A 142,311-nucleotide genomic window follows, 5' to 3' on the forward strand; every position below is an offset into this window, starting at 1 on the left:
CAAAGCAATGGTGTAGTGAGAATTACGATTCAGGCTTCCCAAGTCTGTCCAGGCAGTTTTCTGCTATCAACAGTTCCCAACCCTTTACCATTTAGTTTGTGAGTGGCTCTCCTAAAACCCCTGGGCTCCTCCACGGTGGACATGGAAACAGGCTTCCCGAGAGCATGGCCCTAAGTCCTGGGCATCCTAGGCTCCATGGTGTTCCGGGCTCCCAACACCTCGCTGCATGCCATCCTCCCACCCCGGGCTGACCCTGGGCCTGGAGCTCCTGGGGGTCAGGACATACCTCAGGCCACCCATCCATAGGTGGGCTCACTCCACAGCCTGTCCACACCACACACACACACACACACACCTGCCTTTTACCATTCCCCTGTCCACCTCTGATCCACTCCTTCCTTCCGTGTCCCTTCCTTCTTCCTTCCATCTTCCTCCTCCTTCCTTTTGTCCCTTCCATCGTTCCACCCTCCACCACCACCTCTCAGACCTCACTGCCTGCCTTCCCTCAGACCCTTCCTTCCTTCCTTCCTGTCCATTCGTCCACATGCCAGTCCCTTCCCTTTCCTTCTTCCCTTCCATCGGGCCACGTCCATTCCTTCCATTTTTCCATTCCAGTTCTTCCATTCAATTCAGGCAGCGTTCCCAGGCCCCCTCATTTCCGCCTATTGTTCCCGGGGACTGTGTCTGGTGCACGTGGGTTTGTAAGGCGGAAGCTGCGGCAGGATGGCCTGTGTTTGTCTGGTTTATCAGTGATGGGGAAGGTGGCTTCAAATTCTAACTTCTGGAGTGGAAACACAGAGGGGAGGCAATCCCAGGTCCCTTCTTTCTGGGCACTTTTTAACACATTTAACACAAATTTGCAAAATACTCACCATCCGCGAGTGCCAGGCCAGGCACTAAGAAATGCTGGTGGGAACTAGGAAATGCAAAGAAACTGGGAAAGGCCTGGCTTCAGGGGCAGGAGGGGCTGCCCATGGTCATGAGGAGCTCAGGGAAAACAACAGTGTTCACTGGGCACTCGTGGTGTACCTGGGACTGTGCTGACCACGCCCTTCCCCCCCTGAAGCCCCAGGACGGTAGGCTCCACTTGATCCCCATTTTAGAGATGACGTTGAGGCTCTGATAGGAGGTGACACAGCTACTAAGTAGAAAAGCTGAGACCTGAACCCGGGTCTGCCAGGGTTGGGTCACTAGCAGCCCATGAGACAGGAGCTGGGGTACAAACAATTCAGGCAGCAGCTGGAGTGAAGAGCAGGCTCCTTGGCAGAGGAGGTCCTGAGGGAGGTGGAGCAGCGGCCAGTTCTGTGTTCAGAGGGGAACCTAGGAGCCTGAGGTGGTGGGAGTGCCCATGCCAACCACGAGGCTCCTAGGGCCAGGCCCTGCCCAGGGTCAGGGGCTGAGTGTCCCCTGCTGCATCGGGGACCTTCCTTCCTGGCCTGAAGGGGCTTGGACCCAGCAGAGTTTCCTCCCCTGGCCTGCCTCCCCTTACCTCCTCCTCCCCACCTCCCATCCCTAGCCCGCCTCCCCGTCCCTTCAGGCACAGCTGGTGGGTGCGGCGTGATGAGCTGGGGCTCTCCGTGTCTGGAATGAGCTTAAATGTGAATGTTTCCCTAGAAAATAGCTTATTTCACGAAGTGACAAAGGAAGAGCTACCTTTCTCAAATGCATGGAGCCCTGGTCTTAATAATACCCTCCAGTGAGAAAGGGAGATGGCTCTGAGCCATCCTTCAGAGTGCTGGCATGCGCGGGTGACTTACCTGCAGTTGGGAAATTAAAATGGCACAGGTGAGCAGAAGCTCTGCTTGGGCCACAGCTCTGTTACCAGGGAAATCAGGAAGTCGCCTCCCCGTTGGATGCTGCGTGCTGTTCCCAGAGCATGGCCCAGGCAGTGCAGGGAGTTGGGGTCCTGCTCAGGCTCTGAGATGAACTCATGGTGTGACCTGGACAAACTTCTCTCCTCTCTTGGCCTCTGTTCTCCCACCAGTTCAGTGAAGCAGTTGGACAAGACAATGGCCGCATGTTAGAATCTATGGGGAGCTTTAAGAACACGACTAAGCCCAGCTCCAGCCCCAGAGATCCTGACTCCATTTGACTGGGGAGGGACCTGGTGATTCATGGTTTTTTGTTGTTGTTTTTTTTTCTTTCCTGGGACAGAGTCTCACTCTGTCACCAGGCTAGAGTGCAGTGGTGCGATCTCAGCTCACTGAAACTTCCGGCTCCCTGGTTCAAGGGATTCTCCTGCCTCAGCCTCCCGAGTAGCTGGGATCACAGGCACGCACCACCATGCCCAGCTAATTTTTGTATTTTTAGTAGATTCGGGGTTTCACCATGTTGGCCAGGATGGTCTCGATCTCCTGACCTCATGATCTGCCCACCGCAGCCTCCCATAGTGCTGGGATTACAGGCATGAGTCACTGTGCCCGGCCAACTAGTGCTTTTAAAAATGTCCCCCAGCAGATTCTATCATGCAGCCATGGTGGTGGGCCATGGGGCCAGATGGCCACTCCCGGGCTCCCCCAGGTCTCCTGTGGTGGAGGTGGGGGTCTTTTTCTTGGAAGGAGGCATGAGTCCATTTGAATATCAGAACTGCTTCACCTTCCTCTGCATCTTTATTTTGTTGATCAACTCAGAGAGTTTACAGGTAATGTCGTTGCATGGTTGGCTAATGCTATTGCATCCTTCTGGAGTGTTGGATGGATGGCCAGCGTGGTTAGAGTGTCGGATGGACGGCCAGTGTGGTTAGAGTTGTGTTGGGTGGACAGCCAGCGTGGTTACAGTTGTGCTGTCTGACACAGTAGCTACCAGCCACATGTGCCTACTCAAATTTAAATGGATAGAAATTAAATAAAAAAGCCAGTTCCTCAAGTGTCCAATACCCACACGTGGCTAGTGACAGCTGACCTGGGCACACAGATGTACAAGTTCCCATCATCGCAGAAAGTTCTATAGCACCGTGGTGATCTAGAGGTTATAGTCCAGCCTTTTCACTTTATAGGTGGGGAAACTGAGGCCTGAAGTGGCCAAGTGGCTTCCTCTCTGTCTCAAAGCCGAGAGAGGCTGGGAATCCTGGGATCCTGACATTCCGCGCCAGAATCCTTCACTTTGGGGAAATTGGGGAGAGTTTGGACATGCGAGACTCAAGCCTTCCTGATCGACACCTTATTTTTCTTCCTATCTGCCTCGCCCGCTAAAATGTACACACAGTGTCTGTTCCCCCTGCCAGGGCCTGGCACAAAACGGGTGCTCAGATATCTACTGATGGAATAAAGGAAGAGGAGGAAGATGGATGGAACCCTGCAGGGGTGTGCATGGTGCGAACAGGATGGAAAGAGAACAAGGTAGAGAGGGAGGGTGGCCCCTAGTGACAAGCGCTGCCCAGAGGCTAACATCAGGACCAAAAGTGTACAGGGGTCTTGAGGGCATTTCATGGCATCAGGGCTGAGGGCAAGGACCGAGTTTGGGTGAGGCCAGGTTTGCACAGCCCCTGGCTCCATGTTTGGCTGTGTTCCTATCCTTCTGGAGCCTTCTATGCCAGGGTGTGTCCCAGAGGACTTCCACTTCCTTGCCCTGGGTCCCCATTCAGCTGAGGCCGGCAAAGCACTGGCCTATGAGTGGAGCAGACCATGCTGGTTACCCGAAGAGCTGCCTTCCCTGGCAGCTCCCGTTCCTGCCACACCGGGTGCAGAAGAAAGTGGATCTTCCTCCAAGGTCTCTCGGCTCTCAACCCCAGAACCTGGAGCTCCAAAGCCTCTTGACAGAAGGGTGCTGATTTGATCCAGCGTGGCTCAGAGCCAAGTCTGTTATCTGAAGAGAGGCCTCAGCTGGGCTGCTCTTAGCCCACGGCACCTGGAAACAGCCTCCCACTGCGGCCTTCTCCTCCTGCAGGCCTGGCCCAGGCTGTCCCCTGGAGCCCCCACAGCCATGTCTTCAGACTGAAATGAAATCTCAAAAGGAAGGTGTTTTTAGAATAACATTGAGTGGTTTTTTAAAAGTACAATTTCATTTCCTTTTCTTTTTTCAAATTCTCAGTGGAAGATATAACTATTAGTATTTTGGGTTGTTTTTTTTTTTTAGTATTCAGGGGGCTGAGCCACGGCAATTAGAACAGTCACTTTAAAAATTCCACCGCAGTGCCCTACAGTGGTGTGCTGACGGTGGTCACATTGTAAGTGTTTGCAGGCTTCCTACTGGAAGGAGGAAAAGAAGGGAGCAGCTTTGTGAGTTTGTGTTCTGGTCTGCAAGTTGGGAGCAAAGAAATAACGCTGGCAGGAAGGTGCCCTCGCCCCTGCAACACGGTTGAGATGTTATAAGCCAACAACGCAAAGATGTGCGCCAGCATCCTTCACATCCCCAGTGTGAGGTGGGAAGGGGGTTCTCACCGCCCCTTGAGAAGCAAGGCTGCTCCGTCCTTAGGAAAACCAGCCACTGTGCGCAGTGGATGGGCTGAGGTCAGATGGCCGGCTTTCCTGGTTAAGTTGCCGAGGTCAACTGAAAGCTGGAGTCACTAGGTGTCACGCCACATCCATATAGACTCCAGTGGGGATGGCATTAGGTTTAAGAGGCCAAAGAAGAGACCCAGAGCCAGCGAATGAGACATGGGGTTTTACTGGGGGCTACATTCAGAGGAGAGAATCCAGGGCCAGTGGGCTGGACAGGAGAGCCACAACCCCTGGCACAAAGCATGCATTTTATGTAGCATATTCACTTAGCACCCACCGCTTAATGACCTCCACCTGGGAACCTTCATGTAATCCAAAACGAAGGGCATCAATCCCCTGTATGGCCCACACTCCATGGGACAGTCCGGAGACTCAGATGTTCCTCATAGATGAGGAATGAGTCTCTAGGTTGGACATTCCCGATTCCTTAGTTCAAACTGTGAACTGCATTCAGGTGCATCTTCCCTACAGGGTCATTTTCAGGGTATGTGCAAGTTATTGCTGTCAGGTGCATTTACCATACACTGTAAGGAGGTCTCTCAGCCAATAAAGGTGAAGCTAGGATTTGAACCCCAATTTGGGACTCTAAGTCACGCAAGGTTTTGCCTCAATGCAATGCAAAAAATCATCTTCCCAAAGGAAGGCTTCCTCCTCTTTGTGCCTCAGTTTTTCTACCAGTAAGTGGGTTTATTGGATAGACTCGATGAATAGTTTGTAAACGAGGTAGGATCACTACCTCGAAGCAGGGTGGGGGTTCCGTGTATGGAAGGGGTACTGGGGAGTGGTTAAGAACCTGGCACTGGAGTCAGACTGCCTGGGCACATGTCCAGCTCTGAGGCCCCCTCTGTGGCTGGGAGCAAATTACGTAACCTCTCCAACCACGTCCATGTGACTGGAGAATGGTACTAATTCTCCCTTATTATCGTGTTAGAATTAAGAAGGACCATCTATGCACAGGGCTTAGAACAGGGCCTGCCGTGTGTAAACATGTGAGTAGTCCCTGCACACTATTTGTCAGAAGCTCCAGGAAGGTGAGTGATTTGAAAAGTACCCCAAAGTGTCTTCTTCTAAAGCGACCGTAGGAGCCTGGAGGGGGTTGTCACCCATCTACCCACCCACCCATCCATGATCTCCTCACCTGATTGGACTTAGGGGAATGTTGGCCTCATAGAAAAGCCCAGCAAATACTTGAGTGAAGATTTGCCCAAACCAGAGCCACAGCTGATATTTGAACAACCACCCCCTGCCTTGATTTCTTCCAATCCAACGATCCATTGACACATCAGGAGATTCTGGCCCTTGGTCCTACCATCTTCTCACTGTCCCCCACCCCTTCCTCACCCAGCTTGAATTCCCTGGGCTGTCATCATGACAACTGCCTCACATCCTCCTCCATACCCCAGCCCCTTTTGCTTTTTTGTGCTTTCTGGGTAAACCACACCCCTCTTAAATCTACCTTTCTGCTACTTACCCTGGCCTGCACTCTGGAAGCCAAATGTGGCTGGAGGAAGACACAGCCACAGCGCCTAGTGTGCCTTGGGATGCTGGACCAGGACCACACACAGCTGGCCATATGTCCACTCTCCTGTCCCTGCAAACCCCAGCACCTCTGCCCCATCTCCGCTCAACACTGAAGGCCTTGTACCTACTTTAACGAGAAAATTAAAGCAACCCAAGAATGTCCATAAGCGCCCCACCCACCTGCCTGTTGGCCCTCACAATCGTCTCTCCTCTTCCTGTGGACAAGCCATCTCTGTGTCCAGCTGAGGTCAGTCCCTGGTGCCAGATCCCATCTTCTCTTTCCTGCTCTAAAGGACACTGTTCTAGAAATTTCCCCCTCCTCCTCCTGCAAGGAGGTTTCTTTCTTCATGGGTTCATTCCCATCAAAACCCAAACCTGCCATACTTTCTCCTTGTAAACGTAAACTCCTCCCATGACCTCACCTGCCTTCCAATTCCAACCCACTCAATTCCTTCCCTTCACAGCTAAACTCTTGGAGAACACGGTCTCTACTCACCGTCTCCAATTTCTGTCCTCTTTTCCTTTTATTTCTCCTTCCCTGATGTACGTTTTCTCTTTACATTTTTTTGCCACTGAAGTGCTACACATTTTACTTATTCGTCTCATCATCTGCCTCCCTACTAGAAGCCAATCTCTCTGAGGGCAGGGATTCAGTCTGGTTTACTCATGACTGTGACGTTAGTACCCAGAACAGTGCTGATGTACTAGGGATATATATATATATATTTTTTTTTGAGACAGAGTTTCACTCTTGTCACCCAGGCTAGAGTGCAATCGTGCAATCTCAACTCACTGCAGCCTCCGCCTTGTGGGTTCACGCGATTCTCCTGCCTCAGCCTCCCGAGTAGCTGGAATTACAGGCATGCGCCACCACACTTGGCTAATTTTTGTATTATTAGTAGAGAAGGGGTTTCACCATGTTGGCCAGGCTGGTCTTGAACTCCTAACCTCAGGTGATCCACCTTCCTCGGCCTCCCAAAGCACTGGGATTACAGGCGTGAGTCACTGCACTGGACAATAAACATTTGTAAATGAATGAGTAGATGCATTCATAGATTACAGGATGCTTTCATGTACAGCAATGAGTTATTTCATTGGATTTTCACAAATGAGGTGGTTCTCAGTGGGTCTCACTTTGCAGCCAAGGGGACAGAGACAGAGGGGGTCAGTGGGATAGGATGAGGGTGGAGGCAGCCTCGGACGCACATCTCTGACTCTATCCTTTGCCCACAGCTCGCTCCAGGAAAGTGCTCCCATCTCTGTTTTCTAGGCCCCTGATGGGAGGGGCTTCCTGCCCACCAACTTTGTTGATGGCCAAGAATGAGCAGGAGGTGATGCACTGAGCCCACTGCCTGGTGCCTTAGTGCTCCCCTGCCCCCGCCCGGGGCTGCGCTGCCATTGCCTTTGGAAACTGCCTAGTTTGGCAAAGCATCGATTGCGTGGTGCGTTGGTTAAGATATTACATGTGGGGGTGTCATTAATTCAAAGACAATTAGGTGTTCGATATTTCTTATTCTGCCTGCCAGTAGGAATTAATAGAAAACCTTTCAATCAGCAACAACTGCAAAACAACTTCTGGCCCCAAAGATAATCAATATTAGCCAGCAGAGCCTTCTTCCGTCTTCAGGAGGCTATTCATTTCTGGTGCTTTCAAAACCAGAGAGGGCCATTTCCAATTCCACCTTCTTCAGAAGCCCCTGCCCGCACAGCATTTTAGACACAGTCTTTGAAAAGACACAGCCATCTACGCGGCTCTCTCGGGCCCTCCCTCCCCATGTCGTGTTCCCAGTGCTAGAAGTAGTCATAGAATAGCCTGCCCAGTGGGAAGCAGGCAAACGATGTTGGAGTTCTTAGGAATATTGGGCGCCACCTTCCCCTGAGCGTCCTGACCAGAGTTGCTGGGGCCTACGATGGGAACCTAAGGATATAAGACGCTAATCTTACCACTAGGTGGTATGTCCTGGAAGTCCTCCAGAACCAATGAACCTGACATCCTCCAAGGAGCCCCTCTGAAGCACTTGAAGGCATCTTCCCTTCCCTCTGCTATGCAGGCCCAGTCTCAGGGCTGGCCTCTGCCTCAGTTTCCCTCCTTGGCAAGTTGCCTGAGATCCTATCCAGCTCTTGCCAGGCCTCTCCCATGGATGGGGCTGAGAGGAGGGCATGTGGAAGGTTTATTGTTGGATTCTACTCCCTCTATCTCGTATCCCCCAACTTTTCCTGTGCTCACACCAATGTTCTGCTCTTAAGCCTGCAGGAATTATGAGACAGACTCTTGGATAATGTCCATCAATGGCCTGGGAAGATTTTTCCTCTGCTATTAGAGATAGTCGATCTCAGACCCCCATATATACAACAGGGTAAGGGGGACTCTAGGTCAATCAGGTCACAGAGGAGACGCAGAGAATGATCTAGAAGAGAGGCATCTTTTGCACCAGCTTCTCAGATATGTGGATCCATTGGAACCGACATCATTTGTGTACTTTCTGGCTTTTCCACCCTCTTGTGGTGAAGAATGCCCAATACTTTGGGTTAATCCTAGTGCTGACCACATAGGCTGCTGTCTTGGAGACACCACGGGAGTTTTGAAAGTTGATGGAAAAATGACCACATAAACACCTCTGCTGAACCTCCTCACCTCCCCAGTACTTCCCTGACCCTTACATAAGGGCAGGGGGACATACGGGGCTCAAAGTGTGTGAAGTCAGAGATGAACCGTGAGGGTGTCCCTGGCCAGCTGAACCTGAGGGTGCTGGTGAAATTGGAGGAAGCCTGTGAATCCATCAGGGCACTGACAATTTTGGTTTGTGATAAGGTGGATTAGGGAGGGGTGTGGCTCAGCTCCGGCCAACACAGAAAGTGCTTCATTGGACTTTCACAACTGAGGTAGGCCTCGGTGGGTCTCATTTTGCAGAGGACTGAAAAATAACCTGTTTAAGCGGAACCCAACAATGTAATATTGAATCTATGGCAGAGAATAACATTTTAGGAGGCTAAAAATCATGGTGAGAAAACATGAAAAAGCCAGCCCTTCTGTCACCTACACATTACACCCTTCCTCCCTCCCAACTTAACTCCCTGCTTTCAATTCCTCCAAGGAGCCCAGCTCCTCTACTCTCCCTGACATGGACCTAACCCTTACAGAAAAAAGCCCCCCTCAAACCGCCACGTTACAGGTGCAGAGGAGAGACCACCTCAAGATCATCCAGGTGGGAAATGAGAGAGCCGTGATATAAGCCCAACCAAGTGTGATTCCCCGTGCCTTCCCCAATAGGGTCTCCCAAGATATTTCAGATGAACTCCACACCAATGTTCCGTAAGCACGCTGAGCATCTGTTGGCCATGACCCAGCAGTTAATGAGCATTTAGGATACACAGGGTGGCTGCCTCGGGCAGGGTGGCTTATTGGAGTAGCAAGCATACAGGAGAGTAAATGCCCTAATGTTGTGATCTGTTTTCTTCTCCCAAGTCCCCACACTGACATTTCTTGGGCTTTAGGTCTGATATTTACTTCTTCGTTTATTAAAGGGAATAGGAGGTAATGGCTGTGATTATGTGGTTGTGTTTTCAATGAAACATGTTTTTTAATGACTGTGTGTTGACACAGTCAGACACACAGACACTCTGCTTGTCTCTGTGGGTAGAGAGACAATGCATGTTGTGCCTTTGCAGAGTTTTACACATGTTGGCATGAAAGCAACAGTGGGAGCCGTGTTGCACTGGATGCCTGATGTCCTTCTAGATCATGGCACCATCCCAGCAGCCGGATGGGCTGACTGCTCCATGGGGGGCTTCCCATCTCTGGTGAAGGTTCTTTGCAAAGGTGGGGCTGGCATGGACTGGTGGGCCCTCAACTCCTACCAGATTCCAATCCTTCCTGCTTCTGGCTCCCAAAACCTCCTCCTGACAATCCATTTCCTTTATAGCAGCCTCATGGTTTTTGACCAGGCGGTGACCATCATCCATCATCCATCCATCCACCCATCCACCCATCCACCCATCCACCCATCCACCCATCCGTCCATCCGTCCATCCGTCCATCCGTCCATCCGTCCATCCGTCCATCCGTCCATCCATCCATCCATCCATCCATCCATCCATCCACCCACCCACCCACTCATCCATTGATCCATCCATCCATTGATCCATTTATCCATCCATAGATCCATCCACCGATCCATTCTTCTATCTATCCATCCATCCATCCACCCACCCACTAGTAGTCATTATCTATTCTCTATTGCCCCAGAATAAGACCCAGACTCCCAAAAACATCCTTACAATGATGTTGTTATAAGCAATAGAAGGTCTCAACTCAAATTAGTCTAAGACTTAAGGACATTTGTCATCTCACAGCCCAGAAATCCTGGCAGGGCATGCTCCAGACAGGATGTCAAAGCTCTGACTTCACTTCTCCTGGATCCCATGGGCTCTGCCCATTGGCTGCATCTTCAAGGTGGAGGCGAGGTGCAGCCGCTCTGGGCATCACAGCCAGACACAAACATGACAGTATCCCCAGGGAAAAGAGGGGCTCTCTCTTCCACTGTCTCCTTCCTGCAGATGGTGGAGGTGGGTGGGGCAGGAGACGGCTTTTGGCTGTGGATTTTCTAATCCCCAGGAGAAGCCGATCATGAAGAGTGAATTCAAACCCCACACGCTGTCTCAGTGGGTCTTCAGGCAGGCCAGGCAGAGCAGAAAAAGACAAACAAACAACTACCTTCAGCGGGTTCCAGAGGCCCAGTGACTGGTCAATTGGGTACAGACATGCCAACAAATCCCTGCCCGCAGAAGGCAGAGTCCCTCTCTTCTGCCCAGAGCTTGGCACCATGCCACCAGTCATGGAAAGACAAACTCCAAAGACAAACTGTCCGCTCACCTTGCAGCCCTCCTCCCTCCACCCAAACCCCCTCCCGGAGCTGACCACCCACCCCCACCCCACTCATCGGGGTCTCTCAAACAGCCTTCTCACTTGTCACCTTGGCTGTGCTTTTCTTTTGCCCAGGAAGGAAGACAATTGGCATAATGGCTCTTTGTGCTGAACATGTTACCAGAGCAGAGGCTGCCAGAGCCCCCGCAAGCTCCCTTCTTCACGCTGGCTCCCAGCGCCCCACCCAGTGGCTCAGGCCCAGCTCAGTGCACCTCGTCCTCCCTCCCCCAAACAGAGGTGGTGAGGGACAGGGGCAGTCACCTGGGCGCTGCTGCCAGAGGTCCTGAGGCCAAACCACAGCCTTCAGATGAGTGTCAGGGTGGATGCAAGCGATGAGGACTGTGGCCAGTCCATCCTTCTTCGGTTTTCTTTTAAACGAAGAAAGGAAAAAAAGGCCCCATCACAAAAGTACTCTGCAACTTGAGTTGAGGGGAAATGTCTGGAGTCACCTGCCCTGGATGTACCTTCCTGGGCACAACTTGCCATTTGTCCCCAGTGCCCAGTGGGAAACCCCCCCCACTCGCCCAGCCCCAGGCTCCACTGCATAAAAGGGAAGTCAGAAGGTGGAGCATCTTTTAGGTATTCATTCAACAAACTTCACCAGGCACCCACTGTGGGCTAGCCCCTGTGCTAAATGCTGGCTGTGGATACTGATGTGGGAAGCATGTGGGCTTGGACAGGCTGTCCCTCAGTAGCGGGGTGGCTAAACAAGCCACTTAACCTGTGAGAACTCAGTGTCTGGGTTGGCAAAATGGGAATAGTATAGACCTCAGAGGGCAACTACTAGGATTAGATAAGATGTGTAAAGCATTTAGACAGAGCTCAGAACACGATAGGTAGTGATGGCGGCAATGACTGTATTTGTCCGTTTTGCATTGCTATAAAGGAATACCTGAGGCTGGGTAATTTATGGAGAAAAGTGGTGTGATTGGCTCACGGTTCTGTAGGCTGTACGAGAAGTGTGGGTCCAGGATCTGCTTCTGGTGAGGACCTCAGAGAGCTTCTACTCATGGAGGAAGGCAAAGGGGAGCTGGCATGTCACAGAGTGAGAGGGGAAGAAAAAGATAGGGGAGGAGGTGCCAGGTTCTTTTTTTTTTTTTTTTAACAACCAGTTCTCATGAAAACTTGCTCGTTACTCTGGTGGACAGCACCAAGCCATTCATGAGGGATCTGCCTCCAAGACCCAAACACTTCCCACCAGCCCCCACTTCCAATATCGGGGATTGCACTTCAACATGAGATTTGGAGGAGACAAACACCCAAATTCTATCAGACACAAAGCTCCTGCCCTCGGGGAGATCACAGGACGCTATGGAAGCACCACTTGGACTTGAGTTTAGCTGGGGGCTCCTAGAGGAGTGACTGAGCTGGGCTTCGCCAGGCATAGCAGTCCACGTAGGCATAGCAGTTCACGTATGCGTACTCGGCATCCAGGTGTCTTTGCAGTGACTTAGGAACTGTGGTTGCTTTGCCCTTGGGGGTCCTTGGTCTCATCCCAAGGGAGACAGCACTTGGAGAGCCCCGCCTGCTCCTTGGCCTCAGCTGGAAATGACACTGACCGTCCAGCTCTCCATCCCTGGATCAGGACTCGCTACGTGGCCCCACATCACTGCAGAGGGGCTGGGAAACGCAGGGAAGCAAACGGATACTCGACCAGCAGTAAATGTACACCATTCAGAGGGTAGGGCCAGGGGGATTCCAGGCTGCGGGAGCCGGGACAAGAGGCAGAAGAGTGTCTGGGAGCCGTCAGTGCTCCGGGTGCCTGCAGGGGGGCGGCAAGGAAGGCGGATGGGGGCTGCATGGTGGAAAGGATGAGGTGGTGGGTCAGGCTGGGCCGGGCTGGAGAGCTCTGGCTACAATGAAAAGAAGGCGGTGGAGTGTACAGGGCACAGAGACCTTTCGGGAGGCCGTTGCAGAGATCTCCACACGGGGGATGGACTCCTGAATGGGGCCATGGTAACGCAGCGGGGGAGGAGGAAGCAGGGCCTTGAGCTATCAACAGTGGAATCCAGCTGGGGACGGGGCAATTCCCAGACTCCTCACTTGGGCGACTGTCATTCACTGAGCTTACGACCAGGGAGGCTAGGGCAGCTTTGGGGAAAGATGACAGGCTTGTTGATGGATTGCCCCAACAGGCAGTAGGTTACAGCATTAGAGGGCTCAGAGAGACCCGGGCCAGAGTCACCAACCTGCTCAACACCAGGTGCCCTGGCCACCTCCCCTCACACCCTGCAAAGCATCCACTGCCCTTCTGCCTCTGACCCCTGCTGGGCACTGCTCAGCAGCCAGTCCCCAAAGAACAAAGGGGAGCCTGACAGATTAAAAAGCCCCGTGTGTTATCCTGGCAACTGAAGCTCGGAAGCCGGTGATCAATTCCCAGTCTGAACATAAGTAATCCCAGGACAGGCGGGGGTGGGACGGGGGAACAGACATGAAGGTGCTCATTATGGCAAGTGGAAGGATGCTTTTAACACAGAGACGGCCAGGGCACATCACATAAATATCATGCTTTGCAATTGTGGAGGTAATTGAAACATGATTAACCCCCCTGGTCTTTGGTCGTTGGGATTTGGAATCCCATATATTATGAACACTCTGTTCTGAAACCGGCTCTGTTGGCCCCTCCTCTGCAGACAGGAGCTTTTCTCATAAGCATCATAAAAAGCTTCGTGCATTATTGAACAGTGGAGTTAGTTTTCCTGTGCCCTGAAGTCCTTTGCCATTTTCTTTGTTGCATTCTGGCATTTATTTCAAAGGCTCCTTTCAAGTCAACACAGACCCACCTGTTCAGCCTCCAGGAAGGACTCCCCTCAGCCCCGAACACAAGCTCTTACCTCTCACTTCTGGGAAGAATCATGTTATCTGGAGGTGAATCAGAGGCGAGCTCTTTACAGATCAATCAGTGTCTACATTACATTCTAGCCATTTCACAGATGGGCAAACGGAAGTGCAGAGGAGTTAAGTCATTTGCCTAGTTCACCAAGCAAAACCAAAATAGGGTGAAAATGGAAACTGAAAAACCTGTTCTGACTGAGGTAAATCATGGTCGCACCCTGTGCTCTGCAGAGGGAAAACACAAGCTCTACCGGACAACTGAGGATGAAGCTGCCCCTGAACAATCCCACCGGAAAGTGGCAGGCTTGGGAAATAGAGTCGTGCTCGCTGGAGCCTCTCTGCCCCGCCAAGAGGCCTGGGTGCCTTTTATTAAACAGAGGACTATTCAACAATAAATATTTCTCACGCAAGGCCGGAGGAGTTACCATACTTGGCTCCCTCCCAGCCTGGCTGAGTCAGCAGGGAATTTGCCAAGGTGCGGAAACCTTGTGTTCTGTGGTTTGGGGTGTTGATATTTTTTAAATACTGAGCCGGAGAGCCTGAAGACTGCACAACACATGTGGATGCACCACCCCCATGGGTTCTGATCCTGGGAAACATGGATTAGGCTCCTAGGGTGCTGGGAAGCTACAGGGGGGAATGGGTGGGTGGACGGATGCTACAGGGGATTTGGGAAAGTGTCAAAGGCAATGCTTTCTCAAATACAGTTTCCTTTTCTACAGAATGGGCTGAATAAAGTATAGACCCAGGGATGCTGTGAGATTAAGATTTTCAAAGGGCAGGGGCTTTAGCAGGGAGAGCGCGGGACTTGGATTTCAATCCTTCCTGATACAGTTATGACTTATCGGCTGTGAGTCCCTGGGTGAGACGTTTCCTCTTTCTGAGCTTATTGTTTCATTTATAAAATGGGGCATTAATATTTCCTACATGAACCTTTAAGAGATAGGTACCAGGGCCCAAATAACTGGATGAATATAAATGCGTTTGCACAGAGATACTTATGGCATGATTATTTTTTGGTGTGTTGCTGCTGCAGCGCTTTGCCTGGGGCAGGTCCTGTTCAGCCTCAGGAACTTGTTTATTTGTATTAGGCTTTTTGATGAGACTGGGGAGAGCTCCTTCACTAGGACTTCACAGAAGAGGATTCGTCTGTCGGTCCCTGGTCCCTTCACATAAATTAATATTCCAAATAAGAATTACACAGCCATTTCTATTAATATTTGATTCCTTGCCTCTTCAACTATCGGCTCAGTATTCTAACTGAGTTGAAAGAAGAAATAATTGTTTTTTCAGCCACTCCCACCGGGGAGGCAGCTGTAGACCCTGATTGCAGCCAGTGAAGTAACAAGTTTGATTGGTTGGCCTGAGGACAAGAGATGGGATGCACGTGTTAGAGTTGGTGGTTCCTTGGGGGAGAGAGAAGCTCCCCTCGGCTGCTTTGGAGGCAGATCCTGAAGGAATAGCCTTCTGAGTTCCGAATGCCTTGGAGGCACGGGGAAGGCCTGCTGGAAGGCTGGTTCAGATGTGCTCCCTGCTGGGAAGAGATTGGTGCTCCACTCCCAGGACTTACAGAGGCCCAGCCTGGAGGAGGCAGATAATTAGCAGATGGGGCCTGAGGGTGACTCTCAGCTTTGTCTCCAACACAGCCCCTGTTGGGCACCTGCAGGAGGCACACAAGGACCTGGCTCAGAGGATGACTGGGCACGGCCTCCTCATCTTGGTAAAGATGATGGGGCTTCTCACTCTGGAAGGAGAGAAGCCCTAAACATGGTGCAGGGCCTGGGGGCCTCTGTGGTCCAGGAGATGTCCTTCTCCACTCCTTCACTTCTCAAATGCTGGGCTCCTCCCTCCTTGAATCGCCCCCACCCAGGGTCCAACCAGAGGCCAGATATCCCCAGAGGCATGAGGATAGTGAGGGGGTGGCCCCTGATCCAAGTCTCCACCTGGACTGAATTCTTAGAATTTTACGTTGCCCCAGCATCCATTTTGAATATAAATTTAACTTTCTCAGACCAGAGGTAGAGCTTAGACCCCCCTGACAGTTTCCACTTCTTTGGTTCCTCCCGGTTCCTCCCAGTTTCTCAATGTGTTTGATCCAGACATCTGCCTTATGCCAGGCCTCCTGGTGACCATGCCCCCACCTCCTATGGGACAGCTGGGTACAGCCTACTCGATTCACTCCACTGATGTCCACACAGCATGGACTGAGTAGATATGCCCCAGTGACACCCTCTCGGCCACAGCAACCCCATACCTGTGCCTGCTTGCTCTAAACCCACCAGCTAGAACTCCCATGGAAAACCTGCTTAGGTAAGCCCTGGACCCCAGTAAAGGCTCTGGCCCCTGGGTCCCCCCAGCCCTGCTCCACACATGCTGGTGGAGCCTGCGCGTCCCAGACAGCTCCCTGCTGCCCGCTGGCCCTGAGGCATGCTGCCCTCTTCTCTCTGGGACCTGTAAGTAATAACATCTGCTTCTGTTATTTCGTGTGTTTTGCTGAGTTGCCTTCTCTGTGTCTCACTTGACTGACACACCCAAATCTACCTTCCCTCTTGCTCAGGGCTGTCCTAGAGAGTGGGTATCCTGGTAGGAATAAACTGGACACAAGTCAGGCAAGAGCCACAAGGGCATCTGCCAGCACAAGGGACAAGGACACCTGGTCATGGGTCAGACACTTGGGCCTTAATCAGGCCGTCCGCCAGGGCAAAGAAGCATCCCATGAAAGGTACACCATCAACATCCACAACCACCTCCCCTGCAGCCCTGTCAGGGCAGGCTAGAGCTTATAGCTGCTCTCCTAGGAGAGACCTGAAGGCCACGTTAGGGGACAATATAACATCAACCTTGGAGCCTTTGCAAATTCTGTTCCAAAGCGAGAAGTCATTGTGATGCCATGTTTAGAGGCAGGTGGCCTCAGGCAGCAGGGACACCATCAAAGGTGGTGTCCATCGTTGAGTTGTCCCCACCTGTAGGCCCTGCTCCACCTCTGTTTTGTCCTAGTCTCAGCTCCATCACCCCTGTACCCCTTCCTGTGATAGAGCCTGGCCTGGCTTGGGAATAAAAGAAGAAAACAGGAAATAGCAAACTGCCCCAAGGACTGTAATTGTGACATTGTCATCTGAAAATGTTTGCAGTCCCTGTTGGCATATGCTACTGGAGCAAAAACATGCAAATCTGGAGCAAGGTGACAGGTGGCCCTCAGGCTTCTGGAGGAGACACCTGGGTTCCAGTTTGGTTCTGGTCTGCTGGGGTGGGATTCTCAGACAGCATCTGGCCCATTTCTGGGTTGGATGGTACTCTGAACAGGGCACTGATTCAAGGGCCAATGAGTCCCATCCCAACTCCTACAAAGCTGTGTGCATTTTGCCCACTGCCTGAGCTTGTAGTTGGAGCAGCGTCCTCTTAGCCCTACTCAAGCCCTTGCAGGCTCAGCTTAGCTGAAGCATCTGGAAGCCATTGGTGTAGAGCTACAGACTCAGCTGCTGGTGTTTATCACCCCAGAGGTTGCAAAGTGACGGCCTGTGGGACTCTCCTGCAATCTGATGGCATTGGATCTCACTATATTGTACAATTATTTTTTCTGATTTAGTTGCCAATCCAAGATTTTTTTTTTAAATTGGGCTATTTCACAATAATATCCAAATTTCAGACTCCCATGCTCCATCCAGTGGGAACTGAGACATAGTGGCTTCCTTGGATGGGCATGTGTGCTCCATGGTGCTGAAGACCCATTCCCTGTTGGCCACCTTGGGTCCTCTCATTCATTTCCCAGCCCCCCTGGCCTGGGTGGGTCAGGACTGTGCAACCATGCTGTACACCATCTGAGGGTGGCCAGAACAGGGCAGGTGGCAGGCTGCAGTGTCTTTGCTTGAGCTAACAGGCATGCCCTAGTGTAGTGCCGGGCACAAGTTCGGTGTGGGGTAAGCCTCCCCTTGCCCTGTCCCTCACAGTAAGGTCAGGAGAGCACTCACTGCCCCTAGACCCTGTGCTCTTTGAGGGGGATCGGCTTCTACTCCCATCCCTCCCCTGTGGCTTCAGCACAGGTAGTTTGCTGTATCCTTGCTCAGCCCCTGTCCTTGGAGACTGGGGTGGACTGGAGACCTGGACTCAGAAAGGCCAAGAGGCCGGGAGGCCTGGCCTCACATGGGACCAGAAGGCCCAAAGCCCAATTCTGGATGGAGGGACCAGCTGTGAAGCTGACGTCCCTCAGGGTTTCAGGGATGTAGCCCTCAGGTGTAGGCCCCTGAGCTGTGCCTGGGCTGAGAACACGACACCTCAACCTCCTCAAATGCTCAGGACATCAGAGGCTTAGCAGACAACAAAGTAGTCCCCTCTTAGACCTGGGGATGGCGGGAGAGGTGGGGTTTTCACTGGACGCTGAAACTAGGGTGTGGAGGGCCCTTGGGCCCTTTCCCAGGACAAGCTTGGGGCAGAGGGTGGGGAGCATGAACAGTGCTTCCAGGTCTTGAGTCTTAAGGGCAGGGGGATCGCAAGTGGGATCCAGAGAAGAAGGTCGAGTCCTGAGGTGGGAGGAGGGGCCTCGGAGGCCATCTCTGAGCCGGAGCTTCCCCTTCTTGAGTGGATTCTCCCTGGCTGCTTCCAGTGCTCTCTCCATCCTCTGGCCCCTCTCCCACCTGCATCCCTCTTCCCCCTGCACACATGCAGTGTGCCCAGACAGGGCTCACCCAGACCACAGGGGCTCCTAGGTAATGCAGACATCCAGTGCTAAAGACAGCAGGGCCACAGACTGAGAAGGGTATTTTGTTATCAGCTTTCTTAAAATCAGAAAGATCAAAAGAAAACTGATGCATCTTGCTAAAAACTGATCCCTGTGAGAAAGCCTGCTGGACCCTGGGCCCTAAACTCTTGACACTCACTCACATTCCTGTTAACAAGGAGGAAGGACTCATTAGTACCTGGTTGGAGTTGAGTAACTTTGTTTTCTTTTCATTGTATTTACTTTGTGATTTTTTTTTTTTAATGGTAAATGATGATGGTTTTTCCTTTCTGAGGAAGACAAAAACTGTCATTTAAAATGCATTTTTAAAACACTTTTTAAATGAATGTTTCCAAATATAGACCAGAAATAGGGATGAATACCACCATGCCACCCTCCAGCCTCAATGACCCTGGCTGGTCTCATTTTTTGACACCCCCAGCTCATCCCACAGCCCATTATTGAAGCAACTCCCAGCCACCATACAACTCACCTGTGTATACTTCAGTGTCAACTGCCTCTATGTGACTATATCAAAAGAACATGGTGAGTCAGTGATTGTGCAGGGAGTCCCTGTGTAAAGCAAATCCCTGAGCATGGCCTGGAGTGATGTGGCTGGGAAGCCTTGCCTGGGCTGGCTTCTCATTGAGTGCACAAGAACCTGCACCTGATGGGGGGTGCCACCTGCCCCAGCCCTGACATGGGCATGGCACCCGGTTTTTTCCTGTCTGAAGCCTTTCAGACTGTGGGCCTCCCAACGGTAGGGTGGGAGTCCTGGAAGCTCATGTGTGATATCCCTGGAGCCTGCTCAGAAAATATTTGCTGAAGAAGTGGGACAAACTAGCTGGTTGGAACTCCTAACACAGAGAGTGAGATAGGCTGAATTTTAAATGACCCCTGGGATGGTTAATTTTATGTATCAACTTGACTGGGCCATGGGGTACCCAGATATCTGGTCAAACATTTTTTTCTGGGTCTGTCTGTGGGGGTATGTGTTAGTCCATTCTCATGCTGCTAATAAAGACATACCAGAGACTGGGTAATCTAAAAACAAAAAAGGTTTAATTGACTCACAGTTCAGCATGGCTGGGGAGGCCTCAGGAAACTTACAATCATGGTGGAAGGGGAAGCAAACATGCCCTTCTTCACATGGCGACAAAAGGGAGAAATGCTGAGTGAAGTCTGGGGGAAAGCCCCTTATAAAACCATCAGATTTCATGAGAACTCACTCACTATCATGAGAACAGCATGGGGGTAATGGCCCCTGTGATTCAATCACCTCCCACCAGGTTCCTCCCACAACACATGGGGATTATGGGAACTACAGTTCAAGATGAGATTTGTGTAGGGACACAGTCAAACCATATCAGAGTGTTTTGGGATGAAATTAGTATTTGCCTTGGTAGATGGAGCAAAGCAGACTGCCCTCCCCAGGCCAGGGTTCCCAGGGAGGGCAGGTCTCCTCTAATTCAATAAGGGCCTGAATAGAACATAGGGCTGAGTAAGAAAGAGTCCTCTCTCTCTTTGCTTTCACCTGGGATGCCGGCCCCCTCCTGCCTTCTGTCACACTCAGGCTGAGACCTGAGGGCTGGGACTCCTTAGCTTCCATGATCATGTGAGCCAATTTCTTCTAGTGCACACATACATACAGGCATGCACACATACATACATCCTACTGGTTCTGTTTCTCTGGAGAATTGTGACCTTTACCCCCATTACCCCATCACCCCATCACCTTTACCTGTGCCCTGGTGTCATGCTCGTGAATATGTTGGGTTACATAAGAAATGAGACTCTACAAATGTAATTAAGGTTACTAATCAGTTGACTTCAGCAGAGGGGGTTATTCTGAATTATCCTCGGTGGGCTTAATGGAATCACATGAGCCCTTAAAAGCTGGTAGAAAAGGAGGGCAGAGGGGCTTCAAGAGTGAGAAAGACTCAAAATGCCGTTGCTGTTTGAAGGTGGAGAGGGTCACACAGAAGGAATGTGGGTGGCCTCTAAGCATAGAGAGTGCACCCACGTTGGTACCCAGCAAGGAAATGGGGGCCTCAGTTTACCAACAGCCAAGACTTGGATTTCTCCCCAGGACCTGTAGGTTCGAGCCCAGCCTGACCGACACCTGCATTTCATTCTTGTGAGACCCAGAGCAGAGACCCCATCAGAATTCTGGTCTACAGGCTGTGAGATTAAAAAAAAAAAAAATGGATTCTGCTTTAAGTCATGAATTGCTGGAAATTTCTTACTCAGCAACAGAAGATCAATTCAGAGAGTGAGGAAATCCCTTTCTGTTCACTTCTCACAATGAGAGATACCGATTCTGGATGACACGGGACAGGGGACCGTCCCAGGAGAGAATCCTGTTCCACATTTCATGTCACAGGGAGGGATGTGAGGCTCAGAGGGGGTCACAGCAAAGGAGGAGTGGAGTTGAGGTCAGAGCCGGAGTCTGGGTGCTTGTGGCCCATGTACCTAGTGCTCAGGTGAGCCTACCACGGGTCTGATGGGGGTGGGGCACACTTCTGAACAGGTGCTCACACTGCTCCCCGCCCCCAGCTCTCACCCACACCCACAGCCATACCCACAGCAGGTGGTTGCTTTTGTCTAAGCAACTCCTAAAGAGCCAACCCCCATCTAAGAGCAGAGAGTCCCTGGAAGTGGACACCCGTGTTCTGTGCTGCCATTGTCACAGGACTCATCTTTTCAGAACCACCCTGTCTGTTGCCCCTGAGCCACTCTGGGAAGCCATGTGGATGGAGCCGATGGGTGTCCAGGAGCCAAGGAGGGAGATGGGCCCAGGGAAGAGGCAGGGCCACAGCTGCACAGCCTGGCAATGTGGACTTGGACCTGGCTAACCTTGTTGGCGCAGTGGAGGTGCTAAGGGTAGGCATCAAAGGTGTTTAGCCATGGGGCCGACAGAATCAGATCTGTGTGTTGGAAAGACCCTGGCTGTGTAAGTAGAAAGAACCAGTTAGCAGCTAGCAGGGAGAGGAGGCAGGGAAAGTGGCAGGAGGAGGCTATTGTGACAGCCTCGTGGGAGACATGAGACTGGTCCAAACCAGCAGCTCTCAAAGGTCAATGGGCGCTGAGGGAGCTTGTTAAATACACAAGTGCCCAGGTGCCACCCCAGACACTCTGATTCAGATGACTGGCCCCACCCCACTGTCATAGAATCTCTGGTATTGGGGCCTAGGAATCTGCATTTTGAAAACTGTCCAGGCACTTCCAAGATGAGCCAGGCTTGGGAAGAGGACTATGGCTCACTGCACTGGGGTAAAGGAGCAGCAGTAAAGATGTCATGGAGATTCTCTCACAGGCACCGCCTGAGAAGGTGCACGGTGGACACCCACAGAGCCCGGGGTGGTGGGGGTGAAGCAGGTCTGGGTTGGAGCTGGAAGCAAAGCTGGGCTGGGAAGGAGTGCCCATCATGATGCACTGCTTGCTGTGTCTGCCTGTGGGTGTTCATTTCTATTATCCTCCTAAACACCGCTTTGTAACATTTCACTGCATTAAATGCTCAACCAGGAAAATGAAATTTATTTAGAAGGCTGAGGTATTTCACATCTAGGGCAGGCGATGCTGCTCTAAATTTACCAAGTCAACAGCTCATTTTTGCTGTTGAATGGGTTGTAGATCTTATGACAGAAGCAAGTAAGTGAGAACGCTACCAGCTGTAAACTTTATCTTATTGGCGAAATGTCTATTACGCAGCTAAAAACATCTACTTAATAGGTGCTGCCCTTCAACAATTGGTAGCAACAGAGTCTTAGGTGGTGATAACAATGACATTATATCTCTTTTATCACCTGTAGGTTCTTTGTATTGTCAATTACTGGCTGCACATTCCTTCCGGCCTCAGAGGCTGTATGATAAACAGGTTGCACCATTCTGATGACGTGGTCATCACTGGAGGCACGGGGGGTTTGCATCTGATTTTCCTTCGGAGGCATCTGCCTGTGTTTTAGGATCCCCAGTCTTCATCAGGACATAGTGAAATCATATGAAGCTAACTAAGTCTGATGAATGAGTAAGTGCTAATCAAGCCAGGTGATTCTAACTGGGTCATTCATAAACATTTACAGGCTCTGAGCTAGGGGTGGTGAATGCAGAGACATACAGGACTCCATTTCTCTGGAATAGAGCTCTGAAATCTTAAAGCTGCAGCAGCACTTTTGGAACATGCGAACCGCCCCTCAGGAGGACCCTGTAAGAGCAGACAGCTCTCGTGAATATACAAGCCTGGACACTGGTTTAAAACTAACCCCATTCCTTTTTTCACTGAAGGTTTGATGCAGAGCCGAAGTCTGCTGTTCTAAGGAACCACTAGTTGTTATTGTCCTAAATCCGGTAGAGGTTTTGGATGGGGTGTAGGAAATTTTCACAAGAACCCAAATTTCACGTCGATTTGTGATGGATTAGCATACCAAAATGGGCTTAAAGTGCACTTAATGGATGCATTACTGCAGAAGGGAGCCACCTAACCAGAGCATTGCTAAATTTATGAAATTGAAATGCACTTCAGGTTACTGAGCAGTCTAAATTTGTCAAAGTCACAGAGTGGGAGGCAGGTCGTTGCTGGTGGCAGAGGTGGAAGAAATCTGAAGCCAGGGCTGCCAAAATGAATTTGAAGGCCTCTGCAATGACCCGAAGGGCTCCCTTACACCCAGGTGCAGCCCTTTTCAGTGGCAGGAGCAGGACCTGGGGCTCCTGAGCTTCAGTGTTTACTGAGCCCCTCTTAGCACGCAGGAGGCAGAGAGTGAAAAGGTGTGTCCATTCTTTGCCCTGCCCCACGGTGCTTCCCTAATGGGTCTGCCCACTATGAACTTGAACTCATCGGCACTGGTGCGCACTCATGGAACAGACATGGCTTTTTGTCCTTGCCTAAGTGTTTGGTTTGCAAGCCTCAGTCTCCTGGCCTGAAAAATGGGGATAAGTAATACTGGCCTCACAGGCATGGGAAAGTGCTCAGCACAATGCTTGTCACAACGTGGGACTTTGAAGGTCCCTTTCTTCAGGAGGTGGCTGAGTCTTAGTGACCTCAGTGGTGCCAACATTCAGCTCTGTGAGTGGCACACAGCAGGCATTAAGAGAGTGTCTGCTGAATGAGTGAATAATGAATGAGTAAGTGAATGTGATTTCAAGGATTGTGGCAGGTCCCTGACATTCCAGTTTGCTGGTGTCCTTGTAGCATCTCTTACAGAATATTTATTCGAGTTATACTTATTCATGGATTCAATTTATTACACAATTGCATGTTAACAAACATTCAATTATGTGACTATCATGGATAAAACTACTTGCAATAATAATGATTACTAATAAGAACTACGATTTTTAACTCTTACTGTGTCCCAGGAATTGTGCTGAGTATTTTTAAAATAGTTTGTCTTCAGTCTTGACACCAGGCCACTGAGGCCATGTATCAGCCAGCTACAGCCACAACAATGCTGTGTAACAAAACATTTGCAACATTCAGTGGCTTGCAACAATAAGCATTTTCCCTGCCTTGCTCTTATGTCTGTAGGTTGCCTGTAGCAGCTGTGAGTCCTGCTGTATGTGGAGTGACATGGCTCCAGACAGCAAGTCAAGTTCAGGTTTCCTCCATGTGTGTTCATTCTGAAGCCTCTCTGAAAGAGGCAGCAACGTGTTCTTCTCATGATGGACCACCAGAACAGAGGAAAGCAGGTCTGGCCCTGCAAGCACACTTCAAGCCTCTGATCCAGGTATACTCCCCATTATCTCATTGTCTAAAGCAAGTCCAAAGTCAAGGAATGGGGAGGTGCAATCCCCACACTGGAAGGCCGTGACAAGGATGCATATGTGTAATAACCACCACAGGAGAGTGAAGAGTTGGGATCAACATCTCAGTCAACGACTCGTAGGTGCTATCAGAAGCCTCAAACCCAGGCATGGGAAAAAGTGACTTGCCCAGGTTGCTCAGCTAGTGGGTGACAGAAGTAGGATTTGAACCCAGGCAATTTAAATCCACAGTTGTGGGGGCCTAGAGTGCACACAGGGGAAGCAGGGATTTATTTTCTGAAAGTATCTGCATTTTATTTTTCTTTCTTTTTTCTTTTTCTTTTTTTTTTCTTTTTGAGAGGGAGTCTCACTCTGTCGCCCAGGCTGGAGTGCAGTGGTGTGATCTCGGCTCATTGCAACCTCTGCCTCCCAGGTTCCAGCGATTCTCTTTCAATCTTCAGGCATGTGCCACCACACTAATTTTTGTATTTTTAGTGGAGACGGGGTTTCACCATGTTGGCCAGGCTTGTCTCAAACTCCTGACCTCAAGTGATCCGCCTGCCTCGGTCTCCCAAAGCGCTAGGATTACAGGCTATGAGCTACTGTGCTTGGCCAGTATCTGCATTTTTTTCAGCCATGACTTGCTATTACCATGTTAGTACCAACCTCTCTTGCAGTTACACATTTATTTGTCTATCCTTCCACCCACCCACAGGGACCTGGCATTTGGGTGTTCTTTCAATTCTCTGCAATAACAGGCCCAAGTGCAATTCTTGGGTAATTTTTTGAAATTAAGGTTGAAAGGGAAAAAATCACCCTCTAGTTAATCTCAGGCACGTGTATAAACACCTTTGGAAAGTCCCTGGTGGAATTCGTATCAAAGCGGTACCGTGATTTTTACTTAAAAACAATTTGCTTCATGTCAACTGTGGTTTCTGACACCTGAATTTGAAGGTGATCTGGGTGGGCCCAGTGCCATCTCCGTAACGGAGTTATGTGTTTACCTGGAGGGAGGAAAGGAAAGGCATTATTCCCCGGCAGTATGTGTGGCCCTAGAATAATGTTCCACATACCCTTACAGAAGGGGATTTCCTCCTCGCCGTTTCCACAGACCCTTCCCTGTGTTTGTTTAAACCCGTTGCACACTGGTCTGACAGCTGCCTGGCCCAGGGCCTTCCTTGCAGACGCATGTACAACCAACCCTCTTTAACAGCAACCTGCTCTGTGTCCCCTGATGCAATTACTCGAGTATATAAACCTCACTGAAAGGCAGGCTTTTCTTGGGAGCTAATAAATAAGCCCCAAAGCCACAACGTGTGTGAGACCTTGAAAAATGGCATCATCATCTATTGGGAATTGTGAACCCTGCAAAAAGCAGCTCATTGTATTTTCAGAAATAGGTTTTTGTTTAAAAAAATAATAAAGAATAAAAATCACCAAGTGGAGTCTACATGGAAAAAGCAATCTAGTCTGATATTCTAAGGCAAGTCTCTTTGCTGCATTCATGGTTCTTTGCAAATTTTATGTAAGAGACATTATTTGTAGGAAAACAAGATAGGATTTTAAAGAACTCCCCTCTCATCCCGGTTTCCCATCTGCAGTTATAATCCTCTGATGGTGACCTCTGAATTAGTTGCCATGGATGCTGAGCAGAAGTTTATGACCTCAGGGTGGACTGTAGCTTCAAGGGGGTGAGATGAAGCCTCCAGCAATAAAGAGATAATGGGGAGAAGGCACTGTCAGGAATGACCCTTCGGTGGCATGCAGTCTATAGTTAACGGAGCACTTTCATTTCAACTGCTGGTTGCTTGGAGGAAGAGGGTGCTGGACTCTGGCCACGGGAACACAGGCTGGCAAAAAAACTGCAGATTCTTTTTGCCCCTTGGACCTCAGTTTCCTGAGAGGCTGGGCTTGGTGCTGCAAGGCCCTCTGAGCGAATCTGCCAGAATTTCATGTGTCTTTTTCTTTAACTGCTGACATCTTCAGCCCAGAGTCAGTGGAGTTGGCCACTGGTGCCGCTTTCTTGCCCCTCGCGCTGTCCAGGTAGTTCCCTGGAGCAGACTCCAGGTCACTGCGGCAGGCAGTGGCGCTCGGGGTCCTGCAGAGCTTTACCTCCCGGCGGAAGCAAACACGCCGGGCCAAAGAGCCAGGCCAGCCTTCCCGGGATGCAAATACAACAGAGGGCGCCGAACTCACCAGCGCCGTGGCCTTGAATATTAATGTATGGGCTGGCTCCAGACCGCCAGGTTCCTTAAAGATGTCTCTGGCGGCCGGGCGCGGTGGCTTACGCCTGTAATCCCAGCACTTCGGGTGGCGTAGGCGGGCGGATCATCTGAGGTTGGGAGTTCGAGACCAGCCTGACCAACATGGAGAAACCCGTCTGTACTAAAAATACAAGATTAGCCGGGCGTGGTGGTGCACGCCTGTAATCCCGGCTACTCGGGAGGCTGAGGCAGGAGAATCGCTTGAACCCGGGAGGCGGAAGTTGCAGTGAGCCGAGATCGCGCCATTGCATTCCAGCCTGGGCAACAAGAGCGAAACTCCGTCTAAAAAAAAAAAAAAAAAAAAAAAAAAGTCTCTGGCAAGGTGTCACTGTCAGACTTCAGGGGTTTCGATGTGCTTTTATTTGGAATCACTGCAACACACAAGCAGTGTTGACTCGGAGGGGGAGGGGGCGGGGGCCAAACCCACCGCTCGGCGCACACGCCTTGATCTCGCATTCCAGACTCGAGCTGATGTGTGTCAGCGCGACATGGGGCGGGGGGAGGGTTCTCTTTGGATGTTTCATTCGCCGTCTGCACGTCACTCCCAAACTTTTCCTCCCTGCGCTCGCGGAGTCAGGTTGACGCGCCCTGGATGCGGGGCTAGAGGCTCGGGAGCTGAGCGCGCTCCCGCGGAGCCGGAGCCGCAGAGGCTCCCGGGCTGGACTCGGGCTTCTCAGGTACAAGTTAGGCGCCAGATGCCGAGGTGGGGGCGGCGAGGAGCGGCGGTAGGAGGTCTGGCTCTGGGCTCGGGGCTCCGGCGCCCCTCCGCGGGTTCTGGCCAGGCAGCGCCGGCAGCGGCCGGGGCTGGGCGTAGGGAGTCCGGACCTGCGGAGGCTGCGCGCAGCCTCACTCCCCGCGGCGCTCACGGCGCGGTGGTGGCGGTGGCCGCGGCGGCCCAGGCAGACAATGAACTTGCGAGCGAGCGAGACGAGCCGAGGTAGGTTTGGGCCCCGCGCCCCTCGGCTCGGCCTCTCCGAGCCTTCAGAGATCCCCAGCGGGAGGTGTCCCTTCGCCATTGGTCCTGGCGGCGCTCCGGAGCCCTGCGCGCTTGAGGACCCCGCGGGAAGGGTTGCCCAGCGGCGACGCACGCCCCTTCCCTCGCAGGGAGGACGCGGTCGGAGCGAGGGGACAGGGGACCAAGCAGTGGCGTGGTGGCGCCGTGGATTGCCGGAGGCCGGCGGGTGGCGCACGCCGCGGGGAACGCACGGGCGGGCTATCCGGGAGAAGGAGCCCAGTAGTCGGAATCGGGGCGCCCCTGCACCGCCCAGCTCTGGGAGCCGCAGGCGGGGGACCGACCGACGGACAGACCAGTGCTTTCGCGGTGTGAGCGCGCGTCGTTTGGTGGTAGGGGTCGGGGATTCCCCTCTGCCTTGCGCTCCGCCCCCACACCCCTATCGCACTTTGGGGAAGTTTCCAGGCGCGGCCCGGGGGAGGTAAGCGGGCATCAGCCACTCTCTCCCCGGTCTCCAGCTCGGATACGCTTCCAGAACCCCGGCTCTAGCGTTGCGGCCGTTCCGGGCTGCGAGGCCAGAGCTCTCCGGCGCCTACGCCCGTGGGACCGGGTTCTGGGAGGGAGATGGCGGGGGCGGGCCTGGGAAGAGATTGGGGCGCGGCTGAGCCCCGAGCGGTGTGAACTTTTGCTCCCCGCCCCCTCCTTCTTCCTCCTCCCCGCCCCGCCCCCACTGCTGTCCCCTCCCTGCGCCCCGCCGCGTCTCGGGAGGCGGCGTGACTCGGGAGTTGCCGGCGCTTCCCAGCAGTGGCGGCGGCGTCCCTGGCCGGCCTGGGTGCGGCGACCCGAGCGAGGCAGGTCTGAGCCGCGCGGTGGGGCCGGAGGCGGGGATCCAGGGCTGCGGGGCGGCGAAGCTGGGGAGCCAGGTGGTAGCGGCCCGGGCGCGGAGGCGACTCTGGCAGTGGAGATGAAATGCGAGTCTCTTGGGTTGTGTGTGCCGGGGGATAGGACGCGGTGGCTGTGGGTGGCTGGGTGGCGGGCTGTGGCGCAATTGGCCCCTTGGGATGGCAGGATGGAGGCGCCGGGGCGAAGGGAACCTTGCCTTTGGGAGAATGAATGAATGAAGAGCCCTGGAAGCGCCTTCCCGACTCCTCCAGGCAACCGATTGGCCGGCGTGCGCTCGAGTGTGTACGTGTTGAGGCTTCGGAGCCGCCCGGGTCCTGGGCACAGCTGCTTGACTGCCCCGTCGCGGTCCCGGTGCCCATGTTGCCTGCCCGCCCTGCGCCCGGGGCCGGCTAGCGCGGCTGGGACAGCGGGTATAGGCGAGGAAGGATGGGGCTGGGTTGCTGGCTGCTGGCGGCTGGAGGTCCGCGCCGGGTGTAGGGAAGTCCGCGAAGCAGGCTGCCAGGCTGCGGGCTGGGACCAGCTCCTGGGGACCGGGGCCCTTCTTCGTCTGCCGGCGTGCGCGGAGCCGCTGTGACAGCTGGGCACCTTCGCCTTGTTCACGTTGGATAAGTTAATGGTACGAGTTCTCGGGAATGAAGCGTGGCTCCGGGATGCAGAGGGATGTGACAAGTTGGTCAGTGAGACTGAGCAGAGGGACTCACCTTGCCTCTGGGCGCCCTGGCATGCCCCCAGCCCCACTTTATCAGCTGCAATTCCTGAGTGTTGTGGGATGCCTCGGTGGGTTAGGGTAGCCGCCCAGTGTTGGGGCAGAAAGGCCTCAGAGGGCATCTGCACCCCCCGAGGGGTCCTGAAGTAAACTGAGGCCTAGAGTTTTGCCTAGCGTTTCTCCTGGACCCTCCTTGGACCTTCCTGGAGCATTATCCATCCGGCGCTTTCCTGCTCCTCCTCCCACCACCCGCAACCTTGCAAAATCAGGAACCTTCCCTTCCAGAACGTGGCACTTACTAATTTTACAAACTGAATGTTGAACTAGCATCTCTTGATTGATGCATAAATACATACATAGATCATATATGATTTTCTTCAAAGTAGCACAGGAATAAAAATGCCTTCTAAGTAGGTAGTTTTTACCAAACAAATTTTTCTCCCCAAATTCCTGAGAAACTGTCAGAAGATTTTCTTTCTTGCCACCTCCTGGATGGGCACACTGAGCTGGCGAGGTAAAGTGGATTGTCATGGCCTTCCTGTGGGCACATAGGTGAGCTGGAGGTGGAGCTGCAGGTCTGGGCTTACCTCCAAAGTCCAGCTCCCCAGGAGAGCCAGCTTAGGGACCCTCTGCGGAAGTCCAGCCCTGTCTCTGCGGCTCTCTCCTCTGGACACTGGATGATTGCAGTGAGCTGGCTTGTAGGTGAAGCATGCAGGGGTAATTCTCCAGGATATTGGCCGGGGGGGTGGCAGGCAGGTCGGGCCACAATGGTCACATGTGTGTCTTGCTTTTCTTGGATGATCAAAGCTTGCCATGTCTGAGCCACTGTCCTGGCCAGGGACCCAGCCGGGGGTCACTGTGGCTGCCGTGAGGGCTGCAGTTTCCTTCCACGCCTTTGTCATCCCTGGTTGCTGCTCCCCCTGGCCAGGAAAGCTGAGATGTCAGAAGCATTTGATTTTTCACATGCCTAGAAGAGAGAAGATTAATTCCTGCGTCAAGAAGAAGTGTTTGGGGAAAGGTTGGTAAAGTGGGAAGCAGATTCTACTTATTTGGCGTCTTGAGAAACAGCAGAAAAGAAACTCCAAGTTAACTTGCTGGGCGCCAGGAGTCTGCAGTAGGGGAAGCTGTAGATTAGTGCTGGGTTGTGGTGGTCGAAGCCCTTTTGAGTTCGGCTGGAAGGTGCCCTGCTAGTGGAGGGGGCTGGGGAGAAGAGGGAGACCCCAGGGGTGTCCTGAACAGGTAAGCACATGCCCAACTACAGGGGACAGCCTCGACTCAGTTTCAGCCAGTTGGGGGGAACACAGAGTTGATAGGTCTTGTGAGTTTTTGAGAGGATTCTCCGGCCTGGGTATTTAAATGTGGGCTCAAATTCCAGAAGTATGGTAGAGGGTTCGGGGTGAGTGCCCTTCCAGGAGGGCTGAAGCTTGCCATCTGGCCCAGTGCTTATCTACTGGGAAGGGTGTCACTGCATCAGAGAGCAGGACACAGGAGCCACACCCATCGTGGGCCCAGAGACTAAGAACTGATGGCTGCCCATCATGTCTGTGGCCAGGTCTAGGCTGGAGGTGAGGCGGGCAGAGCTCCTTCACGTACTCATGTGCCATACGTTCATTCAGCAGCTGTTGAATGAATTCCCATGATGTGGAAAGTCATCTGCATGAACCTTTTCATATAATTCCTTTCACCAAATAGATCCTGCAGTTGAGCCTCTGGGATGATTTGGTGGGGATAGGACAGACAGGGTCCCAGCCCTCATGGGAGGGGGACAAGCAGAATTGGCTGTGTAGACAGACAAATGGTCTAGAAGCTGCCGAAAGAGCCCAGAAGGGCAGTGATGCCAAGCAAGGCTTGGGAGCAGGAGTGGGGGAGTGGAGGGTGGACTCGGGGGAGTGTGAGGAGCCTCCTTTTCCAGGTGTGGACATTGAGTTTCAGAGCAGTGGGCGGGAGTCACCCACCCCGTGAGCAGGGCATGCTCAGGTATGATGTTAAGTTGGGAGTGACTTGCCCAAGGTCACATAGCCAGTAAGTGGGAAGTCAGGGGGTCTCTGATCTCCAGCTCTTGGCCAGCTCCTTCATCTCTGCTGTGCTGGGCTGAGGCCTCTTAGAAACTCCCAGAGGAGTGGACATTCCCTGTAATTGGCAGCTCTCATTTTTCCCATTTACACATTCAGGCACTGTCCCCCTTCCTGGGGCCTCAGCAGGCCCAGGATTGCAGAGATGCTGTTTGGAGCGCATTTGTATGAAAGAGAAGTCGTCTAAATTCTAAAAGCAGAGACTGTTTTTAAAAGTGGTAGCTGACTTGGGAGTGTCATTGATCTGAGCAATCAGCCAGCGGACGTCTCTTTAGCAGCTTGTGATTTGGAAGTGACTCAGTCACTGGTGAGAATCATGCAGCTTCCCTCCCCTTCTGGTCTGTAAAGGGGACGCTCAGGTATGAGATTAAGTTACTTCAAATGGTCACTGTGTTCCTGTGCTGTGAATGAGGAGATCATGTTTGCACTTAGCTGGCTAAGTGTTGGGAGACTGAGTGTTTCCACTGCACAAGGCATTTCTTTATTGGCTTCCAGTATGAGGGTCTGATTTCTTTACTGAGATGGTTTCTCCTTTCAAATAAAGCACTGGGACAAAATGATTTATGTGTAGACCTGTGTCTCCACAGCAGAAGATGGAGCATAAAGGGAACAGTTATCTAATTAGTGTGTCCAGTCTAGGTGTCTAGTTAGGAGTGTCCAGGAAGGAGAAAGGTTTTGTGTCCATTTGGGCCAATATAGATTTTTAAAATTGTAAGTATGGGAAGACAGTTCATTGCAAGAGCTATCACGTGCTGTGTCCCTACAGGTTTGATGCTGGCCCTCTGCTAGGCAGGTCACACAGGTGTATCCCTTTGTGTCCTTTAGAGGGCTGGGAGGCTGTTGGAGATGACACACACCAAGCTCTCAGCCATCCGGATGTGCAGGAGGAGGGATTGGGAATGACGGTGGAGGCAGGAGGGAAATAAGGGGGTGAGGGGAGAAGAGCAACTGTGGCTCCAGAAGGAGGAGGCGGCGTGAATCAGCAAGTGGTTAAGTTGTGGGGAGGTGGCAAGTGGGAAGCAGTTTCTCATCTTTGCTGATTTCCAAAGGGATGGGGAGGAAAGGAGACCGTCTGCAGCAGGACTTGTGGCGTTTCTGCCCTGCAGCCCTGGGCCAGGTGCATGGGAGCAGAGAGTCAGTGCTTAGCACAGAGCACAGCACTCAGATCAGTGAGCGAGGTGGAGCTTGTGCAAGTCAGAGTTACGTAACGCCGTTGACAGGCACCTTACAGGGCTTGGCAAAGTGCAGCGGGAGCCCGGGGTAACGACTTTGAGATTGGAGTGTTCAGGGAAGACTTTGGCCCTGGCCTGAGGACGGGTGTCTTTTCAAAGAGTTAATACCTGCCAGTGCTTGACACAGTGCCTGGCATCCAGTAAGTGCTCAGTAAGCACTGGCTCGGGTGGTATTCTTTAGCCCTGGAGCTCCTCACCATGCATGTCTCCATATTTGATTCCAGTATATTCTACCTCAAAGGGTATAGGTAGGAGCCCCTGCAAGCCTTGGCTCCAGCTAGGTTTCCTTAGGGTGGTGGCTTCATTCTCTGGACTCTGTCTCCTCATCTGTGCGAGGAGAACACTGGTAAACAGCTACCCTTCAAGACCCTTCAGCTGACCTTGCAGCCAGGCTGTGGAGCAGCTCGGCTGTGCCCATAGTTGACGCAATTAACCAGAGAGAGGAGACCGCGCAGCTCTAGGTGGAACTGTGCTGGTGTAGCTCACTTGAATGTTACATCTCGCCCCACTCCCAGCTTAAAAGAGCCCAGAGGGGGTCTGAGGGGGGCCTCCTGGCTTCAGCAGGCTCTCCCTGATGCCTATTTTACATTTCTAGAACTCATCATGGCCCAGGCCTTTTAGATCTCTGAAGTAAGTAAGGCTGGCAGATCCTCAAAAGCAGAGGGTATCATTATAATGGAAACTTGGACACTTTCCAGAATTGCATTTGTGGTAAAAATATTGAAACAGACAGCCCAGGCACCCAGGTGCCTGGAAAATACCCCAACATGGGCAAATAATTAGATACAGGCCAGGCACAATTATGTTTTTCTGACAATAGGCTGGAACTTGGTGGCTTAGCATTTTCTCTTGAAATGGAATACGCCCCTGCCAGACCCTTTTGCTCCCTGTGGTCAAAAAGATAGTGGTGTGGCCACCAAGGGGGAGGGCATACAAGGAGAAGTGGCAATGCCATCCCTCCTAGGGTGGCCCTGGATCTATCTTCGGGAGGTTCTGTCCTGCTTTTGCTCTTCTGTGTCCCTGTAGGTAGCTGTCCCGAGGGACTGGGCCCATGGCACCTTTGCTAGGAGGCCAGAGCCTGCATTTCAGAGTCTAAGAGGTCGAGAGAGGTGTAAGATGCATTATTTTACCCTTCCATGAAAGTGGTCTGGGCAGCTGTGTTCCCTTTTGTAAGCCCTGGCAGCTCACTCATGCTGATGGCGGTAAGTTCACCTGTACCTTCACGTTTCTTGTCAGCCAAATGTTTGGTCCCCGTGACAAGGATGCTCTTTTAGCTCAAGTGTTAGATGCCATAGGCACTGGGTGGGGCAGGGCAGGTAGTGGGTTGAGCCTGGGATCCACGCGGACTCAGGTTCAAGTTCATGCAGTACTGCTTCGTCCCATTCCTGTGACTCTAGTCAAGTGGCTCACCTTGCATCTCGGTTTCCTCATCTGTAAAATGGGGTTAATGATTTCTACCTGGTTGGATGGCTTGAGTATTTGAAAGAGTACAATTTAGGGTTCAGGGGAGCTCCCCACATGGAACCACTCTTTTCTGGGCGAGGTCTAAACCTATGGAGAGATACAGGAGGAGGAAGGCAGGTGGAAATCCGCATGCAATGGCCATCCCGACTGCAGCTGTTGTTGGAGAATGTGGCTGAACCAGTGGGCAAAGAAGTGAGGAACTGGGGCAGTCAGGCAGACCTGCCCACCCCATCGCCTGTGGAGCTGGAGAAGCCTCTCCCAGCAGGGTGAAGGGCCTCCTTGCCATGGGGAAAGGCAGGGCTGGGCTGTCACGTCCAGGCCCTCCTTCCATATTCCTGGGATGGTGTAGACACCACCAGGTATAGACAACAGGAAAGTTACACAGGGGGAGCATCCTCCTCAGGGAAGGAAACATCTGGAGTGGTGGAGAAGAGTCGCCCCGTGGCAAGGAATATGACATGCTGGGCTCCGTGCCTGGCCCACGGTGGGAGGGTGGTCAATGGCATCTGTTAGGTACGTACTTGGTAGAGGTGGCCGCAGTGTGTCAAGTAGGTGTTGTTGTCTGCTCCAGGAAATAATCTGGCTTTAAATTCAAGAACATCTCTTTCCTACTTGAGATAATGGTGAGCCATGGATCTCAAGGTCGCATTCTAACTTGAACGCAATTCACAGGGAGCTGAGGTAGTGATTGACTCCTAGCCTGGGCTTGGAGAAGCTTCTCTGCCTCCTCTCTCTTGGTCCCAGGCCCCCAAAGGGCCTCTGCTTCTACCAGACCTGGCTCTGTCTGTCTGGCCAGCCGGGCCTGGACTTGGCTACACTTGGGTCCTCCAGCCACTGGAGAGGGGGAGCTTCCACATCTGCCTACTTCATCATTGAGCCCTCCCACCCCCACTGCCTTCAGGAAGCATTTGCCTGTCATTCTTGCCATCTCTTCCCCGTACCTCCCTCCCGCATCCAGGTGGAGCCTTCCTCCTCTGAGCTTCTGCAGTTTTCCTCTATTGTATTTCTCAACCTTGACCCTGTTCCACACTGTGCTGGGCTACAGTTTCCCGGGTGGGGTCTGCTCTCCCAGCCTGACGAGACTCTTCAGGAGGAGGGTGTCTGGGACTCACGGCACATCTGTGTAGCTAGACTCTCACTTAGTGGCCAGTGACTGCCACGTGTTGCATTAATGCATCAATTAAAAATGATTCTTCCAAAGGCGAGTTTATCCTGGAGATTGTATGTGAACCCTAAGTTTGATAGTGTGGCACAGGAGAGCTCACACTTGTCACTCAATTTCCCAAGGAGTCGAGAGCCTAATGGAATAACCTTGGATTTCCTGGCATTAGGTTTTGGGGCTATTAAAACGTAGTAACCACAGTTTTTTGTGTCTTGAGAGCCTTAGGGGAAAATGTTATGGAAATTTGGTTGTTGTTTCAGGAATATAAGCGGAGCCATCTACTCAGGCGAGAAATGTGGAGGCTGCTCGTGTTTCTTATAGCTGGTATAAATAGCTCGGCTTCAAGTTCCATGCTCCTTTGTTTGGAATGTAAATATTTGCATTAAAAATATAAAGTATGTCCTGGTGTGTATTTTTAGGGACTATAATTTCCAAACCCCACATCAGACTATGGGTCTACTGAGGATTAATTTTCTCTGCTTTGTGAACCTGTATATGTAAAGAGTCTTCCAAATGTACACACCAAATCCTGTTTGCTTCATGCACGACGGACCGCCAGGATTACAAGAAAGCAGGGTTGTCCCGGGGAGTGTGGGCCGAAGGCTTGCGTTTCTCTCCACGCACTTCTGATGGTTCTGCCTGGTAGCTGCAGCAGCCCAGGGCGGTGGGGTGGAGGAGTTTTGGCTGAGATCTTGTGGGTCATCAGGGGCCTGGCTTCTCTGTCCTCGGTTTCCTGGACATCCAGGTGGGGATTTGGCTGCAGCTGGCTGACCTCTGTGTCACGTAACCAGACGCTTGACTTCAGAGTTGCTATTGCTCTAGACAGATGTTCGGGAGTTTTAGTGCCCTTTCTGTGGTCTGGTGGAGGGAGCAGGAAGTTCTCATGTCCAGTTCAGAGGGGAACTGTGAGGGCCTCTGTGTGGTATCTTCCTCCACTGGATTCCTAGGGGCTGTTTAGATTTAATTTTTCTATGAAGGACAACCCAGATGATTTTGTTAATCCCTTACTGTGGGTGGGATGCCATCTCTGGTCTGGCCTTGGCCTGTTCTTGGTAGTGGGGGGCTTGGTGGGGCAGCAGGAGCTGGGCAGGCCATTTGTCCCTGGTATGGGGGAACTTATTTCTAAGGCTCTCTGGGCAGCCTTTGATGAACACCTTCTGGCCCAGAGGCTCTAACGGAGAAGGCTGGGCCATGGAGGTCAGCTCGCCTGGAGAGGAGGGCTGAATGCAGGTGGGCATCCAACTGGCAGCCTCCCTCTTGTCTCATCACAGGATGAAGGGCAGATGAGAAGACAGCCAGGAGGGTCCTGGGCCCTCAGCTGTGACTCCCCGAGAGGCAGGTACCAAGGGCCCCCTTTGTCCTTGCTTCCTAGCCAGTGCGTGGCCCCGCCCTTGGGAGGGTCAGCTCCTCCTCCATCCCACTGAACACTGATGCCTCAGGACTGGACTCCTTGGGGCAGCAGGGACCCTTCCATCTTTCCTTCCCTAGCTCTGCCTTGCAAAGGTGCAGCCTCCTGAGCCTCAGAGTGTCTGACATCTCTCTGCCTGGTGACCCCAACTGAAACATTGTGTGGGCTTAGAAACCGTGAGCCTTGGGGAGGACCATCTTCCTCCGAGCCCTGGGTGTGCTGAACTGCGAAGGCTTACCACTTCCTTGCCTGTGGTTATCTCCAGCCTGACCCATGGTGGCGCGATCCTCTCTCATCATCCGTCACAGTTTTTAATGAAGAAAATATGTTCCAGAAAGGCTGAGTGTCATGCCGCATCAGGTCAGTGATCCAAGTCATTATAGTGAAAGTCAGAGGAAATAGCTGCTTTTAGGACACGCTGAACTTGCCTAAGAAAGTTATCAGTGGGAATAAATGAGTGGGAAGAAAGCACGCTCCGACTAATGAGAACAGTATAAGCCTGACATTTTGTGTCGTCCTAACTTTGAAAAGCTATTTATACCCACTTGATAGCAGTTTCTATGAGAAATTAGATATGAGGAGATGTACAGAAGAGAAGAGTGGGAGCTGGGTGACTGTGAGCTCCTCCTCAGAAACATCTTCCAGGCAAAAAAAGAAAAAAAAAAAAAGAAAGAAAAAATCATTTGCTCACCTATTGACAATTGAAAATCCAGGGATCTTTTGCATTGTATAAAATTTGGCTCAGAGAAGAAAAACGATGTATTGAAAAGAAGATGAAGCTTCAGTTGCCATTTGAGTGGTAGAAAATAAATTTGCTTTTGGCCATAAAAATGGAAACAAGTCAATAGAAAAAATGCAGGCCTGCCCACTTTTGAGTCAGCAGTTTTTTTGGTTTATGGAAGGGTGAGAAGACTTGCTCACTGGAAACCACCCGTTGGATTACTTAGGAAGCTGCAGAAGCGTTGAAGGGTAGGCATGTGTGTCTTTCAAAGTTCTCAACTGATTTATTTTAAAAAAGTCATAAAACAGACTTTTGAAAATCCTATTCAATCTATTCTTCTTTAACAGCTTTATTGAAATATAATTCACACACCATACAATTTACCCAAAGTATACAATTCCATGTTTTTTAGTATATTGACAGATATGTGCAACCACTACCACAGCTAATTTGAGAACTTTTTTTATCTCAAAAAGAAATCTTGTACCCTTTAGCTATCACTCCTTTATCTCCCCACTCCCCCACATGTACCTTTCAGCCCTGAGCAACCACAAATCTACTTCCTGTCTCTGTCCATTCCAATTCCTCTATTGTGGACTTTTGTATGAGCAGAATCACATAGAATGAGGTCTTTCGTGACTGGCTTCTTGTACGCTGTAACTTTCATGGTCCATCCATGCTGTGGCATGCGTCAGCACTTCATTCCTTTTCATGGCTGAATAATATTCCATTGTATGGATAGCCCACAGTTACATGGATCCATTTGTCCATTGACAGACACTTGGATTGTCTCCACCTTTGGCTGTTATGAATGAGGCGGCCACAAACATTTGTGTACAAGCTTCTTTGGGTGTGGACATGTGTTTCCATTTCTAGGGTTATGTTTTATGAGATGTTTTCACTTTCTTCTAATAATAAGATTCATTTTTTAAAAAATGCTCTTTCCTTGACCCTAGAAAAGGATTTGTTCTTAGATGGGATCCTGATCCCCCTGTCAGTGATCCTGGCTGAGATACTGAATTGTCTGAATTCTGGAGCTGGAAAGGCCTTCGGGCAAACATGGTTCAGCCCCTTTTTATCTATGGGGAAACTGAGGGCCAGAGAAGCCACACATAAAGAGACAGAATTGAATCCAGGTTTTTGGAGCGACAATCCAATTACTCCAAATGTTCTCCCTAAACTCTTACTAAAACCCCAAGTTGCCTTCTTGACTGGCCTGGGGCAGCAGATTAAGGTGGGCTGGGTGAACAGATGGTGGTTAGCTTGCCCTCTTTTATGTGACTATCGGTCAAGGTTTTCAGTTATCCAGTGGACTCTTGCCTGTTTTCCTTTCACCCATCTCTCTGTCCATCCGATATGCATCTGATGTCCAAGGCCCAGAACATCTCCCCATCCACCAGTGGCCACATAAGAACTACAATGTGTGGCGCCAGCGCCTTTCTAGTTCTTTCTCCCCTGCAGTGATGGGAGGCCCGGCTGCTTATCCGGGGAATAATTAAATTAGGAACCAATTCAGAGAATGAAATTTTATCTGATCTGGCCAAGCCCATAAGCAAGGGGCTGTGATTGTGACTCCAGGATACATTTGGAAGTTGTTTTTTTCAGTAGTACACTGGGTGAAAGCATTGAAAGAAATATGTGGAGGCCAGGTTGGGAGATCTCCCTAGGCTGGGTTTCTTGCATGGCCTGGGGGTGTGGTCCCAGGGGCAGCCGTGTCCTCAGGCTGGTCCTTCCAGCGTTGATGTTTCCAGGCACCATGTAGCTCTGATGAGGTGGATAAAAGTGTTTTGTGGCTGGAGTGTTCTCTGTGCTTAGGAAAGTTCTTCCATTAACATCCTCATGGATATAATTCTCGTTGTTATCATTGACATTCTAACACACCTTTACAGCTGTAATAAGAAGTAAACTTGGCAGAAACTCAGTGGCTGTAAATCAGGGGCGCTGCTTTGCAACCCCCCACGGAGCTTATTGAAAGAAATGCATATACTTTGGTCCTACATCAGCTCTGTTGCATCAGATCTCCGGGGATGGATGCTGGGCATGCGTGTGTGTGTGTGCATGCGTGTGTGTGTATGCATGCATGGACCTGCATCTGTTAAGCTCTTTAGCTAAGAAACACGGATGGAACTTAGCCGTGATTGTAATCATTCTTCTAATGAGAATTTCCAGTTCTCCTGTGGCAAAGATAAGGGACAGATAATTAGCACAGTGGTCTCAGGAATTAGCCTCATTTGTCCTCAATCTGTGATGAGACTTTGTGGCTGTCTTTGAGTTTCATGTTCAGATTCCCTGGTTATAAGTAACACACACTGTTCATCACTCAGTAGTAGTGGTGGAATTTTAGATCTGTTTTTCTCTTGGCGAAAGACCCCATTCTCATCCCCACAGTAGCCTGGGCTGGAGGCCCAGGAGTCTCCTTTGACAGATAGCTGGTCAGTGCAGAATTGCCTTCTTTCTGTTTCTGCCACTGGAAGGTTATCTGTCCCTTCAGAACAGGAAATGTCTTATTCACGGTGGCATCCCCCGGGCCTAGTCCATGGGAAAGAATGATTGGACAGATGGACAGACAGATGGGTGAAAGGAAAACAGGCAGGAGTACAGTGAATAATTGGAAACTTTGACCCGTAGTGCGGGGATGGTGAGCGTCTTTCAGATCGTCTGTTTATAGCTGGGGAAATGGAGGCCTGCAGAAGTCAGTGACTTGCCCCAGTCCTTCAGCTTTGATCAAGAAGAATATGTGGGAGCCTGGCCCTTTGATGTCTTCAACTCTTCTGACTCAAGCTCTGCACATCCTCTTGAGAGTCACCCTCCAGTGAAAAGAAATCTTTATTGAGGCCCTGCTGTGTACCCCATGCTGTCCTAGGAGCTGGGGATCTAGCCGTGAGTTAGACACACAGGGTCCCAGTGCTTACAGAGGGCATATTCTCATGGACAGAGACAGGCAGCAGACAAGGTCGCAAATATAAGAGAACAGACAGGCATAAAGGCCATGTGCTGGAGTGACTGGCTGGTGGGCGAGGAAGGCCTTTTCACGGAGGTGACATCTCAGTTGATTCTTGAATGGTCTGAGGGTGCTGCTGTCTGATGCTTGGCCAGTCAGTGCCAGAACCCCAAGGGGAGAACCTGTTGATGGGATGGGATTCAGTTATGCTCGGGAGAAAGAGACTTCGTTTGTTGGGCGCCTGACTTGATTTTCTTCTCTTCTGCATCCTCTGCACTGACATTTGCCGCTCTGCCTTCATCCCGTCCCATCTCTGGGTAAAGAACACCTGTCTGATGCTCGCTGGCCTGCAGCTGCTGCAGTTTCAGAAAACAGGGCTAGCAAAAAACAAAGCAAAACCCCAACGTCCCTGTCCTCTCACTTAGGGCTTGGCTGGGGAGGCAGAGCTATTTTTATGTAAGCACATGCTTGAGGGGGGACATCCTGGGGTGGGCAGCTGAAACCACACTCATAAAAACAAGACTGAAATAGGACTGCGAATTCCCAAAGGTGAACACAGGCCGTTAACTTGAATTTGGGGACAGTTCCATGCAGCCTAGGTCCTGGAGCAGGAATCCTTTGGAGGGGGATGAGGCATGGAAAACTGTTTGCTGGTTTGGCCTCTTCTTTAAGCATTGCTTTCCGGCCCTGGCTGTAACAGAGACCCGACCCTTGCTCAGGTCTTGGGCCCTCTCAGGCAGCTCTTCCTCCCTCCTGGTGCTGCCTCCAGCTGTTTATGTACCCTTGTCAGTAAGAACCTCAGTTTCTCGAGGGCCCCGCTGTTGGTTGTCCTCTTGTTGCAGCCACCTCCCTACCTGCGAAGGAGTGGACCCCAGGCTGCCTCTTCGTCCCAGGTCCTGCCGTTAACCTGAGTAACCGTGGTCTCCATGGGGCAGCACTCTGGCCTCCCAGGTCCTCCATCAGGACACTCTGAACCTTGTCCACTCCTGAACTGCTCCATACCACATGGAGTCCGTTCTTGTTAATGACGTGTTAATGCCAGGCTTTCTTGTGGAAACCACACCCGAGGCACCAGCTGGTCGACCTGACACACAGTAGGGCGTCAACAGATTGTGTCTATCAGTTATTTTCATAAACTTGAAATCTCTTTCTGGTCTTCCCAGACATCCTTAAGAGTGATCCTTTGTCACATTGCAAAGTTTTCCCGATAAATATTTATCAGTAGTTGTGGCAGTAATATACATCTCTGTTTTATGTTGTTGACTAATTTTTTAAAGGGTGGACAAAACATAAATTTCTTTGCATTTTAATAAATGGAAAGATAAAAGAAATATTTTTTCTGAGTAGTTTGGTTTAGAATCATTCCAGTTGTTCATTCAGCATCACTTCCCAAGTCACGTGAGGCCACACCAGGAAGCTGTGGCTGTATTGACATGCTGAATGCTTGCTCAGAGTCCCCATAATCTCTTGTCACTCCTGTATGCTGCCTCATACTTTTAACTTCTTATTTTGAAATAATTTCAGACTCATAAGAAGTTGCAAAAATAGTACAGAGTCCCTGTGTACCCTTCACCCAGCTTCCCACAGGGAGAACATCTTTTGCAACCCTCAGACATGATCAAAGCCAGGAAATTGACACTGGTAAAATACCGTTAACTGAGCTGCAGACCTTATTCTTCTTATTAAATCTAGGGATCTATAGCATTTTAGAAGCGTTTTAGAATTTCATAAGCTTTAGCATTGCTGTTTGTCTTTTAGAGGATGTTTCAATCCCCTCCAATTGACAATCAATTAAAATTCATTTCCATAAGTTCAACAAATACTGGAGGATGAATTTCACAGGTTCCACGGGTCCACATGGTGCTCTGTGGGTGCGTTGTCTCTGATGCATGCACACAGGTAACCTTCTTCCGCAGATCTGAGAGATTCTCAGAGAGAAAGAACCTTAGGCAGCAGTTTGGTTCATAGGACAGACCAGGGGAGCTGCAGTTTTGATAATGGAAACCAAGCTGCATTGAGTACTTAGTATGCTTTAGGCTTTATCTACTTTATTTCATTTTACACACTCAGCAACCTTTGAGGTAGATACAGTTAACATCCCCATTTTACAGATGTAAGAACTGAGTTCGGAGGAGTTCACCCTGCCCACATTCCTGCAGCTGGATGGTAGAGTTGGGCCTGGAAGATAGGCAGTGTGAAGTCAGAGACTGCTTATTCTTACCTTGCGGGGCTCCCTCCTTGGCTCAGACCTGCATAGTGACTGCTCTGTGCCCTAGGGTTGTCCTGACTTCTCTGAGTCTCTGTTTCTTTACCTGCAGTGCAAGAAGCTTATGTGAGATCTGCCGTGTCCCTTCCATTTCTGAGTGCAGTTGGTTTTAGTGGTGAAAACAATTCTACCTGTAGAGCTAGAAACACCCAAGCAACATCCAAACGAAATTTGTACCTTGCCCCTTGTAGGTGCTTTTAAGGTTGGTAAAATTTCTGCAGCCTAGTTTGGTTTGATGGGAGCCTCAATTCCAATTGAATTATGCTCCGGTGTATTTTAGTTAAACCATCTACAAGCTGATTTTACAAAGAGGCAGAGTCCCCATGTAGCGAGCTGTGCCTGCCTCCCTCTGCGCTCAACTCCGGAGCCGAGTGATGCTCGTAATAACCAGAGGACTGTGTGAGCTGCTCACGCTCGGCCTCATGGGCAGCATTAATTGTGAGATGTCACCGGAACGAGATGCGAGGGCATTATCAGTATATACTTAATTGATTTTGCATTCTCCACAAAGGAAGGTTAAAATTAAGCTTGTTTGTAAATGGTGTTTAAACTGCGCAGGCTTGGGGATGAGTTGCAGAAACTAACAGAGCAGGGCACTGCTTGGAGGGCTTAATTTTCTCTTTAGGCGGTGGACAGAGCACATCACTCAACTAAGGTAAAGATTTTCCCATTTAAAGGGGCTGAAAGAGTGTAAGCCTCGGCTCGTAAATTTCACAGACAAGGCCTCCGCTTGAGTGCCTCAGGGATGGCCTGGACTCTGGGGATGAATGTGTAATCACATTAGCATGATGAATTAAAGGGTTCCATATTTTTAAATCATCAGGCAGAGCTGCATTAGAGAACATACCGTTCGAGATGAGACATGATAAATAGGCTCACGGAAGCAGCTTTTGCTATCCTCACTCCTGGTATGGAATGGAAGATTCTGATTCTCATTCTGACACGCCCCAGGAAAGGTCTCTGCTCAAACCCAAGATGAGCTTAAACCCGAGGCGGAATGCCATTCTCCAAGTATCTGTTCTTTGGCTCTAACATATACCAGGAATGAGAACAGCACTCTGGGTGTGTTCTCACCCTCCTTTAATCCTGATAAGATAACTTTTTAGGCATCTCCAGGAAAGGCTATATAATTTGCAAGATGCATCACAACATGAAATGCATATTAAAAATTATTAAGAATTTAAAACTAGGGAAAGCGGAACAATACATCCCATGTAGGGCGTTTCTGAGCAAAGGGCCCCGTGTGATGGCCCATGGTCTCCGCCCTCGGAGTTGGCTCTGGGATCTCGTAGGATGCTGATCCTAGACCAATGTGATTTGTAGCAACTTGTGTGAATTGTGACCTCACGGGGGGCACGGGCTGCAGCTGAATCACCTTGGTGTGCTGGGAGGGGTCTGGCTGGAGGCCTGACCCAAGCACTCGCTTAGGAAATGCCCGCTGAATCAACTAACTCATGGAGCCAACAATATGGTCTGCTGGGGAAATTTCATGTGGGTTTCTCAGCCTCCATGTGTTAGGAATCTGGGACAGTCTACTGCTAGGCTCTTCAGAACAGACAGGGACAAGGACCAACATTCTCTAATGAAACTCACTGACTTGACAGCTCAGCTTTGAGAAGAGAAAACCTGAATACAAAACCCATCTACACTGTGTGTGTGTCTAAGCCTCTAGTCCTGGTGATTTTTCACTGTAAAATGGAAAACACTGACACACAGTGTCTCTCCAGTACCTATGTGTGGTTAACGTGTGTGTCTGTCGTGACTCTGTGGCTCAGTCCCAAGAGAGGGGCAGCCCATCTCCCCTGGCTTTTCATCCCTGATGTCCGCTGTGTAAGCGCTGCCCCTCCCAGTGGAGTAAAAAGCTCCTGGAGACAGTCTAGGATTTTAGGGGCCACTGTAGGTCATCCTTGTCATTCTGGATCCCGGAGAATGCCACCTTGCAAAGTTGAGGGGGACATAGTGCATCTTGGTAAGGAAATAAAATCCCACCCAGGAAGCATCTCCCTGGAACGAGAGGCTTGGAAGGGCCCGGGACTCCTTTGTGCTGACTCTTTGTTCCCTCCCTGCAGGCTGGCCCAGCCTCAGAGGTGCCCTTTCCCCTTTGCCAGTGGAGAGGGAGAGAGGAGCATCCAGGGCCGGCTGCCAAAGACAGGGGAGGTTCCAGCCAAGGAGAGCCCGGACTTTTCAGGTTTTAAATTGGAAGAGGGGTTCTTGAATGAGCATTAAAGTTAGTTTTTTATTGGAAGGGAGTGTGCGGGGTGGATGCTGTGCTCAGAATACATCAGGAGAGAGCTGCCCAAGTCAGATCTCTTCCGAGCAGCGTCTCGGGGGAGTGACTGCACCGCAGCTAGATTTTCCTCCCTTTGTCCTCGGTTTGTACAGAGGTCACTGGAGATGTGAGCTCAAAGGGAGCCGGGCCGCTGTGCTCTCCTCTCATTGTCACAAGTCGATGGGCCTGAATGGGCTGTGACACTTGAAGAAAGAAAGAAACCATCCTTTATGCCTCCTGGCTGGGGAGAGAGAGCAGGGCAGGAAGCCCGCAGTGCTGGAGGCCAAAGCTTCTCCCGTGGAGCCTGGGATGTGTGGAGGGAGGTCTGTGCTGTTCTGGGTGTCTGGGATTGCACCCTCCCCACCATGGGGACGCGCAGCCTATTCTTAACTTATTCGGCAAATAACAAACATAGCACCTTCACGTTCAAGCGAAAGCTGACTTTATTTATTTTCCCCGTTAAGCTATCCACAGTCATTGTTTTCACTTTCAGAAGCAAAATAATAGGGAAAAACTTCACAATATTTGTATTACCTGATGTGGGAGTCTGAGAGAACTTGAATAATAAGTCTGGCTTAAAAGTATTGGGAGAAAAAAACTTGAGACACAAAAGAGAAACAGAAGCATGACAAGAGGAATGTGCCGGAACAATCCTCCCTGCAAAACGTCATGAGCTCCGCGGGGGCTGGAAGCCTGTCTGTCTTGTCCACACACTGCACCCCCTTGCCTAGCACAGCCGCATTCAGAAGGAAAGTCAGCCCTGGCTGCTGGGAGGCAGTGGCGAGTGAGACGTGCCCAGGTCCTGTCCTCATGGAGGTTAGAGTCTAGGAGGTGAATGAGGTGGAAACACTTAGGCAAAGGATCATTTAATTTCAGTTGTGATGAGCTGGGGATAGGAACGGGAAGTGGTCCATGAGCGAGTTTGCCGATGCCGTGAGCCCAGTCTAGCAGAGGTGCGGGGTGCATTGGAGAGCTCCAGGTCATAATGGAGGAAGCTCTGTGGGGAGGGAGAGGAGGCAGAGATTACAGACCTGGCGATGGTGTTGGGCGTGCAGAGGGAAGTTATGTAAGTCCCCAATGAGGTGCCTGGACCCAGAGTTCTCATTTTAAGGTTTAGAATGTGCTAGAATCCTTGTTTCTAGAGACTGGATTGATGATCACAACTGGGCGATGCTCCCACCCAGGCCCCCGCCCCGACCTGCCACCCGAATTGTGCCCTCCGCCATCGGGTGGCACACTCTGTGCCCTCCACCATCGGGTGGCACACTCTGTTTAGTGTCTCCTGCCCCCGGCCTCCAGGCTTCCAGGGACTTGCTGACTTTCTCTCTCTACTGAGAGATTTGAGAAATTCTTGAAGCAACTTGCCAAGTAGAAACTGTCTAATGGCAGCAGTGCAAGGATTTGGTGTCTTTCGTGGCTGGGGGGCACTGGCCCTGCAGAGATGAAGTGGAAAGATCCTGGGAGGGAGAGCAAGCTGCCTTCCCTGGGGGCGCGGCAGGAATGGCTTGAGCTTGCGCTGATCGCACCCCCTAATGCCCTGAGAAAGTCTTCTATGCAAAGAGGCTAAAAAGACTATGTGGAGAGCATCTCTTTTAAAGCCCCCACCTGAGACCTCTCCCCTGCCCTGTGTGGGCGTAGCCCGTAGGTGGCTGCCAAGCTGAGCGGGCCCGGGATATGGCCAAGGGGGATCTACAGCCTCCTGGCTGAGTCCACCCGGGAGGAGCCATTTAAGACCCTGGAAACCCATCAAACCTGGCAACTGGAGGTCATTAGCCGTCTGACTAAGAGCCGGGTAGTAAAATAAGCCCTAAGTGGTTACGAGCTCTGTTAACCATTTTAAAATGTACTAACAGAGGAGCTTTGGTTTGGCGCCTCTGAAAGGAAATGGGCGTCGTCTGATGAGAGAACATTTGCCTTCATGGTCAGGGTGCAAGGACCGGCCTGCATTAGCTCATTCATGCGCCTGTCGAATGGCTGCTGTGCCCTTTGCGTCTCCCTTGGTTTCTGGTGGGGCAGAAACTTCCCACCATCTATCTGGCTTTCTTTTTCGGTGAACTTTTAAGGAATTGGACTATAACCTTCATGCATTAAAGAGCTTCTATCCTAAGTGTGCTGCTTGATGGATTTTCACAAACAGAACTCACCTGTGCAAAGAGTACCTAGATCAGGTATACAGACAGCACCCCAGGACCGCTGGGCTCCGTTCCAGTCATTAACCACCTCTCAGTCCCCATGCAAGGCAAACTGCTATCCTGACTTCCACAACCTGGGATTTTGGCCTGTTTTAAGCTGTCTCTAACTGGAATCATGCGTTGTTCTCCTTTGTATCTGGGTTCTTTTGCTTAGTACTTCATTGGTGAGATTCTTCCCGGGTGTAGCTTGTTCATTTTCGCAGTTGAATTGTGTTTATCTGTTCTACTGTGGGTAGACACTGTGTGATTTCCAGTTTTTGGCCCTGCAAATAGTACAATGAGTGTTCTAGTTCACGTCTTTTGATCAGCATGTGGATGCCTTTCTGTTGGGTATGTAACTAAGAGTGGAATTGTGGTCTTTGGGAACGAGTGTACCCAGCTTCAGTAGATAATACCAGTGTTCCAAGCGATTGTACCCATTTACCTTTCCCGTCAGCAGCGATCAGCAGCGTATGAGTCTCTGGAAAGATGAAATAAGAGCCTGGAAAAAATGTAAGGTGAGACTGACTCCCTTTTGTCCTCTACCTAAGTTCCCAAAAAAGAAAAGACCCCGGGGGGTAACGGCTGGCCCTTTTTGCGTTGGATGTGGGTGCACTGGAAGAGGTAAGGCTTCTGGGATGCCCCAGAAAGATGCCCCTGTCCCTCCTGGGGTTCTGCCCACGTGGTCATGTTTCACTGGAAGCCAATCTGTGTCTGAACTTGGGGATGGGATTGGCTGGTCTCTGAGAAGAGCCCAGAATTCAGCATTTTAGTCTCCATGCTTTGGGTGTCTGCATGCAATGAAGCAAAGCCTCCAGGCTCATCTTTGAGAGGAAAGTGGATGGCCTGGTAGCTGGTTGGGGTATTCTCTTGGGAGGGCTTGAGAGCTGCCACCATTTAATGGCTCAGTCAAGAAAGGTTTTTATTTGTAGATCAGTCTAGTCTCAGAACCAACTGGTTCTGCACCCAGCCCCTGGACTTCCCACCCGGTGTTCTAGTTGGAGAAAGAGCTTTCCTTGTGCCAAAAGCTGTTATTTGGTGTGATGGGGGATCCAGAGCAGTGGGAAGAGGCAACTGACATTTACTGAGCCTCCTGCGTGCTCATGAGAACTCTGAGTGCAGGTGTGCTGGTCTCCCCAACCGCACAGGAAGTGGAAGAAGAGAAGACTCTGCACTGTCCCTGAGCAGCAGAGCCCCAGCTGGGGTGTGTGTCCTACCCCGGCCCTGTCAAATTTGTAACCCCCAACAGTGGCAGTGGCTGGATAAAAGAGACTTGGAAGGAAGGAAAACCTGTGGCCGTTAGCTGGGGTTATTGCCCGGCTGTCTTCCCTACCCCAAGTAGATTCAGTAAATCTGGGGCAGGGCTTGGAAGCTGTTTGTAACAAATGCCTTAGGTGAGTTGTACTCAATTTGGGGAAGCAGTGACTTCCCAGGGCCTTTTGTTGGGAGGCTGGGTAAGGAGAGGAATGAAGGAAATAAGAAACAGATCTCGCGCTCCAGGAGGTCCCTGCCTGAGCTGTCTCGTGCAGGAAGCTCTCTGCGGAGCTGGACAAGCTCTGTGTCTGCTGCTCCACAGGATCATGCTCGAAATGTGACTAGGACGGTGGAAGAATGGAAATTTTATATTTCATTTAATTTTAACTATTTTAAATTTAAAAGCAGATACTTAATTCAGTTATTAGAAAACTTTTAAGAATGTTTGGAGCAGCTTGGGTCCATAACTCCTTTTCCAACTCTAAGTCTTATGAAATCGAGATACAGCTCGGGTACTTTAGATGAAAATGTAGCATCCAAATTGAGATGGCCCTAGGTGTAAAATACACACTGGAATTTGAAGACTTAGTCTGAAAAAAATTCAAATTTTTTATTAATAACTTTTACACTGACTACATGTTGAAGTGGTTATTTTGGGTCTATTCGAGTTGAACTACATGAAAATTAACTTCACCTGTGACATTTAACCTACGTATGGACTCACACTCCATTTTTGTTGAGCAGTGATGCTCTGAGGCACTTGCTGGAATTCAACTCAGAGTGCCAGGGAGTTGGAGGAGAGGAGAGAAGCCCCCGCTGTGGCCCCTTGTTTGGCTCATGTGGGAGCAGGGTTTCAGGCTGATAGCACACCTGGCCTTACAGATGGCCACAAGGCCACCTGTGATGGGTCCGTTGGGCTCTGGCTGGCCTGTCCATCTCCCTGGGTACCTTGCCCAAAGAGGGAAACTGCCAGTTCCCTCTAGGGAGTGCCTTTAGAAAATGAGAATCTTCTCTAATGCTCTAGGCTAGGAAGAGAGAGCTGAGCACGTCTCACCCTGGGCTGCACTGCATCTCACACAAGTGGGACATGGCCTGCTGCTGGTCAGGGTGAGAACTCTGCCTTTAAATTAGAATCAAATCAAATCAAATCAAATCAAATTGAATTCTTTACCCCTGTGGGGTAGAGAGCACCGCCAAATACTAAGCTACAGGAATGTGGCCCAGAAAGCAAATTAGGTTTTATTTCTGCCTCCTGCCTTTGCCCCACTGTTTCTGGAGGAGACCCCCCAGACAGTGCCATGAAGGGCAGCCTACAGAGGCTGCGGCGGGCAGGGACTCGCAGGTGAGCCGGGTAGTGGGTTGGCAGGTTCTCAGGTTCTCATCCAAGGTCCTCAACCCGTCTGAGGTCATCTGCCCTCTTCTTCATTGGATTCTGGAAGCCTCCCCACCAGCCTGCGAGGTGCAGCTGAACATGGACTTGTTTTGTTTACTGCTGCATCCCAGGGCTCTACACTTGGGCCTGACACAGAGTAGGGCTTTAATAATCTTTATTGAGGGCCGGGCACGATGGCTCACTCCTGTAATCCCAGCACTTTGGGAGGCCCGAGCCAGGCAGATCACAAGGTCAAGAGATCAAGACCATCCTGGCCAACATGGTGAAACCCCGTCTCTACTAAAACAACAACAACAACAACAACAACAAAACAAAAAAACCTCACAAAAATTAGCTGGGCATGGATGGTGGTGCGCACCTTTAATCCCAGCCACTCAGGAGGCTGAGGCAGGAGAATCGCGTGAACCTGGGAGGCAGAGGTTGCAGTGAGCCAAGATCGAGCCACTGCACTCCAGCCTGGGCGACACAGCGAGACTCAGTGTCAAAACGAAAACAAAAAAAAATCCCACAAAACTTTATTGAATGGGTTCATTTGGTGCATGCCCCCTAAATCTGCTGATCAAATATAGCCTTCATGTTGACCTCCCTGAAGTGACACCCCCGTAGGTGGGCATATGCATTTCCCTTGGGAGAGATTCCCAGAGGGGCCTCTGGCTTGGGAGTGGCTAGGAACCTCAGACCTACATTGTGTTTTTACTCTAGATCTGTAAGTGCAGATTTTTCCTTTTTTTTTTTTTTTTTTTCCCCCAGAAACTGTTTCTTGGACAACACTGCAACTACTTTCCATTGCAAAGAAAAATCCTGTCCTTTGTGTGCTCTCTACAAAGCACTCACACAGCCAGACTATATCATTTGCTCCTGACAACATGCTGGGGGGGACATCACCATTTTCTGCATGTCCCCACTTGTCCAAAGTCCTACAGCTAAAGGGAGGCACAGTTGTACCTTAGATTCAGGGGAACTCCCATCTCGGGGTGACTTCTTTGCCCTCATTATATTCCACATGTCATGGAACCTAATGGATAAATCTGGTTTGGTCAGGCCTGGAATACAGAAGTGTTAAAGGCGGGCAATGAGAGAGAAATCTTCGTCCTTCCTCGAGGGATGAGCTGGCTGACTGGGAAGGTCCAGGCTCAGGCTGGTCTCTGCCCAGATGTCCTATGGCAGGGGCTCGTGGAGGAGCACTGTTCCTGTTTTCTGGGTCCCCTGCTCTGCCTCACCTGTTTAAAGTCAGTGACTCAAACTTTTAAAACTGTGAAACCGTAAACTCTCCATCCCTGTTCAGCCTTCCCCAGGCCATGGGTTCTGCACGCGGCACTGCTTGTTCGTGGTTCTCCTCTGTGTTGCTTTTGAAGCTCACTGATCTTGATGACTCAGAGACTTGCCAGAGACCCTGGACTCCCTGTCCCAAATTCCCCGAGCCTGGCCCCGATGATTCTTGTGATGTTACTCTGTTCATGGTGCCTCTGCCCCATTTTCATCTGTGCCATATCACCAATGGTGGGGGTATCCCCCAAACAACAGGGACTAACTTGAACTTTGCAAGACTCTTGAATTTCCTGGCTATATTTATGATCTGTGTGGCACTGATTTGTACTAGAGTGGAGCCTGCAGAAGTCAGTTGAACCCGACCTCTCTATATTAGGAGGACTACAGGATGTAGGAACTCAAACCGGATGTTGATTTGTGGGAGTTTGCAACTTTGCCTAGCAGCACAGACCTGCATCCTTGGGAGAGGCCTCTGGGGAGGAATGCTAAGCTCATGGATGTCTGTGCAGAGACAAGGGACTGTCCTCTTCACCTGAGGGGCAGTTCTCATCCTGCCTGGTCCTGTCTGATTCACATCTGACCCCAGCTCAGCCCAGAGAGAGGCGTGCTGCAGCATGTTCTGATACTTTCTAGCTTGGATTATCTCCTTGTATGCTTTCTTTGTATACTTAGGGCCCAAAATGCCAAAAGGCCGAACATTCTAAAGTAAAAATGATCCCCTTTTTATTGCTTGAATTTGTGTTTCTTATTAAAATAGAACATTTTACAGTTATTCATAAGATAAGGTCTTACTTTAAAAATAACTGTTTTCCTCTTTCTGACTTCTTTTTTAAATTCAAGAACAGGGATATTAAGGCAGGTGATGAAAGCAGAATTTTTAATAAGAGCATAGTGATGCTTTTCACAACGGACTTAGAAGACATTAAAATGTATGCGTTTTGATCTTTTTCTGGATTTGAATATGAAGGACTAGTTATTGTAACAGACAGTAAAGTAATTCATTTCGGATGCATTTCAGCAAGGCAGCCCTCTAGGAGACGCTGGAATAAAATACGGAAGTGTGTGACACAAACCAGACCAGACATGTACCCGGCCCATCAGCTAAATGTCAAAGAGCAGGTGGAAACAGAAATAATAGTGACAATGATGGTTGCCATAATGAGGAGCACTGCCAACGATTCCAGCACTTCCCAGGTGCCCGGTCTTTGCTTGATGCTTCCCATGGATTATCTCAGTCCTCCCTGTGGCTCCATTAGACTACATATTGTCACATCATCCCCATTTTTCAGATAAGGAACTGAGGTGGGCTAAGTGTCAGGCCATGGAGCCAGGATGAGAACACCAGCTGTCTAGACAACCCATGTCCTGGTAACCGCCACTCTGCTCCCAAGTGGTCAGCACATACACCACTGCGGGGTGGGGACTGGTTTCACCATCCCCTTGGCTCTGCCTCTGACCCCTGGAGCAGGTGGAGAGCTTGAGGCGGCTACTTCTGGAATTAGCCATATGCTCATTTTTTGCTTCAGTTATTTCACTAATTGAGGCAAAGGTTCTGGTAGTTTGACAGTAAGTATCTGGATAATTGCCTCAATGTATCATTTTCACTTTGCACCCTCAGACACAACCTTTAATGAAACTTGAAAACCCAACTCTACTTGGGGAAAATAATATTAACTTCTGTTTCTAGGCCGGGTACGGTGGCTCACACCTGTAATCCCAACACTTTGGGAGGGCGAGGCCAGCGGATCACAAGGTCATGTGTTCGAGACCAGCCTGGCCAACCTGGTGAAACCCTGTCTCTACTAAAAATACAAAAATTAGCCGGGCATGGTGGTGGGCGCCTGTAATCCCAGCCATTCGGGAGGCTGAGGCAGGAGAATTGCTTGAACCCAGGAGGTGGAGGTTGCAGTGAGCTGATATCACGCCACTACACTCCAGCCTGGGCAACAGAGCAACACTCCGTCTCAAAAAAACAAAAAAACAAAAACCATCTATTTCTAAATCTGTTTCTGAAAGTAGTTGAGGGCTCAGACTTCCAGTTATAAGCTTAATTGCCCAACATGCAGAAGAAGTCTCCAACCGCCCTGTTTATCAGACTTGAAAGTCAGCCGTGGTTTGGGGCAGATGGCCTGCTCCTGGTCCTTATCTGGGGGATGAGAGGTTTCAACAGCATGATCTCTCAAGTGTCTCAGCTTGGATCTGAGCTTCTGTTCTAGCGGCTTCCATGCCCAACTGGATTACACGTCTTAGGAAGCAGGACAGAAGCACGCCTGCAGTGATTACTAAGCAAATTGGTCTGAATAAGTGCAGTAGATGCCAGAGATTTCCACGAATGATGTGAATGTGAATCACTGGCCAGAAAATACCCATGGACGATAAATATCTGGGCTTCATGCTACTTCCTGAAAAATGTTCCTAATCTCTTCTTTGTGATCCCCAAAGAGATTTTTCAGGGAGTTGGAAGTGTGCCCCTCGCAGAAGTCGTGGTGTTCACAGTGTTAAGTGCAAGATGTGGAGTGTGGGGCGCGGTTGTCTTGTCACTCAGATGGGAGGCTGCATGCCCGGCACAGTGCTAAGTGCAGCCGGTTACTCTGGTGTGTGCAAATGGACCCTCTGCCCCAGCTGCAGAGCCCCCTTGGGGTGGCTCAGGTCCTAGTGGGGGCAGGAAGAATGGGACAAAAGGAGGAGGCTGAGCCCAAGGCATGTGCTGTCACCAAAAGTCGTGGCTTTGTCTCAGAAAGCTGTGGCTGGGTCGGGCTTGGTTGGTCAGGGAAACAGGGAGACGCAGCCCAGGAAATGAGCTGCAGCTAGGGAGGTGCATGGCAGCTCAGGTGGGGGTGCCGCCACCCTAAGATGAAAGGTCTCCACCTCTTGTTTAAATTGTAAGGTGAACGCTTTTGGCCATTTCTAAGGAAAAGCCCCTTGGGTGGTTCATCATCCTTCATTTTTGCTCAAGGTTTTGGGTGTGAAAACCTCAGAAAAACTAAGTCAACCAAAGACTTTCCAGCGATGTCATCGACTGTGTTGTCATCCAAAGGGGAAAATAATCCCAGCTTATGAATATTTAGAAAGAAGATAATTGCAAATTGCTTTGTGACCATGTAAACTTTTTTTTTTTCCCCAGCCAGTTACATAAGAGGAAGTGTGGGTCAGTCCCAGAAATAGATGCAGAAGCAGTGACAGAACATGTCTTGGTGGTGGTAGAGAAAGACAGCCCTGGGTTCGAGTCCCAGACCCGCAGTGTGTTAGCTAAAGGAGTTTGAGAAGCACCTGTCTCTTTCTTCCCATTTCAGCCTCCTTCCCCTTCTCCTAGCTGGTCGACACTCAAAGCTCTCCTAGCCCAATTCATCTGTAACTTGATGAATAATTTTTTAACCCCCAAATCTAGTCCTCCCACAAAACCCAGTGAATCTCTCAAATTGATAAATGGAGACACTCATTTAATTAGTAGGTAACTGGTATTTTGTCTTTTCTGGAAGGTAGAAGAGGGAAAAAATGACTGAGGGGACCAAACAAGACAAAAAGACAGAAGAATTTGGGTTTTTAGTTGATTCTGAATACTTGATGCTTTTGAAACGTTTCCAAGTTTCCTTTACGGGAAAGGAATGAAAATGATCCAAAAGGGGAGGTGGGATTTTTTTTTTCCCCTTCTTTTGTCCTGAGCTCAGTACCTGGGATTTTGCGGCATGTGCTGAAAAATTATATCTTCTGGATGCAGAAATTTGCCTGAAAGGGTTATACGAAACTGAGAATGGGTCAAAACAAAACAAAACGGAAAAAACAAGACTTCTGGCCACAGATAAGAATCATATAATTTACTGAGACATATCATTTTGGCATGTTTTGTTAAGGGTAAAAGCTAATTTGGAAGAGGCAGGAAGGGGCTCTTGAGGTTGGTAGGAATGAGATGTTGTAATGGGGCCCTCAGAATCACCCTTGTGTCTGCTTCCAGCAGGACTGGGTGGGGAGGTGCAGGGAGCAGCTCTCTGTGGGTGTCGGGAACCCCAGGGCCAGTGAAGCCTGGGGCCAACCCCCAGCAGTCCCACAGCAATATTGGGTGACAACAATTCCCCTGAAAGTCATGGAGAAACAGGTTTTCAGTGACATGGAGACTAAGCCTAGAGGCAAGTTTTATTATTTATTTACTTTTTTCTTCTTTTTGAGGTAGGGTCTTGCTGCATCACCCAGGCTGCAGTGCAAGTGGCATGATCACGGCTGACTGCAGCCTGGATCACCTGGGTTCAAGAGATCCCCCCACCTCAGCCTCCCAAGTAGCTGGGACTATAAGCACCACCACTATGCCTGGCAAATTTTTAAATTTTTTGTAGAGATGGAGTTTTGCCATGTTGCCCAGGCTGGTCTTGAACTCCTGGGCTCAAGCCATCCTCCCACCTCGGCCTCCCAACATGTTGGAATTACAGGCAAGAGCCACTGCGCTCAGCCCAAATTTTAAATTCAACCCCCGGCCCCCACCCCAACATGTATTGGGCATTCTCTCTTTATGACTGGGCTAAGTTTTTATATGTGTTGCTTGCCTACCTTTATAATTTCCTCCAGGACTTTTTTTGTAAAAGTGAACAAAACAAGAGACTCTCTTGCCTTCACAGAGCCGATAAGACTATCAGCTGGTTAAGGCAGATGCTAGTCAGACAAGCACACACACAAAAAAGGGAAGTGGGAAGGGTTGGAGAGATCAGGGCAGGGCCAGTGTGGTCTGGGGTTTCAGGGAAGGGGTCCTTGCCTGAGATCTGAAGGGTGAACAAGAGTGAAAGCGTCTAGCAGGGCCAGTGGTGTTGAGGAAAATGGGATCTGGCTAAGGAGGCTGGGAGAGGTGGAGATGGACACACAGAGACAGCGAGATAAAGGCAGCCAGCAGGGGTCAGGGGTCCGGGGTGGGGTTGGGGGATGCAGTGCTGCAAGGGGGATTGAATGTTCCCAAGTACAGCCCAGCAACGAAGAAGGGCCTCAGAGGTTGGGGGACTTGCCCAAAGTCACAGCGTGGGTGTGGCTGTTTCATGATCGTGTGGTGTCTCCTGGGCTGCAAGCCCCACAAAGCTAGGGCTGTGTCTACGCTGCGCACTCTGAATCCCCATGGACTCCAACTCAGGGGCTTGCGTTCAGCTCCGTGGCCGCTGCTGTACCTTTGCAAGGATGGGGAAGGCTTTGGGGATGGGGAGGCCATCACACAGGCACTTCGACTGCGTGGAGCAAAATTCTTACTCTGAACTGACTTCAGGTCTGAACAACTGTGTGCTTTGATCAAATATTTATTTTTCTGAAACAGAAACCAGAGCAGTTTTTGATTGCACCAGTCAGCTTGAACCAGTCAGCTACAATGACTTTTCTTAAGTTCTTTTTTTTTTTTTTTTTTGGGGGGGAGAGACTTCTTTTTAGCCCAGGAGGAAATCTGCTATCTGCAAAAAAGTCCTGGCCTTCGTAATGAGGCCTGAATGCTTTCCAGATCTTTATAAGAAAGATTCCACTCTTCTGCGGTTAATTCAGAGAGGTTACTAATTTCTCATACCATAGATCATTTGCTCTGTGGGAGACGACTGTGCCTCAGCCAAGATCCACTTATTATTTTTTGAACAAGTTTTTTTTTATTATCATGTTTACACAGCACTGAGGACACAACACAACGCTTGAAGCTCAGCTGTCTGATTCATACGCTGTATCGCTGCCTCTCACTTCTCACTTCCCCTCTCTACTCTACCTCTCTGCAAAAGAAGGCTTTCCCTCCAGAGCTGGCAGCTGCCCCTGGTTCTTGACAGGATGAGCAAGACAGCAGCAGTTTACGCAGGGTCTTCACTACGCTCTGAAGAGACGTGGGTATTCTGGGGGAACATGCCTTTGTTATAATATTTATTGAATGTTCACTTTTCCGGCTCTGAATAAGGAAAATTAGAGATATACTTTTTTAAAGCCATGCCCCATCAACACTTTTAGGTTGTCTCTAATGGAAAAGAGAAAAGAAAAACATTCCTTTTTGATAGACTGGGCATATCTAAGTTCAGTGTCTTGGGCGATAGGTCTATAAATAAATACTTGTTTGACCTATTTTACAGAGGTTGGAAATCTAGATTCTAGATCTGAGTGGAGCTATCAGAAACTAGGTCTGTTATCTAAAAGGCAAGAGGAAGTTGACAAGGAGAAGGAGGGTCTGAAATGACCTTTTTTTTTTTTTTTTTTTTTGAGACAGAGTCCCGCTCTGTCCCCCAGGCTGGAGCGCAGTGATGTGATCTCAGCTCACTGCAACCTCCGCCTCCCGAGTTCAAGTGATTCTCCTGCCTCGGCCTCCCTAGTAGCTGGGATTACAGGTGCCTGCCACCACACCCAGCTAATTTTTGTATTTTTAGTAGAGACAGAGTTTCACCATGTTGGCCAGGCTGGTCTCAAACTGCTGATTTCAGGTGATCCACTTGCCTTGGCCTCCTAAATTGCTGGGATTACAAGCATGAGCCACTGCACCCAGCCTGAAATGACCATTTTTTAATTAGATTCTTCTCTGGATCTCTCTCTTCCTCCGAAAAACAGCTTTTGCCTCCTGATGTCTTGGTGGGACTAGTGTTTTCATGGCCACGTCAGGGTGGAGAAGGGCTCTCTCCCAGCCTCTCCAAAGCAGTTTTGTTCAGACATTGCTGGTCTGCATGCAGCTTTAACCAAGCCCCCCAACTGTTGACAATGGGAAACTGCTTGATGAGTGAATGTGAATGTGCATGTCCCCATCCTCCATGAGGTGAGAGGGCTTCAGCTTGCCTTTAAGTCCAGCTCTGCCTCTTACTTCAGTGTGATTTAGGGCAAGCCACTTCACTGCCAGAGCCTCGGGCTCCCTTCCTCCTTTTTAAAAGTATTCGGCCACTGATTCTGGCTCGGCTGGGTCTTTATACACCAGGCCAAAGTCCTTACTGTTGAGCTGAGATCCTGTTTGCAGAAACGGGAGGGAGGAAAGAAAAAGAAATGAGGCTGGTGGTGGTGGTGCCTGCCGTTCGTTGAGCAGTTAGAGTTGGCAGGTACCACGGGCGTATTTTTGTAGGGATTCTCCCACCTAATCTCCACGCCTGTCCAAATGGTCGATACTGCCGTTATCTCCCTGCTACAGATCAGCGAAGGGAGGCACCGAAGTGCAAAGCAGTTTGCCCGAGGGCACATAGCCGGTAAGGGGTTGATACAAACCAGATGGCGTGTGTGGATGTTTACCTGCCTCTGGGTTTTGGCTTTTTGTCTTTCTTCCCCACCACGTTTCTCTTTCCACAAGGGTATGTGCCCGTTCCTATGTGCCCAGTAGCTGTACGGAATGAGATCCTCGGCCGCCGCTGTCGAATTCTCTTTGGGCATTGGTGAACGTTCATAAAACAGCATCCTCCGGGGTCACATTGTTCCTTTTGCTCTTGGACCTGGAGTTCTTTTGGTCTGTGCGTGTGTATAAAACTGCATGCCCACTCCAGGGAATTCTGTGGTCTGCTTGGGGTTTTCCATTGCAGTGGCAGAGAAGACAAGGAAAAATGTCCTTCCCAGCTGCACTCCCAGGCCTGTCATTTGGAGTTGAATGGTAATGGGAGGGTTTTTGGTTTTGGTTTTGTTTTTGTTTTTTAATGGTTTATAGTATGTCTGAAGGAAAGATGTTATTAAATCAAAGATAACTTGAGAAAGGAGGGGACACAGTGCAGCTTGGATAGAGCTTCCCACTCGTGCTTTGCACAAAGCCTTTAGCCCACCTCTGCCTTGCCTTTGTGGCCTGTGGCCTCATTTCAATTCCCTATTCCACCTGATCTGACGAGGGAGGCAAGGAGTGCATGCATTTTCAACAGATAAGGAAACTGAGTCTCAGAAACCTGTCTGACTGGATGTGAACTCACGTCCTGGAGGCCTGGGCCCAGTCCGTTTTCTGTTTGCCACATCGTTTTTTGTGCAACATTTATTATTTCTTCTTTATTATCTTTGTAGTTACAAAAGTGATGCTTGCTCTATGTAAGTAAAATTGGAAGCAAGATGGAAATGTGTAAATAGAAAGCAAAACCCCCCAAATGCTACCCACAGTCAACAATGGGGAACTGTTTGGGGAGTGTATTAGTCCGTTTTCATGCTGCTGACAAAGACATGCCCAAGACTGGGAAGAATAAGAGGTTTAATTGGACTTACAGTTCCACTTGGCTGGGAAGGTCTCAAAATCATGGTGGGAGGCAAAAGGCACTTCTTACATGGCGGTGGCGAGAGAAAATGAGAAAAAAGCAAAAGCGGAAACCCCTGATAAACCCATCAGATGGCGTGCTTATTTACTATCGCGAGAATAGCGTGGGAAAGACCGTCCCCCATGATTCAATTACCTCCCCCGGGTCCCTCCCACAACACGTGGGAATTCTGGGAGCTACAATTCAAGTTGAGATTTAGGTGGGGACACAGCCAAACCATATCAGGGAGTGAATGTGAATGTGCATGTCCCCATCCTCCATGAAGTGAGAGGCAGTTTGGGCTTCAGCTTGTGTTTAAGTCCAGTTCTGCCATTTACTTACAGCGTGATTTAGGGCAAGCCACTTCACCCAGAGCCTCCATTTTCTTATCTGCACAATGGAGCAATTACACCTACCTTTAGTGTTGTCTAAAAGTCAGAAAGAGATGAGAGGAAGCAAGTTCCCAGCTTCATGCCTGCCATAAAACAGCAGGTCATCCTGGTTCCTTTCCCCCTCTCCCTACACCAGTGCTTCTCAAAATTTCCTCTTCAGTACTCAAAGGTGAAAGACAGTGAGGGCTCCCTGGAGTCCCCCAGGCTGGTCCCGACAGCTTGCAGCCAGCAAGGCGAGCTGGATCTCTGCAAATTTTGTCAGTTAGTAATATACGTGGGTATAACTTATTTGAAAACAATGTTTTCAATGTTGAAAATTTCAAATATTTTAAACATGGAAGCTTCAGTTTTTCTTGCAGCTTCATACAGCTCCTGGCTAACCTCTGCACACTGGAGGTAGAGGGGCTGGCACACCTCCACATGCCCACATGCCCCTGGGGGAGGCACACCTTTGCACACTCCTGGTGGGGCTGGCACACCTTCACATACCCCTGGGAGGCCTGGCACACCTCCACACACCCCTGGGAGGCCTGGCACACCTCCACACACCCCTGGTGGGACTGGCACACCTTCACACACCCTGGGGGGGGACACACCTTTGCACACTCCTGGAGGAGCCTGGCACAACACACATTTCTGGGGGGCAGACACACCTCTGCACACTCACTCCTGGGGGAGGCACACTTCTGCACACTTCTGGGGGCGGGGCTGGCACATCATACACTCCTGGGGAGGACCAGCACACACTCGGGGGTTTGGAACACCTGTGCACACACTGCATGGGGGCTGGCACACCTGCTGTGCACACACTGCATGGGGGCTGGCACACTCTGCACACTCCTGAGGTCCCTATAGCCAAGCCGGGTTGGTACTGGAGCTGTTCTCCTCACCTCTTGGCATGCTTAGTAAGGGCTGGGTCCATCTGGGGGCAGACGGTGGATGTCAGCTGACCTCAGGTGACCCCCTGGAGAAACTCCCCTCGCCTGGCTCTAAAACCCTCCAGAGGACCTCCTCATTTATTTGGGTTGCTTGGTCTTTCCATCAAAAAGAAGGAAATTCCAATGAAGTGTTTTCAGGCAGTTCTTCTCGTTGAAGGGTTAACCAGATTCTTATTTTGCTCATCTTTGGAAATAAAACAATGTTTAGAACTACCCGGATCAGCAAGGCCATCTGGTGGGGAGTGTGCAGCTGCTCCCCTTTCAGTCGCGCTGCCTGTAATGGATTCGTTCTAGGGTGCGTTGTGCATCTGCAGAATCATGATTTGCAGTTGGTTTTGAACGTGTGAGCTATGTGTCCACGCGAGACCTTTCTCCTCTGCCCGTCCTGAAGGACATCTGGGCTGGGCATCTTCCACTATCCTGCAACCTTTTTGCTTTTCATGAAGTCAGGTCAAAGTGGGCAGGGGAACTCTGGGGACCTGAGGGTGGACAGAGTCACCCTGCTCCTTCTGTCCCTAATCTATAGTCTCTGCGCATTATACTCTGGGCTGCTTCTTTTCATTCATTTCTCTATTTGTGTCAGGGAAAAATTGTTGGACAGCAACTAGAAGGGACCACTCATCTTTGTAGTCTAAATACACGACAGCCAGAATGAGCCCTAGTCTGAAAATGGGTCACTTTTTCCTGGTAGTTAAGGTTTGATGTTGCAGGTGTTTGAACCCCGAAAATGTGCAAAAAGAATAATTATAACATGTGTTAAACATCCTGGGCTCCTGAGATCACTGCACCCATGTAACAATGCTGAGCCTTCCACGTCGACTTTGAGATGAAGGGAATGAGGGTCGAACTGGTGAAGGGGTTTGCCTACGGTCGTGTGGCTGGTTAAACCGTGTGGCCAGTGTTCAGCCTTAGGCCTTGGGTCTCCAGCTCTTCCTTAGGCCAGCTCGCTCTCCTGTATTCTGTAAGTCATTTGGGGAGGAAGTGTATAGTATTAAATTCTCTGGGCCACAGTTTCCCCATCTGTAAAATGTAAGTAGTAATTGTACTTTCCTCTTAGATTATGACATTTAAATAGAATAATCCCTATCAACCCCAGCCTGGTGTCTGGACACAAGGAAGCTCTCAACACATGTTAGCTGGCATCATTGTTGTTGTGACTCAGCAATAATGACTCTGTTCTGGATATTTGCTGGATATTTGCCATGCTTTCTGGAGCTTGTTCCCTGACTCTTTAATTTAAAAGTATTTATTGAGCACTTACTCTGTGCTATTCAGTGTTGAGCACCACTGACCTGGCCTTTTATGGAGCTTGTAGTCCAGCCTCACCTCCTTACAAGGGAGACAGGTGGCCAGTGGGCTGAGTGATGGCTGACCGTGCTCCTCTGTGAGCCTTGAGTTCTGAGCAGGTTCCCCTACAGCTGCCAACAACAGCTTGGTTCGCCTGCTGCAGGAGAAAGATCACGGGCTTTGCAGCCACACAGACCTGCGGTTGGATTTTGGCCCCACCACTGGGGAGCCCTGTGACTCTAGGCATGTGGTTAACTCTGCTGTGCCTCAGTTTCCCACACACAACTTGGGGAATCTCAGTGCTGACCTCAGAGAGTGCCTTCAAGAAGGGACCGAGCACGGTCCTCTGCAGGTGGCAGATACTGGACTATCAGGCATTTCCTCCTTCTTTTGCCGCCATCCCTGGGGTCACTTAAAACCCTAAACTGACTCCACGTGCTGCTAAAATGCTTTGCAGCTATATGACTGTCTTCGCTTTGTTCCCTAGAGCCATTTCGGTAGACGCGTTTCACGGCACACCCTGTAAGCTCCTCTTTTTTTTTTTTTTTTTTTTTTTTGAGATGGAGTCTCGCTCTGTCGCCCAGGCTGGAGTGCAGTGGCGCGATCTCGGCTCACTGCAAGCTCCGCCTCCTGGGTTCACGCCATTCTCCTGCCTCAGCCTCCTGAGTAGCTGGGACTACAGGTGCCCGCCACCGCGCCCGGCTAATTTTTTGTATTTTTTAATAGAGACGGGGTTTCACTGTGGTCTTGATCTCCTGACCTTGTGATCCGCCCGCCTCGGCCTCCCAAAGTGCTGGGATTACAGGCTTGAGCCACCGCGCCCGGCCTGTAAGCTCCTCTTGAGCGGCCTCTGCCTTATTGGAAAATCGGAGTCAGTAGATATACAAGCATGAGAAAATCTAGTCCCTGCACTGGTGTGATTTACTGCTGGAAATAATAAAATGAGCACTCTGAAATGGTTTTTCTCCTCACTTGTTTCAGAAAAAATTATTGATTGTGTCACAAAGACCTTTAGAGTCTTTTGTGCACATTGAAATCACTGGGGGAGAAATGCAGCATGAACATATTTGAAGTCTGTGGTCCACCCTGCCCCTTCGCTGAGAAAACCTGATTATTTTGTGCATTTCAGAGAGACTGGGACATCTGCTGTGTTTGGCCTATATCTCTGGTGGCTGCACAAGGGAGCCGGAGCTGATTGCCTTATTAGAGACCAAGCTATCACAGAGAACAGGAAAAAGACCCCATTCTCCCTCCTGCCTGCCATGGCCAGAGGCCCTGGTTCACTGAATCACGGCTGTTGTTACCATGCTTTTTCGGCTTCCTGGAGCAGAGCTAGTTCTTCTGCAGATTCCCTGGGGCTGGGTGGGCTTCATGGCTGTCTTTGAAATGGGATATACAGTCCCGAATGTGGGCATTTTTCTGGAGCCTCTGGAGTCTTTGTTCTGGAGTTAGATGGGATGTTCCCAGAGGATTCAGGCTGTTTGTTTTTTTGTCTGTATGACTGGACACTCTGCGGCCCAGGCCTGTAGGACTGGACACGCTGCGGTCTTTGTCTTTGGAGCCCCAGCAAATGCAAGCCCTGCACATAGTAGGTATTTAAATAAACATGTACAAAAGTGTGTGGACCACTAATCTGGAGAAAACTCTGCGTCTCTGTTGAATTAATTATCTGGCTAATAAAGCAAGCGCTGCGCCGGCTAGTCAACGCTCATTGCAAAATCACTGGCCTCTGAGCAGCCCTGAAAGACATAACAGATGAAGATAATGAGTTTTTATTAAGGAGAAATTAACTTCAAATCATACACCCATGAGTGTTAGGGCCAAAAGGGGTAGTCCCAAATCCATATCTTATATACGGATAAACAGAGGCCCTGAGAGATGAAGTGACGCTCAGGGTGACCAGCCAGGTTAGCGATCAGGACACGAAGCAGCTCCCTGCCTTGCTAGGAGGTCCCTCCTTTGCTGCTCTGAAGTTTTAAAATGCAAATCATCATGGAAGCCACCACCTGGGCCGCAGCGTGTCTGGTTGTACTGGCCTGGGTCAAAGCGTGTCCAGTCGTACTGGCTGGGCCGCAGTGTGTCCGGTCCATCAGGCCTGGGCCACAGCGTGTCTGGTCGTACAGGCCTGGGCTACAGAATGTCTAGTTGTACAGGCCTGGACTGCAGAGTGTCTGGTCGTACAGGCCTGGGCTGCAGTGTGTCCAGTTATACACAGCCCAGGCTTCTTTGATGTACAGGGACAAAATAGGAGTTGGGGGGTGTGCACTGGGGCCTGCCTCCCGTGCATGGGGCTAGTTCCATTCCTATCCATTGACTCAGCTGCAAGGGTAACTGACAAGGGACAGCCCCGCCTCTCCCTCCTCCCCTGCTCCTGCCCGCCTTGCTTTCTGTCCTTCCTTCCCCTGTCCCCACACTTGGCACCAGGCCAGCCTCTGCACATCTCTGTTCCCCCATCCCTTGTCTCTGTCCTGGGGCTGTACCTGGTCCTAGCAGGCTCTTCCCTGGCTGCAGGAGACAAGCCTGAGTGATGACTAGAGTCTGAATTGAGACAGTTTAAGACAATGCCCCAGGCCGACAAGGCGCTCAAAGGAGATTGAAGGAGGTTGGGGAGTTTCATCCCATCAGCTTCCTCCTGGGATGCTTCCCTCGCCTTCCTGTCCTGTGTCTCTGGGTGAGACTGCAAATCTGTTTTCTCGGAAGGGATTCCTCAGAAGATTGGAAGGGAGAAGAACACCAGGGGCCTGGAGAAGCCGCTGGACTATCTGAGGCCACGCCTGGGTAGTAGGGGTAGAGGTTAGGATGGGCTCTTCTCTTGAGGGATGGTGGAAGACTGAGTGTCAGGCCCCTGGGGCCTCTTGCCCCACCTTTCTATCATGGGCTGCATGTCCTTGGGGAAGTACAGACCACACCGGCCTTAGTTTCTCTGTAAAAGGCAGGCTGGGTGACAGGTACCCGTAGGTTTATACTGGCAAGTTGATTTGCTGGAGGCCACCTGGATCTTGCCCTGGGTCTGAGTGTGCTCACCATCACTGTTGAGGGGTTCCGGGTGTTTCTGATTGTGAATGACTGCAGTAGAATCCTCAGGGATCCCAGGAGCTTCACTGTCTCTCATTTCCCATCTGTACAGCAGTGGCTGGTTTACCCTAGATCTTTGGGGATGGGTGCGTTTCTGGAAAGTTGGCCCTTGCTGTTGAGCACTGAAACAAGTTCTGGATGGCCACGGTCGTTTGGAGGGGGTGAGCTTTTCCAGAATTTTCCCCACAGCTGTGCCCGGCTCGCCAAAGCTATGGGCCCTGGTGACAGGGGTGCCCAAATGATCCCGGCCAGCTCAGCTTCTTAGTATGTTGTTCTACTGTAGAACTTGGGTGTTACTTCCTGCATCTGTGTGGCTACCTGCCTCTTCCAGGGCATCACCTCAGATGAGTGGCAGACAAGAAAATTGGACGCCAGTGTCTGGAATTATAATATATGCACACTGAAAGCAAGTAACCCTGAGTGAGGACGCAAGGGTCTCTCCAGTAATAATGCAAGGAATCCAGGTCATGTATTGAGATGCGGGAGAGCCAGAGATCACCTCCAGCCCCCTCCTCGTTAACTCTTTTGCGGGCTCCTCAACTGCATCCAGAAGCCAACTTGACAGCAGGCAGACAAACAAAAGGAAAGCAAACACACTTTGTTAGTTTTACACGGACCTGGGAATCTTCACAAGAGAGTGGAGTTGAAGGTTTTAGACCTTTTAGACAAAGAACAATCAATTTCAGAAGAGATGGAACACAAGGGATCTGGTGGAGCAATATACATTTCTAGGGGAGTCTCTGGGAGATATATGGGGTGTGTAAAACCAGTGGAAGAGAAGGGTTCCTTTGTGAAGTGTATTTATCCTGGTCCATTGCAGCCCCCAGTTCCCAGGCTCTGCTGAGGAGGGCCATTTTCTCAGCCTGGCAGGGGAAGGGTACTCCTCCCAGAGGAGTCTACGGCTTGGAGTATGCAGGAAGAGACAGGTCAGCTGGCCCTGTCTGAAACTATAATTCCTCCAGTGTTTTTGACTCAAAATAATCAACATATCAATTTGGCATGTTTTGGGATGGCTCATCCTTCCAAGGCTTGCAGGGTACTAGACTCTGGGTTACGCATTTTGTGTATATGACCTCATTTCTTCCTCACATTCACACTAGGAGACATCTTTTGAGTCCCATTTTACAGATGAGGAAACCTAGTCACAGAATGGTTAAATTCATTGCCTGAGATCATTAGAGCAGCCTTAGACTTGATTCGGGTTGAAATGCAGGTCTCCCTGACTCCCAAGCCTAGCATAATGTCTTATTTTTGACTGCTTGGAAACCGTTTTTCCTACATCCCATCTTTCTACCTGTCAGGCCTCTGAGCCCAAGCCAAGCCATCGCATCCCCTGTGACTTGCACATGTACACCCAGATGGCCTGAAGTAACTGAAGAATCACAAAAGAAGTGAAAATGCCTTGCCCTGCCTTAACTGATGACATTCCACCACAAAAGAAGTGAAAATGGCTGGCCCTTGCCTTAACTGATGACATTACCTTGTGAAAGTCCTTTTCCTGGCTCATCCTGGCTCAAAAAGCTCCCCCACTGAGCACCTTGCGACCCCCCACTCCTGCCCGCCAGAGAACAAATCCCCTTGGACTGTAATTTTCCTTTATCTACCCAACTCCTATAAAACAGACCCACCCTTATCTCCCTTCGCTGACTCTCTTTTGGGACTCAGCCCGCCTGCAACCAGGTGATTAAAAAGCTTTATTGCTCACACAAAACCTGTTTGGTGGTCTCTTCACACGGACGTATATGACACTACTAAGTTGAGGATCAGTGAGCTCAGAATACGGGGAAGGCGCTGGCTGCATATTATAGAGATCTGGTCTTGGGGAAATGCCTGTTTATTACGGATATGGCTTACGGACTAAAATAATAGCATTGAATGTACTTTGTATGCATGTAAGGTGGTCGTGATTAACCAAAAGTAATGTTGATGATGAACTTAAAAGACAGTCAAGTGTGCTTTAAAAATAAGCTTAAAAACTGCCTGGGTTTTGTATGCACAGATTTTGGGCCGGCCAGGAAGATCCCCCAGATCGTGGTTTGAGAATACCTGTTTTAGACAAAGCACGAGTGACGCGTCCCAGGCATCAGGAAAGATGAAATCTGGCAAGGAAACCATAAGGATCAGATTACAGGAAAGGCTTGCTCAGGGAGAGGAAGGAAGCAAGGAAGAAATTAGTAACTAAAAAGAGGCAAGGAGGAAGGCCTCTTCATCAGGAGGCAGGGGAGTGTGGGGCAGTTGTTTGGATATCTAAAACAAAACAGCTGTGGTTGTCATACACACACATTTTGTCAGAAAATAACCTGGTGTGTTATTTTCCGATGTTTCAGCCATTGTGTCTTGATTCAGGAACAGCTCCCTTCTGAGTTTCTTTTTGTTTGTTTGTTTTTGAGAGAGGGTCTCATTCTGTTGCACAGCTGGTGCAGTGGTGTGATCACGACTCACTGCAGCCACAACCTCCCCAGGCTCAAGCAATCCTCCCACCTCAGCCTCCTGAGTAGCTGGGACTACAGGTGTGCACCACCACACCCAGCTAATTTTTGTATTTTTTATAGAGATGGGGTTTTGCCATGTTGCCCAAGCTGGTCTAGAACCCCTGGGCTTGAGTCATCTGACTGCCTAGTGCTGGGATGACAGGTGTGAGCCACTGCGCCCAGCCTCCCCTCTGAGTTTCCATCATCATGTTGGCATATCTACTGCTGGTGGTAGCCAGCCTCCAGGAGGCAGAGGTTGCAGTGAGCTGAGATCACACCACTGCACTCCAGCCTGGGTGACAGAGTGAGACTCTATCTCGGGAAAAAAAAAAAAAAGAAAAAGAAAAATCGATCCTTTATTATTTCTCTGCTGTCTTTAGGAATTGGCTGAGATCCAGTGGGTGTTGGCTGCTCTGGGTGGGCTCAGCCAGGTGGCCCTGCTCCACCTGTCTCAACTCCTCCTGGCCAAGCAAGGGTGCAAGAGGACAAATGAGTACACAGGACATGTCTGAGGGCCTGGCATGTGCCAGCTCTAAGCCCACTTCTGCCTCATTCTGCTGGCCAAAGCAAGCCACCCGACTCAAACCAAAGGGTGGAGAAATACATCACTGCTGCAGCTGAAGGCCCTCCAAAGTGGCAAAGAATGTGAACAAGGGGAAGAAGAAAAACTTGAGACCAATAATGCAATCTATGGTAAAGAGTAATAAATAACTATTTATCAAATTCCCACTGTGGGCCAGCACTGTGCATCTGTAATACCAGCTAACATTTATTGAGCACTAACTATGGGCCAGACACTTTTTTTTCTTTTGGCGGACTCTTGCTGTGTTGCCCAGGCTGGAGTGCAGTGGCACAATCTTGGCTCACTGCAACCTCTGCCTCCCGGATTCAAATGATTCTGCTGCCTCAGCCTCCTGAGTAGTTTGGATTACAGGCATGCGCCACCACTCCCTAATTTTTGTATTTTTAGTGGAGATGGTGTTTCACCATGTTGGTCAGTCTGGTGTCGAACTCCTGACCTTGTGATCCACCCGCCTCGGCCTCCCAAAGTGCTAGGATTACAGGCGTGAGCCACTGCTCTAAGCCGGGCCAGATACTCTTTTAAGCACCTTGCATGAATGAGTTCACTAGGTGCTTACAGCACTTCCGTGACACAGGTCCTTCCTAAGTTGTATCCAAGGAAATGGGGAGAAGAGATGTTTAATGTCTTGTTCAAGATCAAACCTGGGCAGCCTGGCTCTAGCACTTGGGCTCTGAACTCCAATGCTGTACGTGATCTGTTGCTAGCAGGGACTTCTTTTGAAAATACAGAGGCCCAAAAACCTTAAGTGATTTTCCCAAGGCCACTGGGTGGACATGGACTTGGAATCCTAACCCATGTGACTGCTGTGTTCTCTCCACTATGCTATGGGCCAGTGAATGTTGTGATGTGGCTTTATTCTGCCTATTGACTGGATGTGATCAAAACTGTCAACGTCCAGGTAGAAGACGGAATCTGATGATTTACAATTTGTACAGAACTCTTCAGTCTTGTTGGCTTTCTTCTCAGTCTCAGCAACAACCTTCTGTCTTCGAGCTACATGTGAAAAATGTTCCTTCTCCTACTTGTTGATTAATATTCCTTGAAAAAATGTATTTCCATATATATAGCCTAAAGAGGAATGTCAGCAGTTAGACATACTAATCAGAAGAAGGCTTTGTGTTTTAGTAAAGGTTAATTAAGAGCCATTGAATTTTTTCCTTAAAACATAAAGGTAAAATAATGTAATTAGCTATTTTTTTCCCTCTCTCTCCCCAGAGGGCAGATGTAAATGTTCTACCAAAATGAAGCTATTTATTTAAATCCATCCAGATTTCTTCTGAAGTTTCATACATCTTTCCTCTGCTATATCAGCTTATAGCTACAATAATTTAATAAGTTTTTCCTAGGGTGAAATTGGATGCCCTTTATCGATCTTACACTGAGGGGGCATTCAATTACTTAATCTAAAGTGGTATTTCTGGGTCTCTCAATTACAATTTTGTTATAAATGGCTTGCTAATGATGCTTGGGTGCATAGGTTAATAGGGGGTGTCCAAGCAAGGGCTGGGTAATTGAACACTTTCTATTTTGGGACCCGTTATCTGATTTCTCTCCTGGTGCCAGGTTCCCACAGTGATGGTCTGCATCCATCAGGCTCAGAATTGAGCCCAGGTGGGAAGTAATCTCACTGAAATGTACACCTGAATCCTTTGGTTTAATACATGAACGGAAGCGCCAAGGGCCCCGTCTTGTCTGAGTCGACCGGCACCAAACGTGGACATTCCAGACAGGTGAAGTGCAGGGGCATACATGACTCCTTTCTGAAGGAGGAACCACTTGAGTGTTAGGTTTCTGAATAACTGTGCTTGGGATAATTTGTGGCCTATGGAAAAGGCCAGATAAGGAACATAACAGCAATCCATTTTCCTTTCAATACCACCCCATTACTTGGATTTTTCTTCCCTGAGTTATGCTCTTTAATAATTATACATAGTATAAAAATTCTTTTGAGGTCAGGCATGGTGCCTCATGCCTGTAATCCCAGCACTTTGGGAGGCCAAGGCGGGCTGGATCACTTGAGGCGAGGAGTTCGAGACTAGCCTGGCCAATGTGGTGAAACTCCGTCTCTACTAAAAATGCAAAAATTAGCCAGGCGTGGTGGTGTATGCCTGTAATCTCAGTACATCGGAAGCTGAGACAGGAGAATCGCTTGAACCTGGGAGGCAGAGTGAAGTGAGCCAAGATCGTGCCACTACACTCCAGCCTGGGCCACAGAGTGAGACTCCATCTCAAAAAAAAAAAAAAAGAATATATAGTGTGCCTCCCTTTTTGCACTTGAGCAAATCCCACCCCTGACTTTGGCCTTCAAGACTTTATAGAGCCTGGTCCCTGCCTCCTCTCCCATTGGGTTTCCACCCCCACTACTGGCCTACCCTGCCAGTAGCCCTCATGGGTTGGGACTCCCCACAGCATCTCTCTACAGGGCCTTTGCTTCCCCTGGTCTCCATGTGACTGGCTTCCTTCTTGTCATTCAGGTTTCTCCTCCAATGTCCCTGTGAAATCGTCTTCCCTGTCACCCTGTGTATCATACCTCCCACTCCTCTAAAGCAGTGACTCTAACCCAGGGGTGATTATGCACCCCAGGGGACATTGACAATGCCTGGAGACATTTTCAGTTGTGACATCTCAGGGGAACGGGTGCTATGGCATCCAGTGGGTAGAGGCCAGGGTGCTGCTAAGCATCCTACGCAGGACAGCCCTGACAACAAAGAATGGGCCATCCTAGGATGGCACAAAGAATTCCAAAACCCTGTTCCAATGGTTTTATTGTTCTCTCCCCTTTTTCTTTATTCTTTTCTGCATAGCCTTTATCTAGCAGCATCTGGGATTATCTTACTCATTTGGGACTTCTTTATAGCCTGTGCCCTGCAACCCCTACCCCTGGTGGGACAGGAGCTCCACTTGGGAACAGAACTCCTCTCTGGGTCAGCCCTGCACCACTCGCACCCATCAGGAGAGGGCTTGTCTGGAAGCCGCCGGGCTCTAGGGCCTTCACTTACAAGGGATTCACCTGGCCTTCAGATTGCTTGTCCATCTTACTGCATGTTTGACATACTATACAGTGGCTATCGATTTTGGTAAAAACTTGTAAATGTGAGGTAGTTTTATGTTTTTTCTCAGAGAGGACCCCCCTTCCCACCCCAGCCCAGGGGTGTTTTCCAACACCAGCAAATCCTCCAACTCCAGAACCTAACTGATTATCATACCATTCAATTCAAGTCTGCCCCTACCAGAGGCAGACTCTACAGGTTTGAGGGCTTGGTCCCACCAGACTGCTCCACTTCAGATGCCAGTCCCAAGTACTGGGTCCCCAGGTTACCCATGCTTCTGTCCAAATTGGCTACAAAGGCAAGAGAGTCCCACAACCTCCTCAGGTTCAGTAATTCTCTAGAATGACTCACAGAACTCAGGAGAGTGCTTGGCTCATCATCAGTCTATTATAGGATACAATGCAGAAACAGCCAGCAGATGAGACGCATGGGGTGAGGTATGTTGGAGGAAGGTGTGTAGAGCTTCCATGCCCTCTCCCTCCACTCCACCTTCCCAGCACCTCGAAGGGTCCACCAACCTGGAAGCTGCCTGAGCCCAGTGGTTTAGGGGTTTTGATGGCAGTTTCATTACAAAGGCATGATTGGTTAAATCATTGGCCACTGGTGATTGACTTCATCTGCAGCCCTTCTTCCCTACCTGGAGTTTGGGGGGTTTGCTGAAAGCTGCTCACTAAGGCTTGGTCTTTCTGGTGACCAGCCCTCAGCCTGGAGCTATCCTGGCCTGCAAAGGGTCACCGCATCAGGATACACTCAGATATGGCTGAAAGGGGCTTGTCATGAATGACGACAGGTGCTTCGCTCACCCCATCACTCAGAAAAATTCCAAGGATTTTAGCACCTGTGTACCAGTACCCAAGGATAGAGACCAAATACTCATCTCTTTATTTCCACATCACATCCCTCATCTTGTATTGGCTTTTGGCTGGCCTCCCCCTAACTGGACATGTGCAACACTCAGCTGTTCTTCAAAAGATATTTGTTGAACAGATGAATGAACGAATGAAAGAATGCTAGGAGCTGAGAAAACACTGTATCTGAGTGTTTTGCTAAGGTTCTTGCAGCCTCTCAAATTGCCTCCTCAGTTCTTTCTGTTTAGGAAGCAGGACTTGCAGAGGCTGGGCTGGTTGGAGGGGGCGGCTGCCCGGCAGACATGCTCTGTGGACCCGGTCCGGGCACCCCATCTTCCCTCCTCTCTGTTGAGACTGTCAGCTGCTCATGTTTTCGCTTTGCTTGAAATGAGCTTCCCCTGCCCTTGTTTAGGAATGTTTTGCCCATTCGTTTGGGTCCAGATTATGTACATTCCTGTCTTGGAGCTTCAAAGTCCGTGTTTTGTTTGCTTTTTAAAGAATCTAATTCGATCTTCTGCAGCAGAAAGACAGGAGGGTGTGAATTCCCTCCCTGCTGAGCTGCTGGTTGGAGTCTCATTTTTAACCCCGGCTTGGCCCTGTCTTGGACATGTGAAAAAATGTTTTCTTGGCCTTAATGATGGAGTTTCCAAGTAGGGGATCTTGCCCTTTTGTTTCTTTAGTTTGGAAGAATTGTTTGTAGCAAGCGATGGGTCAGGGGTGGTTGAGCAAGTTTGAAGCAGAGGTTGAGTCTTGAGGTTTCTGACATGTCCTTTCAGCTGCCCTCGTGTCCCTCCAGCTGCCCTCAGGGATGAGAGATGGGGGTAGGGCCTGAGATGTCCGGCCTGGCTTCCCAGAACTGGCCCCTTCTGCATCCCCGCCCCGGCGCCTCTACAGGACTCGGGTCTCAGCCTCTACTGACCAGCCTTTCTCAAACTGGCTCCTTGATACCCTAGTGAGATTCCTTGGCCAATTATGTACTTACAACTTTGTGTATTATATTCCTCTCTTGTGGATTCACAGGGCTTATTAGCATATCAAAGGCCCTGAAAAGTTCGGCTGTAAAGAATTCTGTGTAATTTTGTCCATTCCACATTTTCTCCAAATAATTTAAGCATGGAACACTCACCAACGGCAAGCGGAACATTTTGTGGGAGGAAGACGTTTTGGGAAACACACAGCTTGGCTATTTCTTGGCCACCATATTTTGAGAAAACACGAGGTTTTCAGTCCAAGGGGCATGAACATTTCTTCTGTTGAGTTCTGATTGTTTAATCCTTCAGCCAGTACATGGAGATCTTGATGCGGGGTTAGTTAATGCCGCCTCTATGGACACAGTGAGGGTTGTTTGAGGCGTGGCGTGTGTAGAGTTGGAGATGAATCTACTACTCTTGGGTAATTTTCAATTGCTAAAGAATAATCATGTGGTATAGGATCTCTCATCTTTGATCCCATTTCAAATGTTTTTGGCATTCACTGACAATGAAAAATCATAGTAGTAGTTGATGATGCTATTATTATCAATGCTATCTACCTTTTATGGTATGCTAAATATGTGTCAGGCATTATTCAAACTCTTTACATGTAGTAGCTAATTTAGTACCTGTTAAGGTGCCCTATTTTCCTAATTTTGCTATTGAGGAAACCAAAGCTCAGAGAGGTTATGTGGCTTGCTCAGGGTCACACAGCCAATTAGTGGTGATCTACCACTGCCAGAAATTAAGTAGGTCTCCTTTTTTGCTTATCCATGGCTCTTTTTATGACATCTACAAAGAAGTGTCATTTGGGCAACAATATATTTTATAACCACAGGATTCTATTAATGGGTTTTTAAGAATCATATCTTGCTCGAGATGATGAAAATGAAAAATTATGTCAGGGTCTGAAGCTCTGTGCCACTCGAGGGAATACTATACATTGGATTTAATTGCTTAATAACTTAAAGTCAAGTGGTTTTTTAATATGATACATTCTACTGAAGGAGAGACTCATTTCATTGTTTCTAAATTTTCATTAACTTTTGCTTCCTAATCTGATAATAAAGGTTAACTCTAAGAAAGAGACTGCTGATGCCAGCGAGAGGGAAAAAACACATTTTCTCTGCCTGCTCCCATTCTAACCATCCTCCTTAGTATTCTTGAGCTTTTTCATTGACTGAAAAGCACTGATATTTCAATTCATCCCTCAAATTTGTAGTCATTGACTGTGCATGAATCTGAGAATGATCACAACATCCTGGGATTCAGAGATCCTGTAACTGAGATATATCAAGGCAGAGGGATTAGGGGAGATGTGGACCATGCACAACGTGAGATGTTTGATGTGGCACTGGTGGTGCTGGAATTGGGACCATGTTTGGTGGCAGAAATTGAGCCCCAAAGCCAACTGCAAGGACCTGAAACCTCTTCCTTTATCCTCATGATTTTCTATGACTTGCTTAGAACCAGGCTGGCTTGGCTGGACTTAGAGGTGGAAAAGAGAGTGAGCATCTGTCTCTGGTTGGAGGATGAGCTTTGGGTTATCGCTATTACCACACAATGTAATAAAGCCTCTTGTCTTTTTGTGTAGGAAATCTGGCATTTTTTAAAGTTTGCGCCCCACAAAGAGGAAATATTCCAAAGGTACTCAGGATGTAAAAGTGGAGATCTTCACAGATGCCTCCGTGGATGGCATGGCAATCCATCCATCAGTGAGAAGACCATGATTTCTTTTAATTTTTTGTGTGTTTCCATATTCCCCAGTGAGAATTCTTCCACCTTTTTTTGTGCCATGGGAAAAACCTGAAGGGCAGGCAGAGCTGCTCCCGAACTAGTGACCTTCTCCAAGGTTGCAGAGGCTCTTGTAGAACATGACTCTGGGACATCACTTCCTTTTGTTTTCTTTCGGAGCTGAACCAAAGAATGTGCGTCCTCTTTCTCTAGTGCTGTGGTGTGTGCTTATTTTTGTATTTGTGCTTTCCATCCATCTTATGTAATCACAAGGCATCCTTAAGGTTTTCCGGCACAATTTGTGGACATCCAGACTCCTGGGGGGACCACCACCCATGGCTCGGTAAGCCAGCAGCCCAGGGCACTGGCACTACCATGAGGCACTGCATTAATTGCTGCATACAGCTGTTACCCGACGGTGCACACAAGCACCAGGTCAACTGCCGAGGGGGCCCCCACCACGGTCACCAGGCGTGCCCCACGTGCAAAGGAGAAAACAAAATTCTGTTTCGTGTGGACAGTAAGCAGATGAACTTGCTTGCTGTTCTCGAAGTGAGGACTGAAGGGAACGAGAACTGGGGTGGGTTTATGCGCTTCAAGAAGGGGAAGCGATGTAGCCTCGTTTTTGGACTGATAATAATGACCTTGGTAATGGCTTCTTACATCCTTTCTGGGGCCCACCAAGAGCTTCTGATCTCATCACCTTTCCATTACGGAGGCTTCCCCAGCAACCCCAGCTTGATGGACAGCGAAAACCCAAGCGACACAAAAGAACATCATCATCAATCCTCTGTAAATAATATTTCGTACGTGAAGGACTATCCAAGCATTAAATTAATTATCAACAGCATCACAGCTAGGATTGAGTTCACGACCAGACAACTCCCAGACTTAGAAGACCTTAAGAAGCAGGAGTTGCATGTGAGTAGCTTTGTGCTAATCTTGACTGATTGGTTGATTTTTAGAAATGACTGCTTTTCTTTCTATCACCATCTTTGGGAACACAGAAGGAAAATGACTGAAAAATGTCTCAGATGTAGCAAGGATCATTTGACAGCCTTATGGATTTGAATGCACTGAAAGAGTGATGTTTGCTTACGCTATGGAGTGCTAGGAAGGGAATCTGCTGTCCTGAACGCTGGGTTAGGCATGTTCAAGGGCCGCCGGCTCTCATTATTTCATTCCAGAACTTCTTGCTTGACATGTGATCGCGGTAGTTAAAAGTTGCTTTTGCAGATCACCATCATTTGGGATTTTAAAGCTGCGTTAAATTTGATTTTCTGCTTCTATTCTATATTTTAATCTCTAACGGCAATTTAAATATACAACTAGTAAAAAGATTCTGTTTAATTACCATGTGTGCGTGTGTGTTGTGTGTCAGAAAGGTAAATTATGGTTGAATGGATTTTAATTAAACTTTTATTCTTTAACTTTAATCAAAATAATCTTTATTTTGGATTATCTTTAATCCAAGTTTTTTTGTGGGGGGGGGGGGGGCGGGGGTGAGGAAAGCACAGTCATTGACCGTCTACCAAGTTTTGCTTTATTTGTTAGTCATTGTCAAACAGGTCGAATTTGAACACGGTCGTCAGTCTCACGGCATGTTCCCATTGCGGTTAGATTGTGTCTTTGCTCACTTTCCCCTCCTCGGTGTCTCTCCTCCTCTGTTTCCTTGCAGATGTTTTCAGTCATCCCCAATAAATTCCTTCCAAACAGTAAGAGCCCCTGTTGGTACGAGGAGTTCTCGGGGCGGAACACCACAGACCCGTACCTCACCAACTCCTACGTGCTCTACTCCAAGCGCTTCCGCTCCACCTTCGACGCGCTGCGCAAGGCCTTCTGGGGCCACCTGGCGCACGCGCACGGGAAGCACTTCCGCCTGCGCTGCCTGCCGCACTTCTACATCATAGGGCAGCCTAAGTGCGGGACCACAGACCTCTATGACCGCCTGCGGCTGCACCCTGAGGTCAAGTTCTCCGCCATCAAGGAGCCACACTGGTGGACCCGGAAGCGGTTTGGTGAGTGCCGGGTCCCAGGGCTCCTGTCTGGTCTCGTTCCATCATTCGTTCATTCCTCCCGCAACGTTAGCGCTGGGGTTGGGGGGCGAGGGCCGCAGAAAGAGATTGCACAATTCCCTTGTTAGGAGGCTGTTCTCAGGCAAAGACCCAGCACTGGAACCCGGTTCCAGTGAGCCATGCAGTGAGCATTGATTGCCAGCTGTGTGCAGGACAGGGGGATGAGTCAGAACTGGCAGCTCTTCTTGTTCCGAAAGCCCGGGCACATGACCCGAGCAGTGAGCAGTAAGTGCCAGTGGCTAGTAAGGGCCCGCAAGGAAGGTGTGATCGGGACTCTTGTCTCCCAGCTCTGTGCTGCTCCCAAGCTCTGTGCCGTTCCTCTGCTCTGTACCATTCCCTGCTGTTCCCTGCTCCTTGCTGTTCCCTGCTCTGTGCCGCTCCCTGCTCTGTGCTGTACCCCTGCTCTGTGCTTTTCCCTGCTCTGTGCTGTTCCTCTGCTCTGTGCTGCTCCCTGCTCTGTGCTGTTCTCTCCCTTCTGTGCTGGTCCCTGCTCTGTACTGTTCCATGCTCTGTGCTATTTATCTGCTCTGTGCTGTTCCCCTGCTCTGTGCTGTTCCCCTGCTCTGTGCTGTTCCCCTGCTCTGTGCTGTTCCTCTGCTCTGTGCTGCTCCCTGCTCTGTGCTGCTCCCTGCTCTGTGCTGTTCCCTCCTCTGTGCTATTCCCAGCTGTGTGCTGTTCAGCTGCAGTCACTGCACCTGGGGGATACTGAGTTGCTTCAGGCCTCAGCTTCTCTGACCTGCCCCATCTGCCTTATGGGTTCCATATGATAACCACATGGAGATCATTCTGGAGGCCCTGCTCTCAGCCCTTTGCCGCAGGCTGACCATGACCACTGCCCATCCCTTTCTGCTCCAGCCCAGCCCCAGGCACCTTGTGGTCCTCAGATCACTGTTTCCTTTCTGTAACCTTTTGCTTGTGCCAGGAGAGGTTTGATCACTGGAGCTGAGGGGTGATACGTGCCTATTGTCAACCAGAGTCTGGGCAGGCCACGAGGGTGTTTTCCAGTAATGGACTCAGGTTGCCTAGAAGGGAATCTTCAAAGTTTTCCTTAGACCAACTCTTAATGTGTTTCCTGACAAACGTTTGCTTTCATCCTTTGATGATGTTCGTCCTACAGTGAGCTAAAGTGTAAATGTTTCTTTTGTGGTTTAGCAGCGGCCGCTGTAGGAGCCAGGGTTTCACATCCCTATGCATTTGCTGGTGTGTCTGAACACACTCCCCTGCCGTAGGGTGCTCCCCCGAGGCTCACAGTGATTTCCCCTTAATGAAAACCAGCTTCCCACTGGCAGGAAAGGAGGAAGAACAGAGGCGGGCCTCTGGAATCTAGTCTTCAATGTCACCTTGAACCTCTTGTTGCTTTGGTCACGGATGTTCTCTTTCCAATTTCCATTGACTTCAGGAGTTGTGGCGTTGGGAAGTGGATTTTTAAATGTTTGCAAGTGAAATTTATTTATTTTTCAGGCAGGGGGTGAATTTAAGCTCTATGTGGCCGATGCCAGAATCCATGTCTGTCTAGAGTATGATCAGTTCCCCTTATTGTTTGGACAAAGGGCAGGGTATTTGATTGAACAGGGCAGGAGAGAGAACATCAGGCAGGTGCTGGCTGGCCCCCATGAGGAAGGCATCATGGAGTTTATAGGATACTGCCCTCCTCTCCCCCGTGGGCTGCCCTTGGTCCTCTGTCCCTGTTTCACACAACATATGCATCCTGGCTGTCATTGCTGCCCGGCCACTTAAGAGTCCCACCTGTGCACAAGTTAACCAGCCCCAGACTCTGTCCTTCCAAGCAGACATGTTTCTAGCTCTTGAATAGGTGTTCCAGTCTTTAATCTCCCACTGTCCAGCTTAGTGGTGGTATCTTCCAGCCCTTGAAGCATGCATGGATTGAAAGTGAGTAGCCAGGCCCCATAGACCCCCATCCCCAGCGACCCTTTCTGAAGCTACCCGGGCTGAGCCTCTTGCTGCTGTAGCCAGGCCCTTTAGGCCGTTCCATCTCTCTTTGGTTGCCGTCTGGGAGGCCATCGCTCCAGCAGTAGCAACTTTGTCCTCAGTATCTCCTGCATCTTGGTTCTTGTAGGAATTGTCCGCCTAAGAGATGGGCTGCGAGACCGCTATCCTGTGGAAGATTATCTGGACCTCTTTGACCTGGCCGCACACCAGATCCATCAAGGACTGCAGGCCAGCTCTGCAAAGGAGCAGAGCAAGATGAATACAATCATTATCGGTAAGGCTTCTGTGTTACTCTCGCAGGGCTAGCACCCTCCCTGAGGTCCTGGCTCAGGCTCCAGGCCTGGCCCAGCTCTGCTTCACCTGCAGAACATTTGCATCGTGGCAGCAGACTTCTTTTGAGCCTCCACTGCTCCACCTGGCCGTCACTTTTACCACTACATAAAATGTTCACATCACTTGAACAGTTACTATAAAGCAGAAATGTTGACTTTCTACGTCTATGGAGACTTAAGGACAGCTGATGGCTTTCGTGAGAAGTTGCCATTTCTTTGTTTTTAAGAAATTAAGCAGGGATATTGACTTCTTTTCCTGATGTACTGATCTGGTAGGTTTGGATGGGGAATTATAAATGCAGTTAACTGGTTAGTCATTGATTTGCTGCTTGGGGCTTTTGTAATCTCTGGCCACTGGGACCATATAAGACGGAGGCAGCTTCTTCTGAAATAGACTCCGCTCTGACACATCGCCTATAACTAATTGCTGTTTAAAAAGCCTAGCCTCTGTCAACCTAATGCCTTTGGGCATTCAAAATGAGGTTGATTAATAATAATTTGTTTTAAATATTCACAAGATTATTTTATAAGTAAACATATATGTTTACTCTTTTTAAAATTTATTTTTTATTGTATAATTTAAGGTGTACAGCATAATGTGATGTTTTGTTGGAAACAGAGACAATGAAATGATTACTACAGTAAAGCAAATTAACGTAGCCATTTTTTTTTTCACAGTTACCTTTGTGTGTGGGGAGGGGAGGCGTGTGTGTGGTAAAAGCACCTGAAATATACAGTCCTGGAGAACTTCCGGCATGCAGTACAGGAGGAATAGGGTTAATAACTACAGTGCACACGCTCTACCTTAGATCATAGAGTTGTTATTTGTCTGACATAATTCTTTTTATTGGATTCAGCTTAGAAGGCGTTTATCCACTGATGCCTTCTGAAAGAGAAATTGAATCACGTTTTGCTTAAATTGTTTACCGTAGACAGTGATCTATTTTTTAATTTCCCTAGATCTGTTATATTTGCAGTCTCCAAATTAAATAAATCTATTAGCTACTAAGAGGAATTGTAATCAACCCTTTGAAAGATGACTTTTGAACTTAAGACTCTCCTATCCAAAGGGACAGGCTTATGTGCCAAAGTCTTGACTTACTCTTTTTTTTTCTTTTAAACTCAAAGAAATTAAGTCACTGGGAGTCACCTCCAGTATGATTTGGCTGTTAGCTAGGTTTTTGCAAACTTGGGGGTCCAAACTCCCCAAATCTCAAGTCTGACTTACATTTCATTGTGACTCCTATACCATATGCCTCTGGGAAAATCACATGTTCTTATGAAAGTGCTAAAAATATGTATCCTCGGGCCAGGAAACAGAGACTAAGACAATGAATGAAAAAGGAAAGCCTCCGTTTGGTCTCCTAATTTTGCTTGCTCCTAGGTTTTAAAAAGAACAAAAAATAAAATCACTGTGCTGATACTTACTTAAAGCAGAGTTTGGTGAGTTTTATGGTAGTCTTGTGGTGTGACAGGTATCTAGCCCTGCCTGGGCCAGCAGCCAGCTCTGTGCCGTGCAGCCGGTCATTTTTCCTGTTCCTGGACTCTGTCTGCACCTCTGCAAAGTGGAATAGTTGGACCAGGTCAGTTCTAGACGCCTTCCAGCTCTGAAATGTGACTCAGCTCTGCCCCAGCCCTTCCTCTGTGTTAGATTCTGGGCAGAGACAGCAGGATCTTGCCTCATCTTGGGCCCCTAGGGCAGAGAGGACCTTTCTTCTGCTGTCATTGTTGACAGCTAGAGTCACACAAGAGCTTCAGGACGCAAGTGGCCTGAACGTGATGGCTGAACTTGGGGCTAGGGCTTTAGGCATGTTGAAAGGCTCCTGCGTCTACTCCCAGGTACCCAACGTGGTACTCTGTTTCTTGAATTGCCTGTTGTCCCCCTTGTTTCTTAAGGTCTGAGAGAGGAGGGGCCGTGCTTTCCTCCCCTGATCTGTCCCTGGTGCCAAGCACAATGCTGAGCACAGATTAGACACCAAATGAATGCTTCCTGGGTGGATGAAGGATGGATGGTGGCCGGATGGAAGGAAGACAGTCAGGTGGATGGAGAAATGCCTCGATGGCTCTAGAACCAGTTCATTTTTGAGATCTGACAGAATTTGTGCCAATTTAGCTAGAGAGTTCATTTGTCCTTTATATTCTTATTCGTTGTGAGTAGAATTTTCAAGGGACTTCTGATTGACTTGTTTTTTTCTGTGTCCTGGGGTATTATCTCTTTAAAAAAAGAAAGAAAAAAAGGCCAGAACAGAGCTGTTCACCTGGATGTGATTATGCATCCGACAGAACTGATAGGGGCCTGCAGGGATATGATACACTTGTCACTGACCAAAGACTCAGTCATCTGGCTCAGTCTTTCCCCGGATAAGTAACTTTCAGATGTGTCCTGTGGTCCTTGGCAAACTGTCAGGAAATCAAGTGTAGAGCTGATTGATGGATTTGCCTTCCTTTTTAAATCTCTGAAGACTTTCCCAAACACACACACACACACACACACACACACACACACACACACACACACCCTCAAACCCTCAGGAACTTGGCTTCGTCCTCTGGGAGAGTCTGCGCTGTTGGAATGCCTGCCTGTATCTTGGCATCACCTCTGTGCTGGGATGTGTGTTTGCCATTTACATCCTTCACTCATGAGGACCATGATGAAATGTGAAACTGGCTGGGACCCAGTTCCCGTTCACCCAGTCTGCACTGAGTAGGCACCAGCTGCGTGCAGAGCAGTGGCTCACAGGAGACAGGGTGTGTGAGCCCTGTGGCAAAGCCCCTCTGTCTTTTAGTCTTAGAGTATGCCCTGAGATGAACAGTTACAGCTTCAAGGAAGGAAATCGCACTCGAATTCCTCGTCAGGGTTAGTGTTCCCACCCTCCTGCTTTCTCCTGATGCCTTGGAAGGAAACCATCTAGTACCAGCTCCAGGCTCCTGGGCTGCTAGACCAGTTCTCGGCTCCTCCCAGCTCTGAAACGTGGTTTGGCTCTGCCCCAGCTCTTTCTCTTTGTTAGATCCGGGGCAGAAATGGCAAGGCCTTTCGCCATCTTGGGCCCCCAGTTCAGAGAGAACTCCATCTATTACTAGAACCATCTACTATATAGAACATATATTGGAAAACTATACAGGAAAACCATTTTCAGAACCACCTATAATTTCCCACCTCGATAACTGCTATTTGTGTTTTGGTCTATTTTCTCACAGACTGCATTCTCCGTGGGCCCTTAAAATGCCACAGAGCTGTGCACCATGAGCAAAGTTAAATACTGTGAAACTGGGGGCCCAGATGCTGGTGAAGGTTTTCTTTTTTGCTCCGCTTGGAAAGGGGGCTCAGGGGTGGGGACACTCAGTGTTGCATGGATTGCCTGGACTTCCAGACAGAGGTTTTTGGGCTGGAGGTGGGGTGCGACGGTGGCAGGGGTGGGCATCCAACCTTCTCTCTTGGGAGTCCTGTTTGCCCACAAAGGCTCACAGCTTGGCCTCTCCTGCTGCTTAAGAGGAAGGCATCGGGGCCAGCTTTGGCCTCTGGCACCCGGGGCCACTTCGTGGGAGCCTGAATCCCACCCCTGCTCACTTGGAGTGTTTTCTATTTCCAGGGGAGGCCAGTGCTTCCACTATGTGGGATAACAATGCCTGGACGTTCTTTTACGACAACAGCACAGACAGCGAGCCACCGTTTCTGACCCAGGACTTCATCCATGCCTTTCAGCCGAATGCCAAACTGATTGTCATGCTCAGGGACCCTGTGGAGAGGTGAGCAGTTTCTGTGTGTTGTATTTGGGGTGAGAAGAAGAAGCACTTTTGAAGAAAGGTATTCTCCTGTCATCACAATTAAGATTTTGTCTCCTTTAGAAAAAATTGAACAGGCCAGGTGCAGTGGCTCACGCCTGTAATCCCAGCACTTTGGAAGGCCAGGGTGGGTGGATCACCTGAGGTCAGGAGTTCAAGACCAGCCTGGCCAACGTGGTGAAACCCTGTCTCTACTGAAAATACAAAAATTACCAGGCGTGGTGGCACACTCCTGTAGTCCCAGCTACTTGGGAGGCTGAGGCAGGAGAATCGCTTGAATCCAGGAAGTGGAGGCTGCAGTGGGCCAAGATGGCGCAGCTGCACTCCAGCCTGGGCAACAGAGCAAGACTCCATCTCAAAATAAATAAATAAAAACAAATAAAAATCAATGGAACTTGCAATGTTACTGCTGTTTCTTACGTAAGTGTTTTTCTTGGGGCTGTCGTCACTGAGTTGACACACATTGCAGATTGTTTTCTTAACCATTCTGATCCTGGTCTGCATGTCTTCAGCCCCAGTGGGCCTGACCAGGGACACAGGACGGTTCCTTGGTGCTGTCAAGGCTCAGGAAACACCCTTAGAATCAGGGGCGTCGGCTTCGCCACGTGGTTTAACTCCTAGAATTCTGTGTCTCTCGACGTGGTCGATGCCTTTATCTTTGTCTGCATTGAATGTACAGTTTCCAGCTTTCCTTGAGAGACCAAAAGGAAGAACAATGATGAGTAGAGCAGCTTTGCTTTAAGATCAAGGGTTGCCCAGCGTGGGTGAGGCCAGGGTAGTGGGATATTGAACAGCCACTGTGGGGCGGCCCAGCTGCCACTGGGCGCTGCTTGCATCATTGTTGCCTGTGTGAATACAGAATCTCAGGGCTGCCAGGACTTTAAAATTATTTAGTCCAACGCTCCCTCCAGTACCACCACATCAGAGCAGAGGGGCCCCAGTCTAATCCGAGGCGCTCTGAGTCAGGGAATTCTCCACACAAGATGGCCAGTGTAGCTTAGGACAGCTGTGTTCCTATTTTGAGACCAGGTCTGTTCTGGGGGAACATGCACTCATTAGTCCTGTTTCTTCTCAATACAGTGAGACAGACCAAGTCTAATCCTTCCAAAACAGGAGAGGCTGGCAATATTTAAAGACGGGGACCACAGCCCTTTGTGTCGTATTTTCTTTTGGGCCAACTGCATCTTCTGATGGATTGAATTATGCCCCGCAAAAAGATACGCCGAAGTTGTCTCCCCCAGTGTGTATGACTGTGGCCTTATTTGGAAATAGGATCTTTGCAGATGCACTCAGGTTAAAATGAGGTCATACTGGATCAGGGTAGACCCTCAGCCACCCTAAGACACAGGGAGCATGCCTCATGACGAGGCTGGAGTGATGCTGCCACCAGCCAAGGGGTGCCAAGGAGTGCCGGCAGACACCAGAAGCCAGGAGAGGTATGGAACAGATTCTCCCCCGGCACCCCAGAGGAGCCCCCCTTGCCCACACCTGGGTTTCAGACTCCAGCTTCCAGGACACTGGGGGAAGAGTCCTGTCATTGTGCACTACCAGTTCATGGTGATTTGTCCTGGCAGCGCCAGGACACTGACCTGTGGGATCCCTTCCTCAGGTGGCATACCTTCGTGGCCCCACGTATTTGCCAATTATAACAATAAGGCGTGTTTGTTGTGGAAATTTTAGAACATATATTGGAAAACTGTTTTCAAACTATAATTTCTCACCTAGATAACTACTATTTATGTTTTGGTGTATTTTCTTCCAGACTTTTTCTATGCAAATAGGTGTGTGTGTGTGTGTGTGTGTGTGTATACACGTGGGTGTGACGGTACAGTCTTATGTCCTGCTTCTTTCACTTTGCATTCTTGTCCCCAAAAAACATGCTTTAAAGTCTGCCCTGGTCACACTTCTGAGCTGATGTCCCTCTTATGGCGTCTGCATGGCTCCCGCCACTCTGAGTATGACCTGGTTAGGAAGAAGCTGGATCCGCCCTCCCTCAGCCCCAGCGCCTGAGCCTGAGCTCTTGGTGGCTGTCCCAGTGCCATGCATTCTGGCAGGTGCCAGGTGTGGTTTCGCTCCCTACCCTCTGCATCTCCCAGCCCAGGACTTCGTCCACTCTGTTCCGAGGCAGCCACTGACTTGCTGTCACTTGCCATGTCCCGTCCCACCTGCTGGTTCCTGTGTTTTGGAGGCAGAAATCGGCCTTGCTGAGCAGGCTGGTCTCCCTCTGTTCAGCAGGGCTGACGCACACTAGTGGAGCTCTCATGGTGACATAACTGTCACCTCGCACTGACCCCTCGCAGTCCCTGGAGGTGTTTTCACAGCTGCTCTGCCTCCCTCCCCCCCCACGGCTCCCAGCTGAAGGGCGCAAGTGCTCAGTGTGCTCATCAAATTGTTTCCTGTCGCTGCTCCTTAATTCCTCATTCTGAGGAAGGTCAGACCACGCCTTAACCTCAGGGGCAGCCTTGTGTGCTCTCTGGGCACAGAGAGGTGGGGGCCCATCTGTCAGGACTGGGTTTGGTGTGTGTGGGCCCTGCTCTGGGCCCTGGGAGACTGGAGCTCCCGGTGGGCACGTGGGCGTGGCTGTGGTTGGTTACAGTAGTGCAGAGTAGGAGGCTGGGGGAGTGGGCTCCTGAGTGGGGAGATCCAGAAGGAATTGACCCGGAGAAAACTGATGCCAGACTGGATTTTGAAGGATGAATAAGAGTTTGCTGTGTAAACAAGGAAGGAAGGTGGGTTAAGATGAAGAAACCTTCCAGGCAGAGAGGAGGACAAGTGCAAAGGAAAAGACCACGTGTTCTCCTGTTTGGGGTGGAGCCAGGGTCCAGTGGAGCCAGGGTCCCTGTTAGGGGGTGGAGCCAGGGTCCCTGTTAGGGGTGGAGCCAGGGTCCCTGTTAGGGGCAGTGTCTCCATAGGGGTGGAGCCAGGGTCCCTGTTAGGGGTGGAGCCAGTGTCCTTGTTAGGGGTGGAGCCAGGGTCCAGTGGAACCAGGGTCCCTGTTAGGGGGTGGAGCCAGGGTCCTTGTTAGGGTGGTTTTGGTGTGGGTCCCTGAGTGTGTTTCTTTTTTCCTGTTCTGGTCCCACCTCTGAGGACACAAACACCACAAAGGTGAGCGTTGGAACAGAAGACAGCAGCACCGTGCAGGTGCAAGCGGCTCAGCCAGGAGCAAGACCTGCCAAACTCTTCTCTCATACCCAGCCCGAGTCTGCCAGCTAGAAGGAGGCTCACAGTTCACAGCGTGGTCCCCCCGAGTAGCCACCATGTTTTCTTCTGTTAATAACAAGTACTCCATTTATCCTAGGAATTGAACGTGAACGCTTCTTGCCTCCCTGGTCCTCAGCCTAACAGAAATAGTTGGTCAATTCAAACACATATTCAGCCCCTGCCACAGGCTGGGTGCTGTGCTGGGCACTGAGCATACGTGCCCTGGTGAACAACAGTGGCCACCCAGTGCCTACCCCCTGGGAGCTGGTGCTTTATCAGAGAAGTGGGCGGCGGCTTTGTCGTGGCACATGTCCTGGTGCTGAGGAGAAGGGCAAGATGCCGGGGCAGCAGCATGTGTTAGGACGCTGACCCAGGCCTTGCATTGCCTGCTGTATGAGTTATGTACTGCTAGGGAACAAGTTCGCCAAAACTTAGCAGCTTCAAATGGTTTCTGGGGATCAGGAACCTGGGTGCAGCTTTACTGGGTCCTCTACTTCGGGTCTCTCTCAAGGCTGTGATCCAGCTGTCACCAGGCTGGGGCTCTTCCATGTGCTTGACTGCGGAAGGACCTGCTCCCAACTGGACATGGTTGTGGGCAGAATTTAGCCCCTCAAGAGCTGTTGGAATGAGGGCTTCAGATCTTTGCTGGCTTTTGGCGAGAGGCTACCCTCAGTACCTCGCCAAAGGGCCTCTCCAGTATGGCTGCAGGCTTTATCCAAGCCAGCAAGCTAGAGCGTCTGCTAGCAGATTAGAAGTCACGATTTTTTCTAACCTAGTCATGGGTGTGAAATCCCATCATCATTGCCATATTCTGTTGGTTAGAAGCAAGTCGTGAGGTCTAGCCACACTCAATGTGAAGAGACTACAGGGTGTGAATACCAAGAACCGGGTATCACTGAGGACCATCCTAGGAGTCAGCCACCTCCCGTTCTGCACCTGATCCTCAGGAAACTGGGGCCTGGGCTTTGCAGCCAGGAGAGTAGCTTCCAGCTTGATCCCAGCTCTAGCGGCAGAGGAATTGTGTTTATGTGTGTATTTTCTGTGTAAGTTACTGACATAGCAGCTATTTCATTTATTCTTAAACATTTATAAAAATAAGTAACAATAGGAATTTCTTCTTTTTCGAAGGCTGGCGCGTTTCCCATCTCAGCCAGAAAGGATGATAAATACTGTGTGTTTAGATCACTCTTGAAGAAACAAACACTCTGAGCCCAAGTTCCATTAGCATAACAGGATCCTGGGCCATTAGCCCTGTTCTGTGGCCTTGCACTTCTGTACGCGGGAGATGTTGTGGGTCGCTGGGTGCAAGTTGGATTGGTCCCAAGTTGTTCTTTTCCTTCTATAAATTGACTTGGAGAGGGGAAATACTACTTTTATTTTTAGTTTTAGGTTCATATTCAACCTTTACTTCTATAATTGATCCAAAGTAGAGGGTTTGAAAATGTTGGAATTTTAAGCGAAGTCAAATCACTTTTAAATTTCCAGAGAAAGATTCAAGTGGCAAGTTGTTTTTTTTTTTCCTGGAGGAGAACAGAGGAATACTGGAAAGAAGTGGACGGGATGGTTCATATGGCCAAAGAAGCCAGCCAAGAATTCATGTTCCAGTTTTCTCTCTGTAAGAGATCATGACAATTTAAAACTAGCTTCATGCATTCCTATGCTAAATTGGCCCAGTTAATTAAAAAGAAGCTACCAGTTGCAAGCAGAATTTGTCTTTATTTAATCCCATTCGTAAGTGGTAAAGACTATTCTTTTCAAATGCATCTCACATTAGCCTCCTGCCTCTTCGTTTGTGAGACAGTTGATAGAGTTTGTCTCTTACTTCAGAGGCAGTTATAGCCCCCATTAAATGTGGAAAATGGGTGGAAGGTGCTGGCCCCTCCAACCTAGTTGCATTCCTCTTTTATTCAAGGGACATTTGGAGTGGGGTCATGCACCATCTGTTAACGATTTTACAGTGTCTATATTTTGGGTTTAATTCTGTGTATAGTCTTAATGCAATGCCCAGAAACGACCCACCACAGGAATGGTTCGTTTTCCCTTTTTATGACGACGAGTCCAAAGGGCAGGAGAACTCAGCTCAGTGAAGAATTCAAACTCGGTTTTGACCCAAACGCCTGGAGTCTTGGAACCTGGCTCGTTCTTTTCTTCATTGGCTTCTATAAACTGCGTTTTTAAACAACCCGTTGGACTGGCCAAATGATTCAGTTATGACGATCAACTAGGAAAGGAAGCAGGCTTTTAATGAAATGGATTCTGTTATAGGCAGTCACTCAGGGGGACACAGAGGAATAGCGGGGCTGAACATTTGGACAGGAATCCTGGTTGCATCAGTTTCACTCTGTCTGCAGAGCGTGTGAGGGGGCGTGAGGGTGGTGCGCAGCTTTCGCCCGCTGAGTAGGAGGTGTACCGGGGTTTTGGTGCTAGGGACACAGGCATTGGAACCCCAGCTCTGTCACTTACTGCTCTGTAAACTGGGACAAGAAACTTAACCTCTCTGTGTCTCATTTTCTCATCGGTAGAATGGGGGAAGATAGTCCTACTTCCGGGGTAGTGAGAGTTCAGTGACTTAATATATGTAGTGATGTGTTTAAACAGGACTTGACAAATGGAAAATATGTAATCATTAGCTATTATTATTAGGTATCAGTAATAGCTCATAATAATAACAATAAACTGATCACTCATTTACTCATTCCCCAAATAGAGTTGCAAACCACATAACCAAGTTTTGGTCAACAGTGAACCCCATGTATGATGGTGGCCCCATAATGTTACAATCCCGTGTTTTCACTGTGCCTTTTCTATGTTTCAATACATAAATTCTAACTCTTATGTTACAACTGCCTACAGGATTCCTGCTGTACAGGCTGATAGCATAGGAGCAGTAGGCTGTACCTTGCCGCCTAGGTGTGTAGGGGGCTGTGCCATCTGGGTTTGTGTGAGCACTCTATGATGTTCACATAATGACATCGCCTAATGATGCATTTCTCAGAACGTATATGTCACTGCTGTTAAGTGACGCCTGGCTGTATTTATCGAACACCCTTGATGTGCTAGATGCAAGCTGTACATACGAGAGGAAAATCCATCCCGTTTGCTCTCAGGGAGCCTCTGTCTACACCTCATTCACCTACTTCCACATCAGAGGGAGCAGGATGCCCACCCTAGGGCAAGAGCCAGCACGCACAGGAGGGAGCTGAGCTGGATTCATGCCTTTGAACCGCAGCAGAACTTTGACTTGAGAATCTCTCTTGCTATTCAGGCAGCACCAAAGGCCCTTCTCCAAACAACTGAACTTCCCCCAGCCCCTAGAAGCACTGATTGAAAGCCGTGGATATGTTCTCAGTCAGAAGAGAGCCTGGCATTGGGAATGTCATGCAATGTTTTCTCTAGAACAGATTTGCACAAGGATTAAAACGCAGGCTGTTCCTAGCACTGAGGAATTCATTATTGATTTAAACCATCTCAAAGGGAAATTAGGAGAACGCCTCTGTGCAGAAGAGACGGAATGAGGAGAAAGCCGTGGGGGTGTAGAGGTTGCAGCAACAGCCACAGATCGATTTCTCTTTCTCGCTCCTCCCTCCAGCTCTCACTCTTTCCTTTTCTCTAAGATTTTGGAAGATTAAGCATCACAAGGGTCCTTGCGAGGACTACTGTAGTGCGGTGTCTTTATTGAAGCTGCCTATTGATTCCTGGTGGGTTCAGGCACTTTGCTGTCCAGAAGCTGCCTGTTGACACACCTTGATATGGGCCCTGGAAGTGGTGCGAGGTCACTTTAATAGGACTGAGCTGTTGAGCCACCCGAGGTCAAGGGGGCTGGCCTTGACCACAGAGAGGGGAGGGAGAGCTGGCAGCGCCCAGGCCAGAAGGACAGCTCCGGTCTTTGTGAAGGAGTTCTCTGAAGACTGTTCAGGAGGGACTGCCTGGTGAGGCGCCACATCTTGTTATTGGTGGGAGAGAAACCACCAAGCTGAAAACTCCCAAGTGTTGAACGATGTTTATGTTTTGGGGAAATGTTTGCGAAGTTCTTGGCAGTCCTGTGTATTCCCACACGATTGTTTGGAAAGGACAGTTCCGAGCAGGAGGCACACCCTAGGGAAAAAGAGTCCCGTTGTGTCTGTATCTATAGAGATCCCAAAGTGAGATGTTGCCCGCTGGGCCGGGATCAGGGAGGGCACTTAGAAACGACCCTGGGGCAGCCAGAGTTTTGGGACCTGTCTTGCCCAGAGTCCTGGGCTGCTCAGTGAGGTTGACGCTGTTGAAGGAGGAGGTCACACATGTCACATACTGGACCCCCCGGTTGCAGTGGCCATTGCCCTGCAGTGAGGGGCCCACACCTGGGTAATCCTTGGTTACAAGGGCAATCCTCAGTGCACCCCACATTTCTTGCCTGTAGAAACATCTGCCATCAGGATCACTGGTGAATCACGAGAAGGTGCTCTGTAAACCACACCAGGCTCGGAGATGTCAGGGATGCTTGGTGTCCTCTCTGAGAAGTGGTGTCTCCCAGTCTGTGAACAGTTACCGGGGCCCTGTGATTGGATGCTCTGGAAGGAACAAAGAGGGGCTGGGAAGCCCACTTGTGCACAAGGAACCTAGGGCCTGGTAGGAAATAGAATGGCCCCGATAAACAGGACACCTGTCATTCATGTGGGTGTTTTTAGGACCAAACGTGGATGTTCTTAACTGGCAGAAAATGAGCCTCCCCAGTGTCACCCCCGTGTGCAGTCTAAGGTGACCGTAGACAGTCCCTCCAGATCAGCTGGCCTGGCCAGTCCTGTCTCATCGAGCCTGCTGATGAGACAGTCACAGTTCGTGATTCAGTGGAACAAAAGGGCTCCGTCTCAGCTACATTAAATGGCCTTTTTTTCCTGGTAGGAAAAATATATATAATCGTTATTGATGGCACCGTATCACAGGCTGGGAATTATTGATCAGTGATTTCAATTCGGATTCCAGCAAATGGAGAATAACGAGGCCAGGTGCTCTGGCTGCCTCTCATTACGACCCTCACGTGGCCACAGGACTGCAAGATGTTGTTGAGGGTGAATTGGAGGACATGAGCGTGTCCCCATCTCGGGTCCTCCTGCCTGAGGAAATGTGACCGTTCCCATAACTGTCATTGAGGAACCAGCTGGGGGTGTTTGAGGAATACGGGAGGTGGAGCCAGTGCCACTGGGGTGAGCCAGCCCAGGGATGGTCACCTGCTCCCCGCCGCCTGCAACTGCAGCACCAGCTTGGGATCTTTTCTCAAAAGTGGCCCTCTGAGAAGTCCCATGCATGGAGCAGTAACTGGAGGAAATGTCACAGCTCAAGGCCACCGAGCACCTGCCCTTGTCTGAGCTGAAGCTGAGATTGAAGCTTGTGTGTTTGGGTGCCTATTGAGCTGGGTGATCTTAGTGACTTCTGACATGAGTCCCTTTGGGAACTGCTGTGTTAGAACCAGCAGTCACTTATCAGGGTGATGAAGACACCTTGGGACTGGGGAGTGGTGTGTTCGCACAGCTGTGTGGTGTATACTAAAAACTGGCGGCTTGTTCACATTAAATGGGTGAATGCTACGGTATGTGGATCATTTCTCAATATAAAAATGATATGAACAAAAATACTACAAAAGGAGGAGGAACCCACCGTGGAGAGAGGTTTTCCCAAACTAGTGGCATTGGAGCCGGGACCTGCGGAGTTCTCCACGTAGAGGGCAGGCCAATGAACAACCACATCGTCACTTAGGAACTGGATCCATTGAATTCTAATGAGCTATTGCGATCACCAAGGAATATTAGCTTTTCCAAGAGGTACAAGATCCCGCAGTGTGTTCCGGCTTCATGATAGATGCCTGAATTCCCTTTTGCTGTTGCTGTCACTTTTCTAGATGCCCAGTGTGATGTTCCATAAACACATTTGCTGTTCCCAACCGTGGCGTTGGAGTTCCTCACGTTTATCCTAAGTGTTTGTTTGCCGCTCTATTACATTTGTAATTGTTTATCAGTCTCTTGTGACTTACTAAGTAGTTCTGGAGGAGAACTGACTTTTTCTTCCAAATCACTGTGCACCCAAAATAATAAAAACATCTAAACAAACAAAACCCGAAAACTGTCAGTGCAGACGGCCAGCACCCACTCTAGTCAGCCATGGATTTATCTCCTTGCCTAAGCTCGGAGGGCAGGGGCCACATCCTGCTGGGTGAGGGGGTTTGGGGTCAGGCAGGCCTGGGTTCCTTTGGGTCCCTGTCCTGTCCTGGAGCTTTCTGGGCTGTGTGACCATGGGCAAACTCCTTAACCTCTCTAGTGTCAGCCTTCTCCTCCATAAAATGCAGTGGCCCGTATCTCATTGTGGGGTTGTGAAGATAGAAGCAGAGCATGCCTGCAGCACCCTGCACAGGGCCTGGTGGTGGTGGCCCTCCCTACCCCCCAGCATCCACATCAGGAGTGGAAACTGAGAACATTGCAGGTGCTAAACCCGGAAAGCAATCACACAGAGCCCTGTCCTGCTTTAATAGTGATCAGCTCACTGACCTTTGCTCACGCTGGCTCAGAACAGCACCCTGTAAGTGTCCCTGAATGAATTCAGCAGTGGTCTTGGGGTGATCATCCAGATTTTACATAGTAGGGCCTTGCCCACTGCTGGCCTCTCCTTTGTCCCTTGGGGAGAGACATGGTCACTTTCAGAGGCACTGGACTGATGGAGCCCTATGCCCCCAACATACATTTCCCATCCCACTGCTCCTCCAGGGGTCCCAGGACCCCTGCGCTCCACAGGAAAGGGACTGAGCAGCACCCCATGAGCACAGGCCCAGTGTGAGAGGCCGCACCGGCAGCCTTCTAAAATAACCGCAGCACAGAAGGCCTGGAATGCATTTGGACTTATATTTGGAATTGTCGTTGGAAACAGTCCTGGCCAAATGTAATACCCATCTGTTCGGGATGGTTTGAGAGTAAGAAAATGAGGTGGCTCAGCTGGAGGGGGCTGGGCAGCCCTGAAACTCAGGGCTGGGAGGGTATCAGGTCCCCTGGCCCCCACGCTACCCTGGAGCCCTCCTTCCCTCCAGCCTAGGCTGCTTCTGCCTCCTAGGACCATCTGATTGTGTTGGGCTGCCGTGACTGGAGATATTTCCCCTTGCCTGCACCAGGTTTTCTTCCTAAACCTTCTGCCTGCTGGTCAGTCTTTCAGGAGTTCGGGACTGGGCTCCCTCCTGCTGAGGTTTTGCGTCTCCAGGGAGAGCAGCCAGGTTTGGTGCCCAGCACTGAAAGCAAGCGTCCGCTGAGGCCGTGAGCTGCCTGTTGCCTGGCTCCGCCCTCCCACATTCCTGATGCGGTGCCTCTGTTAATGCTTCCTGGGGTTGCATCTGTGCCCCTGCAGTTCTGTGATGATTCATCGTGAGCTGTGTGTTTTCCGTGTTGGTCTCCTTCCCCCACTTCCTCATGGGACAGTGGATTTTGAAGACTAAAAGGTGGACATTTCAGTTTGTCTCTGTATGTTTCATCTTGTTCAATGGTGTGCCTGTCCAGCCTTTTGAGGTCCACTGGATACTTATTCTTGATGTGTTTGCTGTTCTTCTCGACATTTTCTGAGTGGCTTTAACCCACCCAAGTGGCTTTCCCTCACCCAAGATTATTAACTCACTGCTTTCCCCTGGAGAGTCGTCAAGGGGGAAATGATAGCTTTGTTACTTGAAGACAGTCTTAGGAAGCATTCGCTTAATTTTTGGGGAGAACCCAAACAGTGCTCCCCTGTCCCAGTGCTCCCCTGAAGGGAAGTGCTCCTGTCTGCATTTGCCTTCCTTCATGCCTCCTTGTGGGAAACCTGGCCACATGGCTCCAGTCCCCCGCTACCCTCATGGCCACTGTTCCAGGGTCTCAGGGTGGCAGAGAGGTGTCAGCGAAAATGACTCCTTGGAGTTACTGGTCTTCCTTGGAATTGGGGTTTAAAATCTGTATTGCTTTCCTAGGGCAGTCGGAATAAATCACCACAAACTTGGCTTCTTAAAACAACAGAAATGTATTATCTTATGATTCTGGAGGCCAGAAGTCCTAAATCAAGATGTCTGCAGTGTTGGTTCCCTCTGGTGGCCCTAAGGGATAAAAGCCGTCCCCTGCTCCCAGCTCTTGGTGGCCTCCAGCAGTCCTTGGCGTTCCTTGGCTCATAGATGCCGCACTCCAGGCTCTGCCTCCGTCTTTCTGTGGTGCTCTCTGTCCTCTTCTGTTTTTATAAGGACACCTGCCATTGGATTTGGGACCACCTTAAATCCAGGAGGATCTCATCTTAAGATGCTGCACTTAATGACGTCTGCAAAGACCCTTTTTCCAAGAAAGGTCACATTCACAGGGGCTGGGCTTAAGACTTGGACATAATTCTTTGGTGTCCACTGTCCATCCAGCTACAGAATCCAGATGGTGGCCATGGCTGTTCAGATGTCTGTGACACAGCAGGATTCCAGGGACCCAGAGTGGGTTCTCACAGTGGGGTTCAAGGGTCTCCCAAAGCCCACTGCGAATTCTCTGAGCAGATCCAAAGTATCCAGAGGTGACTGAGAGGCCAAAGGAGTCTCTTTTCATCCAGCCCAGGAAGGAGCGTGACCTGGCTCTCAAAGTCTGTAAATGGGACTCACAGGAAGGGAGGTAGTGAGTTCACTTTAACCCACCCCAAACATGAAAATCAGCCGTTTCACCTTCTGTGGGTGGGCTTGCCTGGTTGGAACAGTACGTATGTCCCAGTTTTTCCCAGGGATTACTTCTTGATCTCTGAAGAATTGTATGGAATCAGTAGATCCCTCATAAAGTGACTTTGTATTTAAAATCAAGACAGGCTTAGGTGCTTTTGTTTTACTTATGAGCCAAATATCTGTAAGAAATGTTATTACCACAAAGAAATTCTCAGTATGGAAACCTTCAGCCAATGTTTGGGTTTGTATGAGGTAATTTATGTGATGGAATTCCAGTTCCGCCAAACAATTTGGGTAGTTCTGTGGGCATCTTTGGTAAAAACTGGGCTTCAAATTCTTATTTAACGTGGGATTTTATGACATTTTCAGAAGCATCTGTTACTTTTCATTGACGCAGTTTCTTGGGCTGAGCCATAATATTGACAGGACTCGTAGGAAATGTGTGAGCCAGGAAGGGTAGCCCTCGGACCCGTTGCCACCTGGCACCCCTCAGTGCACACAGCCAAACCCTGCTTGAAGGTTCACGTGTATCTGATTTTGGCATTTATTGACCAGTCATTTAGGTCATAGTAACTATGAGCGACCCTATGGTGACAGATGCCGTGTTTCAGTTTTGATGTGTCTCCTAATTCTGAAGAAGGAAAATAGTACAGGTGATGTTGGGGACACTAGTAATAAGCTGATGTGGTGTTGTCGTGGGGAATATTCTCAGGTGAGTGTGGATCTGGGGAAATCCACTCAGTGACCACCGAGTACCTTTGCTGACTGGTCCCTTTGGACAGTTTGGCTGACCAGGCTGTGGTAGACGGAACACTCCTGTTCCGGTGGGTGTTTTGATTCTAGGAACTCTGTGGGTAGATCTCAAACCACTCGCTCAAGACTTCTAAGAGGTGTCCTCTGTGGACATTGGCCGTGGATGAATTCTAGCGGGCTGTGTCAGAGGCACCCCATGTGCCAAGGTGGGCCACGGAGGTGGATAGCTTCTGGGCCTGTCCCTGAGAAATGCTGATCCCTGTATCATGACCTCAGTTAGAGGGGAGGGCGGTGGAGGAGGCACATTGGCAACAGACCCTGCTATAAGGGAGCACGGTTTTTGCAGGACAGTGTGTGGCTGAAGGTCTGGGTGTATTTGGAAGTATGGATGTCAGATACCCGGATGCATGGGTGCAGAAGGAGAGTCACAGGACAGACTCTCTTTCTTTCCTGTGATATGGGTGCAGATGGAGAGTCCCTGGAAAGAGGGGAAGCCAGGTTAGAGAAGCTGAAGGAATAGAAAGTATAGAGCTTCGAGGAGAGAGAAGCCTGACCCCGCAGAGCCATGTAGGCCACATTTTTCATAAGCCCGGTTTCACCCTTGATCCAGAGATGCAGGTGACACAACGAAGGCTATGAGTGTGTGAAGGGTTCTGGGAAGAGCCATGGGGCTCATGATGAGGTGTGTGTGCAAGAAGAGAGTGGGACATATGGCAGGAAGGTTGAAAACAGACAAAAGGGGCTGCAAGGAGAGAGAGAGGAGAAAAAAGAATAGGAAATTCACACCCTGAAAGTTCTGTTGAAGATAAAAACACTTTTTTTTGTTTTGTTTTGTTTTGTTTTGTTTGAGACAGGGTCTCACTCCCATTGCCCAGGCTGGAGTGCAATGGCATGATCACGGCTCACTGCAGCCTCAACTTCCTGGGCTCAGGTGATTCTCCCACCTCAGTCTTCAGAATAGCTGGGACTACAGGCACGCACCACCATGCCTGGCTAATTTTTTGTATTTTTAGTAGAGACAGGGTTTCACTATGTTGCCTAGGCTGGCCTTGAGCTCCTAGGTTCAAGTGATCCTCTCACCTCGGCCTCCTAAAGTGCTCGGATTACAGGCATAAGCCACTGTGCCTGGCCCTGACATTTATTAAAATGGCAATGCAGGCCTTCTTCAGGACCATGGTAGTAGGTATAGGGACTGCCATGACAGTTTTCCAGTAGAGGAGAGAGACTCCGAATACAACTAGGAAAAGTAGGGATTTTAAAGCCGAGGCAGGTGGATCAGTTGAGGTCAGGAGTTCAAGATCAGCCTGGCAAACATGGTGAAACCCCATCTCTATGAAAAATACAAAAAAATTAGCCAGGTTTGGTGGGTAGGCGCCTGTAGTCCCAACTACTTGGGAGGCTGAGGCAGGAGAATCGCTTGAACCTGGGAGGCGGAGGTTGCAGTGAGCCAAGATCACGCAGCTGCACTGCAGCCTGGGCGACACATTGAGACTCCGTCTCAAAAAAAAAAAAGCCAGGAGCAGGGCGAGGGGGTTGGTGGCTGGAAAGTTACTAAGGGGAAACATCAAGGGGGAAGGGGTGGGGATTCCTGCTAAACCAACCCGATGGGATTCTTGCTGGAGACAGGCCAGGTGGCCAGGCACCTCCTGGAGGTGGTGGACCAGGAACCTGATTGGATAAGAAGGGTGATCAGTTATCAAGGGTGGGGGATTCTGGCTAAACCAGTGTAGCTGTGTCAACAAACAACATTTTGACAAATTTAGTTTAAAGATCTCCCTGGTGTTTATTAGCACGGTCCATAAACAGGGCAGCATCCCATTCCTGTAATACGAAGGTGCTCCTGTGGACCCAGCCAGGTTCTGGCTTTATAGGCAGAAATGGGCTGAAGAAGCAAAAACAGGGAACAGAGAGTGGATTGTTCATTTCAAAGTGACTTTCCTTCTAGGGTTAAAGCAAAGGGGACGTCTGACTGGTTGCTGTGAATCCCCTGGTTTTTGGAAACTGGCCCGTTCTGAGTTCAGTTCAATTACGTGGCACCTAGCACAGATGACTGTTCTGGCCTGTGCAGAAGCTCAGTCCAGAACAGTAGCCTCTCATAAAGTTTATTTAACAGCAGGATTCTTGGTAAAATAGGGTGATGCAGAGATGGATGTGGAGGTAGAAAAGTTGAGGTTTACTTGGGAGGAGGATACAGAGGAGCCCGAAGTGGGTCAAGGAAGACAACCAGTTCCTGTGCGGCAGCGATCTGCCATAGCGTGTGTGGTGTCTATGAACAGATCCACGTCCACAGGTAAACGTGTAAGTCTGCAGGTATTCACGTGCATATGTGGGGGTGCTTTTATATTGTGTTAAAAACGAGGTCCCTACCAACCTAGAAAGACACATTTCATCATTTTTTTTTTTCAATGTCAGGAATGTGTATGCAAAGGACTGGGAATTTCATGTGAAATTGTAATATTGCGAGAGCAACAGATGCTCTTTATTTTTGCTCCCTTCAGCAGAGGAGAGAGGAATGAGAAGGTGTATAAAATTTTCATGGCTTCTCTTTGCTAGTGTACCATTTTTGTAATCTGGTGTTGTTTGAAGCTCCCTGTTACTGTGAAAACAGAGGCTGCCTAAGATGACTAGAACGAGCAACAACAGAAAAGCGGCCGGTGGCTTGTGTGGGGCCAGTGTAGACATGTCTGGGTCTGGAAGAGCTTAGGTGACCACGAGAAGGGTGGGAGCTCCAAGGGACGAGGGAGGCGGCTCATCTGCAAGGGAAGGAAGAGGGGTGGTTGTGTTTCAATCAGGAAAACTGGATAATGTAATTGTACATTGATTTTCATTGTCACCCAAATGGTGTGATTGCACGTTCATGGGTGGTAAAAATATACATTTATTTTATTCACAGGTTGTACTCAGACTACCTCTACTTTGCAAGTTCGAATAAATCCGCAGACGACTTCCATGAGAAAGTGACAGAAGCTCTGCAGCTGTTTGAAAATTGCATGCTTGATTATTCACTGCGCGCCTGCGTCTACAACAACACCCTCAACAACGCCATGCCTGTGCGTATCCCCCCCCCAGCTGGCCCCCGACAGAAGGAGCTGGTTTGTTGTTATTATGCAAGTGGCATTGTGGGCTTGGGTTTTAGCATAGGAACACAGAGAAGCGTTTTAATGTGCAAATGCTGTTCCCCATTATTCATGGATGTAAAAGCTGAAAACTGATGGGCTCTTAGGCTGGCTCCCTGCCTTCTTCCCTGCTGGTCACCTGCCACCTCCCCCTCCTCCCTCAGCAGGAGAATGAGGGTGCGTTTAGGAAGATTACCATTTAGCAAGACACCCGGCAATTAGAATCGGCAGACGCGAGGACACCCGACTCTCAAATTGTCTTAAGAGCATTCTCTCGATCGGCGGATTGTTTTGTTGGTTTAAAAAATTACCCACCAATGATTTTCAATGCTTCTTTGACAGAGTCTCAGTTGAAAAATATTTTCGGTTGATTCCTCAATCGTATCTCTTGTTCTTCCTTCAGAACTATGTCTGTAAATTTCTAGCCTTTTCGAATGCTGTTAATCGTGAATTCAGCACCTTTTAGCCCTGGGATAGTTTTCCATGCTGGGCTCCCTGGGTTGGCTGTGTGCTTCAACAGCAGGGCTTATGCAGCAAGGCTAATGCCGCTGCCTGTTCCGGAGTGGCTTTACAATCCTTGCTCTGCTCAGCGTCTCGCATGGCAAGGCAGGAACAGGCCTGCTGTGGAATCTCGGAAGGCCCCAGGGTGGTGGGACTTCAGGCCTAGAGGCTCTGTCCCCTCTTTCTTATTACAGAGGCCGTCGGATCTGGGAGGCAGCATGCAGGGGCAGCGGGTGGGATTCCAGCCTGCCCTGTTGGACTTTGTAGTTTGGTAAGGAAGATGCCACAGGGACACAGGTACCCCAGAGTCTGCTGTGGTGCCAGGTGGGAGGAGTGCACTTTGGAACCAGCCATTGGTGTGGATCAGGTTTCTAGCTTGGCCATTTGCTGGCTGTGTGACTCTAGGCAGTTGTCTCAGCCTCTCTGAGACTCAGTTGCTTTGTCACACAATGGGGTAATAATACTGCTTTACCAGGCTGTTGTAAGGATTAGAGAGCTATGAGTCTGTCTTGCATTCCTGCATTCATTCTTGCCACTATGTTCCCTGCATGGTGCTGAGTCCTGGGGCCACAGCAGTGCCAGGACAGGTGTGGTCCTTGCCTTCCTGTGCAACTGGCAGGGAGAGAAGATGGAGGCTGGGCAGGGAGCTCTGGCCACCAGAGAACCACCTGAGAACAGGGCATCAGGCAGGTTCTTAGGAGAGGGAATGTCTGTGCTGAGGCCCGAAGGAGAGTGGGCCAGGGAACTGAGAGCAGCGTGTGCAAAGGCCCAGTGGTCAGCACCACCTACCATGCAGAACACAGCCAGCCGTGTGGTGTGGGAGATGGGGGCACTGAGGGAGGGGGCTTGAGTGTGTGGCACGTGGGGCCGCACCCCCAGGACTTAGTGAGCCGCAGAAGAAGTCTAGACTTCACCCTGAGAGAGATGGGACCCCTCGGAGGGTTTTAAGCGGAGGATAGTGTAGGAGTGGAAAAGGAATATCTCACTACTATGTTCATGGCTGAGGCACCTGTAATAAAAGACTAAAGCAAGAAAGCACACATACTTGTTTAACGTAAGTTTCATGTAACACGGGAGGGAGCCTTCATAAGGAAACGGAGACCTGGAGAAACGGGAAACCTGTGTGTGTTTGTGCTTGGGTTTGATGAAGAGAGCAGTCGGGCACAGGGCTATGATTGTCAAAGGGGGAATGACCCAGTGGCTCTGCGGCCACCGTCACAGGGGACACAGGGTCTTGGAGAAACTTTATTTGTGTGTGGCTTGGCCAGCACAGCTTGTCGACCCAGCTTCGTGACCCAGAACTGCTCTCACCTGTGATTCTTGGCCCTGGACCCCTATGGAGTGAGTCTGAGAGAACAGGCAGGGCAGCCCACCTGGCTCTCAAGGTGGCTCCCTGAGGGCGATCTGAGGGCTGGGGCTGGCAGGAGGAAAGGGGCGCCAGCAGGAGGAAAGTGGCGCTGGGCGTGACGCCTCAAGGTGGGGTTGTGGTTTCTTCCAGCACGATCACGATGCTGAGCACAGAGGGGTGCCCAGCGTGTGCTGACAGACACAAATCAAGTTGTAGCTGTGACTCAGGCCAGGCCCATTTCGTGCCACATCTACACTTTCCTGCTGCAGGTGGCTCTTCCATCCTGCAGGCCCCACATGGAGGACCCTCAGTCCTGGCATAAACAGTAATCGCAGCAGCTAAGAGCCAGGGCTGTCATGGGTCACATGCCGAGGTGGCATGCACATCGGGGAACATGCTCGCTGACTGCGTTTCCCCATCATCCCAGCATGCCTGATTCAATCCACCCACAAGTCCTTTTCCCTCTTTCTCCCAGTTATTTCTAGAGAGCTCCACTGTTCTGCCACCCTCTGCTACTGCCCTGATTCAGCCACTGGCCCTTTCATTGCAACCCCCACCTGCACAACTTCCCTCTCTCTGGGAGGCAGCCCCTCCCCAGACCCCTTCTCACCTTGATCTGTTGCACCAGGCATCTTTCTGAAATGCCAAACTGCCATCACTATTGATGGGGTTCAGGACACACTGCTCCAAAATACAACAGCTTGGCATTTGAGAAAACAGCAGAAACAGGAAGGCCACCCTTGCCTCCCTGTCCCCTCCTCCCCGAAGCTGGCCGTAAAACGCTCAGAGCAGAGGTGCCCTCCCTGTACGTCCTCATCTCTGAAGATCTGGGGGCACAGAGGCGAATCTGAACAGACAGGCCTGGTTGTGTCTCCCCCAGTGCGTGACCACTAGATAATTCCCCCTTACAGGGGTTCGTGGCTCCGAGCTCACTTCTTTGGCTGGCACTCACCCTCTCACTTAATCAGCCAATATTTATAAATGCAAAGCAAAGAGAGGAAATTCCCCAGCATTATTAAATGATATAATTTGAAATCCTAAACAACTGTAATTACGAACAAAATTTGTGACGTCGTCAGGAGACTGTCTCCAGGTGAATTTAAAGCACGACTCGGGGGGATTCGCCTACTTTAGTGTGGGAAGTGAGGGTGCACCTTTGTCCCTCGAGGGTCAGGTGGTGCAGGCCTCCGCCAGGAATGGATCTTGAGGGAAAAGTCCAAGGAAAATCCAAGAGGAACCAAATAGGAGTGTTGTCCTGTCTTTGATAGGGGCCTCGTTTAAGGGAAGGAAGAGCTTGATGCACGACCTTCAAGGCTTGTCTGAGGCCAGCACCCTGACTGAGGGAGGGAAGAGAAGGAGGAAGGCATTGGTGGTTCCTGGCCCCATCCGGCCAGTTGACCCCGTTTGCCTGGCCCCCCTCTCTGCCCAAGTGCCTTCTGGTAGACAAGAGCCACCAGGTGGAGCCTGCCGAGGAGGCTATGTGTGCTCGTCAGAGTATGGATGGGAAGTGATGGATTCAGCTAGTGTAGACTCAGCATCAGCCTGGCACTAAACCTTAACACAGGCCCTTGCATGCCTGGGGCTTCCTACTGGGACAACTGAGGCTCAGGGAGGCAGCCTTCCTCTGGAGTCACAGCCAGTAAGCAGAGGATATAGGACCCAAAGCTAGGCCTTTTAACCCAGCTTCCCCGAGACGTGTGTTTGGCCTCAACATTTCCCCAACGGTCTGATCTTCAGTGGTTGCTACTCGGCACCCATGGCGTGGCAGGCCCTGGTCCAAGAGAGAAGGTGCAGCACGGTGCTGTGACCAGTTGTGTGCTTGGAATGAGGCATGTGTCCGTCCCCACCTTGGCATTTCTACCACATTGTGCCTTTTGAAACTTTCTCCTGTTCATTCTCCTGCGTGACTCTCATAACAAACCCGATGGGTGGGTGGGAAGACAGGAGTCAGTCAATGTCACTGTCAGCAGATGAGGAGAGCGAGGGGCAAGATATCCAGCTAATGTGGTTGCAGAAGGGGCCAGAGCCCTCCACTGCGGCCCTGGGACCACTGAGTTCTCTCTGCAGGAGACTGCCTGAAAAGGACTGGGAAAAGTGGGGCAGGTGTGGGCTTTGCACTGGGGACTCCTAGGAGGAAGCGGCTTAAGCTGGGCTGGGTTTTGATGGGCAAGGAGAGGCAGGGCAGGGGGAACTCCTGACCCGAGGCACAGTTTATTTTAATAGCTTTAAATAGTGTTTCTTGCTGCAGAAGAGCGAATATTTAATATGCATGTGCAATCTGCATGCTACCGTGCACTTTGTACCACGTAGAGCGTGCTGACCCCCATCCAGTGCCCTGGGGCCAAGCACTTGGACACTTTCTCCCACACAGAAGGGAGGGTGTGCCCCTGCCCTCCTGCTCCAGGTCGACACTCCGACTGTGAACTTGAGAGCGCTGCTGAACCTGAACCATAAGTTCGTGGGCGCCATCGTGATCCTCCCCGTGTTGTGTATGCTTGAATCTTTCTGATAAAAGGTTTCTGAAACTCCATCTGTGAGAGGCGAAAGGGATCTAACCTTTATTCTTTACTGCCAGCCCCTGTCCCAAGTCCTTTCAATGCATCGTCTCATTAGAGATCCCCTGAAATCCATCCCTGCTTCACAGATGGGAACACTGAGGCCCACAGAGGTGAATCCTCCCACCAATAGCTGTTATCAGGCAGGCTCAAGGGTCAGTCCTGGGTCTGCTGGCCTTTGACACTCAGGGAGTTTTTGCCTTCCCTAGCTGGCTCCTAAAAGCAAAGGGTTTTGCTGGCAGGAGGCCTGGGCTTTTATGTTCAATTTTGTGTTTTGCTGAGGATGACAAGACAGTAGCTTAGCGGGTGCCTCTGGTCAAAGGAGATTCCCAGGGGCAGGCTCAGTGGACAGGAGGGATGTGGCAGTAACAGATTGTCCCTTAATCTTCTCTTCAGTCTCTGGAGAGCTCACACGTCAGAGAAAGAGCCACGAAATCGGAAACGCTCCTCATAGAGGTGAATTTTCATTTCTGGGAGGAGAAGCCAGTTTCCCTCCAGCTGTGAATCCCAGCCCGGCCACAGCCCTGGGAGGGCAGCTTTGTGAGGCACCCCAGGCCCTGGCACACCCTGCTGGAGTCATTCACCACCTTCCTGTGGCACCCAGACGCAGAGGCAGCACAGACCCCTCTGCCTCTGGCCAGCCCCCGCCACTGTTCTGCAGCACACCCTACCCTGGGGGTGCTCAGAGGGGCCAGTGCGCCTGCCTCAGAGCAGGGTCCCGAGAAGCCTGGTGCCTGGATGAGCAGCAGCCACAGCCCCTGGGAACTTGTCAGAAATGCAAACGCTCTGCCAGCCCCAGACCTCCTGAATCAGAAACTCTGGGGACAGGGCCATGGTCTGTTTCTCAGGCCCTCCAGGTGGGTGTTTGTGGGCTCCGGTTGGAGAGCCACCAGGGCTCTTGTCACCACTCTCTCCTTCTTGCCCTCTGGGGTTGGGGAGACTTACTCCAGGGCTTGCTTTACTCTGACGGTCTTCTCTTTCTACCCACTCCTTTTCTCCACTGCGTGCATCACAAGGTGATCGCTGAAGTCTGTTTCTTTACCAGTTGAGCTCTGTCTCCATGAGTTTGCAGCCTCCCTGAGGCCAGGGCCACTTCTGTTAGCAGCACATCACCATTGCCTAGCAGGGTGCCTGGCACATGGTGGCACGAGCTCAGCTTATTTGCCAAATGAATGAATGGGGATTAGTGGGGAGGTTGAGTGAGAACTCCCAACTGAAATCCCTAGCAGGTGACGGAGAGGCTCGGCCAGGTACCTGTCTGGAGAGAAGAGGGGACTGGGACTGTGCTCAGCTCAGCCTCGGATCTCGGTGGGGATTGCTCTTCCCTGGGGCCCTGCATGGGGGACAAATTCCATGTGCACAGGTGACCTGGCTTCGGGTCCTGGCTTCAAGGGTATTGGCCACCAACCCTGGGTAGCCCCCTGCCCTGCCCTGCACCTTCATGTTTCTATCGATGAATCGGCTGGCGCAGTTAACTTCAGAGGCTTCTCGCAGCTCTGATGTTTTCTAATTTTAAGCACATTGGGCACTTGCCCTAAATACCCTTTTTCTTTTTGTTCTATTTTGATTCTCTGTCCTATACTGGGAAAAGGTGAGGGAAAACAGTCTGCTGGGGGCTGTCTTTGTCCTGTCTTCATGGTGCATATGGTTGCAGTAGTGATACTGCCTGCACCAGAAACTGTCACTTCAGGTGACCGCACTCCCCTTCCCTGGCACGGGGGCTGGGGGTTGGGGTGGGAATTGAGGGGACTTTGGGGTGGATGGATCAGAGGGAAGGCACAAAGCGGGAGGGGAGCTAGCCCCCGGAGAAGCAGCCAAGTGCCTGGAGGCCTTCCCCGCGCGCAGCCCCTGCGGTTTCCTCTGTTCCTCCCCTTCCTGGCTCGGCGCCGCCTGCTGAGGAGGACCATGCTGCGGTGCAGGCCTGTGTCCACCTGAGACCACTCAGGGGGCTTTCACGAGGATGGGCACAAACGAGGTTTCAGAGAGCTGTCAGGGGCAGGTGCCCAGCCAGGTGCTCGGCAGGCCACAGCTGCTCTAAAACACCCCAGCTTGCCACAGACACCTGGCTGCTTTCCTTCTGGAAAGTTCTCCTGTTGAAAGGCACGTTCTCTGGAAAAGAAAAACCTCATCAGACTGGTCTCCCCTACGAGGGACGGCCTACAAGCCTGCCAGGGAGAGAATTGAAAAGCCCCGGGAGGCCGGTGACTTAACGGCGAGATGGTCTCGTCATGATTCGTCTGCGTTGGAGGCGACACGCATGTTTATTTCCGAGACTGGCACGTTCTCATTTTCTCTTTAGCTTCGGCCCAGCTTGAGGTCTTTTTTTTCTGAGCTGGCATGTGAGGTAGCAACAAAGTGTGGGTTGGAAACAGCTAATGAATTTTGAAGGCAACTTATCCACTCTAATTGCTTTTCTTCCTCCCCATCCTCCTCCATGGTTAGAAAAATAATGAAATGGGAAAAGAATAGTTAGCATCTGTACATATTTTGCCCAATCTTTCATTGTCTTATTGTTAACACTGTATTCAGCATTTGCACCCGAGAACCATGTTGAGGGCCAGAGTGCAGGCTTCGCAAGGATGGGATGGTGGAGAAGCCACAGTCCCTGCCCTCAAGGTCAAGGTCTAGGTCAAGTTGGGCAGGAAAGGAAATGTGACATGAGAGTGTCTGCCTAAAAAATGGGAACTCCAGAGAGGAGCCTGGGGAGCCGGGAAGTGCTGCATATATGAGAGGATGAGCTGGAAGTTTAAGCCAGGCCCAGAACATTCTATACATAGAAAGCCATGGAAGCTTTAAGCAGGGCTGGCTGTGGCTAGCTCACTGCTTTGGAAAGCCCATGCTGGTGGCAGGGTGCAGATGGGAGTGCAGGGGAAGGAGGACCAGCCAGGAGGCTGTATCAGCTTCAGGCAGCTGTAGATGGGGCACAAACAAAGGGAGTGGTGTGAACTGGGGAGAGATGGGAGATGAGAAGTTCTGTGCAGACACAGATAGGCAGGGTACTTGGAGAAGGGGCAAGGGGAGAAGTCCTGGAGAAGGGGGCCTCAGCGAAAGAGGAAGAGGCTGTTTTTTTTTTGTTTTTGTTTTTGTTTTGTTTTGTTTTTGTTTTTCCTGGAAGCTTTGCTAAGAGTTTAGGGTGAACTGTGGAGTTAGAGGAAACTGTTCCCAAGACTGCTGTCACTTCTGACACCAGTTGCAAGTTCAGGAGAGATATTCCCCAACCCACCTTCAGGTTCTGTAATTTTCCAGAAGGATTCTCAGAACACACTGGAGGCTATTACGCTCTTGATTATGATTTATGACAGGGAAAGGATGAAGATTAAAATCAGCCAAGGGAGAGGAAGTGCAGGGGGCAGAGTCCGGGAGGGGCCCACATGCGGAGCTCTGGGTCCTTCTCTCCCTGTGGAGTCATGGACGGTGTTAGTGCCACTGGCCATGGTATGTGACAATCCTTGGGGAGTATTGCCAGGCCAAGCCTTGGGGGCCAGGCCTTTTACTGGGGCTCCATCACATGCAGCTCCTGTGGCTGACCTTTAGTCTCCAGTCCTATTAGAGTCAGGACTGATACCATGTGGCCCAAGGCCCCATCATAAAGCACAGTGTTAGCCTGCCTATGACCAAAACCCCCAGGCCAACCAGGACACTTCTGTCTGGTAGGATGTCCAGGGGCCTAGAGATCACCCCCCAGGAGCTGAGGGAAAGGCCAGAGTTCTCTTAGAATAGAGTGAAATCTTTACCACACAGCTTGCAGCAAGGCTTGAGAGAAGGAACAGAAGGGTGAAGACCCAGGAAATGGGTACTAGAAAGTAGAAAGGACTTAAATAGAAACATCCTCCTGTGGACTTGGTTCAGTGCTGATTAGATGCTGATTTACACACACCCTCACAGTCAAGGATGTTCCTCTGGCATCAGGCATTTGGCTCTTCACTCATCTAGGTTGTCTTTGGGGTGTCTGTGATTGATTTTTCACAGCCCATTGTGTGCTGGGCATAGAGGTCACACTGGGAACAGAGAAATAGCCAGGATATTGTGCAAAGAACATGCGCACCATTGGTGGCCACAACCTTGACGTCTTCCCTGCACTTCAGTCCTTACCTGTGAAATGGAGGCATGCAGCTACCCACAGGGTGTTGTGAGGATTAAATGCAACCCCTAATATAGGAATTCTTTGCACATGTAGCACAAAACCCCCTGTAAAGAAGCAAGAACACCTTGTGTTAAAATCCAGCTTCTGAAAGTAACTTTGCTAGGATAACTCTTTTGTGATATCCTAGTGAAATGCCATACCACTTTTGGAAAAGTGCCCTATGGTGTTGGGGCAACTGCTCCTGGAATAATGCCCTTCTTCTGTGGTCCTAGGTGAGGCTCCAGGTCGGGCTCTATGCTGTGTACCTTCTGGACTGGCTCAGTGTTTTTGACAAGCAACAGTTTCTCATTCTTCGCCTGGAAGATCATGCATCCAACGTCAAGTACACCATGCACAAGGTCTTCCAGTTTCTGAACCTAGGTATGAGTGTGGTGCTTAGACTGACGGGGCAAAGCATGAGCTCTGTGGACCTGTTCTGGGAGTCCTCTGGGGCAAATGCAGACCTGGTCAGCTGGGTAGGAATGGGCTGAGCTGGGAGACCTGGGGATGCCCTCCAGGAGGCCTGTTAAGTACCATTTATTGAGCACTAGCTGTACACAGGTCATTGTGCACAGTATGGTGAGGGATTCTCTGGAGAGGAGGAGATAGTTTCCCTTCTGGGAACTTATAGTCTAGTGAAGGCAGAGGAAGAGGCCATAGCTCACCTAACTGAATGACAGGTAGGGTGCCATGGGGAAGGTCAGCACTGTCATGTAAGGTACGTGCTGATGGTTTGGGATCCCAGCTACTGCAGGGATGAGGAAGCCTTCATGGAAGGAAAGGGCCTGAGAGCTGAGCTTTGTATGACCAACAGGATGTCACCGGGGAGCTGGAGCAGAGGACATGGGGCTTGGAGGAGGGAACAGACAGATCATTGCATCATCTCGGGTATTCTGGGAAATTCCTGGAGTCACAGCCGTGTGGCTGAGTTTTGGCTGCTGGTCATGGGTGCTGGGCCCCTGGGTCATGACCACCTGCCCTCAGCTTGTGGATACCAGCGCCCCCACAGGCCTGAGAGTCACTTTGTGGTGACAGGCCACACTGCTGACTGTGGTGATGGCTGGCAGAGGCATGTGCTGGCGGAGTGAGGGCTGCCCATGTGGACGGGGCACCCAGGGATGGCTTGAAAGGCTGGACAGGCTCAGAACAAGCTGCCCTCCTTCCCAGAACACCTCCTGCAGCCCTGACTGATGGTCTTGCCCGGGAACTTGGTTAATTGAGTGTTTCTGGAAATATATCTGCCTGCCACTGGGACTTGGGCCTCTTTGATCATTTGATTTTGTTTCTCCTTTTTTTGGAGAGTGGTAATGTGATGGAGTTGGATGAGTTCTTTCCCTTCCAAGCCTTAGACTCATCTTTCTTTGATTTGACCACATGTTGTCTCTGTCCCATTAATGAGCTTGTCTTTTGTCCCCAAGATGGATAGTAAGGCCAATTCTGTATCTCATATGGCCCCAGGATGCTGGGATGTGCTTTTTCTGTATATGGGCTAAGGACTTTGGCCAGATCCCAAGAGCCTTGGGTAAAGAGGCTTGAGCAGTGATGGGTTACACTAAGAAGCTGTGGCGCAGAGGGCTGGGCGTGAGGGTAACTGACAACCTCTGCCGACCTGTTTCAGGGCCTCTCCGCACTCCAGAGGGCGGGGCATGGGGGTGACTGACAGCACCTGCCAGCCTGTTCCAGGGCCTCTCCTCACTCCAGGGGGCGGGGCGTGGGGTGACTGACAACCTCTGCCGGCCTGATCTAGTGCCTCGCCTCACTCCAGAGGGCGGGGCGTGGAGGTGACTGACAGCCCCTGCCGGCCTGTTCCAGGGCCTCTCCTCACTCCAGAGGGCGGGACGTGGGGGTGACTGACAACCTCTGCCGGCCTGATCTAGTGCCTCTCCTCACTCCAGAGGGCGGGGCGTGGGGGCGACTGACAGCCCCTGCCGGCAGACCTCTCCTCACTGATCTCCTTGCTGCAGATGGAGGTTCACCCCGTGGGGGCTCTGGGCACAGGTGGCCTCCTCCCCACCCTCCAACCTATGGCCACTTCACAGCAAGACGCACAGGGTGAAACTGCAGGCCCAGGGCCCTTGGCATGAGCAGCCTGAAATAGAAACGATGATGGCGGAATTCCAGAGGGCTGCTGAGCAGGAAAACTGAAGCCCATGGGCTGTGCCCGGCAGGCCGCACGTTCCTCCAAGGATGGGTTGACACCCATGGAGAGCAGCCCACAAAGGGCAATTGGAAGGGAATCCTTGAGGTCAGCCTCAGACGCTGTATCATCATTAAATGCCAGCTGGGCTCCCCCGTGGGTGGGCATCCTGCACCCGCCACAGAATTTCTTTGCAATTTCCTAATGGTATTTCCACTTTCCTCAGTGCTTCCAAAATGGATCCAGCCAAAGAATTTTAATCCCCAAATACATTCTTCTTAAAGGAATATCCTGTCTGAATACGAAGCATAGCTGGGATTTTTGCAAAGTCCCTTTTACTTCCTGCCATGCCTCCTGCCTTACGGGACTCCTCTTCTTTCATTCTAGGGCCCTTAAGTGAGAAGCAGGAGGCTTTGATGACCAAGAGCCCCGCCTCCAATGCACGGCGTCCCGAGGACCGGAACCTGGGGCCCATGTGGCCCATCACACAGAAGATTCTGCGGGATTTCTACAGGCCTTTCAACGCTAGGCTGGCGCAGGTCCTCGCTGATGAGGCGTTTGCGTGGAAGACGACGTGAGAGCTGAACTGTTGCTGCACGTGCTGGGCCCGCCAATGCCGTCATCACCAGGATTTTACAAATCTCTTTGCAGGGAACTGTTTGACTCATGGTATGGAAAACCCCAGGACTCCGCCACTCTAGGCACACATGAAGTATAACCATTTTGGAATTTCTTTTGTGATGTTCAAGAGCTCAGCAATGGACCCCTCACAGAGCTCCTCGTCTGAGGCCAGTGAAGACCCCATTTCTCAAGAATTCAGCTCTGCTCCGAGCGTCCTGGAGCTTGGGGATGCACCCAGCTGACCCTGCACTGGGTGTGGAGAGAACACCTAGGGAAGGCAGCCCAGCGCTGCCCGCCTCCGCCTTCTGGCGAGCCTCAGTCTGGGTTCTGAGTCAGCACGCCAGAGGTCATGCCACAGGGCTGGCTGGAACTTACACTTCACGTTCCCTTTTTTCCCCCTAGAGATGGGGTCTCGCTGTGTTGCGCAGACTGTCTATATTCAATGGCTATCTTCACAGGTGTGATCATATCACATTCACTTCTGAAATGCTTGTTGGGATCGCTAAGCTCACTGGGACAGAGAACCGCAGTCTTTCGAGAATGGAGGCTCTTCATTTTTTTTTCTCCTTTACTCCAAAGTCAGCCCTCTAGTTTCTTCAGATGTAAACCCTGTTAACGTCACTGTTTCCAAAAGGAAAAAAATCAGTCAGTTTTTGGCAGCACCTTCATCTCTCTGACCTCCTCCTATTCTGTCCTTGTGGACTTGACTTATGTTTAACCTAGAAAATGAATACATTGAAAACAAAACCACTTTCTGCATTTAACCAGTCCTGGCTCTCTCTCTCTGCTGCCTCTTTATATGTCAAGAAATTCAGTTTATAATTGGAAGGGAAATTTTTGCTGTTAATGCCAGAATGAGCAACCTGAAGGAATTGAACACTTCATGGAAAATGTAGGTAATTCAAGCCCTCATCAGGTTTACAAGATCATCAGAGAAACAGAGGATTTTAATTTTTAGTTCTGGCCGGCTACAGGCTCCATTTCTCCGCCTTCCCATTGGAAAACGTTTATTTCCACATTCTCCACTACGTGTGGTCAAAGTTCCTCACCCAGCAAGGGACTATAGATACCCATGTCCCAATTCCGAAACACAATGCATAAGCTGAACTTGGGCTGAACGTGGCGTGTTGAGATTTGGGATGAGGTTTCTAAGAGTCGTGTTCTTCATGGAATTTTCCAGGCTACTTGGCAGCTTGGTTTACCGATGGATGGGCAAGAGATCTTGTCATTTCTTGGCAGTCACGGGCAAGATTGAAGAGAAGACTTGAGCATCCTTGGCAACAGCCCAGGTGGGACCTGGATGAAGCTTTGCACTCAAGTGTTGTCAAGGGAAGCTTCCTGTGAACCAAAGTTCTCAGGCCAAGGTCTCGTCCACCAAAGCCAGAAAGTGCAAGCACCCGTCTACCCAGCTCTAACTTGCATGTGTGAGACAGACCGGGCTTTAAGGGTAGGAGGATCTGCAATCGCTCAGCCGTCCCCTGGTGCTGTTGTCTTTCTGCCATCAGGGAAGGGACACACAGCCCATTTGAAGGTGTGCAGAGGGCTCTGAGCACCAGGATGGCCGGGAGCTGTTCCTGCTACTGAAGGAGCTGTGTGTCCTGAACTCCCACTTGCAGGGACAGTCCGCACCTTCTCTCTAGCCGGCACTGGGAGCAGCCGCCAGCAGGGAAATCTGGTCTGAGCACAAGGATGCTTTAGGGAGAGATCCCTTCAGTGTGTGTGTGTATTTATTTGCAGTACTGTGTGTGTGTGTGTGTGTGTGTGTACTCGCACGTGTGGGTGAGTGCGTCTTCTGAGTGAGTTCTGTTCAGTTCCAGTTGCTAATGAGGCTCCTCCGCTCTGGACACAACCCTTTTATAGATTAATTTCTCTGCCAATTAACTTGTCATTTTCAGTACATATTTTACTATTCCACACCAACCATAATTATAACAAGGGATTTTTCTTATGCACTCCTATGCATGTGAATAACATGTGGTGTAATTCTGCTTCTTACAGAAGTATTACTGAAGGTATTATTTCCAATATTATTTGGTTTATTATGCGGATCTTTTTTATATATGCAGTCCCATCCCTTCTGTGCCAATCAATGCCATCCAGACATGGTTTTTCCCTCCAGGGGCCTTTCTCCAGAGGGCACTTCTGCTGCCTCTGCTTCCTCTCGTTCGAGGCCCGGCTCTTGCTGACAGGATAGGTTCCGTTCTGGGCGGTGGTTCTCGAGCCTGCCATTCAAAACCAAAGTGAATTAGAGCATTTCTCATAACATGGTATTGAAGTTCCTTTTTGTTCTCAAAAGCTGTGTACCAGACTGTGTTAAATTGTACTCCCTTAGTCCTGTAAAGTATGTTCAGTAAATCGCAGTTACACTGTACTTTTATTAATATTTAACATAATTAAAGATGGACCCATGTGAGTGACGCCTGTGGAGCGGGTGCTCTTCCTCTGCAGCCAGGCTCTTCCTGGGGCGTGAGTGAATCACAGTGGTTTAGTGTCGGACCTGCTCGACTTGTGCAGCCTCTGTGTAAAGGGGAGTTACAGCTGTGCTGGCTGCTGAGAGATGAGGTGTGATCGTGCTAGCAACAGGCAGAAGAAAACTCAAGACCAGAGAGAGAAGGATTCAGATGTTAGCAGGGACTCCCCGTGCGAGTCCTGTTGGGGTGTGAGTCAGGGTGGGAGGTCCGGCCCAGCCCACAGTCAGGCCTAGCATTGTCTTCAGACCTTCCAATTTGAAGGTTGGATGACCACAGGCCTCATTCCGGTGGCCTGCCTGGTCCCCGGCAGCTGTGAGTTTGAGACCCCTGGTGTCTGTGGCACATGTCCTTATCACTGAGGGCAAGCCAGCAGGAGGAGGTGGTGTGCACTCAGCTGGGGCAGCCAGGAAAAAAAGATCACAAACAACAGAAACTCTTTTTCTCAGTCCGGAGACCAAAGGCCTGAGATCAAGGTGCTGCAGGGCTCGTTTCTCTGGGGGTCTCTCTCCTTGGCTTGCTGATGGCTGATGCTCTCTGTGTGTTCGTGTGGCCACACACACACGGCCCTGCTGCCTCTTCCTCTCCTTGTAAGGACACCAGTCGGAGGGGATGAAGGCGCGCTCTGACAGCCTCATCTTAACCTCATCACCTCTTTAAAAAACTTTGTCTGCAAATGCAGTCACATTCTGAGGTACTCGAGATTGGGACTTCAACATATGAATTTGAGGCACACTTTTCAGCCCATACAGAGGGGACATCTCAGGCTTAGGGCTCTGGAAGCTGGGCCATCCTGAGCACAGCGTGGACCCTGGTGGGTCCCCTAGTTCTGGGCAGACCTTCCTGGGGGACCCTTTCTCCCCAGCACCGCCTCCCACGGTGGTATGTTGAGGTTGGGGGCTGGTGTATCCAGGCTGGAAATAGGGAAGACCCCATCTTTTCCTGCCAGCGTCAGGAATGGCTTTACCCAGCAGGGAATGGAGGACAGGTGGGAGTCAGGAGCAGAACAGCTGGGGTGCATCTTTGAGGGCTGAGGGCACGACTTCCCTCCCTTTCAGATTTCCTCTGAAAGCCTCTCCCGTGAGGCCACCCACTCCCCACCGAGAAACCAGCCCTCGGGAAGGATCCTGATGAGCACGCCTCTTCCCCACAGTGACCCTATTTGGGAACTGAAGCAAAGGCTGTGCTCCAGGTGGAGGAACTCCAAGGATCCCTGAGTGTGGAGACAGGGATTGTGTGGGTGGCTATTTTCCTGTTACTCCAGAAATCTCACCCTCCAGACAGCTGTGCTGCCTATGGTGCGGTGGATCCCAGGGGGACTGATCGGAAAACATCACTGATAAATCGGGTTTTCCCAGCACTTCACCGGGCAGGGTTCTCTGCGGAGCAGCAGAGACAGAGCAGGTCCCGTGGGGCAGACGCTGCATTAGCTGGAGCAGCCTGGGAGCTTCGTGAGTTTGTGTTGCTATAAAGGAGTACCTGAGGCTGGAAATTTATAAAGGAAAAAAGGCTTGTTTGGCTCACAATTCTGCTGGCTAAGGATTAAGCATCAGGTGAAAGCCTCAGGCTGCTTCACTCCTGGCGGAAGGTGAGGAGGGCTGGCTGCACAGAGGTCACACAGGGGAGGGCAGGGCCGGGGGAGGGAGGTGCCAGGCTCTTTTTAACAACCTGCTTTTGTGGGAACAAATAGAGCAAGAACTCACTACCCCCAGAACAGCGCCAAGCTATTCCTGAGAGCTCTGCCCCCATGACCCAAACAATGAGGATCAGATTTCAACATGAGGTTTGGGGTACACACATCCAAACTGCAGCAGCTACTATAAATCACCCCAAACTTAGTGGCTCAAAGCAACAGAAGTTTATGATCTCCCAGTGCTGGAGGCTGGCAGTCTGAAGTCGGTCTCACTGAGCTAAAGTGAAGTGATGAGCAGGACTGGTTCTCTCCAGGGGCTCAAAGGGAGTCTGTTTTCCTACCTTTTCCAGCTTCGAGAGGCCGCCTGCACTCATGGCTCCTGGTTCTTTCCTCCATTGTCAAAAGCATGGCATCTTCAAGTCTAACTCTCTCCCTCTGCTTCCGAGATCACATGGCCTTCTCTGACCCTCATGTTCCCGGTGTCGTAAGGACCCTCGTGATGACACTGGGCCCACCAGATCATCCGAGATTATCTCCCCATCTCCAGATCACATCTGCAAAGCCTCTTTTGCCATAGAAGGGAGCATATTTGTAGTCTCTAGGGATTATGACGTGGACATCTTCAAAGGCCGTTACTCAGCCAACCACAGGAGGGTGGTGTGGAGAGCTGGCCAGTCGGGCAAGCATGGGATGGAGGGGGTGCCCCCTGGCTGCTTCCCCGTGCTCTATTGTACAGCCCAAGCAGGTCTGAGTGGGGAGGGGGCTGCCCTCAGCAGAAGGCCGAGCTTCTGGATGCATCATTCCAGGACAGTGCATCTTCCTGTCCAGGCAAGGCCCTATGACTGGGGTAGTGGAGTAGGTGGACAGGGCGATGTGAGGGGTCAGGCCGCAGACCCACCTCCTCCCAAATTCACATCACAGTGTTTTTCCCACAGAAGGTCACCTGGTTTCCAAGGCTCAGCCTTGTCCCCCACAATGGAGACAGGACAATTTCTCCAGCTCTTGGTAGAAGTAATTTTTGAGTGCTTACTAGTTATTTACCTTTTTGCTTTTTAAAAAATGTCTGTGAAGTTACTTTGTGAGTTTTCCAGGATGCGTGTAAACTACACACATCAGCCACCTGGGTCGTTTTGAGTTGCTGAAGTTCAGCTGTTGTTGACTTCAAAGGCAGCAGCTGATGAAAGTTGCAGAAATAGAACATTTTCCAGTCCCTGTTAAGGGGTTGGTGACCTCCGTGGCCCCCAGCCTCATGGCTTTGGGCTTGGGAAGGCTGGTGTCCAGTCTCACTGATGGCTACAGACTGGACTCACCCCCACCATCTCTGTCCTCACCAACCCTGTCCCCAGCCCCATGGCTCATCCCCAGTATCCTCTGCAAACCTGCTCCTACTCAGGTCCGGGGCAGCAGGCTGAGCACTGTGGGCCGTCCTGGGAGCCTGAGGCTGCACAGGTTGCTAACCTTGGATTGTAAGGCTGGGTACGAAGGCAAGGTGGTGATTCTCAGGCAACGCAGCAGGCCCGTGAGAGAGGCTGGGGAAGAGCACCAGGGCTCTCTCAGTTGCCACCTGCAAGTGGCTGCGTCCTCCTGCCATGGGGCACCCAGGACCCAGCTCAGGCTTGCACCTGGGTTCTTCATTGTTGAACCTGTGGCAAAGCGAGGAGGAGACTTGGTCTCTTCCCTGCTGGGCAGCCTCTGCTGACTGCCCTATAGGTGCTGGGCACCGTGTCTGGGGCACAGAGACTGTGAAAGGCCTCCTCTCCCATGGTGGAGAGCCGCCAGCAGCATGAGGAGGCCGGGTTCCTGCAGGGTCCTTGGCAGGCCTGAGGGCCAATGGGGATCCTGAGGGCTTTTTGGGGTGTACCATCAGCTCTGCATGCTTTGAAAGGCCCCTTTAAAGTCAGGTCCTGGTCAGATCTAGAAGTGGGCAAGTCTCAGCTGAGGCTGAAACCTCAGCCTCCCTGAGCCTTGTGACTTGCCCAGGGTCGGAGGCCCAACGCTCCCTGAGGAATATTCTTCCTGGCAGGGCAGAGAAAGGCAGGGACCAGGGAATCGGGGTGGGGAAATCCCAGCTGCCTCTCCTTGTACCCTGGTCCATCTCCCCCAGGTCATGAGCCATCCCCTTTCGACTGTTTTTCCACCATAAGGGACTGTGATTTGCATCCACCAAACTCTGCCCCCGACAGGGACAGTGTGGGAAGAGGGTAAGCCCTGAGTTTGGAGCCAGATGAGCTGGATTCAAAGCCCAATTCCGCAGCAGAGGGCCTGGGACAGCCATCTCATAACCTTGGGTACACCACAGGCCCTTTCTGCACCCACAGGTCTGTCTTGCTCATGAGTGGGTCTCAGAGTTAACAAATATGGACTGAGGATCAGAGAGGCTGCACGCCTGCCTGAGGTCACACAGCTCAGATCCCCAGAAAGAGCAGAATGGCAGCTCAGACATTCTGAGTCAGTGCTTTTAACCATAGTGCTGCATTGTACACCCTTAGCACCAGCCCCAGGCTCCCATCCTCAGCAGCCTGTCTGCATTTCGAGGGTCAGTTCTCCTTCCCCTCCATTTCAAATGCCCCCCTTTCAAGTTCCCTCAGGGAAGGCCAGTGGTTTCTGAGGTCACCTGGGCCAGGGGTTTGTGCAACTTAACTCATCAAGGGTCTAGGTGATGACTGGGATTTCTAGGGGGAAACAGGGAAATAAACATGACTTTTTCTGCCAAAAGGCTCTCTCAGCCGAAACTTGCTGGCATGGATATTCCCCCTGCCCTGGGCTGGCTGGCGTGAGTTGTCTGCGCCTCCCTGAAGGCAGACTTCAGGGGCTGGCTGTGATGGGCTAGCTACGGAGAGGAATCCTGTGAGCCCTGAGTCACATCAGAAGCAGATTGCTCCACCCCAGGGCTCAGCCCTGCCCAGGGCGTCAAAGGCACCAAACATACACACCTGAGCTAGAAAGCATAAAAAAGCCAAAATTTAATTTTCTCAGCAAATATTTTCTGAACATCTACTATGCACGAGTCATTGGGCTGGGCACTGTGGTGAGGGTGGGGCATAGTTCATTTGCTCATTCATTGATTCCTTCACTGGTTCTTCCAACAAATATTGAGGGAGCACCAGCCATGTCCTTGGTATTAGAGGCACCTGGGAGAGCAGAGCTGGTCCCTGCCTGCTTGCAGTGCAGCAGACAGATATTGATCAGAAACAGACAAGACATTGATCACAGCATTGCCTAAAGCATTTCAGAACTGCAACAGCCATGAGGGGCAATACTGGGGACAGTGACATATTTCTGGTGAGATACCCTCACCCCTCCCCAGCTACTCCACTCTCTCTGACTTCCCCATCTGCCTCAGAGACGAAGCCCCAGGAGGAGGCTGGGCTGGAACTGACCGCCCAGCTTTCCCCAGGCTGCACGAAGACCACTCCCAGAATGTTTCAGGCCTACCAGAGTCTCTACCTACCAGATCACCCCAAGGCTGCCATGCCCTGATCCTCAGGAAGCCACTGTACCTTGTATTGGGTCCTATGTGTCCCGTGGCCCCTCATCCATTCTCAAAATGCCTTCTCCACTTTCTTGCTCTGGCTCAAGATGACTCAAGTGTTTCCATAAAGGGCCAGATGGTAAATATATTACACTTTGTGGACCCAAGAGGAAAAATAGAAGATATTAGGTACTAATGTAACAGAGAGAAAAGAGGTTCCACAAATATTTAGAGAAAGAATTCAAAATACAATCGTTGAGTACAATTTTTTGGTAATATAGCTCTGCTTATGAGAAGCAAGGGGTTCTTTTGGGAGTGGGTAATATTCTGCTTCATTGAGGGTCAAGTTGAGTGCACCCTGTCAGACCCTCCACAGATGCTCGTCTGGAGACGCCAACCCTAATCCAATCTTCTGGCCCTGTTGACTTTGTTGGCAGCTGCTCCTGAAACTTTCACTTGGTCTCCAGGACAATGGACTCCTCGCTGGTCCCCATCGTGCCTCCATGGCTGCACCTGCTCTTCTTTCTGGCCATGAATGTCAGGGTGCCCAGCGGCTCAGTCCTCAGCCCTCTCCCATAACTGGTCTTATCCAGTCCGTGGCCTCAGACGCCATCTCTATGCCGATGACTCCCAGACCTCAGCCCTGAGCACAGGCTGGTGCACCCACTGTGTGACAGGTGGCGCCCCCAGCATTAATGACTCGGAGCTCTTGGGTCTGTCCCCCCACCTAAGCCGCCTCCCCAGCACGGTTCCATCTTCAGTCGCAGTGACCAGCCCATGCAGGCCACATCGCTGAGCTCCACCGGGCACTGCTCACCCACACCCACCCTGGAACCCATCTCGCCGACTGTCCTGCTCTTGCAGTCTCTTCTGTGGGAAGGCTCTGCCCTGGCTTCCTCCTTCAGGCTGACAGCAACCTCCCAATCAACCCGACCACCTTGACCAAACAGCCACCCCGCCCCTTCCCAAGCCACTCTCTCACCGTCAGGTCTTCCCCCTGCCTCAGAGGATCCACCGTTCTCCCGGCTCTGCCCCCTCATCTTAACCACGCTTGTATTAGTTATGCTGATTATTTTCTGTATTTTATGATCCTTTGACATGTTGCTGACCTGGGAAGGACTGCCCCCTCGGGACTAGCTAACCCCTAGATATAGCAGCACTTGGAGCACACCTTTTGTATGCAAAACAATCAATCCCAGCCCACCCTGACCATCTCCCTTCCTGAGCTTTTACAGTGGGCAATGCAGCTCCCCAGTCGTCCCGGGGCCAGAGCCCAGACAACTTGGAAGCCCAGACACCCTGAGCCCTATAAAATTATTCAAACTCAGCTCTAGCCCTGCATAACCCGGTTGCTATTTGTTCATTTCTTGCTCTGAAAACCACAGCAAAGGCTCTGGCTCACCATTTCCCCAGTGCTCTCTCTGCCTCCTCACCCCGGTGCTTCCCAGTGGCCCCACATAGCCCGGTGTGTCTCTTCCTCTTGGGAACTGTGAGTAACAAACCACTGTGTCAAAGGCGATCTTTTTTTTTTTTTTTTTTGAGACAGGGTCTCACTCCGATGCCCAGGCTAGAGTGCAGTGGTGCCATCTCGGCTCACTGCAGCCTCAACCTCCAGGGCTTAGGTGATCCTCCCACCTCAGCCTCCTGAGTAGCTGGGACTACAGGCACCTGCTATCATGCCCAGCTAACTTTGTGTATTTTTTTGTAGTGATAGGGTTTCGCTGTGTTGCCCAGGATGGTCTTGAACTCCTGGGCTCAAGCAATCTGCCCACCTCAGCTCCTCAAAGTGCTGGGATTACAGGCATGAGCCACTGAGCCCAGCCAAAGACAATCTTCTGAGCTGTTGGTCTCACTTTACCCGAATAACAGTGAAACCTATGCTTCAACACCCCCCACCCCTGCACCACTCTGGCACGGTGGTGACAGCCTGGCACTTCCACTGTCACTTTTCCCTGCAGTTCTTCAAACCATGTCACTCTCTTCCTTGAAACCCTCCCCAACCCCCCAACACACCTAGGATAAGAGGCCAAGACCTGCTCATGGCCCTTGAGGCCCTCCCTGACCCTGCCCTGCTGACCTCTGAGACCTCAGCTGCCCGCACTCACCTCAGCTCTGGCCATGCTGACCTCACCACCATGCTCAGCACACCAAGCCCTTCCCTGTACTGGCCTGTGCCCCTGGGGTGCCCTGCCTGGCACACCCTTCCCTGACCCTGGCCAGGCCGGCACCTTTGCCTCACTATGGTCCCTTTCCTGGCCCTGGCCAGGCCGGTGCCTTTGACTTACTATGGTCCCTTCCCTGGCCACTTACACAAAATAATATCTCCCCTGCACGTGCCAGGCTCCCTGCTTGATTTGCTGAGAGCACTTGCCTCATAGCTGTCACCTGAGACTGGACCATCTGTGTGTCTGCTGCTGCTTCAGCAGCCCTCTGCCCATCAGGGACCTCTGCTCCTTGAGGTGGGAACGCTGTTCATGGCTGCAGTCTCAGAGCCTGGATCAGTGACTGCACATAATACTCAACAAACTTAGATGGAGCAAAGACATGTGTGATGATGCTGTAGAGCAAGCAACCCCCTACCCCTCAGGCATGGGCCAGTAGCAGTTCGTGGCCTGTTAGGAGCTGGGCTACACAGCAGGAGGTGAGAAGCAAAGCTTCATCTCTATTACAGCCGCTCCCCATTGCTTGCATTACCGCCTGAGGTCCACCTCCTAGTGGTAACATTGGATTCTCATGGGAGCTCCAACCCTATTGTGAACTGTTCATGTCAGGGATCTAGGTGGCACGTTCCTTATGAGAATCTAACAACAGAAGATCTGTTGCTACCTCCCGTCACCCCCAGATGGGACCATCTAGTTGCAGGAGAACAAGTTCAGGGCTCCCACTGATTCTACATGATGGTGAGTTGTAGAATTATTTCATTATATATTTCAGCATAGTAATAATAGAAATGAAGTGCACAATACATGTAATGAGCTTGAATCATCCCAAACCACCCCCCTGCCCAACTGTGGAAGAACTGTCTTTCATGAAACTGGTCCCTGGTGCCAAAAAGGTTGGGGCCCGCTGCTCTAGAGTGTGAAGCAGGGAAAGAGGACCTCACTGTAGGGGCCAGACTCACTTTCCTAAGGAAGGAACAGGGAGAGCCTAGGAGAATGCAGGCCCTGTGCAAATGTCAGAACCTCCGGCAGAGGAAAGGTCTGCAGGGTGCATGGGGGCTGTGACCCAGATGGCATCCGGAAAGAGGTGGTGTTGAGCCCCGAAGACTGGCAGGATCTAGAAAGGTGGGCAGGCATGCCGAGAGGAGGGGCTGGGGTGAGCAGGGGCAGGGAACAGGGAAGGCACAAGAGCAGGGAAGGTCTCAGTGCCTCCAGAAAGGAGCATACGAACATTCTGGGCTTTGGAGTCAGGGAGACTTGGGCTACAATCCTGGCTCTGCCACTGTCCTCTGTGTGACCTTAGGCAGAGGACTTGATGCTATTGAGCCTCTGTTTTCTTATCTGCAGAATGGGGATGCACTCAGACTCAGGCCCTTATGGCGATATTCAGGGTTCACGCATGTAATGCCCTCCACATGGCATCTGGCCCCTGGAGGTTGGGGCAGGTCACCTCGGCACTGGTCCTCAGGCACCGTTGTAGCAGTAGGGGGTGAAGCCACCCAGGTAAGTGGGCACCAGGTCAAAGAGGGTTTGGGTCTCGGGGTAAATGCCTTTGGTTGAACGAGTGGTGTATTGAGCTTCCCACACTGACATTTTCCGAGCCGAGGAATTACTTGGTTAGAGCAGGGATTTAGATCATTAATTTGGAGCAGGTAGAAGTGCCTGGAAATGGAAAGGCCAAGGCTGAGGCTTTTATGGTCCAAGTGAGTGATCACAGGGGCTAGGAGTAGGAAGCATGGCTGAAGGGCCATTTCAAAGGCACTGTTCCAGTGGGATGGTGACATCACTACTGACGGCACCCACAGAGCTCGGGTATATGCATGCTTATGTGTAACTCCCCATTTTACAGAAAAGGAAGCTGGGGCTCAGGGAGGTTAGGTGACTGCTGTAAGGTCACACAGTTAGTACTGGACCCAGTATAGGAACCCACCAAATCTGACCTATCTCATGCTTGTGACTAACTGAAGGATGTGGCAGGCAATGGAAGCAAGGTCAAAGGCAAAGTCAAGCCCCAAATGGTCAAAGGCAAGGATTAGACTTGGAGCTGGTGTCCAGCCTGAGGTGGAGGGCTGGGGGGCATTTACCATAGTAGGGGAAGGCTGGGTTGGGTCAATGTTCTTGCAACATCTGTAATTGCAGCGTTAGCTGGGCAAGTTAGATGGGTGGGGAAGTCCTATATAACCACATAGACATTTCTTAAACATTTTATTTTTACTTAAAATATGTAAAGTACAGCACATCTATTTGTCTGCCTTTTGGTATGGGGCCAAAACCTTTTCTCTGAGCATAAGCCCACTGACTGGAGCTCTGGGTCATCTCTGTGGCAGAAACCACAGCGCAGTGAATCAGCACTGATTTCTGGTTTCAGTGTTTCTAAAGGGACGTGAGAACTGGAAGGCACTTACAAGGCAGTCTCGAGGTGGAGTCCTTCATTATTCGTGTGACTGTTTTCCCCAAATCATTACCTTCATCTGTGCTGGGACTTTCCAAAGCTTCCAGCCTGGCGTTCAGGGAGCAGCTCCCTTTCTGCATTCATATTTCATCAGCTTCCATCAGTGGCTCTCCGAGAGTGGCCCAGGGACCACTTGCGACCCTTTCAGGGAATCCAGAGTCCAAACTCTTTTCTTGGTCAGACTAAGATGTTGTGTGCCCTTGATGCTCTCATTTTCTCCAGAAGGTGCAAATAAAGATTTCCAGAGACCCCAGCCCTGCCCTCTGACAGTCGATGGAATGCGTGCTTGTGTATTCCTGTGCTTTGAAAGTCTCTCGTCTTTAATTTCGAATATGGTAAATATCAATCAATGCAAGCCGCATAAACAAAAGCTATTTGGGATCTTCAATGATTTTTAAGAGTATAAAGGAATCTTTAAACAGTTTGAGGTTGGGTACGGTGGCTCACACCTTTAATCCCAGCATTTTGGGAGGCTCAGGCAGAAGGATCCCTTGACCCCAGGAGTTTGAGACCAACCTGGGCAAGACGGTGAGACCCTGTCTCTACAAAGTAAACAAATAAATAAATAGATATTAGCAGAATGTGGTGGCACACACCTGTGGTCCCGGCTACTTGGGAGGCTGAGGTGGGAGGATTGCTTAAGCCCCCAAATTTGAAGCAGCAGTGAGCTGTGATCACGCCACTGCACTCCAGCCTGGGGGACAGAGCAACACCCCATCTCTGAAAACAAACAAACCCAACTAGTTTGAAAACTCGCTAGCTTATATGATATTTAATTAACCTGTGCATTCATAATATCAAGAACAGCTGGCATGAAAAAGGCTTGGGGCAAACACAATTGACTTGTAAATACAAGATCAGCTGGAGGGTGTTTGGCCAAATGGCTGAAAGCCAGGAGCGTAAAAGCCCAGGGCATGCTCAGCAGCACGCCCAGGATGTCGAGGGGATATGGACACAGCTGTCACCCGCAAGGGCCAGATGAGAGGCCATCCGTGGTAAAGGGGATGAAAATGGTCATAGCAGGCCAGCTATGATTGAACACAGGTGAGCACCAGGCCCTGTGCTGGGGCGTCTCCTCGTGTCTCAGATCCTCACTGCAACCCCGGGAGGAGGTTTTATCTTTATTCTGGTTTCGTCATTATAAAGGTGGGAGAATTGAGGCTCAGACGGGCTCAGGCCCCTCAGCTAGTAAGGAGAAGAGGTGGTCCTTGGTCTCAGGTCTGCTGGTCCCCAGAGCTCGAATCTCAGCCTCAGCTTCTCAACTCTGAGTCCCTGAAAAGGGTTTCCAAGGAGGTGGTGGAACCGTGTAGACTCAATGACTTCGGACACGGTCTGGGGCTGGGAGACCAGGCTGAGTCGCTGCAAGTAGGGAGGGCTGAGGTCAGGGTTGGGTGCCATATTCAGGTTGTGGAAGCAACAGCAATGCCAGGACAGCAGGGCCTCCTCCTCCCCTGCGCCCCACTGTGTGCGCAAACTCCCAGGGGACAGAAACTCCGTCCTGGGCTCCACCGCTGCCCTCACTGCATCTCCTCCCTGTCCCACATCTCCCTGCAGGCCAGAGCCGAGCTGAGTGCGCTGCTGGCCCTGGGGGGAGCCCCATGGCTTTGCAGGCACAGTTGAGCAGATGGGACCGGTTGTGCCCTGGGCCCTTCCACCTCACAGGCTGACGCTTGCTCAGAGCCCAGGAACCTCGGGCTGACCCAGACACGGCCAGTTCTGAGGTCAATACCGGGCCCCGGTGGCCAAGAGCTCCAGCAGCTGAAGGTTCGAGTCACGGTGGAGGAATGGGGCGTGGCCGCTCTCTTCCCCAGGGCTGGGCTCCCGGCCGCGGAGGGGCAGCTGGCCCGTGCCCCAGTGGCGGGGCAGACCATTTGCTTACTCCCACTTCCGCATGAGATAATCGGGAGGTCTCCTGCCATACTCTGCGCTTTCAGCATAATGGAATTCAGGAAAATTCCTGGGCCGAGCCACCCCGCAATTCTAAAGGCAGAGACCCGGGCAGCCTGCAAGGACCTCGGGATATGGGCACACTTCCTATCCCCGCTATCTTCCTACTTCCCCTAAGAAAGCACTTGCCTCCCGGGGCCCCAGCCCTCTGCCTCCTGCCTTTGCCCACGCGGTGACTCCACCAGGAGTGCCCACCCTCACACTGTTCAAGCGAGTCCGCCTCTTACCCCACCCCAAGGCCAAGTTCAAGCGCTGCCTGGATTCCTCCATCCCTATCCCCAGATATCCTGCAGTGTAGCGATGTTCCTGGGGCTGAGGTAATGGATGTCCGGAGAGAGAACCGAACTGGGGGGGCCAGAGAAAGAGTTGGACGATCTTAGCAAGCGATTTAACCTCTCTGAGCCTCAGTTTCCCCAGTCTCTGAACGGGGTGGGAATACGGAGGATTTCAAGGAGCCCTTTCAGATCTGCCTGTCTCTTTATTGCCTTTTGAAAACTCGCCACTTTCCCCAAGCTGCTTGAATTCCTAAGGCGTTTTGCAGAGGAGCTGTGCGAAGGGTGTGGAAGGGGGCGGGGGCCGGCAGTGGCAGCCGGGTCCCCACGCCCCTGGGGTTCTGCAGACCAGCTCGCTGGAGAACAGGAGGCGCCAAAAGGCAGTCCTGCGTTGCTCCCTGGTGGCCAATGTGGACACTGCAGCCAGGAAGCCTTTCCCTCCCGGCTTTCCGGAGAGAGGCTGTCCGCTGGACACTCCCCAGGCTTCGTGGCTCACCTCTCACCCGGCTGGGGAGCTCCCGACACCAAGGATGAGGGCGTTGGAGGGTGAAAGACTGGGTCGCAGCTCAGTCAATCAAGAGCGTGGTTCTGAAGGCGCCCAGTTGCAGGGAAGTAGATGTGGCGGCCCCCCAGAGGTGCACCCACCTGCCCCTCCGTCTGTGGGCTTTTCCCACGGCCTCTGAGGTCTGCTCAGCAGCTCCGCTGGAAGTGATAGGGGCGCAGACACCTCCTCACCTTTCTGCCCTCCTAGTCCTTCCACCCTAGGACAGTTGCCCCTTCCCAACCCTCTCTCCTGAACCCTTACAAAATCCTGTCCTGAGCCAGCTATACTTTGGCCTCAAGCCCCCTCCTAGGACTGTGGATGATTGAGGAGGGCCTCGGAAGGAGCCATCGCTGTTCCCAGGGAGGCCTTGGAAGTGGCCGTGATAGTGATGAGGAGTTCCTGGAAGCAGGATCAGAGGCCTGTCTGCAAACATACCAGGGCTCCTATCCTTTTTCACGGTTGCCTGCCTCTGCCTTCTCCACTTCTCCCCAGCATTCTGTCTTCCCTGGCCTCTGCCATCTCCTCTCTGCTCTCTTCTCTCCTTAAGCCTTGCGTCTGTGTCTTCGCAGTCCTATGCAGGCAGGCTCTGCTTCTCCCTGTTCCCCGAACCATTCTGTTCCTAGATGGAACAGGATGGAACAGGTCCAGGGGCTGCTGGGCTCTGACACCCCTGGCCCTATTCCCAGGGCCTCCCTGTGTTATCTGAGCACCTTCCCAGCCTTAGTTCAACATGCTGAGGTCTGGGATTTCCATCTTGGACCCAGGTGCTCATCCTGCTTGGCCCTGACCTTCCCTTTCCCTGTCCACTTTGCCTTTGAGTCCTTTCTGCTCTCTCCTCTCCTTTACTCGCTTTCTCTCTCCTCCTCTCCATTTGCTCTCGCCCCTCTGGCAGTGAAGGAGATTTGCTGGGTTGGGCTATGGCTGGGGTTGGCGTTCAGAGGGACAGAGGGTCTGGAGAAGAAGCTGCTAGTGTGCAGGCTTAGGAGTGTCTGCAGTCTCGATGAAAACCTGAGATAACACAGATAAATCCACATGCCCTGCTCTGCCTAAAAGACACACTTAGATATCACCCTTGGCTTAACTTTTTTTTTTTAATTTTACTTTAAGTTCTGGGATACATGTACAGAATATGAAGGTTTGTTACATAGGTATACATGTGCCATGGTGGTTTGCTGCAGCTATCAAACTGTCATTTAGGTTTTCAGCTCCGCCTGCATTAGGTATTTGTACTAAAGATCTCCCTCCCCTAGACCCCACCCTGCAACAGGCCCTGCTGTGTGATGTTCCCCTCTCTGCATCCATGTGTTCTCGTTGTTCAACTCCCGCTTATGAGTGAGAACATGCTGTGTTTGGTTTTCTGTTCCTGTGTTAAGTTTGCTAAGAATGATGGCTTCTGGCTTCATCCATATCCCTGCAAAGGACATGAACTCATCCTTTTTTATGGCCATATAGTATTCCATGGTATATATGTGCCACATTTTCTTTATCCAGTCTATCATTGATGGACATTTGGATTGGTTCTAAGTCTTTGCCATTGTAAACAATGCTGCGGTAAGCATATGTGTGCATGTGTCTTTATAGTAGAATGATTTATAATCCTTTGGGTATATACCCAGTAATAGGATTGCTGTGTCAAATGGTACTTGTGGTTCTAGAGGAATCACCACACTGTCTTCCACAATGGTTGAACTAATTTACACTACTACCAACAGTGTAAAAGCGTTCCTATTTCTCCACAGCCTCGCCAGTGTCTGTCATTTCCTTACTTTTTAATAATTGCCATTCTAACTGGCATGAGATGGTATCTCATTGTGGTTTTGATTTGCATTTCTCACATGACCAGTGATAATGAGCTTTGTTTTCATATGTTTGTTGGCCGCAAAAATGTCTTCATTCTTCATTATTATTTATTTATTAAATTTAAAAAAAAAATAATTTCCTTGGCTGGGCTTGGTCTCACTGTCAGCACCTTCCCTGGTAGGCTGCTGGGGTGGCCTGGGCGGAAGGGCCTTAGGTATCTGGGCTGGAATCTAGGCGGGGGCGACCCGCTCATCTCCCTGCTGTTAGTGCCCCTCCAATGGGGCTGTCTCTTTGGGTTCTACCCCCTCAGTGCCTTCTATAGGCTGCAGCTGGTTGGGGGGCCAGGGGCCTCGCACAAACCGCCGTCGGTAGAAGAAGGGTGGGGGGCGCCGTCATCTGGGCCACTGCCCAGAGTCTTCGGCCCACTCCCCTTCGCTGACAGGTTCTGTCCCCGGAGGGGATCTCTGCCACCATGGGTGGTGGGGCAACTGAGGGAGGCCGGGGATGAATCGCGGAACCTACGTCGGTTGGGGGAATAACGACTGCCCTTCACGGGCACACCCCCACCCAGGGCCCAGTTACATTAGTGGCTTCTGCGCCCTTCTCTCCTTCCACGACATCAAATTCCACAGTCTCCCCATCTCCAGCCCTGCGCAGAAACTTCCTGGGGTTGTTTCTTTTAACAGCTGTCTGGTGAACAAAGACATCTTCCTTGGCGTCATTCCGGTTGATGAATCCGTAACCACTCCGGACGCTGAACCATTTGACAGTGCCCAGGACTCGGATTGCCAGCACCGGCTCGTCCGCCTGACTCCGGGCCGGCCGGATGGGGGGAGGGGTGGGGGCGGGGGTTCCCGAGGCCGCCGTCGTCTGGTTGGTTGTCCGGGGTGCAGGGGCCCGGGGTGCGGGGGCCCGGGGTGCGGGGGCCCGGGGTGCGGGGGCCCCGGCAGCGGGGTTGAAGGCGGCTCTGTCCCCGCCGTGGCCGGCCGCCTGCCCCGCCACCTGCTTTCTGCGGATCCCCCGCGGGCACCGGTACCACCACTGCTACCACCGCTTCCACCCCTGCCGCCGTCGCGGGCACTGTCGCCGCAGGGACCGCTGTCGCCACCGCTGCAGCCTCCACCTCGTTCTTCCCGCCGGGTCCAGTACCGGCCCTCGCCGCCACCGCCTCGTCCTCCGCTGCAGCCCCGGCTCCTCCCCTCGGCTAGCGAACCAGCTGCCCTGCTGGGTCCTCGCGCTCTGAGCCTCGCCTGCACGCCAATGTCTTCATTCTTAATCGCTGCTTTTTTTTTTTTTTTTTTTTTTTTGAGATGGAGTCTCCCTCTGTCACCCAGGCTGGAGTGATATGGCTGACCTCCGCGCACTGCAACCTCCATCTTCCGGATTCAAGTGATTCTCCTGCCTCAGCCTCCCAAGTAGCTGGGATTACAGACGTGTGCCACCACACTCGGCTAATTTTTGTATTTTTAGTAGAGACGAGGTTTCACCATGTTGGTCAGGCTGGTCTCGAACTCCTGACCTAAAGTGATCCTCCTGTCTCAGCCTCCCAAAGTGCTGGGATTACAGACATGAGCCATCATGCCTGGCCTGCACTCCTTAATCGCTCTCTTTCCCCAGTCCCTGAAGCCCATGCTTATTCACATATCACAGCCCCTCACCAACCGGTGGCTGTGCCTCCTGGAACACGTGGCCCTCTCAGCCCATGCAGGGGAAGAGGGAACTACGGTAGCCTTAGCTAAGAAGTTACTCATTTAAGTCCACTCACATTTCAGTTGCCAGAACTCGGTCTGTGTCCCCATCCAGCTGTGAGATGGGCAGTCTGCCTTGGCCTGGATGGATAGATGCTGTCAGGAAGCCCTTGCACTGTCTTGCTTTTCACTGAGGACTCCTATGAGACTCTGCAAGGACAAAAGCCATATGATCATCTCAATCAACGTCAAAAAAAGGATTTGACTAAAGTTAACATCCCTTCATGATGAAAACCATCAACAAATTAGGTAGGAAAGGAACATATCTCAACACAATAAAGGACATATATGACAAACCCACAGCTAATATCATACTGAATAAGAAAAAGTTGAAAGTTTTTTATCTAAAATCTGGAATAAGACAAGGATGCCTGCTTTCACCACTTGTATTCAACATAGTCCTGGAAGTCCCTGCCGCGGCAATTAGGTAAGAGAGAGAAATCGGAAAGAAAGAAGTCAAATTTTCCCTGTCTGCTGATAACATGATCTAAAGCCTCCACCAAAAAAACAAAAACAAAAACAAACAAAAAAAACCTGTTAGAATTAATAAATTCAGTAAAGTTGCATGATACAAAATCAACATACAGAAATTAGTACTATTTCCATACATCAACAGCAAACCATCTGAAAAAGAAATCAAGAAAGCAATTCCTGGGCTAGGCATGGTGGCTCACGCCTATAATCCCAGCACTTTGGGAGGCCGAGGCAGGCGGATTGCCTGATGTCAGGAGTTTAAGATCAGCCTGGCCACATGATGAAACCCTTCTCTACTAAAAATACAAAAACTAGCTGGGCGTGGTGGTGTGCACCTGTAATCCCAGCTACTTGGGGGGCTGAGGCAGGAGAATTGCTTGAATGCGGGAGGCAGAGGTTGCAGTGAGGTGAGATAGTACCTCTCCCCTCCAGCCTGGGAGATAGAGTGAGACTCTCAAAAACAACAACAACAACAACTACTACAACAACAAACCAAGTATAAATTGAATCAAAGTGGTGGTGAAATATCTCTACAGTGAAAACTATAAAATAGCAATGAAATGAACTGAAGAGGACACAAATAAATGGAAAGGTATTTTATGTTCATGGGTTAGAGGAATTAATATTGTTAAAATGTTCATACTACACAAAGTGATCTAGAATTTCAATGCAATCCCTATCAAAAAAATTAACATTCTTCACAAAAATAGGTAAAACAATCCTAAAATATGTATCAAACCATAAAAAAACTCAAATAACCAAAGCAATCTTAAGCAAAAAGAACAAAGCTGGAGGCATTAAACTACCTAACTTTAAGATATACTACAAAACTATAGTAACCAAAACAACATGATATAAGCATAAAAACAAGACACGTAGACCAATGTGAGAGAATGGAGAACCCAGAAATAAATGCATGCAACTGATTTTTTTGACAAAGGTGTCAAGAACACACACTGGGAGAAAGGACAGCCTCTTTAGTAAATGGTTGAGAAAACTACATATCAACACTCAGAAGAATAAAACTCTACCACTTTCTTTCACCATATTAAAAAAAAAATCAACTCAAAATGGATTGAAGAGTTAAATGTAAGACCTGAAACTCTAAAACTACTAGACGAAAACGTAGGGGAAATGTTTTATGACATAGGCCTGGGCGAGGATTTTTTTTTTTTTTTTTTTTTTTTGAGACAGAGTCTCGCTTAGTCGCCCAGGCTGGAGTGCAGTGGCGCGATCTTGGCTCACTGCAAGCTCCGCCTCCCGGGTTCACGCCATTCTCCTGCCTCAGCCTCCCGAGTAGCTGGGACTACAGGCGCCCGCCGCCTCGCCCGGCTAGTTTTTTGTATTTTTAGTAGAGACGGGGTTTCACCGTGTTAGCCAGGATGGTCTCGATCTCCTGACCTCGTGATCCGCCCGCCTCGGCCTCCCAAAGTGCTGGGATTACAGGCGTGAGCCACCGCGCCTGGCCTGGGCGAGGATTTTTTGTTGCCTATGCTTAAAAGCATAGGCAACAAAAGCAAAAATAGACAAATGGTATTATAGCAAACTAAAAAGCATTTGTACAACAAAGGAAACAATCAACAGAGTGAAGAAGACAATCTATAGAATAGGAGAAAATGTTTGCAAACTATGCATCTGACAAGGGGCTGATATCCAGAATACATAAAGAACTCAAACAACTCAATAACAAAAAACTAAATAATTGAATTTTAAAATGGGCAAAAGATCTGAACAGATATTTATCTAAAGAATACATAAACATTGCCAACATGTATGTAAAAAAATGTTGAACATCACTAATCATGAGGGAAATGCAAATAAAAACCTTAATGAGATATTACCTCACCCCAAGTAGAATGATTATTACCAAAAAGGCAAAAAACAAAACAAATACTGACAAAGATGTGAAGAAATGGGAACCCTTATGTATTAGTCTGTTCTCATGTGGCTAATACACACCTCAGACTGAGTAATTTATAAAGGAAAGAGGTTTAATTAACTCACAGTTCCACATGGCTGCGGGGGCCTCACAATCATGGTGAAAGGTGAAAGGGAAGCAAGACATGTCTTACGTGGCAGCCATACAGGCAAGAGGGCTTGTGTAGGGGAACTGCCCTTTTATACAACCATCAGATCTCATGAGACTTACTCACTATCATGAGAATAGCATGGGAAAAATCCACTCTCATGATTCAATTACCTTCCTCTGGGCCCCTCCCATGAAACATGGGGATTATTACAATTCAATATGAGATTTGGGTGGGGACACAAAGCCAAACCATATCACCTTATATACAGCTGGGAATGTAAACTAGTACAGCTGTTATGGAAAACAGTATAGAGGTTCCTCAAAAAATTAAAAATAGAACTACCATATGATCCAGCAATCTCACTACTGGGTATACTGTATCTATCTAAAGGAAATGAAGCCAGTATGTCACAGAGACACCTGCACCCCCGTGTTGATTGCAACACTATTCACAATAGTGAAGATATGGAAGCGACCTAAGTGTCCCTTAGTGAATGAATGGATAAAGAAAATGAGGTACATATACACAATGGAATTATATTCAGCCATAAAAAGAATCGAGTCTTGTTATTTTCTGCAAGACGGATGAACCTGTAGGACATTATGTTAAGTGAAATAAGCCAAGCTCAGAAACATAAATACCACATGATCTTGCTCATTTGGGGAATCTGAAAAAGCTGATCTCATAGAAGTACAGAGTAGAATAGAAGTTACCAGAGGGTGGAGAAGCTTAGTGGAAGGAGGGGATGAGAAGAGATTGGTCAATGGGTACAAAATTACAGTTAGATAGAAGAAATAAGTTATGGTGTTCTATTGCACAGTAGGGTGACTATAGTTAACAATACAAGGGGACTTCAAAAAGTTAGGTAAAAATGGAATTAAAAGATAAAAATTTAAAGCATAAACTTGATCTCTCAACATAAGCTCCATTAACTTCAAGACATTTTTCTTTTCTTTTTTTTTTTTTTTTCCTTGCAAAAACCCTCAGCTCACCCGAGGGCCAATGGAAATTTATTAATTTTTTTGTCCTTTTCCATCTTTCCCCAAGTGGCTTTTCCTTGCAAAATGCCTGACATGACACCAGAGGGGAATCTGGGAGTGGGGGGGGGGCACCCCAAGGGGCAGCCCAGGGACTTAAATACAAGCTGGAGGGCAGGGCACAGGTGGGACAGGCAAGAGACAGCACGAGGGACATGGCTGCTCAGGGAGACCAAAGACTTGCTTTCCTGCAGGAAGCAGCTGTGCCAGAGGGCAGGGGACTAGGATCCTGGGTGCAGAGTGGATGAGCAGAGAGGCCCCCAACCCCGGATGAAACCCATATTCCCCAGAGAAGTAGCGGCAGGGGATGAGGGCCTTCCCTGGTGGGCTCCAGAGACCCAGGGGAGAGTAAGCCAGATGTGCTGCCTCGGGGAAGGGGAGGAGGTGCTAGCAGAGGGTTAAGGCTGGTGCCCAGCCTCTGGCACAGTGGGCCTTCCACCTCTGCCTGATGTGGGGACAAAGGGGCACACTGGACAGGCAGCGCATGGGTCTGTCTCTGGAAGGGCAGAGGGCGGCAGGAGCAGACTCCCTCCAGGCTCAAGACACAAGCCCAGTGCGGCTACCCACCCACCCGTCCTAGATATACTCAGACCCCACCGCAGCTGGATGGCTGGAGCTGGGAATGTGGGAGGGGAAAGGAGGCAGTGGGGAGAGGAAAGGGTGGGCTGCTGGGCCCCTGTGGTCTCCATGCCTGTCCTGAGGTCCAGCCCAGGGCCCTGGATCCCAGGTCCTGGATCCCCTGGCCACTCTCCTGGCCCTGGGCACTGACTGCAGCCAGGGCAGTAGAGGCCGGGGAGACCTCAGCTCTTGGGCAGAAGGAGAGCAGGAAGAAGGGGAAGGAGAGAAACCCAGTGCAGCATACATGGGGGTGGAAGGGAGACCGACAGAAGAGCCCTCGTTCCAAAGAAAGGTGTGTAGGGGGGCATCTTGGAAAGTCACCTAGAGGCAGCAGCAGAGCAGGCCCCTGCCCTGCCTGACCACAGGTCCTGAGTGTCCTCCCTTAGGGACTGTGACAGAACTGGGGCTCAGGGCAGCAGGCAGATGGGCCAGAGGGAGATGGGGAGCCCAGGACACCCCAAAGCCACAGACTCAAATGCCCCAGGAGAGGGAGAGGGAGGCACCTCCTGCCCCCCCCAGGGACATCATCTGGAGAAGGTGCCCCCTCCTGTCCCACTCCATGTGCCCCTCCTAGCAACAGCCACCGCCAGCCGGCTTTACAGGGGTGCTGTCGATCTTGAGATTGGGCCGCTCGCCCCCGGAGGCTGCTCCGGGCCACATCCGCTTTTTGATCTCGGCAGCCATGGTCATGAACGCCTGCTCGACATTGGTGGCATTCTTGGCACTTGTCTCCAAGAAGAGGATGCCCAGAGAGTCCGCAAACTCCTTGGCTGTGGTGTTGTCCACCACTTTCTTGGTGGTGAGGTCACTCTTGTTGCCCACCAGGAGCTTATTAACGTTCTCACTGGCGTAGCGGTCAATCTCCTGCAGCCACTGCTTCACGTTGGCATAGGACTCCTGGTCAGTGACGTCATACACCACGATGATGCCATGAGCCCCCAGGTAGTAGCTGGAAGTGATGGTCTGGAACCGTTCCTGGCCCGCTGTGTCCCAGATCTGAAGTTTGATAGTTTTGCCATCCAGCTCGATGGTTCGGATCTTGAAGTCCACCCCGATGGTGCTGATGTAGCTCTCTGTGTACGTGTCATCAGCAAACCGCAGGAGCAGGCATGACTTGCCCACGCCTGAGTCGCCAATCAAAAGCAGCTTAAACAGGTAGTCATATTCGGGGTTCATGGCGGCGGCGGCGGCCCGCTCGGTCGCTCCCAGTCGGCTCTCAACTTCAAGACATTTTTCTAAGAGATGTGATATGGTTTGGATCTGTGTCCCCACCCAAATTTCATGTTCAACTGTAATCTCTAGTGTTGAGGGTGGGGCCTGGTGGGAGGTGATTGGGTCACAGGGGCCCATTTCTCATGAATGTTTAGCACTATCCCTGAGGACAGCACTAGATGCTGTCCTCATGACAGTGAGTTCTTGTGAGGTCTGACTGTTTAAAAGTGTATAGCACCTCCTGCCCACCCACACTGTCCCTCCTGCTCTTGCCATGTAACACACCTACTCTTACTTTGCCTTCTGCCATGAGCAAAAGCTTCCCAAGGCCTTCCCAGAAGCAGATACTGCCGTGGTTCCTGCACAGCCTGCAGAATCATGAGCCAATTAAACCTCTTTTCTAATAAATAGCAGTGTGAGAATGGACTAATACAGGGTGATACTAACCATTTAGTCCTTTCTTAAAGAACTGAGGGTCCTGGGAATTTAACTATGTCAATGTAGTCTTTTTTATGTTATTAACTAAAGGAAAATGGGTGCCATTTAAAGATTTTTTAAGATTAAGGATGGGTGCAGTGGCTCATGTCTGTAATCCCAGCACTTTGGGAGGCCAATGTGGGCAGATCACTTGAGGTCAGGAGTTGGGGACCAGCCTGGCCAACATGGTGAAAGCTCATCTCTACCAAAAATACAAAAATTAGCTGGGCATAATGGTGCACACCTGTAATCCCAGCTACTTGGGAGGTCGAGGCACGAGAATTGCTTGAACCTAGTAGGCAAAGGTTGCAGTGAGCTGAGATCACGCCACTGCACTCCAGCCCGAGTGACAGAGTGAGACTCTGTCTCAGAAAAAAAAAATGAAATAAAAATTAATATTTTTTAAGATTAAGAAACAAAAAGAAACAAAAAGATTCTGTAAAATTATTATTTTAAGATAAAGAAACAAAAAGAAGGCAGAAGAAGCCCAATCAGGACTGTAAGGTGCATGCCTAATGATTTCTCGTTGAAATTCTCATAAAAGCCCTTATCTGACAAGAGGAATGAGCAGGAACATTCTTGTGGTGAAGGATTCTGGTGAAGATTACCTGGGAGATTTTCTGTTAAAGCTTTGGCTAACTTTTTGAGAACACTCTCATAATAAGCAAATGTTATCATTCTTTAGTCCTCCAGAAAGTCAACAAACCAAATGCCTTGAGCATCCCCAAACATGTGACTATGACCTTTGCCCTTGATTAGTCTGTTTTGCTTTGACTCCTTTGTAGCCATTGCTTTGATTGTGCCTGGTCTTCAGGATAACACTAGTAAAGCCGTGCTTCATCTTCTGTTATAATTCTTTGAACAACTGCCTCAGGATATTGATTCTACTTGTTTAAAATTTCCATTGAAAGTTCTGCTCTTCTCTGAAGTTAACTTGGGTAAAACTGCCCTTATCTCGTTTATAAAATTAATCAGGGGCTGGGCACAGTGGCTCATGCCCATAATCCCAGCACTTTGGGAGAATTGCTTGAGCCCCCCAGGAGTTTGAGACCAGCCTGGGCAGCATGGTGAGACCCTGTCTCTATAAAAAATAGAAACGATTAATCAGGTGTGTTGGTGCGTGCCTGTGGTCCCAGCTACTCAGGAGGCTGAGGCAGGAGAATTGCTTGAGCTCAGGAGGTCGAGGCTACAGTGAGCTGTTAATACCACTGCACTCCAGCTTGGGCAACAGAATGAGATGCTGTGTCCCAAAATAAAAGACAATGAAAATTAATCAGGGAAGAAGGGAGAGGGAGAAATAAAAATAAACCAAGCTTGCAGCACATTCAGCATTAATCATGAAGTCAGCTTATTCTCTGACCTGCTTCCTCACAGGTGTTTGGTGCCTATTGTCCTGGAATCATGTAGACCCTGTTAGAAGATTACAGTTCTCCTTAACTGCTCTATAGATAACAACTTAAAGAATATAAAATGTTAAGTTTTCCCTTTGAGATATTCTTTCAGGTCCTGCATATTTATGAACTATTGACTCCGCCGGTCTGAAGGACCCCACTGATGCCAGCTGGTCTGAAGGACCCCATAAGAAGCTAACTCACCAAAGCATGAGTTTCCACATCTTGATGTCATCCCCCTTACCCCAGCCAATCAACACCCCTAATTCTCCAGCTCCTCATCTTCCATAATCCACTTAAAAACCCAATCCCAGAACTCTTTAGGGAGAGGAATTTGAGGGTCTCTTCCCATTTCCTTGCTCAGCACCCTGCAATAAATTAATTCTTTCTCTGCTGCAACCCCTACTGTCTCAGTGTAATGGGTCTGTTACTGCACAGGGGGCCATGGACACAATGGGCTTGGCACACATTGAGTGGAACATTTGTTCAATTATAATTTTACAGTCAGAATCGTGTATGCTGAACCAACTGAGAAGTCTATGGTCTTGCCTGTTTTTTCTTCTGTTAATTGTCAGTCCTCTTCAATGAGGGCACAAAGAAGCTTAATTTTTTCCTCAAAAATTGATGTGGATGATCTGCTGCTGTTGGCCAGACTTCTGCATGTTCTCATCCCTTCGAGTTATCCATGTGTAAACTGCTGATTTCACTGGCACATTGTTCTAATAAGCTTTTTGTAAAGCATCAATGATTTCATCATTTGTCCATCCAAGCTTCACCATAAATTTCGTGTTTGTTCTTGCTTCAAGTTTAGCAGAATTCATGTTACTCTGACAGGGGCTCTGATGTGGTTTCGATCTGGGTCCCTACCCAAATCTCATGTTGAATTGTAATCCTCAGTGTTGGAGGTGGGGCCTGTTGGGAGATGATTGGAACATGGAGATGTTTCTCAAGAATGGTTTAGCACCATCCCCTTGGTGCTGTTCTCATGAACAGCAGGTACGTGAGTCCTCAAAAGATCTGGTTGTTTAAGTGTAGCACTTACCCCCTCCCTCTCTCTTGCTACTGCTTTTGCCATGTGACATGCGAGTCTCCACTTTACCTTCTGCCATAATTAGAAGCTTCCAGAGGCCTCCCAGAAGCAGACTCTAGTGCTATGCTTCTCGTACAGCCTGCAGAACTGGGAGCCAATTAAATTTCTTTACTTTATAAATTACCCAGTCTCAGGGTTTTTTTTTTAATAGCGATGTGAGAACAGCCTAATACAGGCTGTTTTTAAGCCCATGTCTTACCCTTCTTTGTTCCTCAAACTAGATCCTGCTCAAGCATATTATAATAAGTTAGTATGTGTTTACATCTGTGCAAAATTTTTTGCAATCCATGCATAGTTTTTTTCATAATATGCACTTTCCATGAACTTATTGAAGACCCTTCATATTGTATCATATATTTCAAAATAATTAGAAGAGAGGATTTTGAAGGTTCTTATCACAAAGAAATGATAAATGCTTGAGGTGATGGATATGCTTAATACCATGATTTTATCATTACACAATGCATATGTGCATTAAAACATGACACCGTACCTCATAAATAGGTACAATTATTGTGTGTCAATTACAAATAAAATAAAACAACAACAAAAAAGAACTACTGGATTCTAGGTTGGTCCTCCTTATTCATTATCTCTCATAATCTTAATCTTTTCAGATTTTCTCTTAATCTTAATTCCTCTTAATCCTTTTCAGATTTTCTTTTCTTTCTTTCTTTTTTTTTTTTTTGAGATGGAGTCTCACTGTGATGCCCAGGCTGGAGTGCAGTGGCGCGATCTCAGCTCACTGCAAGCTCTGCCTCCCAGGTTCATGCCATTCTCCTGCCTCAGCCTCCCAAGTAGCTGGGACTACAGGCACTCGCCACCATGCCCAGCTAATTTTTTTTGTATTTTTTAGTAGAAACGGAGTTTCACTGTGTTAGCCAGGATGGTCTCAATCTCCTGACCTCGTGATCTGCCTGCCTCGGCCTCCCAAAGTGTACATATTATTTCATATGGCATACATATTATTTCATCACCCAGGTAATAGGCATAGTACCTGATAGTTTTATGGTCCTCACCCTTCTCCCATTCCTCCTCCTCAAGTCGGCCCCCAGTATCTATTGTTCATTTCTTTTTTTTTGGAGATGGAGTCTTGCTCTGTCACCCAGGCTGGAGTGCAGTGGTGCAATCTCGGCTCACTGCAAGCTCTGCCTCCCAGGTTCACGCCGTTCTCCTGCCTCAGCCTCCCCAGTAGCTGGGACTACAGGCGCCCGCCACCACACCTGGCTAATTTTTTGTATTTTTAGTAGAGACGGGGTTTCACCATGTTAGCCAGGATGGTCTCGATCTCCTGACCTTGTGATCTGCCCGCCTCGGCCGCCTAAAGTGTTGGGATTACAGGTGTGAGCCACCACGCCCGGCTATTGTTCACTTCTTTGTGTCTATGTATACTCAATGTTTAGCTTCCACTTACAAGTGAGAACACACGATGTTTGGTTTTTTGTTCCTGCATTAATATGCCTAGGATAATTGCTTCCACCTCTATCCATGTCCCTGCAAAGAACATGATCTTGTTCTTTTTAATGGCTGTGTAGTATTCCATGGTGTATATGTACCACATTTTCTTTATTCAGTCTACAGTTGATGGGCATTTAGGTTGATTTCATGTCTTTGCTATTGTGAATAGTGCTGCAATGAACACATGTTTGCATGTGTAAACATGTCTTTATAGTAGAGTGATTTATATTCCTTTGAGTATAAACCCCATAATGGGATTGCTGGGTTGAATGGTAGTTCTGTTTTAAGTTCTTTGAGAAATCACCAAACTGCTTTCTACAGTGGTTGAACTAATTTGTATTCCTGCTAGCAGTGTATAGGTGTTCCCTTTTCTCTACAGCCTCACGAGCATCTGTTAGTTTTTGACTTTTTAGTAATAGCCATTCTGACTGTTTTGAGATGGTCATCTCATTGTGGTTTTGATTTGCATTTCTCTAATGATTAGTGATGCTGAATATGTTTTCATATGCTTGTTGACTGCATATATGTCTTCTTTTGAAAAGTGTCTATTCATGTCCTTTGGCAACTTTTTAATCCAGTTGCTTGTTTTTTGCTTGTTAGTTATTTTAAGTTCCTTATAGAGTCTGGATATTAGAACTTTGTCAGATGCACAGTTTGCAAATATTTTCTCCCATTCTGTGGGTTGTCTATTTACTCAGTTTTACAGTTTCTTTTGTTGTGCAGAAGCTCTTTAGTTTAATTAGGTCCTATTTATCCATTTTAATTTTTGTTGCAATCGCTTTGGCATTTTTGTCATAAAGTCTTTGTCAGGGCCTATCTCTAGAACGGTATTTCCTAGGTTTTCTTCAAGGCTTTTTATAGTTTTAGATTTTACATTTACATTTTTAATCTTGAGTTGATTTTTGTATATGGTGTAAAAAGGGGTCCAGTTTCAATCTTCTACATATGGATAGCCAGTTATCCCAGCACCATTTGTGGAACAAGGAGTCCTTTCCCCCTTGCTTTTTTTTTGTTGTTGTTGATTTTGTCCAAGATCGGATGGCTGTAGCTCTGAGGTTTTATTTCTGGGCTCTCTATTGTGTTCCATAAGTCTATGTGTCTATTTTTGTACCAGTACCATGCTGTTGTGGTTACTGTAGACTTGTAGTATAGTTTGAAGTAGGGTAATGTGATTTTTCCAGCTTTGTTCTTTTTGCTTAGGATTGTGTTGTCTATTTGGGCTCTTTCTTTCATTCCATATAAATTTTAGAATAATTTCTACTAAGTCTGTGAAGAATGTCATTGGTAGTTTGATAGCAATAGCATTAAATCTGTAAATTATTTGGGGCAATATGGCCATTTTAACAATATTGATTCTTCCTATCTATGGACATGGAATGTTTTTTCATTTGTTTGTGTCATCTTTGATTTCTTTCAGTAGTGTTTTATAATTCTGGTTGTAGAGATCTTTCATCTACCTGGTTAGCTGTATTCCTAGGTATTTCATTCCTTTTGTGGCTATTGTGAATGGGATTGTGTTCTTGATTTGGCACTCAACTTCGATGATACTGATTTACAGAAATACTCCTGATTTTTGTACATTGGTTTTGTATCTGGGAACTTGGCTAAAGTTGTTTATCAGATCTAGGAGCTTTTGGGCAGAGGCTGGGGTTTTCTAGGTATAAAATCATATTGTCTGCCAACAGACAGTTTTCACTCCCTCCATGGGTGCTGCTTCCAGCTTTTGCCCATTCAGTGTAATGTTGGCTGTGGGTTTGTCAAAAATGACTCTTATTATTTTGAAATATGTTCCTTCAATGCCTACTTTGTTGAAGGTGTTTAGCAGAAAGGGATGCTGAATTTTATCAAAAGGCTTTTCTGCATTTACTGAGATTATCATGTGGTTTTTGTTTTTAGTTCAGTTTATGTGATGAATCACATTTATTGACTGTGTATGTTGACCCAACTTTGGATCCCACGGAAAGCCTACTTGACTGTGATGGATTAGCTTTTTGATGTGCTGTTGGATATGGTTTGGGTTTGGTTTGCTAGTGTTTTGTTGAGGATTTTTGCATCTACATTCATCAAGGATATTGGCCTGAAGTCTTTTTTGTTGTTGTTTGTTTTGTTGTTGTTGTGTCTTGCCAACACTAGAATGATGCTGGTCTCACAGAATGAGTTAGGAGGGAATCCCTCTCCCTCAATTTTTTGGAATAGTTTCAGCAGGAATGATACCAGCTCCTCTTTATATGTCTGGTAGAATTAGCCTGTGAATCCATCTAGTCCTGGGCTTTTCTGGTTGGCAGGATATTTATTACTCATTCAATTTCAGAACTCGTTGAAATTGGTCAGTTCAGAGTTTGAATTTCTTCCTGGTTCAGTCTTGGGAAGTTGCATGTTTTCAGGAATTTATTCATTTCTTCTAGGTTTTCTAGTTTGCATGCATAGGGATGTTCATAATAATCTCTGATGGTTTTTGGCATCTCTGTGAGGTCACTGATAACGTCCACTTTGTCATTTCTAATTGTGTTTATTTGGATCTTCTCTCTTTTCATTAGTTTAGCTAGTAGCCTGTCTATCTTTTTCAAAAGAACCAACTTATGGTTTTGTTGATCTTTTGTATGGTTTTTCATGTTTCAATTTCATTCAGTTCGGCTCTTTTTCAGATTTGATACCTCTTCATATCTGCATTGTATTCTGTGAAAGTATCTTACATTTATCTCCCAGTTCACCAAATCTTCCTACTTATCTAAACCATCAATTCTGCTATTTAAACTATTAAGTTTTTAAATAACTTTTGGGGGTCATTTTCAGTCTGAGAACTACAATTTGGTTCATGTTCAGGTCAGACTGTTATTATTTTTTAAATATAATCTTATTCTTTCAATATGATTTTTATTCCTTCTTTATGTATTTAATCATTTAAAATATATTTGGTATATAATTTGATTTGGGCTATTCTGTTATCACAAGTGCCTGGGGGATCTAATTATCACGTTGATTGTATCTGCTGACTTCCCTTATTATGAATTGTTTCCTTGTGTAGTTTGTGAGTTTAAAAAATTATTGGAAATTTTCTCCAGCTGGTGTTGCCATTGTTTTCCCCCATGGGAGTCTCATGTGGCCTGGCATTGAAGATATCTTTAGAAAGGATTTATCTTTGCTTTAGTTTTGGAGCCAAGGGATCATTCTTCTGAAATTGATATTTTATATAAATAAATAAATATAATATACTCATATTTTATAAACATATCATATATTTACACATAATTATATTTTGTAAGTATATTATATATTTTTATAATTATAATTATATTTTACATATAATTATATCATATATATATATATCTTTGGCTTGGGATTTCCTTACTTTGTGGGAAGTATAAATTAAAACTTTACATCTGATTGGGGTAGAATGAATTTGAAGTTTCCACTTCCAGTGGGATATTTTTCCCCCTTGCTTTTTCAGTGCACAGCCAAGCTTGGTTCTGGTGGCTTTGCTTGAGTTTTTCTAGTTACTCTTATAAGAAGGGGTCAGTCTTCCAGGGTCTCAACTCTGCTCAGAGTTCTCAGTTCACCTCTGCCTCATGTAGGTCAAAGCCATATTCCCTTTCTCCTAACCGGCATCAAAACCCAGCTGTGAGCCCTTAGAACATGTGTTCACATTTGATGCTTCCCTGAGCTCCTCCTGGTGTATTGGTTCATGGATCGCCTGCTGGCTGTAGTTTCTATTTCCTGCTGGCTGTAGTTTCTATTTTATTTCTGTTCAAGAAGTGTCTCTTTTCCTTCCTTCAAGCTTTCCTATGAATTAAAAAGACATTGACATATATTTGGAGTCAGAGATTGCTAGCCTAGCAGAAAAGGAGATTTCCTAATTAACTTTTTGTTATTAATTTCTAGATTAATTTCACAGTGGTCAGAGGATTAATTTCACGGTGGTCAGAGTGATTCAAATCCCTTGAAATCTGTTGAGAATTGTTTTATGACCCAGCATATGATTCATTTTATTAAATGTTATGTGTGCACTTAAAAAGAAAGCGTATTCTGTCATTGTAGGATACAGTGTTAATTAGGTCAGGCTAATTGTGCTATTACTGATTTTCTATTTGCATTTCTATCATACATTGAGAGGAGTGTGCTTGTGCCTCTAAACATTATTGTGAACTTGTCTCTTTTTTTCAGTTCTGTTTCTGCTTTATGAGTGGATTGATCCTTTTATCATTGCAAAGCATCTGCTTTATGTCTAGCAATGCTTCTTACCTTCAAGTCTACTTTTCTGATATTAGAATACTGATACCAGCTTTCTTTTGTTTAGTGTTTATCTGGCACAGCTTTTTTCAACTTTTACTTTCATCCTCTTTTGCTCTTGAGGTGGGTCTCCTGTAACCAGCATCTAATTGAGTTAATAAAATCAGATCTGACTATTTTGGTCTTACTTGAAGTATTTAGTCAATTTATATTTGACATAATTGTTAATATATTAGAATTTATAGTTACCATTTTACTTTTTATGTTATACCCATTTTATGTTGCTTTTCCATGTCTTTGGTTTTTTTTTTTTTTTTTTTTTTTACTTTCTTTTGGATGAATAGTTTTATTATTCTATTTTCCCTATATAAACTTAGTACTTAAACATTCTTTTATTTGTATGTTAGTAATTACTGTAAATATTGCAACATGTATCCTTGATTTATTATTGTCTAATATAATTTAGGACTTTTATTTCCTTTATACAATGTTAAGACCTTAGAATA

General features: G+C 49.6%; 1 protein-coding gene, 1 long non-coding RNA gene and 2 pseudogenes across 8 annotated transcripts; 1 reads left to right on the forward strand and 3 right to left on the reverse strand.

The window, feature by feature from the left end:
• Positions 1-10,287: 10,287 nt before the first annotated feature.
• LOC103887796 lies at positions 10,288-15,254 on the reverse strand. The gene is made up of 3 exons (XR_652032.4): positions 13,719-15,254; positions 11,146-11,252; positions 10,288-10,628 (listed from the first exon to the last, which is right to left on the reverse strand). It is a non-coding gene; the product is annotated as an uncharacterized LOC103887796 (long non-coding RNA).
• Positions 15,255-26,895: 11,641 nt separating this feature from the next.
• On the forward strand, positions 26,896-111,713 carry CHST15 (carbohydrate sulfotransferase 15). 6 transcript variants are annotated; one of them, XM_021943816.2, is made up of 8 exons: positions 26,896-27,113; positions 73,997-75,057; positions 75,815-76,154; positions 78,289-78,435; positions 82,084-82,240; positions 97,789-97,945; positions 106,772-106,919; positions 109,063-111,713. In XM_021943816.2, the coding sequence occupies exons 2-8, from the start codon at positions 74,512-74,514 to the stop codon at positions 109,251-109,253; spliced, it is 1,686 nt and encodes a 561-aa protein (XP_021799508.2). In that variant the 5' UTR covers positions 26,896-27,113; positions 73,997-74,511; the 3' UTR covers positions 109,254-111,713. The 6 variants fall into 6 exon arrangements, with proteins under 6 accessions (XP_021799508.2, XP_021799509.2, XP_021799510.2 ...); XM_021943817.2 differs by lacking the exon at positions 26,896-27,113 and adding an exon at positions 27,278-27,373; XM_021943814.2 differs by lacking the exon at positions 26,896-27,113 and adding an exon at positions 28,130-28,243.
• A 14,390-nt stretch (positions 111,714-126,103) lies between these two features.
• On the reverse strand, positions 126,104-127,794 carry LOC101021407 (annotated as a pseudogene).
• A 3,454-nt stretch (positions 127,795-131,248) lies between these two features.
• Positions 131,249-133,315, reverse strand: LOC101017051 (annotated as a pseudogene). Its single transcript, XR_652031.4, has one exon. The product of XR_652031.4 is annotated as a ras-related protein Rab-1B pseudogene (transcript).
• Between the last annotated feature and the right edge of the window lie 8,996 nt (positions 133,316-142,311).

The sequence above is a fragment of the Papio anubis genome, chromosome 11, assembly GCF_008728515.1.
Source record: "Papio anubis isolate 15944 chromosome 11, Panubis1.0, whole genome shotgun sequence".
Taxonomy (NCBI): Eukaryota; Metazoa; Chordata; class Mammalia; order Primates; family Cercopithecidae; genus Papio; species Papio anubis.

Coding starts and splice junctions, on each gene's coding strand:
- CHST15 (XM_021943816.2), top strand. CDS start 74,512: ATGAGGCACTGCATTAATTGCTGCATACAGCTGTTACCCGACGGTGCA. Junction 75,058..75,814: donor TTAAGAAGCAGGAGTTGCAT/GTGAGTAGCTTT, acceptor GTTTCCTTGCAG/ATGTTTTCAGTCATCCCCAA. Junction 97,946..106,771: donor CCCTCAACAACGCCATGCCT/GTGCGTATCCCC, acceptor CTGTGGTCCTAG/GTGAGGCTCCAGGTCGGGCT.